This window comes from Brachyistius frenatus, unplaced genomic scaffold (assembly GCF_029030835.1).
Source record: "Brachyistius frenatus isolate BFR_SWC_R1_liver_20210118 unplaced genomic scaffold, ASM2903083v1 Contig_60, whole genome shotgun sequence".
In the NCBI taxonomy this organism is placed as follows: domain Eukaryota; kingdom Metazoa; phylum Chordata; class Actinopteri; family Embiotocidae; genus Brachyistius; species Brachyistius frenatus.
This window is the reverse complement of record NW_027210659.1, coordinates 444,876-562,820: the sequence shown is the minus strand read 5'-3', so window position 1 is coordinate 562,820 and position 117,945 is coordinate 444,876. Positions and strand designations below refer to the sequence as shown.

General features: G+C 39.9%; 3 protein-coding genes and 1 long non-coding RNA gene across 9 annotated transcripts in view; 3 read left to right on the top strand and 1 right to left on the bottom strand.

Moving 5' to 3' along the window:
- Positions 1-3,105: 3,105 nt before the first annotated feature.
- On the bottom strand, positions 3,106-69,256 carry znf608 (zinc finger protein 608). Of its 3 annotated transcripts, none has more exons than XM_069705910.1 (9): positions 68,244-69,256; positions 42,638-42,908; positions 35,057-35,144; positions 23,571-26,028; positions 22,105-22,570; positions 14,007-14,176; positions 11,298-11,445; positions 8,221-8,277; positions 3,106-6,326 (listed from the first exon to the last, which is right to left on the bottom strand). In XM_069705910.1, exons 1-9 carry the CDS (start codon positions 69,156-69,158, stop codon positions 6,307-6,309), a joined length of 4,593 nt encoding a protein of 1,530 aa, XP_069562011.1. In that variant the 5' UTR covers positions 69,159-69,256; the 3' UTR covers positions 3,106-6,306. The 3 variants fall into 3 exon arrangements, with proteins under 3 accessions (XP_069562011.1, XP_069562010.1, XP_069562012.1); XM_069705909.1 differs by lacking the exon at positions 3,106-6,326 and adding an exon at positions 6,358-8,145; XM_069705911.1 differs by lacking the exons at positions 3,106-6,326; positions 68,244-69,256 and adding exons at positions 6,358-8,145; positions 67,683-67,819.
- Positions 69,257-81,658: 12,402 nt separating this feature from the next.
- Positions 81,659-102,393, top strand: LOC138625188 (GRAM domain-containing protein 2B). Of its 2 annotated transcripts, none has more exons than XM_069705943.1 (14): positions 81,659-81,769; positions 83,233-83,340; positions 85,687-85,774; positions 87,624-87,693; positions 87,998-88,101; positions 89,053-89,148; positions 89,254-89,325; positions 90,940-91,085; positions 93,138-93,229; positions 94,560-94,694; positions 95,721-95,790; positions 96,276-96,380; positions 97,020-97,104; positions 99,696-102,393. In XM_069705943.1, exons 1-14 carry the CDS (start codon positions 81,678-81,680, stop codon positions 99,735-99,737), a joined length of 1,305 nt encoding a protein of 434 aa, XP_069562044.1. In that variant the 5' UTR covers positions 81,659-81,677; the 3' UTR covers positions 99,738-102,393. The 2 variants fall into 2 exon arrangements, with proteins under 2 accessions (XP_069562044.1, XP_069562043.1); XM_069705942.1 differs by having other exon boundaries at positions 94,557-94,694.
- Positions 102,394-102,499: 106 nt separating this feature from the next.
- Positions 102,500-105,358, top strand: LOC138625194 (uncharacterized). Of its 3 annotated transcripts, none has more exons than XR_011311217.1 (4): positions 102,500-102,541; positions 103,093-104,779; positions 104,981-105,153; positions 105,273-105,358. It is a non-coding gene; the product is annotated as an uncharacterized lncRNA (long non-coding RNA). The 3 variants fall into 3 exon arrangements; XR_011311218.1 differs by lacking the exon at positions 102,500-102,541 and having other exon boundaries at positions 102,548-103,742; positions 104,197-104,779; XR_011311216.1 differs by lacking the exon at positions 102,500-102,541 and having other exon boundaries at positions 102,548-104,779.
- Positions 105,359-107,160: 1,802 nt separating this feature from the next.
- Positions 107,161-117,945, top strand: part of LOC138625175 (solute carrier family 12 member 2-like) — a 28,605-nt gene continuing 17,820 nt past the window's right edge. The window contains exons 1-10 of the mRNA XM_069705915.1: positions 107,161-107,909; positions 109,987-110,112; positions 110,899-110,974; positions 111,786-111,881; positions 112,681-112,820; positions 112,912-113,022; positions 115,574-115,682; positions 115,840-115,967; positions 116,772-116,856; positions 117,505-117,653. Of these exons, the coding sequence (XP_069562016.1) occupies positions 107,457-107,909; positions 109,987-110,112; positions 110,899-110,974; positions 111,786-111,881; positions 112,681-112,820; positions 112,912-113,022; positions 115,574-115,682; positions 115,840-115,967; positions 116,772-116,856; positions 117,505-117,653 (1,473 nt within the window). The 5' untranslated portion in view covers positions 107,161-107,456. The remainder of the gene's footprint in view (positions 107,910-109,986; positions 110,113-110,898; positions 110,975-111,785; positions 111,882-112,680; positions 112,821-112,911; positions 113,023-115,573; positions 115,683-115,839; positions 115,968-116,771; positions 116,857-117,504; positions 117,654-117,945) is intronic.

Below are 117,945 nucleotides of genomic sequence, written 5' to 3'. Positions count from 1 at the left end.
AGAAAATGTAAAGCTTTTGGCTCGATAATCTTTTTCCTTGCCGATCACCACAAACCTTCTCTGGACCTGCTCTCCCTCCTGCTCCAAGGCGATCTTCATCAGCAGGTGTACTGGCACTGAACCGGCCATCCACCTCAGTACAGCGGGTGGCCTCTCTGCTCCCAAAGCTTACAACTCACTTCCCCCTCATGCGGACAACCTTATTCACTTTACTTTTGTTTGTTTGTTTGTTTGTTTAATTTGTTGCACTGTTGTTTAGTTTAATTTAATACAGTATCTACCTACCTACCTACCCACCCACCCACCTACCTACCTACCTACCTACCCACCCACCCACCCACCCACCTACCTACCTACCTACCTACCTACCTACCTATCTATCTATCTATCTATCTATCTATCTATCTATCTATCTATCTATCTATCTATCTATCTATCTATCTATCTATCTATCTATCTATCTATCTATCTATCTATCTATCTATCTATCTATCTATCTATCTATCTATCTAACCATCCATCTTACTCCATTCATGTATGATGCTGATTGAACTCATTGCTGATCTACACTATGTTGCTGATTTTTTTTTTTTTTTTTTTTTTTTTTACAGGTGCTTTGTATATTTTATCACTGAAGTCCTTAGATGTCCTCATAAATTATATATATTTTGGATATTTTTAAGCTCTAAAAGTATATCAGTGATAAGTGGAACAAGAGTTCAAACAACTTCTCACCGTGATATAAAAATATTAGTAATATAATAATACTATAAACTATTTTTCCTATGAGAATTTATTATGCTGTCGATTTTTGTTTTCTATAGAAAAAGACGGATATTCTACAAAAAAAAAAATCCACAGACAAAATATATATATATAAACATCCTTTAATCATGATTGCCAAACATATGAATTAAGGCATATACAGTATAAAAAAAGCAACAGCAGGTTTCATGTTTATACATTTAGTGGATACACCAGGTGGGTGAACTGAATATACCAAGCAGCCTTTATAAGACAACGGTGTGTCTCCCAAAAGTTGACAGCATTTTGTAAACAGAGTTCATAGCACTATATTCAAGTAATAGAATGATCACTGATACTATGCAGGTAAGGTTTAAGTGAGGCAGAGCCGCTGATAGACATGGCGCTCAGTGGGACTTCTGTTGTTGCCGATGTTGTATCCTGTAAGGTGTAAGGCCGACCTCAGGTGTTTACTGCCGGCCTTTGATTTCAGCACGTATTCCAGGTTGATTTAACAGATTGACTCCAACAGTGAATTTTTGGAAAAATATTGGATAATGACAGCAGGTAGCTCCAGATGTTTGAAATGATAATGTGGTTTGCGGCTCCTGCAAAAGGAATCTTAATGGCGCCCAAACGCGCACCCATTGAGCATTATTAAACCACATCAAATAAATGTGCGCTGGGTTTGTGAAGCCGGTGTTTCTTTGATGTGACCAAAAGTGAAGACCGACTGTTGTGTGTCTATCAGAGGCTCTACAGTGAGCTAGTTAGCTTGTAGAAAGCATGGGAGCAGGGGCAGGGCGAAGGATTGTGAGACTCCTGACAAGCATGCATCCACACCATCATCACTGACAACACAAATGTGAGCATTTCACTTTAAGGATAATTCCAAGGTGTATATCTATTTTGCATCCTTGTAGTTACCGTTTTTTTTTTTTTTTCAGATATTCAGTTAATTTTTTGTTCTCATTTAAAAAGAAAATGTTTTGATAAATGAGCTTGAATAATTTTAAAATATTCCTAACCATGGTGCATATGTGTGCAGGATGTAACACTCCGACCTGAATGTAACATGTTTTCAACGGTAGGATGTGGTGATGCAAGGAAATGCTTCAATACACAACTTGCAGATTTGTAAAAAGCATATGTTAAAATAGCTGTGACTTTTTGAAAGTCAACTAAAAACCTATTATTGATTGTTGCAAATGATGAGTTAAGTATGTGATAAACAATACAACCAAATATAATTTTTTTTTGTCATAAAGTCTATTTAACCTGAGTGAGAATACCAGAGAATTGGTTGAGAGTGCACTCTCCGCCTTAGTGTTAATTCTAAATAAATCCATGCTAGAAAGTGAGCAAAATATCAATTTAACACTGGAATTACCCTTCATAGAGAGGTATTGCGATTATAAATATAACTGACACATCCCTTAGTTTGTACATCTTGTTTTAGGATCATTTTTACATCTGCCATTGAGGTTCAAAGTTTACTCTTAACATTGTAAACAGTCCTACTTTAGCTCAGAGGAGCTTTCAGTCATATCAGATCTTCCTCAATTGGAGTTTACCCACTTGTTATGGAGCTGTAGATGCTCCAATTTCCATATTTCATAAGCATATTTCAACCTGTAAAAGTGTGCTGTGTTAATTTCCCAGGTCCTGTCAAATGCTACCCGTCGGTGAAGATGATGTGATATGATTAAAAGCTCCAGAGCTAACATTGGATCTTGAGTGTTAGTCTCCAAACATTACCACTATTGAAGACAGGCTATTCCTAATCCTCACAGATTCGCTGGTGCAAGAGAAAAAGCAAAAGACAGCTCCACGATGTATAATATATAAGTAACATACAGCATATTATGCTGTTTTTACATCATTTGGATGTTGATAAAAATACAGTTTCCAATTCCATTCCAAAGAGTGTGAATGTGAGATTATGTGTCATTATAATGATCAGTTAGCTACAACACTGTTTCCAAATAAAGTTGTTACACTGTAAAATGTGGGAGTTTTTCTTTCCCTTCGTTGGAGGTTTTTCTCCCTTAAAGAGGAGTTGTTTCCCTCCTAGCTTATGTAGGAATTGTTGAATTTTTGGGTTTCTCTGTATAATATTGTAAAGTCTTGCTATAAGGACTTTAATGTGTTAAGTGCCATGAAATAACCTATGTTGTGATTTGGCACTATATAAATAAAGTTGAATTGAATTGAAAATGTAAATATGCAAATCATGTAAACCCATATTGAATTGAAAAATAGAACAATACAACATATCGAATGCTGAAACTTAAAAATCGTATTGTTCTATGAAAAATATATGATCATTTTGAATTTGATGCCTGCAACAGGTTTAAAAAAAAAAAAGGGACATGGTCAACAAAAGACTGGAAAGTTGTGTAATGTTAAAAAAAAAAAAAACCACCAGGTGGAACATCTGACAACTAACTCGGTTCATTGGTAGCAGGTCAATTGGATATACAAAGGAGAGGCAGAGTCTCTCAGCAGTAAAGATCGGGAAGGATTCACCATCATCTACAGCACAAAAAGTCAACAAAAGATTCAGAGAATTTGAAAGAACTTTCTCTACGGAAGGGATGAGGCTGAAAATCAATATCGGATGGCCGCACTGCATTAAAACCAGAAGCAGTTCTGTAATGGAAATCATTGCATGGGCTCAGGAACACTACGCAACCATTGTCAACACAGTTTATCACCGTTTCCACAAATGCAGGTTAAAACTTCATGCAAAGAAGAAGCCCTAAATAAACGTGATTTAAAAGTGCCACCGCCTTCTCTGGATCCTAGTTCATTTAGGTCGATTGAACTGCAGTGAAAAACTGTCCTGTGGTCTGACCAATCAAAATTTTAAATTTTAAATTATTTTTGGAAATCATGGGCTAAAGAAGAAAGGGACCATCCAGCCTGTTATCGGTGCACAGTTCAAATGCCAGCAGCCCTGATGGTACATAATGCATGAGTGCACTTGACATGGGTAGCCTGCACCTCTGGGAAGGAACCGTTAATGCTGAATGATATATTCAGGTTTTGGAGCAACATATGCTGCCATCCAGACAACGTCTTATTCAGGGAAGGGCCTTGCTCTTTTCAGCAGGACAATGCCAAACTGTATTTTCAACGTATTGCGACCGCGTGGGTCTCCAGTAGAAGAGTCTGGATGCTAAACTGGCCTGCCTGCAGTCCAGACCTGTCACCCATTGAAAACATTTTGCGCATAATGAAAGAAAAAGTGTGACAAAGGAGACCCCGAACTATTGAGCAGCTGAAATCCTATATCAAGCAAGAAAAGAAAAGGACAACATTTGAGGCAACACATGCTCTTGTTTTAACTAGGTTTTTTTGGTATCAAATTGGATTTAAGCATATATTTTCTAAAACACAATAACATTTCTCAGTTTCAACATTTGATGTGTTGCCTTTGTTTTATTTTGATTAAATGGGTTTTAAATAATCAGCAAATCATCAACAATCCGTTTTTGTTCACATTTTTCACAGCGTTCCAACTGTTTTGGAAACGGGGTTGTACACGAGCCTTAAAAAATTACTGAAATTTGAAGACTCTTAGCCAAACTGTGTAAGTGATAAATACAATATATAACCTGCTTAATAATTACTGTGACTATTAAGGGCACAGCGAAAAGCATAGTATCTAAAAACAAATCACGTTCTGAACATTATGAACTAATGAGCTTAAGTCTATTTCATTTCTCTTTAATGAACAGAATTTCAATTATAATTTTAAGGTAGTTTCATCAAATCGCATGAATTTCCTTCGAGCCACAGGCCACACGGGGCTAGGCTCGCTAACCTTTTGCGGAAATAAAGGATTACATTGAGCTGCTGAATTGTTTATGTGATATTAAAAGCTGTTACATGTTAGCAAACATGTTGGAGCTTTTTAAAAAAAAATAATAATAATACAAGAAACAGGGGAAAAAATAGGTCAACTGTAGCTCAGGCTTTGTCGCAAGCTAGCTGTAACTAGCCAGAGTGCAGTCACTGCTGGTTTCATTTCAACGTGGTGCTATTTTCATTATTTCTTACAATTAAAATCAAAAGTAGTGGACCAAACGACGGCCTTCATTTTTGCCACATCCTGCCAGAACAGGACCTCCAAAATTGGACCTGTATTTGTTTGGATCCAGCACTATCAAAATCTGTAAAATATATTTTTTTAAATGTTTATGTTAAGTATTTCATGTTATATGTTCTGTCATTCTTTTATTTCCCATTAAAGTTACTTGTAAATTGCTTGTTTGCCCATTTAAATGGATTTTATATGGGGTTATAAAGAGATAGAGACATAAATCACTTAGGTCACACTGTCGTATGCAGCATGTGGAGTTTTGTGTCACATAAGCTGATGTTACTGCGATTTGAACTTCAGCAACAAGTTCAACAAGCTGCAAGCCATGAACAGCTGTTTCTATTTGCCTCCCCCTATTGAGTTTGAGTAATTATCGTGGATGCTGGGATTATTAAATATAAGTAAATAACGCTTGGTTTGTGAAGACAGTTTTGTTAGTCTAGTTAGTGTTCCTTGACTTCTTCTCTCCCTTTGAGCCACAGAAAACAGCACCCTCTCTGTGTTCTCTGTGCTACCGCACAGCTTTACAAAATTGTATTCATCTTAATGTATCAAAAACGAAATAAGGTCGTCGTTACAAGTTCCCTCAAAGACAAACTGCAGCAGATACAGTGTGTTGAAGTCAGTGATTCAAGAAATAGTGTTTTCTTTTTGTGCTGGTTGTCCCCGCTCTGCCCGAAGCTCCCTTGCATGGCTGATAAAAATCAACATCGTGTACAATAAAGCAGGATTAGTGCTCTGCCATGAATCTGTACAGAATATATACACCACTGGGTTCCTACATGGCACTGGGCAGGTAGATGTGAAGGTTTTACGCGCACATAAAGACAATACAATCAACATGGTTACGCTCAAGTACAGATTAGTAATACAAATGTAGCGTCACCACTATGGAGGCAGGACCACTTCAATAATAATAATGAGAACAATAAAGATAATAATAGACTTTTTAGCTTCCGTATGCTGTTTTAGTCCCAGTAGGAGTTTTAAAAAGCACCCACACTATTGGGATAGTGTAAGTCATCATCAGTACATTCAGTCATAACATCATCATAATACACTACGATAAATGTGCATTTTATAAAGTTGTATACCACAACCACCCTCAAGCGGAGCGCATGGCGCTCCAGGATGTTTTGTTTTCTATGCCCCGCTCGCTTCGGTCAAAACTCTGCAAAACTGAAAGCTTCAAAAGTCAGTGATTTACACAGATAGTTCCTCCTTTTCAAAAGGTCCCCATCCTGCTTCCTAGTCCCTCTGTCAGCCCATCTGCTCCTCTGTGATGTGTTATAAAATTGGTGGTAGTCATTAGTAAGAAATGAAAGAGTTTTTTTTTTTAAAGTTTTTTTACACTTTTTTTTTTCTGCCTCTCAGCGAGGCAAAGCTTATTCAACACCAAGGAATTGATGTTTAATAAATCTGCCGTTCCTCATGTGAGACTTGGTCACATGGTCCTACTTCTTCCCCTCACCGTCTGTGAAGAGAAGACAAAAATAAAACACAAACATTCAGGCACATTCAGAACTTTATTATGTTTGAGCAGACCGTTACGCTACAGAAGTCGTCTGAATCTGTGGTTTTTGAACCAATTATCAAGAGATCACTAGTTAATTATCAAATTTGATGTTATTATGACATTAACAAGATGCATAACGCTGCTTTCTTTTCTTCCGGATTTTACCCACATCAGTTTCACATTCTGTCTGGAAAGAATGAGCAACATTTCTTATTTCGAGATAATGAATTTGTAATGCATGAAAACAGTTTGATATCTAACGGTAGGGAGATAATTAATTGGTGATTTTCAGACATTAGGCCAGAAAAACTAGCAACCACTGCTGCTTTCAGCTTCTGCAGCAAACCCATTCTTCATGCTTCTGCTGTAGTGTGCCTCAACTGTCACCATCACTCTTGTTAATCTATTTTATTTCACAGCAATTACTATTTATAGATAACTGCTGTCTTTGCAGGAGTAAGATAATCACCACATTGTGCTGTTTTACTGCCGGGCAGGTTCCTTCTGCATTATTCCACACCTTTAAATGAAAGCGATGATATACGAAAGTATATGGAAAACACTGCAGAGTGGGTAATGATCTACTGGAGGGTAATTTAAGCAGGTATAGACAAGAGTCACACAGTCCAATAACCAGCAAGCCGTTATTCCCAGGAAAGAAGGTTTAGTTATTCGATTTATTGACTCAGCAGATGAAACAGTTGTCTGGCTCATTTTACTCGGTTTGCATCTTTTTGGAGAAAACAAATTCAGAACGAAAAAGATGCAAACTTAGTGGATAATCCATGACTCAGTTAACCACACTAACAGTATTCCTAAATTGAAGAAGATATTCTGCACACAAACTGACAAATACTTTCAAAATCAAGTGATAAAAACAACACTGCCCACTTTAGCAGTTTGTATTTTAAATAATAAAATGTAAAATAAAGAAATCTGCATTGCACTTGATGCCTCCTCTGTCAAGTTGCATTTCATATCCTTGTAGGTGTTCATGTGTTTGGCAAGTAAAGCTGATTCTGCTAGAACACCAAGTTGTTACCTAGACAGTAGACAATACTTCAGATGTGGTCGATGCTGCAAAGAGGCTTCAAATTATAAAGTGTGTTTTCATACACAGCTTAAACCCTCCACTACTCACTACAGTTTCAAGGTGGGCATTTGTTATTAGTGCCTCTAATTTAGTGTCCGACCAAATGTGAAATACGGTCAAAATCTCCCATCCTGTTGTTGAGTTAAAAGTGTTTTTCCCTGAACATTATGATGTCACACTGAAGGAACATCTGTTTTGGGGTGTGGAGTTTTTTTCTCCTCCACTTTTTCATGCATGTCCTGGCTGAAGCTAAGTGCTGTTATCGGAAATAATTATCCCATCGACAGGGGATGTTCCTGCTGTTAACAGGAAAAGTAACAGGTACTGACGAATCACAATGGACAGTTATATAGCTCATGTAACACTCATATTACATTGTAGTTTTCCTTTTTTTAATATATTTAAAAGTATATCGTCTGGCATTAAGTTTTATGATTATGATTACATTTGCCCACGATAATCCGAACAGTGGTGTGGTCCGTCGCATAGCAATTTTTTCTTTTCATTTCTATATATTTTTTTTTTATATGGGTTTAATGATGAGTCAGTGACAGTGATATTATTAAACCATTCTAAAAACTCTCAACTGAAGCCCAACAATAATAAATCCATGTTAGTCATCGTAGAACCAGGCAGCCTCTTCACTGATTGAGCCACGCATGGCAACTTTCCTGGTACAGGGACCTGCAAGGGTGGAAAGATTTTAATTCTGACTGTGACAAAAAATTCTGTCACATAGTTTCAGTGTTTGAAACGTACCAGTTGAGGAGTGTCCTGACACCTGCTGACTGGAGACCAGCGATCTAGAGCTCAACCCTTAAATGCAAAAGAACGCAGTGACAAAAAAATCAGCTGTGAAACATCAAACTGTACAAGATAATCATCCTGTAATGTGTTTACAGCACAAAGACAGTGAGAGAATCAAACTGTTGTTCAGTAGCAGAGCTGAAAGATATATTAGCTTTGAGATATTTTAATGTGGACCAATAGTAGCCTATACAGCCAGTTGTTAAGTTTATTGGGTACACAGCAAAAACTAAGGCTTTTTTCATGGTATAGCCCCATCGACAGCGATGTTCGCAGGCTTTATGTGTTCAGGTCATCCATTCGTCCATCCTATTCTTGGGAACATGATGTCTCAGGGATGTCTCGAGGGATTTTTAATGTGGAGCAAAAGTTCACTTGTTCTCAAAAATCAAATGAGAATCTTTTAGTGGGTAAAGGTCACTGTGTCCTTGTGTCCATCCCACTATGGCAAATGCAAAACTTGGGGGAATGACTACAGGGAATTTCTTCAAATTTGCCACAAATATTAATTTGGTGATGAACTGACTAGATTTGATTGTTGAAGATCAAGGTCACCTCGATGGTTTGAAGAGCTCTGTGTTGAGAATTTGATTTTGAGGTTGCAGTCTGCAGCTGTATTGGATGGTACAGAGACAGGACAGCCACCTGGGAGGTTGACTAAGTTGCCACCAGCTGGAGGGAACGTTTTGAAGTTTCCCTGATCTTCATTTATAAGTCAGTCACTGAAGTCCAATGCACCTGTGGTTAATTTTCTTATAGGATTCTTGTTTTAAACATGTTTGGAAATTCCATGCAAATTCGATGATATGATCCACACCAGGATGAAATTGTAATTAGGACATGGGAAATACTGTCCATGGGCATTTGTGTCCTCAACCCCAGTCATGTTGTCAGTGAGTCGGTCGGTCATTTAAAAGAAATTCCGTCCTGACAAACGGTGGTCTGAACCCTGAAATCAATAAAATATCTCTGAGGTAGAAAATCCAGGCATTTTGTTGCCTGTCAGCTATAAATCCAGATGTTTGCTCCTGGACTGACAGGTGTCAATCACCCCACTGTGCTCCATTAAAACACCCCACTTGGTTTCACTGAATGATGGAAGATGGAAGCCGGTGATTGTTGTGCATCTATCTCAGTTATATGTCACTGCAGCAGTTAACACACCCACAGCGCTGGTGTTAGTCTGTTACTTTGTTAACATGGAGGTTAATGAGTGTCTAAATCCTGTCCAGACCGCACTGCTACTAAACATTCACACTGAGATCCTCTCTCTCTGTAGCCATAACGTGTGCACAGGAAACAAACAGAACTTAAATAAATATAGCATCATAAACATGGTCAAGGAAAGGGAAAGTCATATTTCATTATTGCCACCTGCTACTCAGTACAGAAAATGTGTTTGCAATGCGAAGGGTTTAAAGACACAGATGAACAGTAACCTGATAATGTCGGACTCACGCAGGGTTATGAATGTACATGTCATGTCAAATCCTATCCTGAATACGGTTCTAAGCAGGACAAGACATAACTGCAGACAGATGATGTTGATTGCATGACACAGAACAGAATTTTAATAGAGGGTACACACAAGACAAAAGCAATTTAAAAAAACATTTACCAATTTGACAACACAGGTGCAGCATTTAGCATAGATGCAAAGGGTTGTAAATGCTAACACGTGTTCAAAAGCAAGTATATCTCCAGCCTGAGACTTGCAGACACAGAAAACACGACCAAATACAAAAACAAACGTGCTGCAAATAGAAACAGAAATGTTTCAAGAGGGCACTAAGAACGTCTAGCCGTAGCCGGGACAAGCTTGATGTTGCAACAATTTGTAACTCGTGAAGTTCCTGAAATTGAGTCTTGACAATCGAGGGAGTCTCTGATTCCGAGATCACAAGGGGACAAAACCCTTTGAAAACATTTGGAGCATTCTCCGCCGTGCACGAACTGGACGGTGTCTGAATTGTTTCCATGGAGTTTTTGCAGGTCCCCGACTCGCATCTGTCACATCTCCATACTGCCCCTACACTGCCCTTGCAGGTCATGCAGGTCATTGCATCTTGCCTAATTAATTCCGTAACTTCTGATGACGTGCACAACCAACGCTCCAAACAGACACAGGCTACACGAGGCAGCCGCCATGTGCACACAAACACAAAGTTGAAAGCACGTATATCTCCGGCCTTACAGGTATCTCCAGCTGCTTTGTGTTGAGGCCGCTATAAATGATTAGTGCAGGACTGTGGTACAGTGAGTTACATCAGTTTGGGTGAATTACTTGTAATTGAATTGCATATTCTCAACATTCAACAACAACAAAATGATCCTCCTGAGACACAAAAACCAGGCGAAAGACAAAGTTAACCACAAAGGAACTTTCCCCTTCTGCTGTTCTACAAGCAACAACTAGTACAAGCAGAATCTGACCAAAAGTATGCAGTCACATGATCTGTCCAGATTATAGCCTAGCATGTCATTCTAAAACCCCATTTCATAATCTGCTGCTGAAACAGCCTCTGCTCTTCACAGCACGGTACCGTGGACTTCTGTTACCCTTTCTCTTTCTCTCTCTCTCTCTCTCTCTCTCTCTCTCTCTCTCTCTCTCTCTCTCTCTCTCTCTCTCTCTCTCTCTCTCTCTCTCTCTCTCTCTCTCTCTCTCTCTCTCTCTCTCTCTCTCTCTCTCTCTCTCTCTCTCTCTCTCTCTCTCTCTCTCTCTCTCTCTCTCTCTCTCTCTCTCTCTCTCTCTCTCTCTCTCTCTCTCTCTCTCTCTCTCTCTCTCTCTCTCTCTCTCTCTCTCTCTCTCTCTCTCTCTCTCTCTCTCTCTCTCTCTCTCTCTCTCTCTCTCTCTCTCTCTCTCTCTCTCTCTCTCTCTCTCTCTCTCTCTCTCTCTCTCTCTCTCTCTCTCTCTCTCTCTCTCTCTCTCTCTCTCTCTCTCTCTCTCTCTCTCTCTCTCTCTCCCTTTGACACCTGAATTAAAGACTCAGTTTAGTTTGACAGACTTTCGAGGTGCGGCGTGTCTTTACCTTGGTAGATGTCATACTGTCCTGACATCAGGTTGTAGCTCATACCCAAGTGTGTGTGATGGTGTGTGTGGAGGTGTCGGGCGAACGACACGTGGTTCCTCTCTCGCTCCGTCTCTCGGTCTCTCTCGGGGGAACCTTTCTCGCCAGGCTGCACAAACAGGAACACGTGTGCGTTTAGATTTTTCTCCAACTCTGCAAATCGAGTACTTTGACACAGGATTCCAGAATGAATGTTTCCGGACTTCATGATGAGGTAGTAAGGAATGGCACATTTTGATGTATCTGTTTTAAAACTCCCATAATACTGCAAAAAAAAAGTTACTGTAAATCCAGTCTCTCTATTAAGTCGGAAAAATCATTTTCATCTGTTTGAAAACAGGAGATGTCATTTTTTTTTAATTTTTTTTTTTTTAATGTTTTACGAGACACATGATCTGTCCAGATTATAGCCTAGCATGTCATTCCAAAACCCCATTTAATAATCTGCTGCTGTAACAGCCTCTGCTCTTCACTGTAGCGTAGACCTGTGCTCTGTTCCCGATGACATACTTCCCTTTTGTACTCTAACAAATAGTGCTCCTACATGTTAAGACTCTTACTTATATAGTGCTGGAAGTTTGACAGGGTAGTGTTGTTTCTAATCGCACACTGCTGTTCTGCACTGACCGGGAAAAAAAACCCTTATCATGTTAATACAGTACATCATGCAGTAGTTGACGGTTGTGAGTCAGAGCAGGTGGGATTTAAAGAGATCGCCTTTTTTCCTAGATTTACATTGCATTTCCTTATTTTTTATCATAGTGAATTAATATTATTATTATCATTAATATTATTATTATTTACAAGTATACAGTGTTATAATTAAATTTGATGAATTGAAATTGGCTAAAAAAAATAAATCAGTTGAGACACTGATAATATATAAAATAAAAATACATAAATAAAAGACCCAAATGGTTTAGCATGCCCTGCAACAGGATTCATTTCTAAACGCAGTTAATCTAGCCGAGTGGTGGACTGATGCCGGAGCACCGGTGTGTGGTGTGATAGTCATGGCTTTCCCTAAGAGAGGCGGATTGTGGTATCAAAAAAAAGGAAGTAAAGGAAAGACAAACATGGTTTAAAAGTGGTTGAAGATCATTTCTGCAGTTGTTTCTATCCATGCGAGTCAGACAGGGTTTGCGGTGTGTAACACATTCATCAGTGACGTACAGTAGCTATCACTATATAACATGAGAAAGCTCAACATTAGGAAACACATTGGTTTCAGAAACGGAGAGTAGAGCAGCAGCAGGTACCTCATCATCTCCTCATGATGCTACTGAGGACGTGAGACAATGTCAGCTCATATTGCGGCAACTAATAGTTATTCCCAGCAGTCATTTAGAGCAGTTTCCACTGAAAGGAACACTAACATTATATACCCTGTTTTATAGGCTATAAGGAGGTTAAGAGGCAAATGCAAAGACAATAACATTTCTCAAAGGTGAAGAGTTTCACATCTGATAATGTGAACTTTTATTTATTTTCAGGTGTCTCAACCTGCAACACTCAGCTGGATAACAGCTGGTTTTACAGTGTTTTCCTGTAGCGTAGACCTGTGCTCTGTTCCCAATGACATACTTCCCTTTTGTACTCTAACAAATAGTGCTCCTACATGTTAAGACTCTTACTTATATAGTGCTGAAAGTTTGACAGGTTAGTGTTGTTTCTAATCGCACACTGCTGTTCTGCACTGACCGGAAAAAACCCCTCATCATGTTAATACACCGCCCTCCAGCAAATCTACAGCTTTCATTATTTAACCCCAAAATGTAGTGTTTTTGTTCCCTCTGTCCAGCAGCAGAAGTCCAAAAGAAGCACTCTTGTGCCGTTTTCAGTTTCAGCAACGGCTGCTTCAGACGCCTTCATTTGAAAATTCTTTACGTCAGTGGCCCCGCCCCCTTCTTCTACATAGCCAAGACGGCTATTTCTTTTCAAATTGCTGAGTCATCGAGTATCTTACTATCATGGTTCTCATATTGCCAGATTTTAACCAATATACCACACACAATTATTAAAAAGATATCTTTACTGCCAGCATTTTATGGTAGGATACATGTAAAATCAAAACGATTTCAAAAGACATCGTTTTGTCTTTGATATAAAAAATAAATATGCAAGTATTATCTTATCATATGATGGAGGATCTGGATAGCCGAGGCAGTTCTGAAGAGAAAAAAACCCACAACATACAGCATGCAGCTAGTTGTAGTTGTGAAATGACCCTGAAATAGCTTCCAGGGGTTCATAGGATTTACTTGTGTGATTCTACAAATACTGCAAAAAATAAACATAAATCATATAACCTATCTCAAACCTATAAATGTGTTCAGGGTTGTGAAGTCAGTTTGTTTGTTTATAGATTTAAAATGTGTAATTCTTAATGGTCTCAATAGGTTTTGTGTGAATGTAGCTGGTCAGTGTCATCCTAGTGTTACGTGTTGTCAATGAGTGGAATCGGAGCGTGTCAAACATGAACTTTTACAGGCGGAGATTTTCATTTTTGCTTCATGTTTTCTTTGTTGTTCTTTTAATCCCTCCCCGAGGTGTTTTTTTTTTCTGTCACAAACATCAGATTTGTGTGGTGTGAAAGGAAATCAACATCAGAGGAGTGATGCTGTGAGCTGCAGTGTGGATGAGGCTATGAAAAGTGAGCGGTTTTCTCACAGCGGGTGATTTTCCGTGGTACTGATGGCTCTGCTGCTGCTGCAGCTCGATGGCTGCGGACGAGGACGAGTCGCTGCTCTGGTTGCTGCTCACCTCCCCTCCTCTGCCGGGCAGAGTCACCTCCGACTCCTCCCTGCCCGCCGTCTTACCATACAGAGGATAATGGAAACCTGTTGGCCACAAAACACAGAGACAAAAAGGAAAATGCACACAGTGCTATTAAATATGGATCCGACCACTTCCAACTAGGTACATTTGTTTTCCATATTATGCATTATTTATAGAGAAAGATTATTTCATGGCACCCTTTTTTGCTCGTATGGCAAATTTAGTCATTTCCAGGCAGGCAAACAAATCAATGTGCAAAAATGAATATGATTAGGTCAGACCGAATGGGAATCCCTACTGCAGTTAGCAAAATGGCCATTTCAGGTGCCTAATATCCTTGATTGCTTTAACTCAGGCTGAAAGTACATGTTTAAGCGATTCAATTATAAATATGTTTTTTTTTTTGGAAAGCTGCAGTGAGCCGGCTCTTTTTGATCTGATTTGATCTGCTGTTTTGTACAACTCCTCATTTCCCCAAATCTCTTCAACGGAAGGGGAGAGTGAGAGCCAATTCATTGGTAATTCTTAGTAAATAAAAAGGAAATGGTAGATCATTTAACATTTAAGTGCTGCTTGCCATTTGTGAACAGACTCAGCTTGCATAGCTCGATTCACAAATGTTTTTTTTTGTCATCAGGGAATTATCTGTAGCCAGTCAGATTTCTCCTTCTTTTTCAGCCAATCACGAGTGTAGAGTTGAAGGTAATTACATCTGCATTACATCTGCACAGGCTCACACAGAAAGTGTATTTTGAGCCACATGTTTAGCAAAGCAGCAGTAGCTGCAAGGGCTCATTTTGAAAAAAACAATGCAAGTGCCTCAGAGTGTAATACCACAGATGGCCACTTTGCTGTCTCAAAAAAAAAAAAAAAAAAACTCTGGCGTGTCAACTTCTCTTATGAAATACAACGTCCATAAATTTGTTTACCTAAATTCCTTCCTTCTGATCAATGTTCTGATGGTCCTTCTCAAAATTATTCCATAATTAATAGATATTAAGCCTCAGAAAGAGGCATATTTAGGTGTGTGCCTGTTTTATTGGGTGAAGTCAGGTTACGGTATATGTGAGCAGTCATAGTGTTCTTGGGTTCTCAGTCAGATCAACCCCTCGCTACTTCTCAGCTCACCCAAATATGAGCTGTATCCCAATTCAGTGGACACATCATTTGAAAACATTTGGAGACCAATACCATCACAGGGGTGTGGCAAGACGATAAAAACCAAGGACATTAAAAGCAAAAGTTTTCTTATTTGTTTAGTGATGTAAAGAGTGTTAGCTAGATGGGTAGCTACTTGGAGCCACTGCTCTTACTACAGCTCAGCTGTCCTCATCTATATTACAGCCTTCAAAAGTAAATATTTTCAAGCCTTCACTGCACAGGTTCAAAGGTCGGCTTATAGTTCACCAAGATGGCAATTTTATAGACGACTTACTTCATATTACCTACATAAATGGACTAAGTTGAACTTTTACAGGTTGCCAGGGTTTCAGACATTAGAATACCACTTTTAAAGAGTACAAACATTGGGAATAATTTCATGGGCGAACCTGAACCTGAATTCGGTTATTTTGTTACTTAAGCTGCTTTTGAAGGAGCGATGCAAAACTCACTAATGTTTTGTTTAGTTTTAGGAAGCACAGAGCAGACTTCATTAACTGTCTCCGTCCCTGAGCACTACACTGGGGCCGGAGGAGACAAAGTAGGGAGGGAAAATTAGTAATTTCCTAGAAGTCACCCTCACACACAAACAAATCAATGTGCAAAGATGAAAATACCAGTGATTAGGTCAGGCAGAAAGTTGCTCCATATACAAATCCCTAATGCAGTTAGAAAAATTGCCATTTTGTCTTAATTCCCTCCATCCCTGAGCACACACTGGGGCCAAATGCAACAGTGGATGACTCGGAGGAGACCCAAGTCATCTGCCAGCCAGCAACAGAAGACACAAAAGAGAAGGAGAGAGATGATGAGCTCTTCGAAGAAGATACAAGGTTGAAGAGGAGAGCAGGGAACAAATGGCCAGGCTCTTCTCTCTACTTCAGAGATTGGTTGAAAAAGAAAATGCATCACATCAAGTAAAATGTTTTTCATGTATTGTTTAATTCATTATTTTTAAGCAATCTTTACAACAACAACAACAAAAATAAAACATACAGAACTAACAAGTTGAAAACAATGTGTCTTCCGGTCCTTAAATTTCAAAAATATAGAATAAATAGGTTTGTGTTCCTGTTATCTTCAGGGCTGCTGAGTGGAATAGGGGAGATGAGCAGCGGGGTTTCTGGGGCTTTACAGTAGACCGGTGGGACAACCTCAATGGCAATAACCAAGAGTGAACCCATTAGAAGGAGCTGCATGTACAATATACAACTATCCAGCACTGTGGAACTCTGGTTTCATCCTGCAGTACAGGGACCTGGACTGGTTTAGGTAAAAAAAAAAAAAAAAAAAAAAAAGAGAATAAAACCTGTTAAATATACAATCGCTCGATATTTTTGGCCCAATCCCATTTCCCATCCCATGGCCCTACCCCTCGCGATGGTTTTCGGAAGTGTTTCTTAGCCCAGACACAAATTTCCACTTTCCAATTGTGTCTGTTTTTAGGTGCCAAATGATCACGGCCATCCCATTTTGATTTTGGGCCTTGTGTGCAGAGATTTCTCCGGATTCTTGTAATCTTTTTTATGATATTCTGGACTGTAGATGATGAACTCCACAAATTATTTGTAAATTTCGATTGAGGAACATTATTCTTAGATTGTTGCACTATTTTCCCACACAGTCTTTCACAGTGGTGAACCTCTCCCCATCTTCACTGCTGAGAGACTCTGCCTCTCTGGAATGCTCTTTTTATACCCAATCATGTTACTGTTACTGTTGCCAGTTAACCTAATTATTGTTACAAAAAACAATACAATTTCTCAGTTTCAACATGTAATAAGTTCTCCTAGGTCTGTCTTCAATTAAATATGGGTTTACATAATTTGCAAATCATCACATTGTTTTTATTTACATTTTATACAGCGTCCTAACTTCTTTGGAAATGGGGTTGTACTATATCAACGTATATATTAACTTTCCTTTAGTCTTGACCTGTATCATTAGAGCACATCATACTATAAAATATATTTATGTAGAGTTTGTAATAATCACACTGGGTGCTTATTGGGTTCAACAAAAGTATTTACTAATAATGTAACAATAATAAGTGGTTTGATTTATACATGCTGCCTGCAGCAGGGGATTTTTTTTTCAAAGCACTATTACTTGAAAGTATTATTGTGTCTGAGCCGTTTTACTCATGATCACATTGCTAAATAGTGAGGCCAGAGAGAAAGGCTACATAGGCTCACTTATTCAAGAGAGCAGATATCTGTGAATAGGCATTTGTGCACACTTCAGCAACCTTCACCTCTATTGTCTATCTTGGGGAACCATCCTTCTCCAGACATCTTTTGCACAGATCTGAAAAATAAGGACAATAAAGTCAAGAAAAGTAGAAAATCAATTTATGTAGGTAAACCACAGAGCAAACAAAATCCTAATTGTAAATTTAGCACACAATAAAGCAGTCCACAAGGGCTGAATCATAATACTATACTTTATTGTTACCAACTTGCTTGTGATTTTTAACTGTCCATGTATATGTACAAGAAATCCCTTATCATCGACAGAGTCCGACCAAATTAGTAATTATATACCATAAACACAGGCGAGACTGTTACACTACATCTAGCATGGCAAAGTACACAGACATTTTCTGAATTTTTTGAGAGAGACTCGCCTAAAATACTGGATAGGACTAGATAAATAAATAATTCTTATATTATATCCTGTTCACAAATTGGGGTTACTATGAGGTAACAAAAAGCAGGCCTACGCAGAGTGTATTTGAAAGCTGCTTCTCCCAGAAAAAGGTTTTTCACTGGATATATTTTACGGTTTCCCACAGAGAGCCTCATTAATACCAAGTCCGTAACTCACCGACACCACAGCTAATGAGGTCTGAAATTACTGCGCAGAATGAGATCTTTCCAGTCTAACCATCAACAACATAACCATGTTGATCAAATAAATCTCTTAGCCATTAATAGTTATTATGCCGCAAATTCCGTTTGGGAAAAAAACACCCAGCATAAACTTTACAACAGAAACTCAGGTCAGAAACTGTGCTAAACCGTTAATGGGAATATTTGGCCATGAAGGCAGGAGGACCGATTGCGTCTGATGTAGCAGTAAGCGGTTCAGTTTGTTCCCGGTATCGCTGCCTCCACCGACGAGAAACCTCCAGTCTTTCTTTCTATGCAAAATGTCCCGCCTGCCTTTCCAGCTCCTTGTTCCCCAACTCAGCAGCCGCTCTACCATTCAGCCCACTCAGTAAATCTACTACCAGTCTGCCACTACGAGGGTGCCAGATCATAGGTTTTTGTCCCTAGAGATCCGTTTCTTTGTCAGTATCTTCTCAGCTTTGGACCCTGCCAGAACTTTGGACTCCCTCATAGTTTGGGCTTTTTCCCTCTCTGTCCTCTCTCTTTTGGAATCTTTCTGCAGGTATCTCTGGCTACAGAGCTGCATGTTTCTGATCTGCAGTTACCAGCTCCACCAATCTGCCCAGTGTTTGTTGTTTCTCTTTGCTGTTCCTTTCTCTGTCTACTCTCCCCAACTGGTCAAGACAGATGGCAGATGGCTGACCAACTCAGGAGTTCAGTTCTGTTGGAGGTTTCTTTCGGTTAAGAGTTTTAGGATTTTTTTTTTTGGGTCTGTCTCTATGATGCTCTAAGATCTCATCCTGACTACTTTAAGTGACCCGAGATGATTTCTGCTTTGATTTGTGTGCCACAAATAAAATGTAATTGTATTGAAACCACAGACACAAATATTAAGGGTGCTCCGGTCAACTGCCCACCGATCACGATCGGCCAATGGCAGCTCTTAAAAGTTTGGTCATTGGTCTCTAAAAAGGCCAACCAGAGGAGCCGATCACGACGTAAAACTCTGCACGCAGCTACAATGGCTTCACAGAGAGTGGAATATGCTGCAACTGTTGCCTGATTATTGATATTTTATGATATCTTAATTGTAATACATAATATACAGTGTTTCTAAGAATAGCTGAATAAATAAATAATGCTAAATAAGAAAGAAAAAGTTTCAAATAGAGCCTGTGATCGTTGATGGGTATCGGCAGATAGCCTACTGCTTCCAGTGTGCGATGATCAGCGGAGCACCCTCAACACATATGAGGACAAAACACCAAACTGATCAGACTGCCTCGGGATAGTTTGAGTCATTCTCCAATACAATGCTGACCAACTGCCTGAGCATCGGGGATAAGCTGAAGTTAGCCAAGTTACACTTTTGAAAATCAAATCAAAAAGAAATCAAGCAGTGGTAATTACCTGTCCAGCAGAGATGTGAGTAGGTATCAGATTTGAGTCCTTTCGAGTCTCACAGTGGTCTCCATCTTGGGAAAAAACGCTCCGGAGTTTACTTGTTTCCTCTCAGACTCGGTCTAATTTTTTTTTTTTTTGCAGCAGCATTTCCTTGTGCGACGTCTTCTTGGTTGTGGTTTGTGGGCAAACAATGAACAGGTGCATTTTGTTAATCTTTCTGTTTACTTATTTTGAGTAGGTCAGCTGAAGGGATGTAGACACGCATTTACACTAAAGAAGCCAATAGGAACGCTCTCTCTCTCTGGATTGACCTGTGAATTGCACTGGAGTCTCCAATCGTTATTTAATACAGAGCCACGAGGAGATGGAGAGATCTGGTGTTCTCTCGTCATATTTGAATTACATAAGGCTGAAAGTTTTATTTAACTATTGATTAGGGAATTTTATTATTCGGGAACTTTTGCCCATTGATGCAAAAAAAAAAAACCAAAAAACCCAGGCCCTAGCAGAAACAGACAGAGCACTCAGATCTGCACAGCTCACACTATGCTCTGTGTAGAAACATCCATGGTTCCCTGAGATTGCACAGCACATCCTTCCTGTTTAGCATTTTAGACTGCGCAAATAAAACGCAACACGATCACATTAAATCCGACCCTCAACTCTGTTGTGGTTGGCTGAAAAGGAAGGAGACATCTGATTGGCAATAGATAATTTACCTGTTGGAAAAAAAAATGTGTTTGTGTTTCAAAACACACATTGGTACGCAAATCCAATGAAGTTCTCGAAAGACGAGCAGTTTGTAAATGCAAGTTCAACAGTTTGTATAACAACCTCCAAATATGTTGATAAAAATTGCTTAACCTTATTTAATATTCATTTCATTTATGTACATTTCAAACAAGATCTATTCGTGTTCGTATCAGAAATACATTTGTGAACCTAGTTTTTTTTTTTTTATATATATATATCCATTTGCTAAAAGTTTTTGTGCAAATTGAAAAAAAAGTATTCTTGTGGAGATAATAATATATATCCCCAAAAACCTTTCTGAATCTTTCTGTCCATTCATTGATCATGGAACTGATCTACTGCTGCTTTCATCTTTTCATCTTCATCTGACTTGCCTTTTTTATTTAACTGTATTTGACTTTTCAGAGTTGAAGTGGTTAAATATTAAATGATATTTGAGTTATATTCATGGTTTTTCGAAAGGGCAATCCAAAAAGTTCTCAGACTGATCCTGTTGCGCACAAGTGAACTGCAACACAGAAATGGGGCACGGAGAAGGAGCTTATGAGTAAATATTGAAAGACACCTCACTTGATTCATATCGGAACCAGTGCTGACCACTGGTATGTTTGCATTTGCAAATTCCCCCACGACTGTGGAGCTTGAGCAGAGAGTGCACATCAAATATTGTACAATTTTTGGGGGAACAGAAAGAAGTCTCAGGAGGAGAGTGACGACCGTATTGTTGCCGGGGAGAGACTTGGACGTTTTCAAGGTGCCGTGAGCGGGCACCACGGTTAAGGTCATTTGTGCTGAATGTTCTCCCTCGCTGCCTCAGAACGTCACGGTGGAACTTATCGTCGACAGTCTGACCCTGTGGTCCGAACTCACCGTGCACAATGAAAACCCGCCTGATTGCGCTCCTGACCTGATGTTACATCCCTGTTCTTGGACATTCTGCTCGTACTTGAAATGCCAACACCGCCATCGATACACCTCACCCGGCTCATCGCTTCATTACTGTAAGCTCTCTGAAGCATTTCAAGGGTCTCTGTTGCTAATTTTGGACTTGAAACTAAATTTGTGTGGACTCTCTGCTTCAGTCTGTGATCAAAATTGCCAATGCACATGTACCTGTGGTCACAAACACGCTTAAACACAGGTGATGATGTTAATAAAGTGACATAACTTGAAATACTTACTCCAAAAAGTTATTGCTTCCCCCCTGCGCATATACGTTAATGTGCTGTCTCTGAACTTTATGATCACACGTTTTAATTTCCTGAGCCGACAGTTTGCTTGCTCTCAGCTCTTATTCTTGAGATAAACTACTTTTAATAATAATACAAACTGCACAAACTGACAGCTGCTTAATAAGCTTAAACATGAATGAATTTCACTTGCTTTCAACCGTTACACACAACTGACACTTCAAACCCTTTTAGTGATTTGACTTCAACTAACGCTTCAATTTGTTTAATTGCTTTAAACTGAAACTGCTGCACCAAGAGAATATTGCACATACAAAGACTTTTACATTTACAATATACATTTTAGGATACTTAAATACATTTGCATGCAAATTTCAGAAGCAAGCGCACTTGGTAAGCCAATTAGCTTAGCACAAAAACTGGAAGCAGGAGGAAACAGCTTGCCAGGATCGATTATTAAAATACAAAAGCCAAGAAGTGAAATCAACAGGTTTCCTGTTTCCTTCTGTTTCTAGTCTTTGCACTGACTGTACGTTATATTTATTGCACAGACGTGACAGCGGTGTCGGCTTACTCATCCACCTCTCACACGTTTCCCAAAATGTTGCTCTATTATTTAAAGTATACCCAAACCATCACTCAGAGTCTTACCTGGGTAATTATGGACCAGGGTTGGGGACACCCCTCTGTAGGAGCCCCCACCACTCTCACACAAGGCCAGGTAGGGCGGATAGGATGAGTGCTGGTACTGGATGTAAGGCTGCTGGGGGGTCATTGGAGGAGACACAGCCACCCGGGCACTTTGAGACTCCTCAGACAGCCCTTCCATTGGCTCCTGGCCCTGATCCTCCAGCCCGTCCAGCCTTTCTGAGTCCTCCATGTCGATGGCGGGCAGGAGATCGTGGGATACATGCACTCTGGCTTTCTTAGCATCAGGACCCATACCGCCTCCAATTCCTCCTCCTGAGGTCATCTTGGCCCCGGCCAGCTCCATGGTATCTCCCCACTCTTTTCCACTGTCTGCTTCACCCTCCTCGGCCTCCTCACCATGTTGACTCTGTAGGTCTGAGTATTTGCTGTGTGCAAGGCGGTGAGACCAGGCGGGGCTGTCTGAGGGCTAGATCGATGGGGAAAAGTGTTGGTGCTAGTTGCAGTGTTTCCCCTATAATTCTTTGTTAACAGTGGTGGGTGAGAGTCATTTTGAAGTCGGGTCAACTTTGGTCCACGTCTCTGTCCCAGTTTTTGTTTACATGGCCAGTTGTAGGGCTAAAACTAAATACCTTTTTTATAATAAATCAAAATGTTGGTGCTTTGTCTCTTTTGTGTTTTTTTGGAAGAAAATCAAGGCTAATTTATCATTTTTATTCGTACATTTTTGTTTTGGCAAGAGTGGAGAATTTCTGGCTGCGGTGGCCCACCGCTGCTGAATGACTATAGAGGAAACACTGAGTACTTGAGTGAACAGAGCCATAGACAGACCATCTATCACTGGCTCTGGGTGTGATGTTGATGAAGGATGACGACGTTTCAACAGCAGGCGGCCATTCAGAAGTGGGATGTGAGGAGTGTGCCGTCCCTCTCAATGACACGGATCAAGACTTGTCTCACACATGATCAAGTGCACAATTTAGGTCAATCTGAAGGAAAGAACAACCTACTCTTCCCCAACATGGCTTTCATTCAAGTCATACACCCTTTTCACATGACCCAGCAAGGCTAGAGTTAGCAGTTGATTGCGTCATGAGATGACATGGGGGGGGGGAAATCTGTACAAGCTTTCTGAAAAAAGCGTCTCATAAAAAACAACACTTATGTATAAGAAAGGTTTCTTTTGTTCCATTACAGCCAAAGTTGGAATTAAACATTTCCTCCAATAATTCTCAATCTAAACATTTGCATCAACTACACAATTTCGATTTCAACCAAAACGACAAGTAGTATGTCAAAGTAGAGCTACAGCCCCATAGAAGCCACATGGTCTCTGTTATTAGCACCTATTAGTTTAGCTGTACACAATATGTGATTAATCTCTTTGTGACACTCAACAGCAGTCATTAAAGGACATCAACAACACCATCAGCGGCGGCGGCAGGTTATAGACAGAGGGAGAAACTTACACTGGAAAAGGAAACATTTGAGTCCAGATCTGTCTGACTGTTTGGGTTGTGGAGGGATGAAGAAGAAGAAGAGGTGGGAGACTTGATTTCATCGCAGTCTTTCTTGGAGACGTGGTGCTGCTCCACCATGCCACCATGCACCGCCTTTACCCCCAGACTCTGTCCCCTTTCTCCTCTCTCACTCATCTCCACGTAGGGCAGGACGGGTTTGGGACAGCAACCTTTAGCACCATCTGGACCTTTACCTACTATGGGTCCACCAGCTGAACCCCCAGCTATATGTTTAACATCGTCATTGTCTCTCACCCCCTGCCCCCTCTGCTTGGCACTGGCTGTCTGGTCACAGCATTTGGAGGCCAGTAATAGTTTCTGGTCCATGTAAAGTCCTCTGGAGTACTGGCCGTAGTATAGGGACTGGGCCAAAGCTGTCTGGGTTTGACTCATAGCGAGCTGGAGCTGAGATTGCGGCGGTCCGTCGCCTTTCTTCGAATCCGAGAACTCGTGGGAATTTTTGTCGTTCTCTTTCATCTCCTCTTTTCTGTCTTTTCCTTTGCAGTCATGCGGGGAGCTCTTGTGGAAAGCAGAGCTGCTGCTGTTATGCCTATCTGACTGCATGTATCCTTGTAGGTAATAGGGCTCATAGCTGTGGTAGTACGGGGACTGTGGGTCTTTTGACTGGGGGGCAGCCGCTGTGGTTGGGGTTTTGCTAGAGTTACCATGGTTACTGCTCGAGCTCACCTCAGAAGAAGCAGAGGAGCCAGACTTGGATCTGAGCCCGTCAGAGCGACATTCGGAAGATCCCCCATCGTCCCCAGCATCTGAGATGTCAGAATAGGCGGGGCTGTTCTTCTTGCTGCCACTGTCCGTTGTTGCCAGGCAAGTACCACTTGCATCAAGCCGCAACGAACCTCCAATGGAGGGACTGGGGGCATTGTCAGTGAAAGTGTAAACCTTGTCAGCTTCAGCCCGGATACTGGCCATCCTGCTCTCCTGGCTCTCTGTGAGTCCATTCATTACATCATGCTTACTGAGGTGCTCCTTCAGAAGGCTTCCAGAAATTTCCTTGACACCCATTTTAGATCCCCCACCCCCATCTTCCATTTTGATTCCGCTGCTGTCGCCATTAGGCGTCCTGATTGGCTCATCTTTGTTATGTTTGTCCTTTAGCCTCCGTTTTTCTTTTTTCCTGGTCTCTTTGCTGCAGGTAACCAGGGTGGCTTTGACAAGGCTTGGCTCCACAACGATGCTCAGCTTTGGTTTGATGGGTTTCAGGGGAATGTTTTTACTTGTGAGGCCTGCCGCTGCCATAGGAGAAGGCTGCTGTGAGGTGACAGTATCTGCTGTGCCGGTTGGATACACCGTGTTGGGTATTGCGATCAGCTTGGGTGGAGCAGGGGCTGGAGCAATTGGCCGGTTGGTCCTTGACTTGGACAGCTTCTCGACCTTCCCGTTGGCCTTCTTGCCCTTGTCACATGTGCCTCCCTTCTTTTCGATCAAACCTTCAGCTTCCAGTTTGGGCATCTCGACCGAAGAGTTCCTGTCTGGGACCATGCAGTTCTCCAGAACAACAGTCATGTTGGAGATGATGGGAAGATTGCTAAGATCATCGATCAGACCATCTTTGAGCAGTGAGGTTCTTCTGGTTTTGGAGTTGGCTGTGGGGCTATGGTTGGTACTGAGGAGTAGTCGTCTGTTCTTAGGAGACCCCACTGTTGTTACCTTGTACAAAGGGGCGGGTTTCTTCGAGGAGCTGTTGGCATTAGTGCTGTTGTTTGTCTCTGAGAGGTCATATGTCACATTGTTGATGGCATCCTCACAGTCTGATAGTCGTTCCTCACTTTCCCCATCCTTCATGGCCTCGATCTCGGGCTTCCTCGGCTCCTCGACCTCCAGGTGTGCATGTGTCTGGTGGTAGCGCAGGCCATTGATGTGCTTGTAGCGTTTAGTGCAGTTTGGGTGGGGGCAGTCAATGAGGATGGGAGGTGGAGGAGGTGAGGAGGCACAACCTCCTCCTGGATCCATGAACGAGGGGTCAGATTTTCCCTGTGGCGTGGTCGGGGCACTCCGGGATTTTGCTCGGATCCTCTTCCCATTCCCATTTTTGATTTCCTCTGAGGAAACCAGGCTGAGGTCCAAGTCCGCTGGTGGTTTATTCTTCCGCTTCCCAGAGGATAGAGAGGCGGTGCTGTTGGCAGGTTTCACCTCCTCCACAGTAAAGAAAGAAGGTGCTCTGCAGTTACTATTGATGAGGTTCAGGCTGCCTCTCCTTCCCTTGTTGTGGATGGGTGCCGCATTTGCAGACACTCCACCTCCACGGCTCCTGTGCTGTGATAGACCCCTTACTTTGGCAGCAGGGGCCGGCTCAACACAGGGCCGCTCGGCCATGGCCATTCGCATCCGTTTCCCCCTGCCACGGCCGCCTGGCAACTCAGGGTCACTGGAGGGAGACTCGCAAAACCTGGACAGCAGAAGAGAAAAAAATGGTGGACTTACAAGAGAATTCTGTTTAATAATCACAGCCTGCGAATGCTTCATAGATGGCACAGATCATTATTGTGATACATTATGTCGTGTTGTCTCAAAATGATGTGTTTTGGATCATTTCATATTATATTATGTTCTGTTGTATCACGTTCCTGAAACCTTCTGAAATCCTGAGCTGAAGACAATAGTTGTTTTTTTACACCCTGTTTATATTGAAAAGGTTTACTGTAAAAAACATGTTCATCCCAAACTGAGCTCAACCATTAAACAAAAATGTTTGAGGGTAACAGATTTTGATTCAAGGCCCATGTGAACCACTTTGCCTCGACGTCAATCATAATTTTTTTTTTTCTGTACAAAGCCTGCTTGATACAACCTGTACAATCCATAGTAATTACATGTGTTTGATATAGAGACATTTTGTATTCACATGCTGTCCCTACAACTTTGAAGTCCTATGATGCTGTTTATGACATCACATTGCATTCTATCAATGAAGATACTTTCCCGCACTCACATATTGATATTCAAATCAAAAACGTTGTCTGCTGTAAGGAGGAGAATGCATTACCTCATATTTATTTACAGCTCTACTTGACCCTGCTGGTGGTGGAAGAAGCATTCAGATGTTTCACTTTGGTATTAAGGATCTGCAATATAAAAACGCTCCATACTACAAGTGTCTTGCATCATAACTAACCGTTATTTTGTTCTTACAGAAACGGGTTGCAGCAAGACAAATATGGCAATCGAAATGAATCAACTCCTCTCAGTCACACTAAACGTCACAATCGAAGCACAGGTCAAGAAAGAGGACTGGCATTTACCTTCCACTCAAGCTTATCAACCAACCTTGGACTGAAACATAGTTACAACTCACTTGAATACCAAACTGTGAGCTTCTCACACCTAAACTGAATTTATTTTATTTTTTTTGTCCACCACTTACATTTTTATCTCAATTCTAACTTATTATCTGATCAAGTGTGAAGTACAGATACAGTGATTACAGTGGTCTCCTGTTGGCAACTTTTAGTTTGAAAAAAATTAGCTTTTGCAAAAGCAAAAACATTAAGGAATACTTATAAGGAAGATTTGTCCTAATAAACATTGCTCAAAATGTTGACATGTGAAGAGATTTTGGTGACACAACACTCCAAAAGACAAGTTATTGAATATTCTTTCAAATAAACAAATTCCCTAATTTAGCAAAATGCAAATTTTTCAAACTAAGTTTTGAAGTATAACAGGAGATTATTCATATGATTTTAATGACACTATGTTTGTAGTATCTCTGTTTAGTTTTTTATATTGCACTTTCAGACAGTCCCCGTGCACTCAGCCAGTTGTACATAGAGACCAATGTTATTTGCCAAGCTCTGAGAATAGTCTGTTTTAAAAGGAAAATAAGTTTGTAGCTCCTTGTCTACCTTCCTGCAGTAGGAATGAAATGTTTGTGTTTCACCAACTATTGGTTGAAGTTTGAATCTGCCAGTATATTTCCAACTTCATGCTTTTTCTCTCCTGTAGTTTTTGCTTATTGTCTGTTGCCTCTCCATATAGTTCCCTTGCTGGCATAGTTTCTGTGCTTTTAATTAACGTGTTAGGTGCCATGAAATAACCTGTGTTGTGATTTGGCGCGATATAAATTGAATTGAATTGAATTAAACTGAACTTCACCAAAGTTGTATTTTCTTACATTTTCCTATCAAGTAAGTGTGTTTGCTGTAGCACTCTCAGAGTGCAGGCTTACTTGTTGTTCCTAGAATTTCCAAAAGTAGAATGGAAAGCAGAGCCTTTAGCTGAGCACCTCCGCTCTCCTTCAATCTCTCTTTCCCTCTTGGTGCATTTATCTTCTTCTACTTCATGTCAACTTTCTGTCTTCTCTCTCCCACTGTTTGTGCTTTTTGAGTAGGTGTCTCTGACTCCAGAGAGGTGGAATACGAAACAAATTCAACAGATCCAGGCTTTCTTTGTCTGAGCTCACTCAACAAAGCGGAAACTTGCAGTCCGAGATAATCGGTCCTACGATGGTGGTTATCAGCTTTCTGTGTTAACTCAGGCTTTCTGCTTTAGGCTCTGAGCGCGTTCACGTAACGGAGGGTGTGTTTGCAGCATCTGGGCAATCACAAACATGGACAAGTGTACTGATAGCAGAGACAGCAAACTATAATTTTAGAAGAGAGACACATAATCGGGGCTGAAAGCAGCATAGCTGCAGTTGCTGAATGATTGAAGGATGTGCTGGCAAACAAATCACTGACTTTGTGAATGTAAAACCTAAGTTGAGAGGCTTACCATCAAGTGCACAGGAAGATCTGACTATAGTTGCATGTGCATGTTTCATTAAATGTACTGTATGTATTCTTCTTACGATCTTTAGTTTTATCCATTTAGCTGCAACGTGTCAAACAGACTGAGGAGCAAATAAGTAATACTTATAAAAACATAATTCAAAGCGGTAGGTAGATTTACTGTCATATCTTATAAGTACAAGTGCAATGCTTTGCAGAGTGTGTATATATACATGGTATATATCACTTCAAAAACATTGTGGTCAAGAGCCATGTTCATGTGGAACTTGTTGAATTGTTATATATGCTATATACTAATTATGCCTCTCTATAATACTGTAAGGTCTTGACCTTAATATGGTAAGTGCCCTCAGATGACTTCTGTTGTGAGTTGGCTCTATATGAATTGAAGTGAATTAAATAGAAAAAGATGCTCATATCAAATCATCTGTCAAATGAGTGGATTAGAATGAATGGAGTAGAAATTACGATGTTTCCCTCTGAAAGTAGCACAAAATGGAAATACTCAAAGTAAAAGTGTGTAAGTGAAGTACTTTAGTAAATGTACTTCACATTTCACTGAAGTTGATGGGGTCTGTAAGTCTAAGGGCTTTAAAGATAGACATTACTTTCCACCTTTGACACTTCATCACATGACTGGTTGGTGTTAAAGACTCTGTTAATATTTTCTGACCTTGCAACAACTGTTTTGGGTTTTAATAACTAAATTAATGAAACAGACTGCTGAGCACATTGAGACTAGACTTTCTTGTTCCCTTCTGTGATTTAAAAATGATGATATCTCACAAGTGCTGTGATGTTTGTAATTGCTTTTTTCCCCCCATCAGTCGGTCCCTGAATGTCACTTCAGTTCCCATGACTTCCGGCTAAAATTGTATGCATTTTCTTTGATATTTCAAATACCGTATTTTGCTTTCATGCCTTAACTTAACTTAACTTAGCTTAAAAGGGCAGCTTTGATTCACTGAGTGATGTTACTTTCAGCTGAATTTTGTTATGTTGTTTTAAATAATGTGAAACTTATTGTCACAATCCACTCCTCTCACTAGGCAATGTTTTCTTTTGTTCACCTTTTTTTTTTTTATTATTATTTACCAATCTCTGTTTTATTTTGTATACTCACATCTCTTGTCATCTCAAAATCCTCACTCCTCATCCTGCCCAAATTTTTGACGGAAATGCCAAAAAGTGCAATGGGTATTTGAGGGTGTCTTCAAAAAGAGTCATTCAATAGACTCCCATGTTAAAATGAGAAATGTTACTGCAGAAATAAATATGTTAACAACTTGGTATAAAAAACTGTTTTGGTTGCTGTTGACCTTTTTCATTGCTGACATTTTGACTTGTCATGAAAAGAAAAGTGCAGGTGTATTCACGATGGGTGCATCTTGTCCATGGCTGAGTCACTGTGATGACTTAACTGGGTCACATAACGTAATGGAGTTAAAATGTCTGTTGTGTTAAAAGGACTATAGCTTATTTTCTCGTTCACAACAACTTTATGGAGGCAACTTTTTATAGAACTCACCAATTTATTGTGTTAAAACTTAAAATTACATATACGTACATAAATACAACCATACGGCCAATGTGAACCAAACAGACAGAGGTGCTGTTTTTAGCAATCAGACTTTATTCCACCCGCCTCAGCTCCACTCACGCATCACCTTGTGTGAAAATCTAAAGATGTTTTACATGATATTTATGCTGAGATATGGAGAATTCTGAGGGGTTCATGCACTACTGTATATACAGCATTGACAAAGATGTGACTGTATGGGAAATGACATAGCGCACTCATTACATTTATGGTACAGTAAGCTCGCCATGAACTCTTCGTTCACCTCTGGTTCTGCCCCCCAAAACATCCTCAAAAAACCTGGACTCAATCCTGACTTCATAACCAATTTCCAGCCCATCTCCAATCTCATCAAAAATTCTGGAACATGTTGTAGAGCCCACCACATCTCCAACGACATGCTTCCACCATTTCAATCTAGTTTACGCACACAGCACGGAAAAAGCCCTCCTCGCAGTCCCTAACGATCTCCACCTCTCCTCAGACTCTGGTCACCTCAGCACCATCGTCCTCCTCCGCCACACTGCAGCTTTCGACACCATCAACCACACCATGCTACTATTACGCCTCACACCATTCCTCAACATCACCACCAGTGCCCTTCCTGGCTAAGATCATATCTTGCAGACAGACGACAGTTTATCAACGTCAACAACTGCACCTGCTCCTGTGCTCCTCTGTCCCAAGGCATGACCCATGACCCACGACCTATGACCCATGATCCATGACCCATGACCCATGATCCTTGACCCATGACCCATGATTCATGATCCATGACCCATGATCCATGACCCATAACCCATGATCCATGACCCATGATCCATGACCCATGACCCATGATTCATGATTCATGATTCATGATCCATGACCCATAACCCATGATCATTAACCCATGATTCATGATCCATGACCCATAACCCATGATCCTTGACCCATGGTTCATGATCCATGACCCATGACCCATGATCCATGATCCATAACCCATGATCCTTGACCCATGACCCATGATTCATGATCCATGACCCATGATCCATGACCCATAACCCATGATCCTTGACCCATGATTCATGATCCATGACTCATGACCCATGACCCATGATCCATGACCCATAACCCATGATCCTTGACCCATGACCCATGATTCATGATCCATGACCCATGACCCATGATCCTTGATCCATGACCCATGATCCATGACCCATGACCCATGACCCATGACCCATGATTCATGATTCACGATTCACGATTCATGATACATGACTCATGATTCATGAGCAATGATCCATGGTTCGTGATCCTTGACCCGTGACTCGTGATCCATGACCCATGATCCATGACCCATGACCCGTGATCCATGACCCATGTTTCATGATCCATGACCCATGATCCATGACCTTCATCACATCCAGACTCAACTACTCCATCAGCATCCTTTACGGCACATCATCCAAAGTACTGAACAAACTGCAGTGCATCCAAAACTCAGCTGCTCCAGTGACCACATCACCTGTGTCCTCCAGAGCCTCCTCTGGCTCCAGGCCCCCCTCCCACCTCGCCCAACTGCTCCACTCCTTCCTACAGCCTCTGCTGTCCTCACCACTCAGAACCAAACACCGGACCAGGGGTGACAGAGCATTCTCCATCTGTGAACCAAACTCTGTTTTCTCTGCCTCCGAGTCAGTTTTTCTCACCTTTGCCTAACATTTATTTTTCCACGTGTGTATGTGTTTTAATTGAATCTTTTGTCCACGTATTTATTCAGAGAGGAATCATCAAAAAGAAAGCGTTTCATTCGATTGAATTATATAATAAAACCACATTCAGTCTCCATTGACAGACGTGCGCAGTGACAAGAGTCCAAATGAAAAGAGCAATTTTGTCCCCGCTTTCGGAGATTATGCTGTAATTGCCATGACAACATTCATTTGCATACAGGAGCAACAATACAGAGGTTTCAGAAGAGGAAGGAAGGACTGTCACATTTTTCACTCAGCAATCACAAGACCAACTCACCGTTAGTAAATCAGTTAGATGGGCAGTGGAGAGTGTTTCGGTTAAAGTCCTGCTCCACTTACAGGTCATGTTTTTCTCATTGTTTTTCTTACTGTGCAGAACGATGTGTGTGCACAGGCCGTTTTCCTCATTGTCTGCTGAAAGGGGAAGCTTCTCTGTGCTAAATTAAATTCTGATTGTAAGTGGTGAAATTAGGAGCTTTTTTTGTGACATAACAAATGGTTTGGAAACTGATTATCATGGAACAACAGCTGACAGCCTCAGAGCCAATTCAGCCTTCTTATACGTTTTGCAAGATTCGGAAATAAGTGCACTTTTCAATTAATCAAATAAACTAAGAGTAAGAATAACTATAAAATGGATAAAAATTAAAAAGAGAGAGATCAAAACGGATATTTACAATAAAAACTCATTGCAAAGCATAAACTTGTGCCCAAAACATAGAACAGTAATGTTACTATTAAAAGGCAATCATAATGAATTCATGATCTTACAATATTATTTAACCACAGTCGTGTTTTTTCTCTGACCTGTTTTCAATTAAAGACTTACTGGCTGTTTAACGAGCCAAAACAAAGCTTTAAAAAATATTCAGTGGGCATTTTGATGCTGAAATTAATTTAATTCACACAAAAATTTAAAATAAAAGAAAAAAACAGACTGTTAATAGCTAAATTGGCCTACTTTATTTTCAAAAATGGAAAAGGTAAAAGAAAGGAAACAAATACTCCAGGCTATTGTTGCAGCCAGCGGAGTAATATAGTGTAACCATGGCAACATTACATTGCTTTTTTCTGGTTTTATAGAGCTGCAGGTCCTCCAGTATATCTGTATTGCCTTAAAGTGAGATGACACAGCTTTGCACTACAGTTGCTGTATAATGATGAATATAAAAACATAATGTAACATTTGTCACTATTAGTTATTGATCATAGCAGATGAAGTGACACTGCTGCAGCTATAAGTGGCACACTTTATTTCTCATGAATGCCAATTTGAATTTGTAAAGAGCAGAACGTGTGTTCCATCAAAAGATGCATGCTTTTTCATCCGGAATAGTTTGGTGCAGGGTGTTCAGTTTGAAATAACACTTCTCTGCAAGTACTTCCTCTGATCCGAACACTTCCATCTGAAATATTTTGGCAGCCCACCAGTTGTCGTCTATCAGCTGCATGCTAGCATGGGCAGCCTGCTAACCACTCGTCATAGAGACATAAAAATCATTAACTCTGCAGGGTTAGCCTTTAAGGTTAGCTGGTTTCTATTAATAATAATGATAATAAACATTATTTGTATAGCACCTTTCATACAAAAAGTGCAGCTCAAAGTGCTTCACAGCAAGACGATTACATACAATGTTTTACATAAAAACAGATATAAAGGAACATTTAAAAATATAGAAAAGAAATGAGATGTATAAGAACAGATAAAATGCATGAGAACCGATTAAATGCATAAAATTAAACACAAATAGAGTTAAAATATAAAACAAGCAATATGCATTTTTAATGCGCGGTAGTTCGAGTGCAAGAGAGCTTAGAATATTTATGTATCTACGACAAGTGGCAACACACCGTGACGCCACCCATTGGTTTGTATTGTGCGTTATGCATATTTTTTTTTGTTTTCTCTGCTAAAAAACTTGCAGTACAAACTGAACTGTGCATTTTGTGTGTCAATATGACCATAGTGCTCCAGGAACTTTTTTTTCGCAAAGGAACCTGTCTGCATCTGAAGGTTTTGTAACAACCAGGTGTGTAACAAAGCTGCAGAAAATGCTAACTGCCCACCCCAAAGAGAGTACTACACCCTGAGCAGGGACTTTCCATAGCGGGTAATACTGTATCCCTAGTCCCTCAGGTGAAAACACAGGTTCAAGGATCAAGGTTAATTCAATTGTCATTCTGAGCATAGACATATTTATACACAGTGGAACGAGGTAACGTATCTCAGGACCAGGGTGAAAAGTAATAAATATAAGACATGAAAATAAATAATAAATAAACAGTGATCAGTATGTCCTATAGTAAAGGTCTCAGTAAAGCAGCATAAATAGAGTCCAAGTAGGTGCAGAGTGTTACATGTTTAACAGTCTTATTGCCTATATCCAGGATTAGAGGACTTATGTCACGACAGGATTTGGAAAAACTTGTCCCTTTATCTTCAGTAGACTCAACTACTGTAACGGTGTGTTCACAGGTCTCTGTAAAAAGTCAGTCAGACAGCTGCAGCTGATTCAGAACGCTGCAGCTCGAGTCCTCACTAAGACCAAGAAAGTGGATCACATCACTCCAGTTCTGAGGTCTTTACACTGGCTTCCTGTCCAACAAAGAATCCACTATAAAATCGTACTGTTGGTTTATAAAGCACTGAATGGTTTAGGGCCAAAATACATTTCTGATCTGCTGCTACCTTATGAACCATCCAGACCCATCAGGTCGTCTGGGACGGATCTCCTTTCTGTCCCCAGAGTCAGAACTAAACATGGAGGAGAAGCGTTCAGTTTTATGCTCCACATATCTGGAACAAAGTCCTAGAAACCTGCAGGTCTGCTGAGACTCTCAGCTCCTTTAAATCAAGACTGGAAACTTTTTGTGTTTGCTGCTGCCTTTCACTGAACCAGATTTGAGGACGTCCTAAACTGCACTGTAACTTTTATCCTATTTTTAGCTTGCTTAATGTTTTAAATATGGTTTTGTGATGTTTTAATGTCTGTTCTTAATTGTTTTTAAATGTCCTTTTCTTTTGCCTGATGTTTTGATGTTTTTAATGGTTTTATGTGAAGCACTTTGAATTGCCTTGTTGCTGAAATGTTCGACACAAATAAATTTGCCTTGCCTTGTGGAAAGAAACTGTTACACAGTCTGGTAGTGTTTGATTTGATAGTGCGGTTGATAGTTTCCTGTTCCCAGGGGAAACTTCCAGTGGTGCAAATGCATCTTTAGTCTCACTTTCCCAATTTAGTCATCTGAGCTACAGTTATCTTGAGTCTTGAGCTGAGACATACGGTACAATATGTTTGACATGGTGTGCCTTTAAATTTCTCTGTGCAGAAACATAGAAGCAGGGAAAGAAAAAGAAAAAGGAAATGTTACCTTGGAGGTGCCCAGTCGTGTTTGGTGCAGTCTAACAGAGTTCCCACGTAGGTTCTCTTCCGCCATGTCACATTCACTACCAACACACCTATCAATCACACAGGACAAGGACAGCGGTTAGTACTGGTTTTACTGGGACTGTAATAGCACAGGGTCTAGAAATAAAAAAAATAAGAAAAGAAATGTGGACAGTTTTAGTTTGCTTTGATGAACATTCAAATGAGAACATTTGTTGGCCTAATTCTTTGTGACGGTAACAATTGCAGTTATATTACCCAAAAATTCTACAAGAAATACAATCTTAAAATAGATTTTTATGCTTAATGTTGACTTTTAGAGAATCAAATACTGATACAGGTATATTTAGAAATTTACTGAAATACACTCAACAAAAATATAAACACAATAGCTAATTTCAGAGACTTTTTGTTGTGACCAGTCCAAAGCGCACCTTCGCAAAAATCATGCAGTTCAATCTGAGTCTTGACGTGGCACATCTGTCGGGTGGATGGATTATCTTATTGAAAGTGCCACTAATATTGATTTTAAGTCATTTGTGAACATGCGGGAATACTCGGCTGAATTTTTGCGATAGTGCCGGAACCATCTATAAGTGCAACCGGTCAAAGAGAGCCGTACACTATGATCAATGCACTATATCACTTTATTTTAGCTTTTTGGCCTGGTAGACCAAAAGTTAAAATAAATATGAACTAGAATTACTGCCTCAAGGTTGGATGCCTCCACTAGCCACCCAAGCTGCCGTTTACATCAATGTCTATCCAAACCGATACGATATATGAAGTGAAGACTGTGAAGGAATTCTTATTGTGCTCACATGGCTGATAAAGCTGATCGACAGTAGACAGTGTTTTAAACATAGATGATGCTGCAGAAAAGCTGGGAATTGTAAATTGTCAATGCTCGATCTTCAACCAACAAAATTGTATCAGTTCATGCTTGAGTTCAAGTGAATGTTTGTGCCAAATTTAAAGAAAGTTCCTCAATGATCAAGATATCATGGATATTAGATATTGTTATCACGAACATGGGTCAATGTGAGGTGACGGGGACCTTGGCTTTTGACCTTTTACCCCAAAATGTAATCAGTTCATCCTTGAGGCCAAGGAAACGTTTGTGCCAAATTTCAAGAAACTCCCTGCAGGCATTCACAAGAACAGGACAGATGGATGTACGTACATACGCACGAGGCGTTGAATTTACGTATGTACATATGAACGGATGGCAAACCCAAAAACATGGCCATGGCTATCGCCAGATGCGGAGGTATAATAAACAAGGTCTGACCAAAGGCTTAAGTGATGCACTGTAGGGATTTAAGTGTGTGGATGTCTCGAACCAAACATCAAATGCAAATTGTTTTTGAAAGTTGTGCATCCTTTTCTGCACATTTACCCAGAATTTGTATTTACATATTGTGGTCTGTTGTCTGCATTTGTGCCCTATAATGAAAGTCAAACTTGTTATCAGTTGCCAGCCAACCTTTATTTTCTTGCCTACAATTTTGAGTCTGATTTGGGGGTAACAAGTACGGTTACTCTTTGAGAATTTAAAATAAACTCTTCCCAGAGTATCAGAAAATGCTCCGTGAGTGATTTCTTTGATACACAGTACCTATGATTTCTTTGATATACTGTATCGCTGTATTTTCAGAATCTATTCAGGTCTGGGTTGAGCTCTTGTCTGGATTTTTATGTTGTAAATCAAATTCCTTTTGGTTTCTGTTAAGACAGATAAAGGCTGTAATGAGCCTGTGTGGTTTTAGAAACCTGTAAAACTCTGTGGCCAAATGTCGGGACTCAAACTGTATGTATGTAACCACAAAGGCAGAAATATGCATTTTTATAATCATGTTCATAAAACCACAGACAATGCCTGGTTCTATTAAAGCTAGATTTAAATTATTGTAAAATTATCCATCTGCATAAGCCTCATTTCAACTCTCACAGTTTGCTACAAATGTGGAGAAACGCCCTGAAATATCTGTTTTGCGGCTACGACCACTCATAAGTCCTGCCAGTGAGACAAATAAAAAGGAAATGCAGTTTCACCAACTGTGTTACATCTGCGTGGTTCTCCAACAGCAGATTGGTCACATCTCAATCAGTACTATCATACACCAGAAAGATAATCGATGATTTAAGGCAAGTCTGTGCCTGTTGTGCACACACGGAGTGCAGCACGGTAATACACAAGGAGGAGGATGAAGATAAAACATATTAAGTATTCCACATTACATCCCTTCATCAACATCAGCACCTGTGTTACACACATTTATGTGACCACTGGTACGTGTGCATTTGCAGTATCACCATTGACTTGAGCAGAGAACTCACATGCAGTTTTGTGTCAACCTCAGAAAGCAGCAATGACGAAGCAAAGAGCAGGTCGGTGCGTTTTGAGTTGCATTTACATTTCAAGGGGGGCAGAACGTCGTGTACAAATCAAATGTGAGAGTCATCATTTTTGGTATCTTATCACATTATAAACATCCACTTTATTATGAACAGTCAAACCAGCAGTGCTAATCGTGCACAGCAGTGCTAATCAGCACCATTTAATCGTAAAAAGATATGTCAATTCAAATCTTAAATCAGAATCTGCCTAACTTTTCTTAAGCGCTGTCTCACCATCACCATGTAAGCTTCCTTCTCTATGCGTTGCTACCGGCTTTCTGTGTTTTATGGCTCACTACGTTTTATATCCAGCTTATTGTCCTGTACACTATTTCCTTGATTTTTATAAGCCTAAAGTGAATATAAGCATTGATGTATATTGTATATATATTTTTTTATTTATAAATTTATATTCATCTGCGTAGTTTTCTGTCCTTTACCAGCAACTGTTATGATTCTTTTTCTGAGAAGGATGCGCCACAGGGTATCCGGGATTTCCTCACAACTTTGTAGTCCCTCTTCTAGTTCTCGCCCTGGTCATGGAAACCATTACAGCTTAATGAGTTGTCTCCCTGGGAGAGTTCAAACCTCTGTAACTGAAGAGTGCAATTACTATTTCCAAGATGGGTTTTGTATTAGGGGTCTCCTGTTTGTTCTCAATGTCCTTTGAGTTTTACGTAAATGTCTTTTTGCCCAATTTTATAATTCCTGTAACCTAGTACTGGTGCACTATCTTGGCCAAGTCTCCCCTGAAAAAAGGTTTTAATCTCAAGAGCCAGATGAAACAAAGGGTCAATAATAATAATTAAGAAAGAATATTGCAAAATAATGCTCACCCACCCCGTTAAATACGGGGAAATATTATATATTTTAAATTGGCTATTTAAATTTCATACAGTAGATGTAAAAATAAAAAATTACAAGTTCCAAGGAGTCCAAGAGTTAGTCAGGATGATAAATATCCTTTTTGAACAGCATCATTCTTGCTTACACCGGCGGTTCAGCTCAGCTAACCACTGGTCTCCTTGTGTGGAGGGAGGAGGAGGGTTGAAGCTGAAACAGTGGTTTCTTCATCTTCTTCTTTTTTTTGTCTCTCCAATTAGTATTCAGCTCAATTAACATGCAACTTGCATCTTGTATCCCTTTGCTGCCACGAGGAGCGGGCTCCAGTTATCAGTCCGCCTCCCGAACAATAGTCCCCGAGCAGCAGGAGGAGAAGCACATACAAAAAAAAAACCAATCACGTACTTTTCTCTCTTTGTCTTTCTGTCAGGCGTTTTTTCTGTCTGCATCAATATTGGAATGCTTCGTCTTCATCCCTTTATCTCTCTTCTCCTGCCATATTTACATTCCTTGCCATCTCTATTCGCCGCTGCAGTAGTTTCAAAAATACTGACTGAACAGGCGAGCCGTTCGGACATACCACATTATGTGCAAATGCCATCAGCACGGGGTCCCCAGGTGTCAATCCTAGCCAGTCTGAGCTTTTACTGCATGGCTTTCTTCTTTCCTATTTCCTGCCCGTCTACACTGCACCATCTGAATAAAGGACAAAATGCAAACAAAACCCCCCAAAAAAGAGAGAAAATGAATGGCTCAAACCTCTTTTACCATTCTTTCCATCTTCCATTCTTCCATCAGGACGATGGGACAAAGACTGAATCTATTTTCTTGCTCTTTTTCTTTGTTTGTATCTCTCCCTTCCTTGTCTGCAGCCCTCCATCTTTTTTTTACTCATCGTGGTACATAGATGTGACTCCCTTTATGTAGATTTTACAACATAACGCATAATATTACTGTCTCATATAGCTGATGCTGCTTCTGCTCTTTTATTTCAAAACCTTGAAACATGATGCTTAATGTCTAGATTTTTGTCACAACAGCACATTACTGCCAATATCTTACAATAATTGAGAAATTAAGGGTTTCTGTCTACTAAAGCACTAAAGCACTTTAATTTTGAAGTGTTGAGTTTGCATATAGTCTATAGTAATACAGCGTAATGAAATAAGGTTTTGTACTTTTCAGTACTTTGTACTGTAAATTATAACTAATTATATTCATCAAACAGAGGGATAAAAGTCAGTTATCTTGTGGCAAATAAAGGTCAGTCACTATTGGAGCAACTACACTATTCATGTGAATGAATGAGAGAAAAAAAAAGCAACATCCCATTATTGTTATTTCTAATTAGCATTACGAGACACCAACCCATTAGCTAGTCTGAGGTGGGCATTGGCTGTTGAGGTCTGCAAGACAACATGTGAATTCAGTTTCATTATCGTCTCTTTGGACTGTATGGAGTCTGATTTTTCTCTGACTTTGTCTCTTTGGGTCTTTTTATACAGTCTGAAGCAGAAGATGTTTTATTGACACTCTAGCCTCGCACCATATCTCTGCTCTGTTTAGAAGCACTCTTGTCCTGGGATATATTCCCCAGCATTGTGTTTGTATTTTCTTATTTATTTTTGGAGTGTGGTTGGAGCGAGGAGATCCAGTTAATTAGCACTGGACTGGGATACAAAAGCCTCTCTGCCAAACTCAACACTTAATTTCAGAGACCCCGTGGCTGGCAGAGGGAGGTGGGCACGGAGAGATGGGTTATATTCAAAAGGAACCTGCAGCAGGTATTACACCTCTGCTGCGCGGCTGCAGTGCTGAGTGGTGTCCTCGTTAACAGCTTATCAAAGTGCAGTGGCCTCCAAATTGGCGTGTGAAACAGCAGGCCGATGCTACCGTGGCATCATTCTGTTGCACTGGATGGGATTTGGCTCCACTGTTCTCTAAAAAGAATCTTGGTTATTTTTGCTCATGGAGAACAATGTGTTTGAAAGGTCTGAAATTATAAAAATAAGATGCATCATCCACTTTCTCTCGTAACATATGCTTTTCAAACCCACACAAATTGCAGCAATGCCCGCTTTTAATTTGTTTGCATTTCGAGGGGACATTTGTGGAGCTGTTACCGACTGAATTTGAGGAATTTCTTTTCAAGGAGAAATGGAATCACCTCGGACTTGAGGAGTGAAACGCATACCTCTGGTATGTATATATAACCTGGGGTTACATAACACCATGCAGCAGAATTTTGAAGTTATTCTCTACGGTCTTTGGTCTCTGGGCTTAAACAAGAATACAAAGCATTACTATACGCAATAACCGGGACACAGAGAAAAAATGTAAAATGTCAGACTAGTTCCTCTTTTGCTTTTGATACACACGAGTCATTATTAACATCCCCTTAAGATGATGCTCAATAAATGACCAATGCTGGTTGCAAACACCAGAGTTGAAGCAGTCCCAGGACAGACTGGGAAGAAACCAAAGCTCATCATCGACAAGAAGTCAGTGGACAGTCAAAGCGACATCAGGCAAGACATTGTGTTATCACCCCTGAACCCTGATATATGTCATCACAGGACAAATATCTATATTTAGGTCACATGACACTGATTAAGCCATCTTTGATATGAAGATGAAAGCTCTACATTATGGATTATACATTATGCAAAATCAATCAGTTTTGTTGTTTTCAGGCGAGGACTCATTTTGGAAATACAAAACTAGTAAATCTGAAAAACCCATCTCAGGAGGCTGAAAGATTTCCTCAGCTCTGAGTCCAGACAGATGGTCTCCCAGGAGCTGTCAAAAAAACTGGAAACTGTCCTTCTATAGCTTGTCAATGTTTCCCTGTCCCTTTAGCACTGTTTTATTTCCATTAAGAGGGACTAAAACAAGCCATTTGTAATGATGATGGTAATGCCAATTATTACAAGATTTCTAATGATGAACATCATCATCCAAATACAAGTAACGATGATGATGTGAAAATCTAAATACAATTTATTGATATTGCTACTATCATTAACATTTCATTCAATACAGTTGTTTTCCCTTTGAATGTTAGAATAAACTTTGATCTTTAAATGAAGAGCACTTTTCATTAAACTGTGAAAAGTGAAACATAAACAGCAACACAGAAAATGGCTGCTGAAGAGATCGGCATGTGCTGCTGCTCTGTAAGCGGTACACCATCTGCCCCCTTTCGATCTCGGCACTGCCGCAGATCAATGGGAGTGAAGGAAATACAGACAGACAGTCTGGCACGTGGGAGAAGTTTGTCTTCAAGGCTAAACTAGTTCTGTGAATCCTTTTCCTCAAAGACCCGGATGTGTGAGACACAAACTGAAATTAAATTTCAAGAACTGAAATGAACTATAAGTGAAGTATACAAAGACTTGAATGTTCCATCAAACAAAATTTCACATTACATTTAGTTTCGGATTTTTTGAATTTCAAATTATGCTTTTCAGATTCACATTTTAGACACAGCTATCCCAGGTAAACAGTACAAGATCAAATTATGTGATTTCATTTAAATTTGCTTTTGCAATTAATCAATGAACAATTGAAATTCAAATATAAGTGATTTAAATTCAGTTTCTAGAACCATATTTCTCCCCCTACACATGCCAGTGGGTGTTGATCAAGCTGTATGATTTGGAATCCTTACTCACAAAAAAAATTTTTTTCTTCCAGCTCCATGTGTATTACTGCGCTGTGTTTCATCCGTGCGCAACAGGAACTGGCCCAGATATTTTTATTGAACCTTGTACCCGTATTAGTGTTGACAAGGTCTTAGACTGATTTTAACTTAGAATCAGTTTCCCTTGAAGGCATCGGACGAGTAATTTAGCTCGCATATCATTAATGCCACTGTTGGTCAAAGCGTTTTTGGAACAATTCTTTACAACTTAACAAAAACACATTTCAAGCATCTGAAAATGTATTTTCAATTTCATTTCTATAAGAATGGCTGCTATCTGGAAGAATGAAAAACCTAGACATCTAAAACAAAACTGTGTTTTGAAAAATTGTCAGCTGCAGTTAAATGGTTTAAAAAATATGAACACAAAACACTTGTGTCATCCTTTACATTCCTGAAGTCTTAAAACACAACTTGAAAAGCCAGCACAACAAAGGAGAAAAACTCAACATGAACATGTCTTTCCAGAATTGATGAGGTAATAAGTCTTTATAATCTACAAAGATATAGCCTCCCCCCTGAAATGCATGCAACATCGTTTTTTATTGCTTTAAGGAGCACTGACTGCAATGGGCGTTTTACCAGTATGAGGCTCGGTGTGTCCAGGTTACTGCTCACCTTCCTCAGTTTCGTGCCAGATGATCCCCTGCAGGTTGACGCTGGTTCCAGGCTGGCATGGCCCCAAGCAGGCCGAGTCCCCCTCCAGCGCCCCAGCGATGCCTCCGTCCTGGGTGTTGGTGCCGATAGACCTCGTCCTTACGGCTAGGTGCTTGGGGTTCGAGGTGGGAAGGGCTGTGGGGGAGAGGGACTGGGCCGAGGGCAGGGAGGTTCCGGGGGCCCCGGGGTGGCCTGGAACAGGAGGAGCTGGGACCGTGAACATGGTGTCCACCTGGAAGAAGGACGAGCAGATTCATTGGATGAGAAGAGGAGACTGGTGTGCATTGCAATATGTAATTTTACTTCAGATAACCTCAGTTCAGTTTCATTCTATTTAATGAAATTTGCATCCATTGCTTTGCTGAATACGTCTGGAGAAATGAATATATGAGAGCTTGAGAGAGAGAGATGATCGAAAATATTACTAAAATGATTATTAAAGTCATTTTAATAGAACTGAAGAGAATCCAACTGACATCTGGCTATTTGAGTGTTGGATAATGCTGCATAATGGAGGCAAGAATTGCAAGGACATTTTAAAAGAAGAAAGAGATTTTCTCTAAATGGCACACCGTTTATTATTCCATCCATAGTCTGCATTTCCAAATATTGAGTGGCAGTTCATCATCTCTCAACTTTTGTTATCATTATTATTCTGTTTCAATTCATCTCCATCTTTATCGTGACTGGTGAGATCCTTATGAGGAAAACATTTCACCCTCCTTTATTAGTTTCCAGGCAATGCATACATACAGAAACTGCACATAATAATTAGCCGCCACCTCTGGACAGAGTCACTTAGCAAAAATCTGCAATCGTACAATAAGGCAACACTAGTCCATCGAGTTTGACAATAAAAACAAAAAATGGCTTCTCTGTTGACTGTGGAAATTAGATTTTCATGCTTTAACTTGCATGTGGGGGATGAGCTTTTCTGAAATAGGCTTCAGCAATATGCAGATTATTTACTTGCCTTTGTGTTCTGAAGCTTGAACAAGTTATTTAATGGTCACTTTTTATTAATTTTCATGAATAAACATTTTATTCCCCACTGCCGTAACAAGGATTTAAGAAAAACACAGCTTCGAGTATTTTATGGGGGACATCTTTCAGTGGTAACTGAAGCTCTAACTCAAGGACGAGTGTTCAAAGTGATTTATTTTGCACCAAAGTGTTTTTCTAAAAAAACTGCAGATTGCTTTGGCGCCTTGGCTCTTAAAATTTTCTCTGCTGGAAAGGTGCTGAGCAACATTTTTTATCATAACTCAGGGGGAAAAAAAATATACAAATAGGACTCAGTTTAGGAAAGACCAGGATTTTCAACCTGCTTAAAATCAAAGTGGATTTTATAATAAGATAAACAATATTGCAATGGCTAAATAAAATATATTTGATTAGGAGGGTCTTTTTGAAGCTGCACTCGACTGTTAAAAACTGATTTTGGAAAACAGCTATTTCAGGTCTGGTTTTACATTTAAATTTTAATTTTTAATTTTTTCTGAGACTTGTGAGACTATTCTGTGTTTAATCCCAGTGGGTGAAACATTTTAATGGAGTCTGGGTGGAAAAGCTGTCATCTTATACAGGACAACCTAACCCCGTTGTAATGGCTAACTTGTTAGCACACCACTATAATCTTCCCATTAAAAAGGTATTAGTGTCTATGTGCTAAACGCAATGTTGACCCTTCCCTTTTTACAACTGTAGCTCTGCTGTGGTCTCCACCAGCTGCTGAGCAAAATATCAGGCCGCTTTAGCTCCTAAACATTCCACTTTCCTCACCAGCTGATTTCTAACTGCCTGTCTGCTGCTCAGAACCAAGTAGGCAGCATACAGTGGGTTTACTGTCAGAAAAAACTGCAGATTGCTTTGGCGCCTTGGCTCTTAAAGTTTTCTCTGCCGGGATGTTAAAGATACATGACGTATCTTTAACTTTCTGAAACTAACAACCTGGCATTCACACCCACTTGCCAAGTAGGAAGGTATAACTCTAATGAGTAAGTCTTACAAATTGGCACCTTTGATCAAAATCCGAACCTGAAGGTGCACCGTATAGACGTCCCTCAGGGTCAGACTGTCAACACGCGAGATCTACTCTGATGTTCTGAGGCATCTGAGGGAAAACATTCACAACAGACAATCAAACTATACCACAATCTCAAATCAGCCAATCGTTCCATTGCTGTCAAACTTGAAATCTGTTATCCTCTCTTCCGTATCAGCCAGAAGACCACCTGCAACCCCCAAAACCCTTTTCGCCTCCAGTCTTCATCGCCGAGGTCCAGCTCATCAGATTCCCGTCATTCAGATCTGCAGTCATGGGCACCACCAACCTACCATAAATGTGTCTCCACTGTGCTGTTTTTTTTCTCTCCCCTTGTGGCAAATGGCCACCTCCCTCAGTCAAGGATTTTTTTTTCCTTTTCCCTGAACAAGGTTTTTCTTCCTGTTTAAAAGGGATTATTTTTCCTGCTGGAGTTTTTTTTCTTCCTGTTTAAAAGGTTATTTTTTTTCTTTCAAGCTTGCTCGTGGGAAATACTGATTTGTTTTTAGTTTTTTTCCTTTATAATTTTAGATAGAACATTTTTAAGTCATTTAAGTCATTCCATTACCACCACCACCACCACAGGCACTGCTTCAACCCCTTTAAACATGAATGATGACACCGCAACGGGGTCTAATCGCCAGAGACTCTTACATCTCTCCTCCTTCTCTCTTGTCTTCAAGCTTGTCAATAAGATTTGTAACTGAAATTGAGTCTCTCTTAATTAAACTTTCTGTTCGCTCTCTGTTCAACCTGCAGGTGTATAAAGCAGGCGTACCCAGACCACTGCTCACAAAAGTTGCTGATCTCGGAACTTCCCTCGTATGCCGTCCTTGACCGGCTGAGAAGAAGTGAGAGAGGAGCTCGACATTGTTTTTGTCTCTCTTGCTCTCCTTTTTTATTTAAATAAGCAGTCAACGCTGAGAGTTGCTGTTTTGGAACTACAGTGACAGTCTGACAAACATGTAAAAACACGAATTCAGACAGCCAGGGTTTCATACGTCAAATACCCAAGAAGTCAATCCCGTGAACTGGCAGGTTGGCGTTCTCCGCATCATCCAGCTGCCAGCGCTAGCTGGAGGTGAGCGGAGGAGGGATGGGAGGAGATACAAACAAGGACTATTTGCATACTCGTAGATCTGCACCAAGCGGCAAACCAGCTGTGATTTACCCGTCGGTTTGTGAACGGCCGTTTTGGAGTCTCAAGTTCGATCTCTTTGGTCGTCACCATCATGGTTTTTCAGAGCCAAAAGTAACCATGTTTGGAGAAGCTGGTAAGGAGTGAGCATTGGATCAGTCAGATTCAATCTGACTGGGAACCCTGAGGATACTACAACCACCCACCTATAGCAGACCCTGACCTTTTAATCAAACCAGACACGCCCCAAGAAATACCCCTCCTTCAGGCCTTATGCCAAGTTATTTATTATATTATTTTCAGACTGGAAAACTGATCAGTAGTGAATTTAGCAAATTACACCATTTAATGTGAGAAAGTTGCTGTTGTTCTTGCTATATATATCATAGTTATTAATGCTGCATTTGGAGTTACTGCAATGCTAAATGTCTTTTGACTTTTTTTTTGTGATTGCTGAAAAAAAAAAATTTGGTGGCTTTTCTAAAAGAATTGTGATGCAATTTGCAGTTTCATTTGATTTGATTTTTATTTGCAGTAAGATTGTGGGAATTGGCAAAAAATTGCAAGACAGAAAACAACTGTGATTTTTTTTTTTTTTTACCCCAAACTTCTAATCAACAAAAAATAATAAGTGATAACTTATTATTATAATACTGCACATCACAGATACCACTGGAAGTATTTTAGTTTTACAAAGCTTTACAAAACAGTCTGCGACTGCAATACAGAATATGTAGGTATACATTACCTGTAAAAGTAAGAGCTTTAACAGTTTTTAAAATAATGTTAATTCAACACATACTATATGCAAAAAGATAAAGTGCAATGTCATACAACTGCAAGGGCGTATAAAACATATGTGATTTACATCTAATTCTCATTATAAAACCACATTTCCCACTTGTCAGCTCCTGTTTTATCACTATTTCTGCTTTTCAAGACAAACCTGCTGCAAAATCATTGCAAAGTATAATTTTCACTCCTACTCTGACTCCTTCACATTCTTTCATTGTCCTGTTATTGTCTTTGTATCCCTTAATTTTCACCAAAGGGTTTCGAGCCACAGCTTTTTTTTAAAAAGCTAAACAGGTCAAGGTTTGAGCTTCCATTTTCAGACAAACCACAACTATGACAAGTGTGCTGGATCGTAGTCTTATTGGGCAGCAGCCATTACTAATCTATTTCTCATGGTATTAGGTTTAATTGTCATGTTGAGTATTTATTAGTCTGTGTACTGTTTTGGAAGGTTTTTTTTCACTCTGACCGTGTTTCCCACTGCATTCATCACTGAAAAAAATACTTGCGGACTTATTTTCCAGTCTGAGGGAAATGTCTAGTTATTTTATGTACTTCCAGTTTCAGTGTTTCTTAAACTGAAGGACACCATTTAGTGTTGATCACTAAGAAGTTTTCAATATTTTTAAATGTTCTTAACCACCGTCATCACCATGGTTACGTGTAATGAAATCCATGCCAACGGTGCCTTAATAGCTTCACTCTAATCTTCGCCCCTTGTTATGGTCCCAATTACAACAGTTCTGGGAAATAATTCTGCTTAGAGCAGCAGTAATCAGCAGTGGAGGATTTTACTGGCGACTTTCAACTCAATAAAAATGACAGTTTTGACAGATATCTCACTGCACACTATTCTTAAGTGATTTACCGTCTGAAAAGAACTTCCTCACCCGAATAAAACAGCAGCGCTTTGTCAAGTCCAACACAGAGCTCTGATGTGGCATTCGGTTTCCCAGATAAAGGAGCTGTGCTTCTGTTGTTATTATGAAGATTAATCAGTTACTCACATGTTGCACTTAAATCTGGCAAAAAAATATTTTTTTTCACTCCTTTAGAGAGTAAAAAACTAAAGATTCAAGGGTGCTCTGTGTCTTTTCTTCAAATTCCCCCTGCTATTTTATTCCTGCACAGCAGTTTAAACTGACAAAGTTACAAGTACAGATCCAGCACTGTAGACTGGATACCAGCACATATAGTTTTAAAGGACTCTCATGGGAATCAAGGCCATCCAATCAATCAATCAATCAATCAATCAATCAATCAATCAAGCTGTGCATGTATTTTTCTTGGGCGCAGGGAGTTTTCCCTGAATACCTCTCACACATGACATATCACAAATGACAGGAAGCAAGGTCATGTGACAAAGAAATCCCCATTTCCCAGAGTGCCGTTTCTTCTTTGTAACGTTTAAAAATTAAGCAATCCAAATTAAATAGGTGTAAGTGATGTGCAGAAATAATGGATAAGCACTAGATAATGTTACACTGTTCCTGTCCCTGATCCTGCACAGGGCCAACACAGAGAGACAGACAGCCATTCACGCTGACATGTATGTTCAATTAAACTAACATACAGTACATGTCTCTGGAGAACATGCCAACTCCACAAAGAATGGCCCCAGCCAAGGTATGAATCCAGAGCTTGTGTTTCCAATCCTTGTTTCTGTTTTTACGACTTTAGTGCCTTGAAGAGTGCCTGAAGGCCCCACTTCAGCTGAAGGAAGCAGAGTACCTCACCATAGAGCTGTGGTGAGGTACTCTGCGTCCTTCCATCTTCTAGTTTTCTTTAATCAGGACAATTTGACCCAATACAAGGGTCGATCACTACGTTCAGAAACTGCTCCTGTTGCGCGTGACGTGCACAGAACAGAGATCATCTGTAACCTTTGTGAATAAACTACTCCTACTTTCGTCACTTGTTGAAAATCAGCACCTGAGTTTGTTACAACATTATCGGGGAACAGAAAGAAGTAGCAGGGTGCCAAATCCAGCGAGTAGGGGCGGTGGGGAGCAACGATTGTGTTGCTATGGGTGAGGAACGTACACCTTTTCAACGCACTGTGAGCAGGCACGTTGTCATGTTGGACAACCCGAGTGGCATCGCGGCACAGTTCAGGTGATTTGCACGAAATGAATGCCCCTCTGGGCTCTTTGCTTCATTGCCATAGGCTTCCTGAAGCGTTTTGCGGGTCTCCGTTGCCGATTTCTAGAGTTTGACACCAAATTAGCTGGGAGCCCTCTGGTCTTGTCCGTGGAGAAATGGCCGTGTGCGTGGACCAGCGCTCATTAATTGAGTCTCTTTTCTTTCTGAGCTGCCGGTTTGGAGGTTTAAATGAGCCAGTTGTGGACCGGCAGGCTCAATAGCACACGTAATATCAGGCATAACACAACATAATGTCAGTAGTGAATGAAACAAGTGTCAGCATGCAGTTTTAAAACCACCAGCAAAATGCACTGCATAGTTGACACCTACATGAAATGATTACAAAGAAATCAGACCAATCTGCTACTATGTATAAATATATATATAAATTCAGATACAATTGAATTTGTTGTATTTGGCCCCAAACCCCTCACTTAAATTCTTTATCCAACCAAACAGTTACTCATTAACAAGTCTGCTGTCTTTCATTTATGCAGTATTAATAAAATCAGGAACATCCTGCTTCTGATGACTTGCAAAGCTCTTTGTGGCCAAGCTCCATCTTATCTCAAAGATCTTATCGTGCCATATCATCCTAATAGGGCACTTCAATCTCAGATTGGCCTGCTTGTGGTTCCAAGAGTTTCCAAAAGCAGAATGAGAGGCAGAGATTTTAACACTCTGGGCCCTCTCCATGTGGAACCAGCTCCCAGTTTCAGTTCGGGAGGCAGACACACTCTCTACTTCTAAGATAAGGCTTAAAACTTTCCTACTTCACAAAGCATACAGTTAGAGTTGGCTCCGATTGAGTCATCCCTTAATTATGCTGCTTCATGGGGGACCTTCAATGATGCACTGAGCTGCTCTCCTCTAGCCTGATGCGAACCAGACCCAATTTCACTGCATGAATATGGGTCTAGTTGCTCTCCATAGAGAATCGTTTGCTGTCGTTTCATCCTACTGGGCGTAGACCTCGGGTTAATTTGAACTAATCAGCATGCGCCGAAACTGGCCGACGCTCTGCCACCGCTGCAACTTCCTACCGTGTCCACCAAAGCGTTTTTTTTTTTCTATCGGCAGCAATTTTTTTTCAATTGTATTAATGAACGCCAGCAGCTTGATGAGGTGCTGAGCTTTTATTCTGCGCTGCACGCTGAATGTTCAGCAATTCTTTTTTTTCCAGTCGGCGAGTGTTAAAAACTGTTAACACTGTCATTTTCACCAACTGTGACACACAGTGAAGCAGGGGCGGGAAAAATGTGGTTAACCACTGACGCTGCTGGCTGATTGGTCCGCCCTTCAGAGTGGCTGTGCAAACGCTAACACAAGCCGAGTTTCCAGACTGTACTCACAGGGAAGAAAACTGAAGCTCCTCTCCCTCTCTTTCACTCTCTATCCATTTATATGCCACCATCGCATCTCACCATATTAATGCCTTCACTCTCTGAGTTTTGTTTACTGTTCGTTATCTCTCTACGCAGTTAGGGTTGGCGGCTGTGGCTCAGATGGTTGAGCGGGTTTCCCACTAATCGAAAGGTTGCCGGTTTGATCCACATACAGCAGTGTCCTTGGGCAAAATGCTGAAGTTGCTCCTGATGGCATACTGTTGGTGTGTGAATGTGGCGAGCACCCCGCATAGCAGCTTAGCTCCAATAGTGTGTGAATGGATGAATGTGGAAATGGTGTAACGCGCTGAGACCAATTAACACCTCATTGATTGCATAATCTTTTCCTTTTCTGTTGCAGGTATCCCTGAAGCTGCATGTTTTTGCTCTAGCGGTTACTGGCTCCACCATCAGTTTCTTGTTTCTTATATCTCTCTGCTGTTCTTTTCTGTCTTCTTCTCCTCTCACCCCAACCAGTTGAGGCAGATGGCCGTCCATCTCTAAGCCTGGTTCTGTGAGAGGTTTCTTCCTGTTGCAGGATCGTCTCCCTGTTAAAATGGAGTTTAATCCCTCTCCAGCTTTCGCTCATGTGGAAATTGTTGAATTGTCGTATTCATTTCTATAATGTTGTAAGGTTCTTTTGTAAGGTCTCTGCTAGCTTAGGTGCCCTGAGGTATTGTGTTGTGATTTGTTGCTATATAAATAAAACTGAACTGAATTGAACCAGCAACTTGTGTGTCCTGCAAGGTAAAGGAGCTTTGAAGATAATAATAAAACGCTGCCATTCCCTGTGGGAAAGAGCTTTTGTTACTGCACAGTAAAGCGGCGAAATATTCTAAATATAGTGTAAAATTAAACCGATATAGATTTTCTTCGGTGGGTCTTTTGTTTAGGTGGATAAAACACATTTTGTTGCTGACTTTGTCTCCAGCAGTAAATTCACTGCCAGTACAGCTTCCTGTATCTCCAAACTGGGGACACCGTGACCCCCATTAGTTGACGGTAAAACACTGAATATTACACAAACCCACTGAAAACAATCCAAACTCTCCCTTTATGTTTTAGGGGTGCAGTATAACTGCATTTGACCTTACAACTGAGGAGGACAGTGAAACCAACAGTCTATTGACACGAATCTCAGTTTTTATTTCTTATACCTGACCAGTGTTGGGATGATGCATTGCAATAACGTGAGGACTTCATATGACGAATCCATTAATTACAGATCACATTAACTGTATCAGTGTTTTCCTTTTCATTGCTCAGTGCCGATTAAAACTGCATCACCGCTGTTGCCTCAAGCGTCTACAGACATTGATTTCACCTGTTTTAGGTTTTTTTTGCACTTCTCCTCCTCCAGTATCTCGTTTTATGAGCTCATCGGTGTCTTTAGACAACAAAGACCAAAATGGTATAAAACAAAAAAAAAAGAGACAAAGAGAAAGTAACTCAAGTAATACTGCTTTAACCAAACCACACAGGAGCATCAAATACACAAACACCCAAATAGCACAACAATATGCACAGACCCTGAAGCTGTGCTCAAACACAGACTCCTCACCTCATTTCAAACAATATCTATCCTCATTCTTATCGAGTCAAAATCGGAATCACCAGACAGATAGTACTAAATCACTAAAAGACATGTTTTAGTGCAGTTCCTATTTCAAGTTCTCCTGGAAAAGAAATCTGTTGTTAATTACAGTATTTTGACGTCTGGGGATAACAACGTTGTTTTGTTTTGGATGACTATCTCCAGACGGGATGTATCAATATGTGTGTGTTTGTCCCAAACGGTTTTAGTTCAGGATGAAACGTCCTTGGTTCAGTACTTCCTGTGATCCAAATAAGTACTATCTAGAGTCGGTTTATGTCGATGTACTTAAATTCTAAAGTCCCACCCAAGTTGTTTTGGCAGTGCTCCAGTCGTTATCTATCATATGCATATGCTGCCGTTGTTACCCTTTAAAGCTGCAGAGGCAGTATGGTTTTTCTATATCGAAAAATGTGCTTGAACTTGAACTACACATTTTAATGGAGTCCTCCTGCAGCAGTGATCGGTGACTTCTCTGCTCAATCAACACAGGCACAAGTGACCCCTGTGGAACTCAAACTGCACATAATGACAAAGCCCCTGTTTACTTTGTCCAGCGACAATTCGATAAAGGTTATTAAAAAAAAACCCGCATGACAGAACTATTAATGTAAGTGGTTCTTTTGTTTTCTCTGCTGTACTCCACTGTTATTCACAAACTGTCAGGCACGACCTCTTCAGATTGGTTTGAGGCTCAGAATATTCCAAACTCTCGTCTTCAAACAATTACAATAGTGAAATACGTCACAAGTTTCTAAATGAAAATGGAGGTGAGGATGTGTTTTTTATTAAATGCCTGATGCTTTGTCTCCTCTCTCCTCACCTTTATGTACTTGTTCATGTTTGAATGTCTATTTATCTACATTATGTCAAAAAAGCCAAGAATTTTTTCGAGCGATGTATTTATTTTTTTCACATCACTGTATCTATGAGCCCACGGCTGACTTAAAAGATGTAGAACAACAAATACTAGAGTACACAGCACTAGAAGGTCACAATGTGAATTCCACCCTTGAAGTCCGTTTCGGTGAAAGGCCGAAGATGAAGGCGAGAAGAAGAAAAGCAAACGGAAAAACCTGCCGCGCCTCATAAAAAGTAAACTCGCTTTATATGTTTCTTCCAACAGTCAGCTTTGTGTTCAGGCGGAATCACAAACAGCTGTCTTAACTCGCATGCAGAGCTGGATTTGCCCAAATTAATCAGGAGAGGGAGGCTGGGTGGTGGGTGTCAGGGGAGCTGGCTGAGTTTTCCATTAATTCTGCCTCTAAAATCTATAATTAAACAAAGAGACACTTTTTCATCTATGTTTTTTATGCTTATTTTTTAATCTCATATCACATTTTTATTCACTTCAGGCCACAGACGAATCCACTTCTATGTCGTCAAAAAGGCTAATAAAGAACTGTTGTTCCAATTAATTCATCCATCCTTTCTTTTTTCCATCCATCATCCATCCATCCATCATCCATCCACTCTCTCCACCTCCTCCATTCCTTCACTGGTCTGCTTGTCTGTCTTTCTCATCCGCCTTGTCCTTCCCTTATTTCTTTCCCTGTTTCTCCATGTCCTTCCACTCCCTCCCTCCTCCACCCACTCTTCCCTCATCTTATTCCCCTCTCAATTTGATCATCTCCCACTTTTCATCCTCCCCCCTCCTCTTTTTTACAGGTCTCATCCTTCTTATTCTCTCCGTATTCTTTCCGATATCCTTGTATTCATATTAACCTCCTTTTCTTTGGTCCTTTCTTCCCCCTCTTCATTTCCTTCGTTTTCTTTCATTTTCATTTATTTTCTTTCATCTGTCCTTCTCCCTCTTCTTCCCACCCTTATTGGTTTTTCATCATTTAATTTCCCCCCTCCACTTCACCTTTCATCACCCCTCTTCCCTCCTCTTTGCCATGCCTCCCATTGTTTTCCATCTTTCCTCTCCTTTTTTTCTCTTCCTCATCTTTTGTTTTACCTTTCTGCCTTTCCTTTCTTTTTCTCTATACCTTATCTTTGTTTTTGTCTTTCTTTGCTCTTCTTTTCTCTTTCTCACCTTCTCCTCCTCCTTTTCTTTTATGCTTCTTCATATCTTTCTTTTCCTCATCAGGCTCTTGTATTTTTTTCTCTCCTTCATCTTTCCTCACCTTTTTCCCCCTACCCTAGCCTTCTTATTTCTTGTCCTTGTTCTCACTTAGCCCGCCCTCCTTTGCGCCACCTCTTCTTCATTGCTTTCCTAATTTTCTTATGTTTATGTCTTCCTTCTCTCCTCTTTCTTGTAATTAATTTTCTTTCGCGTCCCTCATCTCCCTCGTCCCTTTTTTCTTCTTCTCTTCTTCCTCCCCTCCTCCTATTAAATCGCTCAGTGGAAAGCCACACTAGCAGCATCAAACTAAACCTACAAAATACTTCACTTGAGTTCATACTGATCCATTTTGATGAAATCTCCTGATTCACATTTATATGACAGGTTTACTGCTTGAGTTAAAGAGCTACTGCAGGACCCTCGTGACTGTAAAAGGAACAAGATGTTTTGGGAAAGCTACAGGTAAATAAATTATGAAAGGAAGAGAACAAGAAGAGGATATTTGGATATTCTTCCATAAGAGCAGCTGCATGGCTTTAAAAACACATTACACTGCTTGTACTGATCATCTACTTGTTTTTCTTCTCTTCAATTTAAGCTTCATGTCCAATCAAGTCAAATGAAAAATCACTTAATTTATTTTTCAACACTGAGCCAATGCTGACCTACCCAGCTGACCTTGATTACATATTTATTCCAGTTGACCACAAATTATTATCAACCATTTTAATGACAGGATTGACATTTTTAATATGTATTTTTATAGTCAATCATGAAATCAGAATGAACAAAGGACTACTGTCATATCATTTCACAAAGTTGTGTACACAATATCCGCTGTAACCACACTGATGGAGCTGCACGCAACTGTGCAAAATGATTTGAGCTCAGACTGCACTGCAACAACATTTGTCGCACTAAATGCAAATGGAAGACTTTATTTAAAACAAATACATATCTCCTAATTTACTACGTCTGTGAAGCCTGTGGCATGCTGCCAGTACTGACATTCAACAGCATTTCACCAAATTAATATCTGGTAGTTAAAAAAGTACTGTTAATTCTACTCACAACTATGTGTAATTTCATATTTAAATATTGAGCATCTTCTAATTGTGTTAATAACACAACTGGAAACATTAAGTGCGGGACCTCAACACCACATCTCCAGACCACAGTAACCATTGCGTAGACTCTGGTTGTACATGACATCACCAACGCAAGACGTCAGCACCTATCCCCGAGACATTCAGCTGTCCCTTCTGGGGAGCTGTCATTTCGTCCACCTTTATATACCGCCTATGTTCTGCGGCTGCAAAAGCTAAGATAAAAACACAAAATGAAGCACAGTAAAAATATCAATTCTACTTCATCATTTAGTGAATACAGTATTACCAAAACAAGATTTAACACCCGCTGTTGGCTGAGGCTGAGCACTCGTCCTTCTCAAGTTATTACAAAAACTGAGTTCTTTAACAGGTTGAACAGTAACAGATTATTTATCCTTTGCCTTTGTCCTCGACAGGAATAGACTTTTGCCATCATTTTTACTTTCAAGCCGATCCACCATGTTTGTTTTACCTTCGTTGAGTAATCACACAACTGTGTATCATCAGTGGGTTTTTGTTCTTTGCTGGTGACGCAAAGAAAAATAGGAAAAACAGAGAACTTGAAGGAAAGGTTTAATAAGGGATTCAGAGACCATGGAGCTTAACAGTATTTTACCAACTTGGATCCACAACTGCTATTGGGAGCCATCCTTAAAACAGATTTGGATTTCTTCTGTTTATTGAATACATGATACACCATACCAAATCGTAGAGCTTCTGGTTTATTGACCGAATCAAAAAGACCAAAAGGCTCACGCTGAGGCAGAATATATGTGCAGTATTTCCTCTGTGTGCATTAAAAATGGCTGGTGATCATATTTTCAGGATTATGATTTGCCAAAGGGAAACTGCAACTTCAGGCACGTATCGCACACACCATTACAGCAAATGCACTCATTTGATTGGAATACGCAAGGACACACATCTGCGAAACCACATTTGGAAGATCCATCTATATACTGTAAAAAGATAGCAGGTATTCCACTAACTCAGCACAAACACGGCAGTCTCACTTTTGAGTGGTGATAAAGAGGCAACAATGGTCTACACCTCACACATCGTATTAATTTTCACCCCGCAGCTTATTACCATGTGACCAACAACTGGCACACTAATCTCTGCCCCATTATCTGGGGAACTTACAGGATGCACCCATAAAATATTAATATAAAAAAACATCATGAACATAGATGGATGTTGTGACCTATCTTCTTATTCAATTTGATTTCAGCTCAGGAAGTTTCAGCTCGGTAATTCATTCATTACCGTTTGAGTTCTTGAAAAGAAATAGTTCCGTAAAAACAGATTTTCTTTTTTTACAAAAGCTAGTTACTCGCTATCTTACTTTGACAAATTTATCACAAGGGAGTGTGAATGTTAGGTTGTCAATTTACAGAAATTGTTGGACACACATTGATGCCAGAAAGGACAGGGATTGAAACTGTTTCTGAAGTAGTTTGACCTCCCAACGAGCACATTACATGGAGTATATTGACCCCTTAATTACTATAAGTAACCCCTTTATATTAGACCGGCAGATCATCAAATAGTTGTCCTCAGGAGAGCCAAAAGAACCAAGGCATCCTGATAGGTATTTGAAAAAGAAAAAATTAAAAGGAATTTTCAAGGTCGCTTTTCCAAAAGCCTCTGAAGCTTCAGATGTTCCTCAAATTCACCAGGGGGTTAAGCAATTAATACATATAAAAAAAAACTGTCTTCAACAATGGGAAACGGCTAAACGTATATATGTTTGCAATAAACATGACCCCAAACACAGCCTGCTTGCTCATCTATGAATTATACTATATAAACCTAACTATTATGGTTCTGACCAAACACCTGTTCATCTTCATCATCACACTATAAACTGTTCATAACAAACCTTTGCAAAGCCAGAAAGAACTCAGATTCTGCTTGTGAATTCAAAAGAAGAGTCTTCTGTTCAGCTGATGAGCTGAACCTTTAGAGACAAATTTTGACTTTTGACCAAGAGCTCTAGCTTCCCAGTGGCAAGTGCTACGGCCATCTTTGCTAGTTCCAGGCCAACAGAGTTGTAATTTTCCTGTTCTGCGTCCACTTTTAATAAATAGCAAATATACTTGTGCCCTTGTATGCACCCATGGGCATGTTGATCTAAAAATGAAGTGTGGTCAGGTGGATTGTTAGAGCAAGAATAACTCAAGTCAATGGCACAGTACTTTGCTGTTATTTTCAGGACGCATTATTAAGATAGATGTATGAGTTTAACATAGGCGGGCACTTGTTAAACACAAAGGGACATGCAACAGCGCACAGACATGCAAAAGATTGAAAATGAAAAGATAACTAATGTGTGAAAGAAAATGTTTTGTCTGTGTATCAGCAGGTCTGTGAACTGACTGAACGTAATTCATCGCTTGCGTCCACAAATGCAGGTTAAAACTCTACTATGCAAAGAAGAGACCAGATATAAACATGATCCGGAAACATCGCCGCCTTCTCTGGACCCGAGATCATTTAAGGTGGACTAAGGTGAATTGGAAATTTGAGATTGCTTTTGGACATCACGGCCACAGCATCCTCCAGGCTAAAGAGGAGAGGGACCAACCAGTTTGTTATCAGCGCTCAGTTGAAAAGCTAGCACCTGTGACAGTACGGGGATGCATTTTTGCACATGGTATGGGTAACTTTTTTTTCCGAGTCATTGCATTGTTTTTTTATTGACAGTTTACACTGTCCCAACTTTTTTGGAAACAGGGTTGTGCAAACTGTTTTATAAATGAGGTCCCAGGTCACCAGGTGTCACTCCACCCTAATCTCTGTCAGCTTGTCTCTCAGGAGAAAGGACTGGATGGTGTTGAAGGCCAGCTTGGTGTTATCAGACCCAAATTCTGTGAATTAAAGGGTCTGGTCACGCTCCATAGAGAATACTTCCCAATTGTTGCATCCTACTGGGCGAAGACCTCCAGTTAATATTGACACTACCACAACAGCCTTTAACCAATCGGCACTGACCACATATGTGACAAAACTGTTACCACCACTGCAACTCTAATAAAAGAAAAGCTTAACATCTTTGCACTGAGCCCCATCTCACTGGTCTCTGATAGATCCACCCTTCAGAGTGGCTGAGAAAACATTAATGTGGTTTTGAGACGATATTCACAGTGAAGAAAACCGAAGCTGTGAGCAATATTGTGTTAGAGCCAGGCAAGTTGAAGGCACTGTATAAGTAAAAAAAATAGTATTAAAATAAAACATGATCCCTACAGCACTGCTTCCCTTTTCCATGTAAAAGTAAGCCCTGTATATCATATAGACAATGCTATCTTCCACATCCACCAAAACTGCAGCGCGTCAAGTGCATTGATAAATTGATTTTAAGGTGTATCCACAAAATGAACTGATACTGCTTAAACATATTGTTACAATAACCATACGTTAACCATAGTTTATGAGCAGTTCACCTTCTCTCTCACCACTCTGCTTTTCTTAATGACTGCCTGCATGAGCGTTCCCAAGATTTCAAGTAACATGTTTCTCTTTATGCAGCAGGAGATGCTTAAAATCTGAGCAAAGCTACTATTTGTCTCCGTTAGAAGGTATATTTGGCATTGAAACAATATTCTCACCTCTTCATTATCTTCCCACGGAAGCATGTGCTATATTAAGAAGGGACTTTTCTAAATCGCAGGTACACTGAATGACAGATTGTGTGTGTGTGTGTGTGTGTGTGTGTGTGTGTGTGTGTGTGTGTGTGTGTGTGTGTGTGTGTGTGTGTGTGTGTGTGTGTGTGTGTGTGTGTGTGTGTGTGTGTTTGAGTGTGCGCACACACACATACACGGAGAGAAAAAGAGAGAGAGAGAGAGAGAGAGAGAGAGAGAATGTGGGGTTTGTCATCTACATGGTGAATAATATGATTAACAGTAGAGTAACAGTAACTTCCTCTGCTCACTTTTAAGGCATTAATGTGTACAACTGATAATTTGAGCCATTTACTCCTTGAAGTATGGAATTATGACAGTTTTAGTGAAGATCTGTGGTCAGTTTTATTTTATTATTAGGCATTAGTCCTATTATGTTTATTTTCAGGAAACTACGCATTCAGTCGGTCCACTACTGCCTGCCACACCTTTTGACGCTCCTTAATTAAAGCAGCAGTGTTCTTTTTCACATATCTTGTCGTTTTTCCTCCTCGTATGCTTCCATTAAGGGCTATTTCTCAATGGAATTGAAACATGTCTCTGTTCCATTTCCCATCAGTGAATCTGTGATCTACCTCGTGGGTTTATCCAGATTAAATACACCTGGCTTGAACTAGCTGCACCTGTTCAGCCAGGCTTGGCAATTGTGAAACAGCTTAAGCCAGGATGCACTTGACAAGGTCAAGCCTGGATTTACTCCGTTATCCTGGGTATCTTAATTCTGCTTTTGTGAAACAGGCCCCTGGACACTTGTTTTAAAATCAAGAACTTTCCTTTAGATTGACTTTTTTTTTTCAACTGCTTGCGTTAATTTTTTGCATTTTGAGGTTACAAGGACAAGATGACTTCCACAAAACAATCCACTTAAACTTTTAAATTACCCTAAATCTTGACAATTATCTGATGTGCACTACATTGGTCAACTATGAAACACACTGCATTATGCTATGATTATAGGCACACCGTTTAGTTATCAAAATTTTATTTTTACCATTTCAAAAATGAATGTTTACCATTAGGCCCAGTTCAGACCAAAGACTCGCAATGGGGTGACACTGTTCTAGAAAGTTGCAGGAAAAGTTGCAGCCTTGTGAACCGGCCTGGCGCAGTTTAAGTCAAGTCATAAGATCAGCCTGTCAAGTTAGACGTGGGCACTCACTGTCATCATCGTTCATGTTTTAAGATGCTACAAATTATATCCAGCAACGGAAAAGCCTGGAAAGCCACCTGTTGAAATATTCGTACACAGAGTTGTTGCTATATGATATTTCACTGTCTAGTTGCTTTGGTGTGAACTGGAACTTTTAACTTTGTAAAGCATTTAGGGGACGTCTGGAAATTATAACCTGGGTGACATTCTCCTGTGTGTGTCTCCTCGGGTAAAATATGGCTCAAGTGACATCTTTTTTAATTGTCTTAAGCCAGTAATGCAGTAAACTTTTTCTCTATGTAGATGACCAAAACAAAAATTGTTTTTCTTCTTCTTTTGTCATCCACCTTCACTATAACAATGAACCTAAACAACCACAAAGAGATCATATTTTATAAAGCTCTCTCTCTTTCTCTCCCCTCCAACAAATCGCAACTATCACACAGTAATTATACATTATTGTACAGAGCTGAAATTCCTGGTTACCCCAACACACTCCTTTTTTAGTAAAAGGATTTTTTTTTTTTTGGCTTAGTATTTATTACACTGCTTTTTTTTCCCCCTCTTCACACTCAATAAGTAAGTAAAACAACTCACTCAGGAATGAAACATTTGGAAAAAGTATTTGGAACTATCAGTCATTAAACGACTCGCTTCGTGAACAATATAAGAAAGAGCAACTGGTGAGAGCCAGTGCTCAAGAAACTGCAGCCATGTTGAAAGCAAAGACTGACTGACTGATTGACAGTGTTGAGATCCGCACAGCTCTGAAAGGTGAGCCACATATTCCAGCATGTGTAGCCTCTTCAGAACAGAACATGGGAGACTATTGTTGTTGTAATGAATAGTGTTGATGGATTTATGAAACTCTTGCCACGTCATAAAAGCTACTAAAATGACTTGGGATGGCTGACAGCTGAAGAAACAGCTCTCAAATGAAGAATGAAAGAAATTACTTGAATAATTTGGGCACGTCACGTCCTGTCTGCTGGATAAGAAGAACGAGATGAAATCCTCAAGAGCAGGCAAAACAAAGCAACTCACTTGTTGATTCGATTATTTATAAATGAATGAGAAACAACGGCCCGCTGAGACTGTTTATCTCGTTCTCCACCTGCATCTTCCTGATCGCTCTTCGGTCTGATGCCCGCTCCCCTGGATCAGCTGTTTACATGTGACGTCACCCCAACTCACCTCTCCCTGAACAAACTGAACAAACCAAGCCTTTTGTAAACCTGTCAAAATCCACCAGGTAAACTGGACTTACAAGCTGCACTTACAACTAACAGGATATGATGCTCCCAGACGAAGATAAGAATAACCCCATATTGATGAGAACGTTGACATTTCTGTGACGTGATCAGAATTCGATGAAAGCCAATCCAACAGGAGCGGTGTGTTTTTGTTGTTCCAGCTTCATTTGGCCGGTGGGGATCCAGACTGACGCACAGAAAGTGATAGCAGAGCAGCCGCTGTCATTCACGCACAAACTCGAGTGCATCTTATTGTCATGCAGATGAACCTCGGCAGCAGCAGAGCTGCTTTTATTTTTGTCAGCAAGGCTGGATAAAATATTTTGGGCAGCTTTGTCCTTTCAGCCATTACTGAAGTTATATTGGAGCCTTTTTGTGTGCGTTCAGTTGGTCAGTCTATGAAAATATCACCAGAGCTACCGGATGGATTGCCATGGAATTTAGTGCAGACACTTGTGGTCCCCGGAAGATGAATCATATCTACTGTGGGGATCCCTTGACGTTTCTTTTAGTGCCATCGTGAGGATGACATTTATTAATTATATATTATATTTTGGTATAATATTTTATTTTGGTAACTACTGGACTGATTAACATGAAATCTGAAAAACACGTTTCACTCAGGATGAGCTTTTTGGTAAGTTTGATAATCGTCTGACAGATCATCCCGCGCTATCATCACATCAAAATGTCCCTTTGTAACATTGTTTGGTTTGTGATCAAACAGCTGCAAGACTAATCAGTAAAAGTCGGCATTATAATGAGCAACATTTCAGGGTTCTGGGGTAAAAGAAATAATACTATTTCATGCTATTATTTTGAAATATTAAGAAATGAGGGCCACAATATAACTACCATGCCAAAGAAATGAGTTTCCTTCGCAGGGTAGCCGGGCTGTAGCCTGGTGCGAACCCAACCCAATTTCACTGTGTGAATATGGGTCTAGCCATCCTCCATAGAGAATCGTTTGCTGTCGTCCCCTCCTACTCGTCATACACCTCGGTTTAATTGAAACCAATCGGCTTGCTCTGAAACCGGCCGACACTCTGCCACCGCTGACACTATCTACCGTGTCCACCAAAGTGTTTTTTCCCTGAGCACAACGCATTATTAAAAGTTGTTTTTAATGAACGCCAGCAGCGTGACGAGGTGCTGAGTGTTTAATTCTGAGAGATGAACGTTCAGCGTTTTTTTCCCCGGTCACCGACAGTTCACCGAGAGATGCGCTCGTCACTGTCACCAGCCGTCCAATCACAGCGTACCAGACGCAGGAGACGATGATTTGAAAAAAGCGTATCGGAAATTAGCCTCAAAATGACATCCAGATAAAATCTTAAAAGCGGCTGTGCAAACGCTAATACGAGCCGAGTTTCCAGACTGTATTCACAGCGAAGTCAGTCGGCGTAGCCGGGCTAACCGGGCTGAGCCCTTCAGGCTATTTTTCAATGGTTCCAGCTCCGGCACAGTCACAAGAGCTGATTGCTGCCATTCAAGTCAATGCTTGATATTCTACCAATTGCACCGCAGCGGGTGTCAGCAGCATCCCAGAAGCGGGTCAGTGCTCCCCCTGTACTGAAAATAGGTTCCATGTGTACTTTAATGGAAGAGATTGCATAAATCTACACAAAGCAGAACAGCAGGAGCGGAAGTCAGACAGAGAAAAGCACAGAGCATCCAAGTCAATTTTCCAAATAAAACATCCTGCGCTGACTCCCGATCGTATACCATCTCACTACATCAACGTCTACTTCTCTGGTCTTTCAAGTAAGACAAGAGATGCATTCTCTTCCTGCTACCAGGCACGGTAATAGAAATACAGAAATAGTTCCAAAAAATTGCGAGTATTAATGTCCCAACTTTTTTTTAAATGTGTTACTGGCATCAATTTCAAAATAAGCATATATTTTTCATAAAACAATAGCATTTTCCCAATTTTAACATTTTATATGTTGTCTGGTCTATTTTCAGTTAAATATTGGTTTATGTGAGTTGCAAAACATTGCATAGTATGAAAAATATAGAGTGACAGACTTCTGAATTGGTTGGAATTAAAAAATTGTAACACTATGACTTACTTTGAGCCTTCAAGAAACACGAGCTTAAGTATGTTATCAGAAAAAAAACAGCTTTGTGCAATATTCACTCCAGGAACACTGTTTAAAGGGAAAAAACTAGCACATCAACAAACAGTTTGCAAAATCCCCTATTGCCCAGTCAAATCAGAAAAATAGATTTTGAAAAATGCATAAACTTGCAATAAAAACAGACAATAGTCTCCCACAGCTGGTATTATAAAAGATCTAGCTGTTACCATAAACAACTCCCGCATGTACATCTGCAGCAACTTCAAACTAAAATGTATTCAATGCAAAATTCTAGCCAGACATCAACTTACTCAATATGACCATGACAGGGACTCACAGACGATAATGTACACACTGCACATTAAATACTAGATGATTACCTTCATGCCACCTGGACCCGATCAAAACTCTGAATAACAGCCTGAATAATTTAGGATGGTGAGTGATTTGATTTTGGTGGGCAGAAGTGACCTGACATCTTTCCCATTTATGTGAATGTGATATCACAAATGCCTTCAATGACCTTCTTTACAAACATTCTCTTGGACCAAAGGCAGAAGTGGATGAATTTTGGTGATTAAAGGTCAGAGGTCAATGTCAATCTGACCTCACACCTGCTCTATTCTGTCAGTCTCAGTCTTGTGAATGTTAAATCGCAGGAATGCCAAGTGGGAATTTCTTCAAATTTGCCACTGACATTGACTTAAACTCATGGATGAACTGATTAAAATGTGATGGCCAAAGATAGCTGTGACCTCATGAAACCCATTTATGGCCATAACTCAAGTATTTCTGTTATTTTATTTTGACAACATTTCACAAAAATATTTAATATAATAAAATGATTCAATCACTTAGAAAATCATTATGCTACAACAATTTGGATAATTAATTGATAGTTTGCCATTCTTTGCTATTCTTTAAGCAAAAGAAGAAGAAAAAAAATCCCCTAATTAACTGTCTTCAGCTCATCAAATGTAAATATTTGCTGCTTTTCTTCTACTTCTATGATATTCTTCTCAAATTTTGCCCTATTGGTCAGACAAAAAAAAACAATATTCTGAATTTCTGATTCCATAAATAAATGACCACATATGACATTTTGGTCTTATTTGTTTAATTGGGTTCAACTTTCAAGAACTAGTGTAACATAACAAATTTAGCAAAGCACCTGAAGAACCGACACGCTGACTTCTATAAAGAACTGTGAGAGGATGGTGACAGATCAGATTAAACAAGTTGACCCAGTAAACTGTTTGTTAAGTGTGTCGTCTTTTTTGTTAGCCCAACATCCATTTATACTTCTCAAACTAGACTAATCCCCTTCTGGGCTATTAAGCCTGAGTATCTCTGGCAGCAGAGTTATTTCATAAAAAAACACTTTAACTATAGTCAGAAGAAAATTCAATCAGATGCTGTTGTGTTAGTACTATTAACTTAACTTCATTTCAAAGAGTAGTTAATTAGATACTTTAATTTTAAAAGGCCTGATCTAAAAAAAAAAGACTGTTTCTAAAAATCACTGATGTGATATGGAAACAGACTGTCACTGATGGAGGATGGGAAAATCATATCAGACAAACTATTATTTTTCACAACTTCAAACATGCCTGGAGAACATCTGTTTTCTGAAGTTTTAGAAGTAACTACTTCCCTGGATAACCTTAACTTAACAACACGAGAGACACAGAAGATGCATCTCTGGCGTCAAAGTTCGTCGCATTGCCTCTGGGTTCCGTCATGTCGTAGCATGAACAAATGATTTACACAAATAAACAACCATACAAACTTGGCTGAAAGGGCCTTTAAAAAAAACAGAGTTTTGAAAATACTTTTATCGGTGTCTTGAGTAATACAAACAATCTTTTCTTTCTGTGATAAAAGAGTCAAAAGCGAAGGCTCACAGGCCTTTAAAGAGTTTTTTCTGTAGCCATTCATTTGGAAAAATCAATGCTATCTAAAAGCTTGTACTCCTGTTCTGAAGGTATTTTCAGAAAGAAGACTTTTCTCCCAAAAATATTGTAATCAGTTTCCCAAGTTGTAGCTCTGTTTTTCTCGCCAGGTACCCAGTGGGCAGTCATCTCTGCTTTGATTCAGTAACAAAGGTCTCGGAGTAGATTCAAAATCTTTATATTTTTTCAACATCTGGAGTATTTTTTTTCATCCAGAAGACGTTTTTAGAAATTTGGGAAAATGCTCAATTTGCAGGGAAACTGTTTTGAACAATCCAGACGTTAATGATCTTTTAGAGCAGAGGTTCTCAAACTTGTCAGACCCATATGCACCGAACCAAGAAGCACTGGCCATTTCAGAGAGCAAAGTTTTTTTTTTATAAAATAAAATTCACTGAATCCTACAACAGCCACTGAGAGGCTAAAAAAAAACACTAAGACTACTATTTCTAAATCAATGCATACCTTTAATAATCAGACTGGATTATCCAACTCCAGCAACCTTTGGTATCTTACTGTTTTCATTCTTACTCAGCTACATATCAACTATTTTGGTAGGTTACAATATTATATAGAAGTCCCATCGTGCAGTAATGGGAACATAACTTTACGCACAAAATGTCCATACTGCAAATATTCTGCTGTGAGACTGTGAAACGCCAAATTCTCTGTAATTAAAAAAGCATTTTATTTACAGGAAATATTTTTGACTTCAGTAAACAAGTCTCACTATTACCCACAGTGAAATAAAAAATATCCTGCTGTAATAAAGCTCAAAACTCAGCCTCAACCTGGACGGCTGCCCAGTAGTAAGAATGAATCTGTGACTGTGTTAAAGTTCACCGACGTGAGGTGAAGGAAATTAGGCTACACATTGTCATCTGCTGTTAGATCCTGATCGATCCCGTGTCTGTCAGGCATAAGTATGAATAATTCAGTAAGTTACCACTGTTATGCCACATGCATGAACATGCACAACTGTCTGGCTTTAATTTTTTGTTTTGTTTTTGTCTTTATATGGACCCTGCTACTGTATGAAGCTGCAGGTATGTAATCAACTCACAGGAGAAACTCCTATATACAGCAGGAAGCAACAAACAATTCAGTTCCTGTGAGGAGGGTGGGGGGCTTTTTACATATAAATGAATCTGTGCCAACTGAATGAAGGCAATGATGTACAGTTTGTTTTAAGGCACTTTAAGCAGAGACTGTATGTCAAATGGATGTTGCTCCTGGGTCTGAAAAATTAGGTCGATGCATAAGTGTCTTAAACTGCAATACCACCGGGTGCCACTAGAGGTCGGCTCAAAAAAAAGCCTCTAGCTCCATAGACATAACATTCTCAGTCAATAAAATGTGTCCATCAGTTATCTCGGTGTTGTTAGCTAAAGTCACTCCTTCTTATTAGTTTTCTGGAGGTCCATCTGAAAATAATCCCTCATTCATTGGAAAAGAAGATTCAAGAAGACCTGTTTTTGGGGGCGTGTCTGTTTGATTGACAGGCCTGCGGTGCAGTCAGGTTACAGCTATCGGTGGGCGGGACGTAGTATCGTCAGGTTTCCGATCAGATCGGTCAGATCCAGCTCTTCCAAATATGGTCACTTCCTGCTCCAAACCTCTCCAAACTAGCAGAGATGGCGACGGCCAAATTCCGAACTCAAGGATTCATAATCGCTGTTCACAAACCAACGGGTGACGTCAATGCTGGTTATATCTTGACTTTAAAGCATTAAGGGGATTTTTCTTGTAAAAACATTTAAATATGTAATTTCGGTCAACACAGATGAGTTTTTAGAGGTTTAATTATCGTGAGGAGAGGGATTTTAAACTGTTAAGTGAAGCCCAGGAACGTGTTGACAAGGGAGGACTTACAGCGTCCACAGACAGAGCTCAGGGTGACGGTGTGTGTGTGTGTGTGTGTGTGTGTGTGTGTGTGTGTGTGTGTGTGTGTGTGTGTGTGTGTGTGTGTGTGTGTGTGTGCGTGTGCGTGTGTGTGTGTGATTGTTTCGCTGCCAAATGGGAATCCTTGAGATCAAAAAATAAACAAAGCACCTGGGGCAAGCGTTCCTCCTGTCAGCAGCATCTGCCAGCAGGGAGGAGGACGCTTCAGTTTGGCCTGCCTCCTCTTTTTCTGCATGCATATTGAAAAACATATATCCTTCTGGACATCCACCTGTTTCTTTTGTTTGTGTGTCTTTCAGACTCTTTCAGCCAATGTCCTCTGCTGTCACATCCAATTCCTTGCTCTCTATCAAATACATATTTCTTCCCCCACCCCTCCCTCCATCTTCCTCCATCTTCTCCCCTGGATGACTTATTCAAACCCGAAAAAACGATTTCACAAACATCCCCGCTACTCCCTCAAATGACAACCAAATGGACCTCAGTCTGGCTCATTCAAAACCTCAGCAATCCAGCTTCTCAACCTGGAATTCTGTCTTATTTTGAAGGACTGTGACACACGCGCTCTTAAAACCTCATTTTAATGTCGTGAGTCTTTTCCCCAAATAAAAATCAGCCAAAAGAAAGCCAGAAGCAAGATGCAACAAAGAGGCAGAATTAAAGAAGAGGCTCATCTTTGAGCGTTCGCTGAGTTGCTGCTGCTGCACCTGTAAATAGTTGCTTTCTCCTCTAATCTTCAGCAAAACCAGGGAGGACTGGATTAAACGGTTCTGAAAGGAGGAGGATGGAGATGGAGGACGCACGGCTGCTGCCTCCCTCCTCCGCCTCCTCCTCCTTTCCTCATCTCCCCTCCTGAAGAAAAAAAAAGGCACAAGAAAATCTTATCTTTGTACATCAGCATGTAAATATCAAGTGAGACTGGGAACAATGACACCAACTGGGCAACAACAATAGAAACTAAAATATAATGTAGCAGGCAGGCAGGCAGGCAGGCAGTCATCCCTCCATTTATCCATCCATGCATTTAAACATTCCTGCTGTGTGTCTGATCCTGTACGGGCTTCTTTGTGGCCTTGACACCTGCATCTGACTGACTCTGAATATGGAGCCTAAATGCATCTTTCTTTTTATTTTAAGGTTAAATGAGAACATTAAATGTGTTTAACGTGCAGATGAAGGGTGTCTGCAGGACTGAAAGTGCTGCTGGGTTTGTCTAGTTATTGCTGATGTGTTTTATTATTGGCCTCCAGACAATAAAAGCTGCTTACCCTCTCGGCTCCTCTGTGTTTCTTGGCAGCCGGCGTGTCGTCATGCTGCCGCCTGACAACAATAGCGCCGCCGCTTTTAACTCCACAATCCAGCGCGGTTTTACTGGCAGCGCCACCGCCGTTACTCCCGCTATTGTTGTTATTGTTTACGTTGTTCGTGCCGCCGTTATCTCCCATGATCCTGGAGTCCGGCGCGGCGCAGTGGCAGTGTCCGTCGCGGCACAGATGATGTTCAGGCAGGGCGGACGACGGGAGGAAGACGGAGGGAGGAGGAGACGAGCCATCGCCGGGCTTCTCCTTCCTCGTCCGGGCAGGAGGAGCGGCGGCGTCTCTCTCCCTGTCCCTCTCCCTGTCTCTCTCCCTCTTCCAGCCCCGGATCACGTTCTTCCCCTTCCTCTCCTCCTTGCCTTTGGCGCATGTCGCAGAAGGAGCGGCCGCGGACACTTCGCAGACGCCGTTGTTGTTGTTGTTGCCGCTCCCGCCGCTGCTGCCGTCCGCGTCCCTGCTGACCGCTGAGATCATCCCTAGACCTTCTCCGCCGACGATGCGTCCTTGAGCCTCCCGACGCTGCCGTTGCTGCTTACCGTACCCGAAACACAGCTCGGCACCGCTTCGTGCAGTTGCGACGGCAACCGCAGAGTGATCCGCCGCCGCCTCCGGTTCCTCTCGTCCCTCCCGGCCGCCTTGGCTGCGTTTAAGCGCGGATCTCCTGGGCTCCGACCCGCCGCCGCCAGGTCCCCGGGTCTGGAGCGAGGGCAGGGCCGCCTGTCTGTCGGCTGAGCCAGCGGCGCTGGAGGAGGAAGAGGAGGTGATGGAGATGGAGGAAGAGGAGGGGGAGGCGGTGTGGTTCGGTGACAGCTCCCTGCAGTCCGTCAGCAGCCTTCCATTCTCCTCAGTTCTCAGGAAACGGTTCATCTCCTCCTTTCCTTGGCTCCTTTGTTGATCTCCACAATAATCAGCATTCAAGTCATCGTCAGACCGCCAGCCAGCCGCAGTGTGGCAGAGAGCACAGGTGGACACTTGCAGGTCTGTTATAGGCTGCTGGATCAGGCCTGCTCCTTCACAAAGTACATGTACAACACAAACTGAATGACAGACATGAATAAATAAAGGCTAGCCATATACTCTTGCAATAAAATAACACTTTATTTTTTTTTATGTCAATAAAGGGGAAAAAAAAACAGTTACATTGTGTAAATCTTTTTGAAAATTGCCATATTTGTGTTTTCACAATAATGTTTGTCTAATATATATATTTTAATGCATTTTTCATATTCATATCCTAGAAAGAGAATACAATTTTTCAATTACGAAAAGCATGTTAGCCGGTCCGTTCTGTAGCAATCCAAGACTCTGGGTGGCCCCAAGCAAATAAGACCATTAAAGCCTATTAGTTACAGTTGTCATTGCAAAATGTCCTGGTGGGGGCCATTTTTGTCCTGGGGGGCCCCAAACATTTGCCCATTTTATCAATCGTGACAGTGCACCTCTGAGCGTCTGGTGAGTTCGGGTAAGCATTTTTAGAAAATAGCCCATCACATGTTTGGATGGGTTTGGTCCTGGGTTCAAATCGATCTATCTGTTGGGGGAGCCCTGTTCTCCAGTGTGCACGGTACTAAACATGCACAAAGAAGTGTTCAGCAGAGCAGTCAAATTGCAGGGTTACTGCAAAAACTCTCTCTTGTTGGCCTTCTCTTCACTTTGTCATTTCCCTTTTGGAATTAGGGCCTAAACTTCAGTTTAGAAACCACTTTTTTCAAGGATAGTGAAGGTGGAGAGGCGCAACCTGAGAAGTCCCCCCTCCCCACCACCTCCCCAAAACAGGCCACCGAACTAAAGTGACTGTCTGTCTGTCTTTCATCTCCTCTGATCCGTTTCAGTGACATTAACAGTGCGGCTCACAACACTGCTTCCTACATCATGCAAGTCGATCTGATAAAAACAGAATAGATCAGTTAGGGAGCTGTTGGTATAACTGGGAAGACACCTTTGAAAAAAGTCAAGACTCCTGCAACCGCTTTGGGTTCGAGGTGGAGGGCGTCGGAGTGAGCTGAGGCTCAGAGTGCAGCTTTCTGTTCAGCCCAGAGGGTGCATTATCCATCCATTGCTGCAATACACTGCTTTAACTGCAGCCTGTGATCTCTTCCCAATCGGTATGTAATGCGCCAATTAACACACAACACTGATATTTTTATTACTATCATTATTTATTTCAGGAACCTTATTGTACAGAAAATCAACTTGCAAGTACAAAAATGGACAATGATTTAGAGCCCCGTCTGAAGGTCGGCCTGTAGGGGAGTTTATGCCCTTTTCCAGGGAAACCTGAAGATACTACGTTGCCGCCCACCGATAGCTTAACCTGACTGCACCACAGGCTTGTCAATCAAACAAGCATGCCCCCAAAAATGCCGCTTATTTTCTAATGAATGACGGGATTATTTCCAGATGGACTGCCAGAAGAAGAAGGAAACAACTTCATCTAGCAAAACCGAAATAACTCGTGCACTTTAAGGCACTTCAGTATTGGCCTCATTTTTCAGAGCCGGAAGCTACGGCCACTTGTATATACAGTCGATGGTTCCAAATAGATTTGAATAACTTGTGTCCAGAAGGACATCCTTTTCTTTTGGAGGGATCACAAGTTTGGCTCATCTCTTCTCCATCCCAACAAACATTTTAAGGCTGAATGTCAACTGTTTGAATATCCAATCAAGACGTTTTGTCATTTATAAAAAATGTTTACAAAATGAAAGTTGTGCCGACGTCCATGACTGTCGCTGCCTGCTGTTGGATGTCCTTCCTGGACGTTCTGGCAATGTGGAAACATGTTGGTACCACGAATGCCTCAAAGCAGATATTGTGCTGAATTCTATCTACACAGTGTGAATTCTCTGTTAGGCTATACAATTTAGCAATGTGTAATTAACAAACACTTTTGGCCAGGGACTAACATTCTTTGGGGTTATTTACATAGGTTTACACACATACTAATCAAGCCTCATAATTATGTACCAGAGAGTGAAGTCATGAACTTTGCTCTGTTTTGAAGTTATCAATTTACTTACAGATTTAAAGCGCTCTAATATGTGTGGTTTTCTCCCACACGGGTTAAACTGACCAGCCGGCTTAAAGGCAAACACCTCAGGACAAATCCACCAATCTGTTCAGTCAGTGGATGCTTTGAAATCTGTTAACAACCAACATGACATAAAGTGAGCACAGTTTTGGGAGTAGTCTACTAATACTTCTTTGAAATTAAGAAAATCGTAACATTAATTTGAATACTTTACTGTCTAATTTAATGTCGTCATACCATTCTCAGCGTCAGCCCAGGATTTGTCCCTCCAGGGCATTGAGGTCCTCCATGGACATGAAGGGGAGGAAATTATTATCCTCATCTCCCTCCATCAAAATTCGTAATGAAACTCTTCCTCCATCGAAGGTCGTAATGAAACTCTCCTATCACCAATGAGGGATTGCATGAAGGTGCTTGAAGCTTCATTTTCCCAATGACTCTGAGTATTCTTCTCTCAACAGAATAATTTAACATAATTATTTTTATCTATCGTACTTTATGTACATGTATTTGTAAATTTTGTCTCATTGTGTGCACCTTTTTTGTGTTTCTTGCTCCTGTGAATTTCCCCACTGTGGGATCTATAAAGTCTAAGTCTAAATTCATATTTAATGAACATATTGCCGACAAATTAGAGGAAAACCCGACCCGAAGTGTCTTAGTAAGGTGTTACCGAGTTTAACAACTTATAGTTGACCTCATCTGCAGTCTGTGTCTTTTAAAGTTCCTGACAGCAGGCTCCAGTTAAAAGTGGTGTCAGAATAAAAAATAAATTCTGGGCGCTATATGTATTAAGGTAAATAGGTGTGTTTGACTGAGTAAATATCGCTATATATGGCACATTTATGGCACTATTTTACCTCAGAAAACATTTGTGGGCATGGCAGAGTTTGCTAAAAGATGACTTTATTTGCAGAAAGCTCATTTCCTGATCCCAAGCCCCTGCAGGGTACAAAAGCTCACTAAATGGTTTGACGAGGATGAAAATTATGTAAATCATATGCTATGATCTTCACACTCACCACATTTGGACCCAGCATAATACCTATGGGAGATTTTTGACGCTGCACCACCATCATGAAAACACTTTGTGTTCATTTTTTTCTTAATTTATCACCCTTCAGTTTATTATGAATTGATTCATTATTTGAAACAAATCAGTCTATAACAACCAAAAATTAGAACATAGTCCTTGCAAAAGAAAGAAGGTTAGTTGTAGTCTTACAGTAGGGACTATAAGGACTAGAAAGAAGAACAATTTACACAGAACATTTGATTTAATTCTGTTAGCATATCAAAGCTCAAAGGAAGTCTCCAAATTGTTTCATTGCTACATTTTTGGATGCATTATTTGGTTTGATGCTGCGTTGGCACCTAACCGGTGGTGGAGTGGTTGTTTGCAGCTGCGTACTTTTTTTTTTTTACCTTTTTGCAAAAGCAGTTTGGTGTCAGATAGCCCATCTTTGGAGAATATGGAACAAGGAATTCTTTCTGTTCTATCAGGTCTGACTTGAAGTCACTAATTTTGCTGGATAGGACTGTATGTAAACATAACTATTAGCCCGATCGAGTTTGACAGTGAAAGTCTTTGTCGTCAGCTGCTAGTACTGTGTGGCATTTTGAAATGATGGATGAAGGCCTAGGCCTATAACAGCATTACTAAGGGATTTCTGAGCCCACACTTTACCACATGAAAACTCAATTCATTAACCTCAGAAAATCTCTTCACAATTTGAGTTATCGAATGCCTCGTCTTCCGAACAAGCGTAAATTTGTGCAATACATTGTCATTGTCTGAAAGCACTGAATGTGTCGAAGATGCACGAGATGCGCGCGTTGTTCAAGATTTACTTGGCACCATAAAAGTCCTCAAAATGCTTGATGAATGAATTAGAATATCCTCTGCCTAGTCAACCAAAATGTGGGTTCCAACAAAAAAGCAACAGAAAGTTTTCAATGACTGTAAACAAAACTGGACCAGCAGAGAATAAAAAACGGTCTGAACTCCTTACCACTGTCCTAGGTCTGGCGGCAAACTCAATGGGAATGACATGGCGAGCATTCACAGGCCTCTGTTTGAGTTTTACTTGAAATAATGTTGATAAACAAATATTGGGGACACCATGTCAAAACCACTAAATGGTAAATTCACCTGAGCCTAAGCTTTGTCTACATTATAGGATTATTATTTATGCATTAAAAAGCAGCGTGTGCACTCTCCCACACCGCACAGTTGCTGCTGCAGGTCCTGTAATTAAATCAATGAGTTTCACTTTGATAATGACCATCAGCACGTAATGTCTGAGGTCAGACTAGTTTAGAGTTGAACTGAACAGCAGGCACGTATTTTTGTTTACCCTCGTTCAAAGCGGCATACAGAGACACCAACACTGATGAGATATAGAGAGAAAGACCGAGCACCAGGAAAACGCTGTCTTTCACCCACACTGGGTTTCTGCTTTGTTGATATCGTCTTATTTTTGCTGGCAAATAATTATGATCTGATGTGGGTTTTTCAGTCTTGGGACGGTGTCGTCCTGCCCCTCTTGAAACATAAATGTCAATCAAAACGCCTCACGCCTGCTCATTGCTTCATTGCTGTTGGCTTTCTGAGGCAATTTTCACAAGTTTGCCACAAAATTTGATGTGTGCTCGTGGCCATGGAAAAAAACCCTCACAAAAACTTGGGTAACTAAATTCCTCCTTTTCCGTGCATGTCACGGAGCCGTGCACCGTTCAAGCGCAACGGTAGTGGTCGCAAAACCATTTGATCTACCCTCGTATACCGAACACATTATGCATATGGAGTTGTTACACTTAGATTTATTATTATTTCCTATTGCAAGATAATTTTGTTTTGTGGAACTCCAAAGGTCTACCACAATTTAAAGTTAAACAAGTCAGGAATAAAAACATTTGGACTGGATATGAACTCCAAAACTGTATATCTACAAGAAATGTATGTTTTAGCTGCAGGAGGATTAGGAGAAGGTGGCAGCGTTGTGTATTCACAACATCATTCTCATTCCCGGCTGGGCTGGAGGGGGGGGTGTTATGACCAATATTCATCCAACAGTCCAATTTCAACTGAAATATGTGTTAAAAAACAAACAAAGGGAAAATATGAAATAACCCAAGGTTCTCCAGCGACATAACATTTTGTAACATCTTGTAAACTTATTTATTGATTATATATTAATTGTTAGATTGTAAAAAAAAAAAAAAAAAAAAAAAAAAAGGCAACTTGTTACAATTACAATTATTTTCAAATTCCTGCAATTTTACAGCAAAAAGCTCACCTAAAAACTAATTTCAGATTGTTGCAATCCAAAATGTTGATCAGGGAGAAGTATTTATATTTAAGGGAATCTCAAGAAGGCTCTCGGCGTGTTATAAAAAGCAGAGAAACAGGAAGCTCACCTTGTATTTGTCTTTTGAATTGCTGCACTTCATTTTGACCTTTTTGTCAGTTACGAGGCAAGAAGTGGTCACAAGTCCTTTGGTAAAACAAGAACATTGGCAAAGTGTTACAAGCTGCCACTTCAATATTATATGACTCATTCATGGATGGAGAGTGGTCACATCTGGTATTAAAATATCAATACCCGAATCTCATCCACTTTTAGACCAATTTTGTTTCCCAGTAAGTTTTTTGGGTTTTGGTCTATAAACTTCACCTTTGTTTGGTTTGTTCTTAGTGTCACTCCTCTACCTACCTGTGGCCTCTTGTTTGTGTGTCTCTCCTTGTCGGTCCCTGTGTAACTCCCTGCATCCACCAGAGGTCCTCAGTCTGCCTCTCTATCTCCCTATCAGCCTCACCTGTCGCCAATCACTCAAGCCAGTATATGTCCTCCCTGCCTGAAATCACTCATTGCTGGATTGGAAAATCTTTCCTGAAGTCGACACTATATCAAGCCTGTAGCTGTGCCTGTTTCCTCATGTTTTAGATTCTGCTTTTTCTCATTTTTCCTAAATGCCTGAACTATTTTTTGTACCAAGCGTTTGTAAATAAAGTTCTTTTGTCACTGAAATCTTAGTGTCTAGACATGAAAACATGAGGAAACTTGGATTACATCGCCCTAACATAGGTTTTCATCACACAATAAGACGTTCGGACGATACGAGGCTTCAAAAGTGTTGTAAAACCTGTATGTAGTCAGTTGTGGGAAATTGCTTCTTATTATAAAGTGGCATGTGCGTGGCAAATGCATTGTGCGCCAGATATACACTAATAGTCTAACGAGGAAATTTAGCTTGAGTGAATTTGGAGTCAGGCTCCGGTTGTCATTCATTTTGTGCTGTAAATAGCCCATATGGTTGCACAATAGACTTTTTAATTCGGAAGCTGGACCCTGTCAGGCTCAACCGAAGAGATCAGTGAAACAGGAACAGTTAGGATTAGAGGAACAACACTGATCCAACACAATATTGAAACCACTGACGGGTGAAGTAAAACACAACAGCCCAGTAACATTTGAGCTCCTCGTAAGGATTATAATGGTAAATTGTTATTTAATCTCATTAAATATGAAGAAATTTCCCCTCGGGGATTAATAAAGTGTATAAAATAAAAAAAATAAAAATAAGAGCGGTGTTGATATATTTAAGTTGTCTTTTGGGAGACTAATTTGTGGTGCTGTTCAACAGTGCTTGAGTTTACTGAGTTGTTCTTTATATTTTGTCAACCGAATTCATATAAATAGGAGGGACAAATGAGCATTATAATCCTTATGAAGGGAGGAGCCATTGCTGGGCTGTAGTATTATACTTTATGGTTGATCTGTTCGTGGTTTTAATGTTTTTCAGGGAGAGAATGTTACTCTACCTTTAAGAGAACCTTTATGTAGAACAACAACAACAAAAACTGCTGAAAACATTACTAGAACATTGCATAAAGACAATGAAAACATGTAAATCAGACTGTGATGCATTTGTCACAATATTAGGCATATTTTCTATCTATAGATGTAGCTTAGCCAAGTGTTTTTCAGCTGCATCTGGTCCACACCACCTGTTTCTGCTGTTCAGCTGACAGAAGTTTTTTTGGCAAACATCATTGAAACGTATATTTTTTTCAGTAATGTTGGTCATGACTTTGTCAATCAGTAACCACAGATAAGAGATTTAGGGCAGCTGGAGGAGGAAGATGAGGGGTCAGCAAAATGTTTCTGTGACTGTTGCATTTGGTGCAACTAACAAAGCCACTGTATAGACCAACAGATGATGTTGCCACAGTGGCACCTGCAGAACAACAAATTTAGTGGTGGTGCTAAAATAAAACTACGGAGCCCCTGTACGATCACGGTGATCATTTTTTTGACGACTACATTTGTGTTTCCTCACAATAGTTTCGTGATCCATCAAAATAAGTTTTGTGTTTCCTGGCATTCTTTTACATGCTCTGGGAAAAATGAACACCAAGGATGCCACTGGTCCTGATGGCCTTTATACATTCCTATTTTAAAACCAAAGCATTGATCATAGCCAAAACCATTACTGACATCTTTAATATTTGAACTTCTACTCATTAACACAGTCCTATGGTACAGCCATGGCTGAAAGCTGCTGAAACCACTGATTGGAATAATGACAGACCAATTTCACATCTCTCTGCTTTGGCAAAGATCACGGATTCGTTAGTGTCTGATCATCTGAAAATATTCCAAGACTTGCATAATATCCTAAATCTCATGCAATCTGGATTCAGAGCCAGGCACAGCACTGTGAAAGCTTTGGACGACATAAAGGCTGCTGCTGATATGAAGCAAGTCTGTGTTGATTTCTTTACAGACCTTACAAAGAGTTTGATCCAGTAGATCATCACGTGTTAATTAAGATCCTGGTGAAGGCTGGTATTGGTTGTGAGGTGGTTTCAGAGTAACTGACAACAAGCAGGCATGTCAGATTTGGTCATGTTTATGATCCTGTTGGTCTGTAAAACAGACTTCCCCAAGGATCTATTCTGGGGGCTCTTCTTTTTCTTTTACCTATTACATAAATAATATTTCTGCCCAGATCACACATTAATCCATGTTGATAATAGACTTTTTCTCTCCTCCTTCCTCTGAGATTGTGGTTGCCCAATTACAGTCTGACTCACTGAAGCATTGACATATATACACATCGAACAAAAAGTTTGGAAATTTGTGTTTGGCAGATTATTTCTCTGTTGTAACAATGCTTCTTGGAAATAAATTGCATACTGTTGGAAAGCCTGTTTATTTCCCCTTTAAACAGTGCCCCATTTGTAAGGAACATGCATTTCTGGGATTAGCAGCAGAGCTGAGTATGTGCCAAAATTTGCCAAATCTTCTCTGCTAATGCCAAAAAGCTTATTCTGCTGTTGCTATTGACTCTTGTTTTGAGCTTCCTGTACCCCCCAGGTGCTGGAAATCAGGTGCCTGATTAGCCACGTTTGTCTGATCTTGATAAGGCCCGTGCGATAGGGCAACTTCAAGCTGGTGTTCCGCAAAAGCAAGTTGTGGCATTATTTGGAGTGAGCCCTAGTACCATCTCCAAACTGAAGGCCAAGTTCCATGAAACGGGGGATGTCAGAGACAGAAGACCGGTTCCTCACCCTTTCAGCACTTAGGAACCGTAGGCTGTCTTCTACAGATTTGCAGTCAAAGGTTTGCAGGACGATATGGCACACAGCTCTCGGCCCAGACAATCCGAAACAGACTGCATGCAGCCAATCTCCGGTCTCATAGGGCTGCCAGGATGCCTGCCATGACTGCCCTTCACCGTCGGGCCCGTTTGTGCTGGTGTCGGCAACACCTGCACTGGAACCTGAACATGTGGAGGAACGTGATGTTCAGCGATGAGTCCAGATTCTGCCTACGGAAGTTGGATCGTAGGGTCAAAGTGTGGAGAAGACGGGGAGAACGCTGTGCTGATTGCTGCACCGATAGAGTAACACCTTTTTGGTGGAGGCAGTGTGATGGTGTGGGGCAGCATCTCCATCACTGGAAAAACAAGGCTTGTCTTCATTGGAGGCAATCTCAATGCAGAGAGATATCGAGATGAGATTCTGCAACCAGCGGCAATCCCATTTCTCCACAGTCTGGGTACCGAACTCCATCCTCCAAGATGACAACGCTCGCCCCCACAGAGCGGGGTTCATCAGAGACTACCTCCAGAATTTGGGAGTAGAGAGAATTGAATGGCCTGCCAACAGTCCTGACCTCAACCCAACTGAACACTTGTGGGATCAGCTTGGGCGTGCTGTTCGTGCTTGAGTGACCAACACAACCACGTTGGCTGACTTTTGACAAATCCTGCTTGAGGAGTGGAATGCCGTCCCACAGCAGAGTGACCCGGCTGGTGACCAGCATGAGGAGGAGGTGCCAGGCTGGTGGCCAGCATGAGGAGGAGTTTCTGGCTGGTGTGGCTGTGTATGGTTCTTCCACACGCTACTGAGGCTCCTGACTATTTGTTATATGAATAAACTGTAAAATTACCAATGTCTTGTTTCTTCCTTGTTACTGATAGACTTCAATTATCCAATTCACCAAACCAGGGTCAATAGCAATAGCAGAATAAGCTGTTTGGCATTGGCAGAGAAGATTTGGCAAATTTTTCATGGGCACAACCCACACCCACAGCTGAGTAGCTGTGCTGCTCATCCCACAAATGCATGTTTCTTACAAATGGGGCACCGTTTAAAAGGGAAATAAACAGGCTTTCCAACGGTATACAATTTATTGCCAAGAAGCATTGTTACAACAGAGAAATAATCTACCAAACACAAATTTCCAAACTTTTTGTATATATATGCAAACAAAAGTGAAGCTATGCTGTTAGCACCCTGTAAAACTTAAGTTCCCTCCCTTTTTATTCACTCACTTTAAGGTGTTAGTATTGAGTTGTTGATATCTGGGCACTTGGTTGGACAAAAAATGTCAACATCAAGCATCACATTGACATTTGAACCAAGAAGCTCAAATTGAAACTACTTTTCTTGCGCAAAATAAACTCTTCCTTCTCTCCATCCTCATGTAAACGTTTGATCACAGGTTTATTTCTTTCTCAGCATTTGACGTGCAACTTTGCCGCCCTGTTGGCTGTCTTCAGTGAAAACAAGGTTTTTATTTGTATTTTTACCTCACTATAAAAAGGTCAAATAAATAAAATATCTACTGGTAAGATGCAACTGCTGCAGCTGCAGAAACAACATTTAGCAGTTCAAGCAAGCTGTAAAAGCTTTCAGCATTTACACCTACATTCCCTTCAGAAAAAGCACACAAAATAATCTATGAAATAAGGGAGAACAGATATGGGAAACGGTTCAAACCTGCTGTGCCCTGTGTTGTATCTGTGTGTACAATCACTAAAGAGGGCCAAAGTCAGTTTATCAGTGAGTAAATAAGTCTGGCAGTCAAATACAGACATGCAAGCACCTTTCGTCCTGCCCTCAGTAATTCATAGGACTGTTTGACGGCCCAGTTCACAAATTTGGTTCCAGTCAGTTCAAAGACACAAAATGAGTTACAGTTTCACATTTCTGTTAGATGAACAACAATGAATAGTGTGAGGGATTGAAAGTTTGAAATTGTAATTACATTACAGTCACTCAACTGGGTAGTTTTTCCCCTAATGACCCAAATCCAATCTGTATTTTGCTCAAATTGAGGTACGTGGTCCATTTTCAGTCAGTCCAGTAATTAGCCCACCAAACAAATCTGCATCTATTACAGGAGTGCAGTTATTTTTTATCATTCAAATCTCTGACAGTTATTAAATAATCAAATTATAACATATATACATATATATATATATACAATAAATAGTGAAGAATGCCCAATGGATATATTCAAATGTCTTGTTTATTCTGAAAAATGAAAAATCCAAAGATGATGAGTTTACTGTCATAGAAAGCTGGAAAATCTATCAGTTATCAACATACCAGTTCATTTTCTCTCTGATTAATTGGTTGATCAGCTAATCATTTCAGCTCAGTATGATGGGGGTCATTAGGGGCCCAACAATAACTATATATTTTTTTTGTTGCTGTTTGGACTTCTGAGAGAGTAAATCCAGCCATGAGTGCAGGTATTTGTGTACAAGTGGATGAATGAGCTTCAGCGAGTGGAACTGCATCAGTGCCTGTTGAATGTGTGTATACAGATACACAAGTAAGCGTGTGAAACACACAATACATTGAGATAAAAGGAAGATAATTGAAATTCATTCACAGAAAGCAAGAGCTTTTACATGCACACATACATACACACAGGCTGCTGGATTGCTCATCCTTTTTTTGCACCTGCACTTTAGATCCTTTGGTTTTGTGTGCATCAACGTCCAGCAGGAGGCATCTGTAAGTGCCCTGCAGTAAATACCACTGGAATCCCACTTCTGCTGCTGGCTTGGGTCATTTCACTATAGATGTATAAGTATGCAGTCAATGATCAAAAGCTGAGGAAACCTGTCTGTATTAAATACTGTTTCTTCAGACAACTGAAGCTTTGTGTTTTGCAAACCTACCAGAAACAACCAGCATTTTAGAGTGGTTGTAGACAGATATTTATATATATATAAAAAAAGAATATTTTTTGTTTGCAAAACCAAATTAACTGGCCAGATTATTGACGAGAGTTTTAGAAAAAACATTCATGTTTCGACTCGACTTTGATGAAAAACAAACTCAAACAGATCCCATGTGAAGACACAGTCAGTGCAAACTGCAACAACAACAATAAGGTATTGGGTGTCTCTATCTGACACTCCTGGCTGGCATGAAGACAATACATCATTTTATATTAGCAAAGGGAAACAGATTTATCCTGCTAGGGCAGCCATGAAAGATTGCAGTTTTGTTCCTCTGTAAACGGAAGAGGAAAGAGTCGCATTAGGAAATCAACTTGCTGCCACTGACGCCAGATATCTCAGCATGTTCAGTCTGTCCAGACTTCATTTGAATTCAGTAGAATTTAACAACATTTTAAGTGTAAAACAAAGTAGATGAGAGAAAAAAAAGAAGTAAGCTTTACTCTCCAAACAAAGCTGGGTCAAATATCCCTGACTAAAGGTTTAAATGCACTCTCTCTCTCACTCTTACACACACATACACACACACACACACACACACACACACACACACACACACACACACACACACACACACACACACACACACACACACACACACACACACACACACACACACACACACACACCGCCTCATCCTGCTGTCTGATTGGCTGTGACATGTGATACAAGGGGGCACAGCAGACACTCCCACAGGCAGGTGAAGGAGTAGAGGATCAGGCTGCAAGGCTGGTTCCCCTTTCAGTTCTCACGGTAGCACCGGTGACAGCTGGGCAGCTCGGTAGGTTACAAAACTGCTGAGCGTTATGCCAGAACAGTGTACGAACCAGCAGACGTCACAGGAGGATGACAGGAAGTATCACAGAGGGACTGCGAAGCCTGAAGAAAGGAATTACCAGTGAGTTTGTGACTGCAAACATTGTGAAAGACAAAACTTTTCTAGATTACAAAGCAATATGCTGCATATACTAGTATTGGTTGTTGTAGAGATAATAGTGGTGCTGAAACAACCACTCAGTTAATGGAATAATTGATTTCCCAGCTTCTCAGATGTAAGAATTTGGGAATAATATAGGTGTTCGCTTAAGGACCCGAACACATCATACTGTCACTTCGTGGTGAAAAAACTTTTCCAAATGATAAAATGTCCACAGACTAATGGTGCACATGGTGAATGTGGAGTTTTTAGGACTTCTGAGGATTATTAACAGACATTCTGCATTACATAAGTTGCAGTATGTGAAATGTTGCTGTTGTTGTTGTTGTTAATGGACCTTGACCAATATTAGAGATAAAAAGTCAGGATTCTCTACCTCTGCTGCACAGATATTGATTCTTCTTTTTAAAGTGTTTGATTTGGAATGGATCAGGGCCACAGCAGATCCCTCCTGTGCTGCAAAATGAATAAATTATAGTGTCAGAAGTTTTTGAAATTTTTAGTTTTGAGGCCGTACGTGTTGCGTTCACACCAGAAAGTCAAATCAAATGTGACTTTCGCATGTGTGCTGGTTGTTCCTTGACATAGTCTGCCAGAGGGTGAAAATTTAAGTCAGTCATGGCTGAAATACATTTTTGGAGACAATGTTTCCTCGATAAGCAGCAAGTGGTGCTAAAGCTAAGCTAGAAATGTCCTGCAATGTTGTACCAAAGGTTACTTTGACTTGGTAACTTAAATCTTAAATCCTGAAACACAGTCAGTTCCCCTGCTGAGCCATCTGTAAAACTGTTGATATGTCACTTCCAACTACAAACATAGTTGTTTGCGTTTGTCTCCATTATGCATTTTTAATTCATGGAGGTGTCTTGGAAGGTGTGTGTTTGTGTTTGTGGGTGTGGAGGGAGGGAAGTAGGGGAAACAGGGAAGAAAACATGTCACATAGAAACACTTGTTTATACTTTGCATTTCTGATTCGTTCCCTTCAATCAGGGTCAGCAGAGTACTTTATATATAGCCAGCAATAGTCACTGCAAAGACTTGTCCTGAAGAAATTTTAACTCATCATTTGATAGTATTCTGATTGGCTGCAGGTGAACCTTCGGCCACACTTACAACCAATCGAACGAGGTGAACATGAATAATACAAATTTGGGCCAATAACAATCTGGGCCGTAAGTAAAGATGGATTTAAAGAAATGTAACAGTTGTTGAATGAAACATCACATACATGTTTAAAATATTATTTAGAAAAGTTCAAAACAATTATGGTAATAATAGTTATTTATAAAAAAAAAAAAAAAAAAACAGCAGTCTGCACTGATACTGCAAACTTCCTGGTCTCTATGTTCATATTATTCACGTTTAATGCAGTTATTTTGGTGACTCCAGCAGGTCAGTTAACTATTCTTTTTCTTCTTGCATAGTTCAGATGTAGAGAACGGGGTGGAGGAGCATCAGAGGAATGGAAAGACGGTCAGCGAGCCTCAGCAGGCTGCTGATCCGCCGGGCAGGACGAAACCAATTTTAGTCAGGTAAAGAACAACTGCTTTTGTTTGTTTTTTTATTCAGATATTTGTATTGTTTAGATTGTTATTGTTGTTAGATACTAATAATAATGGATGCAACTTGATGCTAATAAATGATTTTAGATTCTATTAAAGTTTTTTATCATTGAAAACCACAAGATAAACAACTTTGTTGTTCTATCCTAAGATGAATGTGCTTAAATAGTGTTATATGTGTGATATATTATTATTATCATTAAAACATCAATACAAATATATAATATGTGATCAATATACTGTGTACAGTGGGATCCAATCGTTTGTGCGCACTAATGAAAATACTTTTATTTTGCATTTGTTTTGATTTTGATACAAAATGTTTTATTACAAATCATGCAGTCTTAGAAATGTTAGTGAAAAGTAGAATTTCTGAAAAATGGGCATAATTCTGGAATATCTCGGCATCTGTTGCCTACCTTTGTTTTAATGACAGCAGCACTCGAGCTGCACAGATACAAACCAATCTGATAAACCATGTTATCCCAGCATGATCTGCAAATGTTCTGAAGAGCTTCATGTACTGCCAGCGAAGCTTGAACTTCTCAGTCTCCCCATTAAAGTTCATTGGGGGTTGAGGTCAGAGAGCCCATGACATTAGTTTTCATTGGTCATTCCTGCAAAAGCCTCGAGGTGTGTTTGGGCTCATTATCCTGTCACAGTAATTAATCCTTCTCCACAATGATAATAATCACAGGGTGCAAGCATGTCTCTGCAGAATAGAGCGCTGCTTCTCCGATTTACTGCAGACTCAAAGTCCAGAGTAGAAAAACCCCTCCAGACCTAAATATTCCCACCACCACGTCTCACTGTGCGTTTGATATACTGCGGTATATTCCTCCTGCTCCTCTCCTTCCATATGCCCTTTTATAACTGCCAGAAATCTTAAATTTGGATTCATCAGTTTACTTTTGTCCAGTCATCAGCTGTGAAATGCTGATATGTCTTCGCCCACCCTGAGTGTGTGTGGCCTTATTTTCCCCTCCTGAGAAGCATCTCTCAGTTGACGAATCTTGATGTGTTGCTCTCCGGGTGGTGTGGTCACTGTTGGCCTTGCCTGGTCGTGCTTTTGGGTAGCGCGGATCCGTTTTCATTGCCATGCGCTTCTGCAGTTATCTTTTTAATGCGATAATTAAAATACGGTTTCGACAGCAAATTTTGTAAAAACCTTTCAACTGACAAAGAATAGTTCATTCAATGACTTGAAAATGTTGCCTCTTTATTGTGTCACAAACCTTTCATGACGAGCCCGTCATCTTTGGTTGAGTCAGTGTCCAAAACCTTTGCTTGTGAGTTGAATTGGATGTAATGGGATCTGCGCTGATGGACGAGGGAAGAGTTTCTATTGGTTTGGTTTGTTTGTTGGTTGTCGCTCCTTCTGTAAACACGCAACGGGACAGCACTGCGTGTTGACCTACAAGTCAAGTGACATTATATCACTCTTTTTTTGATGAAATGTTTTTAAGTGTAGCATCGCAAGATGTTCACTATGTAATGGTTTCTATTATTAATTTTTCAAGTTGGAAAGAAGGAGAGAACTTAGACTTAGACCGAATTAAAGACCTTTCCCAATGAACTTAAGTTTTTAACCTTAAATGTCTGTGTGGTTGTGTTTTTTTAAATGCATGTAATGTGCAAAATAACCAGTCAACAACATGGTTAATCATTTCCACTTTGGATGTCATTGAGCTGCAATGGAGTAATGAATAGAGATAGGGGTCAGAGTCTAGTCACATATTCATAGATACGCATGTACTGTACATGTAAATATGCAATCCTAACCCTTTACAGGGTGGTTTCTTGGCATTCCTGCTCCGACATGGCCACAGCAGCTGATTGCTGCCATTCAAGTCAATACTTGATATTCCACCGGATGCACCGGCGGCATGTACCAGCAGCGTTAGAGAAGCAGCTTGGCTCAGTGCTAAAGATACGACATTGAGAACGCTGGTTTAATGGAAAGATTAAACTCAAGGAAGTCTGATGATTTCTACAAAGAAGTAAACATGATCAATTTCCCAAATTTTCTTCAGTTTGATTGCCGACATAGAAATAGTGCAGAATCTGAAATATGTCTTCTTCATTTTTCATGTCACAGCTTTCTGAGTTTCTAAATGTTTCTATGAAAATATTACAGATTTTCAATGTGCTCTCAGACTCTGAGAGACCACTGTATATACTATAGGTGTTATATTGATATATTTGAATGAGGCTCACAGACAGACATGCCAGGTGAATTAATACTGTTTATTTAATGCTGTGTTTGTTATGTATTAAATTAAATCTCTCTCTGTATTGCTTTTTTTTGGGCTGCAGGTCAAAGACCTTTGACCACTCACTGCTGACTCAGGTCCAGACAGACATTGACTCCAAAGTAGAGAGGAAAAAATCCCACTACAGCCAGGTGAGCTTTCATTACGTGAAAGTGATTCATACTTTATTGTATCTGTAAACGTTGAATCATGCCAACACTTGTTTTTCAGCTGAGTAATATCAGATATTATTTCTTCTGCATTGTGTTGGCAACATTATTATATCAAATAAAAAATCAGGAGAAAGAGTGTGTGGGCCATTCAGTTCTGAATGGCAGCCATCTTTGTAGTCTGAGAACAAGAAGCTTCCTCCACTTCATGACAATGATTCTACCATGCTGAACCATTGTATGACATCATATTGTAATCTGATGGATGTACACTCTGTAGAGCACTAATGAAAGTCCTATGAGGATTGTAGAGTCAGTGCTGCGTCAGCAAAACAGGAACGCTGCTGGCTATTTGGCTTTCCTGCGCGTAATTGCATTGTTGCTCCGCTTTCTCCTAAAAGACAGCCACGATGCATACATTTCAACACTGACAGTGCATGAATTTTGAGAAACGTGGGAATTAATCAGTACATACAGTGTTTGATAAGAAACGCAAACTTCAGTTAATGTGAGTAGTCGAACTTTATATTTTGCATTTACATTCATGCAGGAAATGAAAACGCAATTAAAAAGGCTCTAACTTAACCAAAACCTTAAATCTATTGATTTAAATGTTTTTTAAATTACATAAGGGACAATCAACAAGTTCCAAGACTGCTCCTGTTGCACGCCATCAGAGCACCGCACCGTGATGAGCGTGATGAGCAGGAGGAAGCTAAAACCGGCTTTAATAAGAGTTCAAAATCAGCACCTGAGTTACAAACATTTGTGAGAATGAATGAGCAGAAAGCGAACATCAAATTTTGTGTCAAACTCAAATCGGCAACAACACTCAGCTCTAAGTATTAAAAACTTAGCTGCAAGTGATGCATGAGTATCATCCTGCAGTTTATTTGTTTCTCTCGTCTGCCCTCGTTTCCTGTTGCCTTTTTGAGGCCATGCTTCTGTTTTGGTGCTGTCATCAGGTTGGAGTTTGTCAGATGCAATCAAACAAACCACACGGAGACAGAATACAGTATTCTGTGTACTTATATCTTGTATTGCCTATTATGGTTTAATGGTGCCAATCGTAATTGTGCTTCATCTTAAATTCTAATAATTCTTTGTCATGTTTATTATGATGATCGTTAGACTACTCTGGTCATCCTTCAGGCTTGGTGCCCTATGCACAGTGCATGATGTGCATTTACAGTCTGTAACGGCAGCTCTAATTATATATTTGCTTTTAACGTTATTTCTTTGCTCTTTTACTTAATAATGAATTTCAAAGGCTCCATGGATGCAATTATGCAGAATTAAGGCCAAAGAAGTCCTTAAAATGACAAACTAGGCAAATTCAATTTATGTCTAGTCTTCTTGCATTTCAAAATAAGATACAGTACATAATTATATAGCTGTAGAGTTATCAAAAACTTTTCTTAGACCTTTAGGATTGGCCTCATTTGAAACAAACAACCATTTCACATTTAAGAATACTAGGATAATAATAGGATAATTGTGAAAAGGCAAGTTGGCAACTTTTCACTTTGATTGTTGATTTGTTTTATTACCTATTTATTGACCATTTAATTTATTAGTTTTCCATTGATATCTTTGACTATTTTGGTTTTGGTTTTAGGAGAAACGTCAGTGTGATTTTATGTATGAAAATGCACAAAAATTACAATTAAAGGAAATCTGATGGCTAAAACCTCATCTGCCAAGTTTCTGCAGCTCCTAGCAAATGCAAAATATTGGCATGGCAGTTTAGCGCATGTGTGCACTTCGCATTTTCTATTGCATATGCAAGCATCACTCAGCGTTATGCATCGATATGTGTGTTTTGTTTCAGCTTTCGAAGAGCAACTGCCAGTACCATAAAATATTTAAGGAGATCAGCAAAGAGGAACAGCTCAGACAGAGTAAGTCTTTAATCATCACAACTATCTGCTTCACCGTAAATACTGTATGAGGGATTAGATAATAGTTGAACATTTGATACCTGTGAGCTGTTTGTTCCTCCTGATAATGATTAAATGCTTATAACAGAATCATACAGCTAAATCGATAATTAGTAATATATATATATATATAATGCTGTCAATTCTGATCTTTATTTAAGAAAGAAAAAGTAGATTTGATAGATCTCTCGTGTTTTTTTTGGGACCCAATGAAGATGTTTGAAGATTCCTCTCAGTAACCTGATGTCATTCACCTGTTTGTCAGGCTATACGTGTGCGCTGCAGAAAGACATGCTCTACCAGGGACGGATGTTTGTCTCCGATCACTGGATCTGCTTCCACTCCAAGGTGTTTGGCAAAGATACCAAGGTACTGACCACAGGGACGCAGTTTATTGTTGCTGCAAAGGAGTGGGAGTTTTCAGTTTAAAGGATCTAAAGGAGTAGCTTCACGGAAAACATGAATGTTTTTACTGTGGTGCAGGAAAAAGTTGACAGGGAAATATTTTTTATTGACATGTGCACGGTAAATGACTTATTTCACACTTAAAAACAATTTAACTGAGAAGAGAGAGGAATTCTATGAGGTGCAATAAGGTCAAGACATTTCTTAATTTTATTTTATTTTATTTTATTTAACTCGTGTGCATTCCTGAGATGCTGTTGCTTTTGTTGAATCAGTCTGGCCAATCTTTTCTGACCTCAGCCATCGAGTTATTTTTGCTAAGCAAAAAATTACTCACTGGATTTAAAACATTTTTACATTTTCCGACCAATCTCTGTTAATCCTGTGTGTGTGAAAATCTCAGCGGTCCCTTAAATCTCTTCTCTCTTCTTACTCATACCTATTACTGGTTTGAACTTCAGTACATCCTCTTGACCATGTTTACACCTAAATGCTTTTCTGCAACATGATGTAATTATTAGATATTTTCTTCAATGAGCAGTTGAGTGGGTGTACTTACTGAAATGAGAGTGAATTGGACTTGTTGTTAAAAAAAAAAAAAAAAGCCCAGTAGAGACATTTACTTCTATGCCACTTGCCCTTTTTGTCTTATTTCATTTTTGTACACATATCTCTGACCTCTGAAGGAAACTATTCTTAAATATCTTAGGTGTGCAATACAAAGTCACATAACACAGTTATGTAGGTCAGATATGCAACACCTCTTAATACATTTACAACTTCTACTGTATATCAGCAACCATAAAAATAGTGTGACCACTATTTCCCAAAGGATGAGTCACTCTGATCGAACGATGAGTAAACTTGTTCCTGCATGATGGAGCTGTTGTGTAAAGTGGTGTTTGTCCCTCCCAGATCGCCATCCCAGTGGTGTCCGTCACTAACATCAAGAAGACCAAAACCGCCATCCTGGTGCCAAATGCTCTGGTGATTGCCACCGCAAATGACAGGGTGAGAGAAAACCCTTCTGACAGGGAACATGACATTATTCAGAAAGAATTCCTTCTTTTTTATTGGATCACACTAAAAATACCTCTTTGTATTTTGTTGTTGCAGTATGTGTTCGTTTCCTTCCTGTCCAGAGACAACACCTACAAGTTCCTGATGTCGGTGTGTCTTCACCTCGAGGTAAGATGTTCTCCCCCACACACAGCCGTATCTATTTCCTTTGTCACTGTTAGGTAGAAAAGCCGTGGACTGAATTTCTAAAGATGTTTTTACAGATCACGGGATACGATTCTTTAACCTTTTATTATAACAAACCTTGTAAAAACACAAGCAAATGAAGCCTGACATACAATGACGTAGTTAAAATTATAGCTGGTTCTTTTAGTTCATAAAAAAATGACCGTTTTTTTTCCTCCTTAATTTTTTTCTCTGCTCTTAGAGTTGTAGATGTGCTTTTGGGTTACAAACTAATACGGTTAATAAATGACATATAACTACATCATTCAGTGAGATATCAGAAGCAATAACTTCTCTATTAAAATGATCTCTGTCTCTGCTTTTAGGAATACACAGAATAACAACTTACTCTAATTGAAAATATTTACTAACCTACAATCTACTCACAGGATGAATTAAATATCTGATAACATAACGTGGTCAATGTGGACAAGAAATTAACTTTAATGAATTTTAGTAATGGTGGAAGAGAAAATATAATTTACTGTGAAACTGTATGAATAATAAACCGCAATAATATCCACGATTAAGTTTAAAGATAAAGTTGACATTCATCTGTGTTATGAGCACGTTATGTAGATGGTTTTGTTTATTCTGTGATGGTTTCAGTCATTTCTGTGGCCGATTTGATAAAAACCAACAGTAGTGGAGATTTGTTGAAGCTGGAAACTTTTCCACAGAGGACTAATGGCGGTGTCTCCTCCAGGCATTGTTTTGTGATAAAGGGTAAATGTAATGTAATATGGTGCCTGTTTTATCTCCGAGTTTTACAAAGCGCTTCATACTCACACACACCAGGCAACATACAGAGGCGTAAGATGGCAGAGATAGGCCCAAAATATCAGTGCATTCTGGTGCGTGGACATCTGGAACAGACATCCACGCACAACCACTCCAGATAATTTGATAGTAGACAACTCAACCTCACCACTGAGAGGCACACAATGAAACTCCCACCCTGTAAACCAGCCTCTGTCCGTGATGCTGATCATTATGCTGTTCATAAGTTTGAAGAAGCTGTTACAGGCCGGAAGTCACAAAATCTTTAAAACAAAGTCTTTAAAGCGGAACTGTAAAAAATAAATAAAATTGCAAATGATCACCAAAATCAAGACACTTCTTCTGATTCATTGTGTTCACTAGTGAACAAAAAAAAGTAAAAATCACACTTTTAGACCCAAAGAAAGTCATTCCGAACATGTTGTGAGAAGAATAAAGGAAAAGAGCGTACAAAAGAGGTAAAGCAGATTTTTGGCAATGTAGAATTCTCCTTCCTTTAATCCCTCGGAGAATAAATTAATTTCTTTATAAAAGTTAAAGTTTTTAACTCGGAGTTTTTATTCATTCATCTTTCACCAGGAAACATGAAAACCTTAAAACAATATATGAACTAATATGAACTACCGTTGATAGGCAGGTTAATAAAAGAGCACAGAAAACCACACACAAAGAGATGAACCACACACGGGAATATCATATATTGCAGTGCGTCATTCAAACCCTACACCATAGTACAAACAGATTGTATTCGTTTGTGTGTTATATGTGTATGTACAGGAGAAGAGTCCCTGCAGCAGCCCCATCCCTTCCTCAGCTGCAAACAGCTGCAGAGATCAGAGGTTGCCGGTACCACCCCGCTTTCCTCTGGTGGGTCAAACACACCAAAATCATGGACACCAACACCAGAACAGAGTGAGGCACAAGTCACAACGTGATGCTTTTGGTACTGTAGATCTGATAGTTTGTGTGACTTTGTTGTGTTACTTAGTACATGTAAAAAAAATATCGCATGACCAATTAGGGAAGTTAAGTCAAAGATAGAAAGTAATACAGAGGAAGGCCCGTGGTTTCATATTTTTTATTTTTGCTCCACTTCGAGCTTACATAAGAATTATCAATGACTTACACTCATGGGAGCTGTTATTTACTTTATTAACAGGGAGAGTTATTCTAAAATATATACAAAACCTTCAAAAAAGCTCATACAGAAGCTAGCTGGCAGATGGGTAATAATAGATTCAAAAAAACTAACTGCAAACTATTCACATAGACCATATCATGACGTTTTTGTTTATAATCCATGAAGTCTTTATAATTGCAATGATAACTAGTGAAGCAAATTAACCGGCTCTTCAATTCAACAGCTCCTCTGTGAATTCTGCTTTTACGTGAACATTTTCAGTTTTTGTTGACATTGTCAGAAACGTCTTGCTTCTCATTGGTCACCACTTTTTTTTCTCTAAATGAGGAAATAACGTGTTCACAGTTCTTTTGATCTGGTTGACATTCATTTACACTTTTGAGCTTAATGCTGCCAAAAGTTGGCATCATAGAAGAGAGCCAATAAAAACAAATGTGAATGGTCACAGTTGTCAGATTGACATTTAGGGTGTATTGATTGATTCATAACATCAACTCTTTGATCTGCTACCATTTGCCCTGTTAAAGTTTCTGCATTATTACACGTCAATACAAACTCAATACTTCCTGTGTCCATTTCAAATTGAAAGCCCTGCAGCATTTCAATGGAAGGAAACCCTTCTTAAAAATAAACTGTGAAACGTGCGGGTTGTGACTGAAGTCAGACAATCACTCCTTCGATAAGTCTTTCAGACCGACGTTAAAAATTGCGTATTCATATTGTTAGTAGCTCTCTGCTCCCCTCCACCTTAGTTGGTATTGACAAGAGCGACGTTTAAGCTGCACAGAGCAGATCAGTCAGGCAAGACGTTGGCGCAGGGATGGCCTAGAGCCAAGTCCTGATCACTTCACAACGTACTGCATATAAAGAAAATAAACAGCAGAATTGACCCTTTACTCGTCATTTCTCTGTTGCACAAAGCGTTTTATAACTAATCCTTTTTTTTTTAAATCACAGCTGACTTTTAGAATTGTATGTAGAATTTTAGAAGTAGCGTGCAAGCCAAAAAAAGTTTGGGCACCCCTGACACAGAGCATCCGGTCAGTTTTCAAAAGGAAAACACTCTGTACCGACTCGTATATCATATCCTAAGATTGTACACCCATTTCTGCCAATGTCAACAAAACTCAACATGCATATGCTCGGATAACATTTGATTTCTCAGCTGTTCTTGAATCGAACCCAATGTATTTCTGAACACCTGTGTGTGTTGGTAACGCTCTCATGTCGCTCACTTGTCTGACAGAATCACCGTAGGTTCAAATCCTGTGACATGATGAAGTGTTCTTAGCTGCGTGCGTGTGTTTATTCATTGATTTGATTTTTTTCAAAAAATTATTTTGATCTATCTTATTTTATTGTATTTGTAATGTTTTCTTATTGTCTGCACCTTTTTATTTTTTCCTATCTGTGTTTCTATACTGCTGTGACAACTAAATGTACCCCGTGTGGAATTAATAAAGTCTCGTCAGTCTATCTATCTAGTTTATATTAATAGGAGCAGTTTAGAGTCGTCACAGAACCGGTGACTTGGTACCTTCGACGTATTCACAGCATCATAGATTCTACCACAGATGCCGTGTAAGCAGTAACCATGCAGCCACAGCTTCAGCCAGAGGCTGTATACGGTTGTGCCTTTGCTTTTCTTATGCATTACAGAGAATGCAAAAATATTGCGAGGTAAAGCAAAACTTAACGTAAGAGAATGCAATAGTATGTTAAGAAGCAAGTGGGACTCGACACCCTCCAGATAGTCATGGAAGAAGAGTCAAATTTCTGTCATTTTGTAACCTGTTAACAGCAAACGAATTTGCATGTCTGAATTTCTGCAGAGTCACCTGGATGGAGCAGTGAGACAGAGGAGGCAGGAGATGGAGGAGAGCAGCAGCTCCGACTCCCAGGTCCCAGACTACGAGAAGATAGCAGGTATCTCCGACCGACCAATAAGAAGCAGCATAGCAGTCACATGCTGGAGACGATCATCTGACTGTCAAAGCTTTTAGTCGATTCAGTTCAATTTTATTCATATCGGGCTCGACGTTAGCCATCTCAGGGACCTTTTCATAGTGGAGTCAAGACCGTGCAGTAGTTTTTCCCGCTTGAGCAAGCACTTGTCAAAAGTGGGGAGGAAAAACTCCCTTTTAACAGGAAGAAGCTTCCGACAGAACCAGACTCAGGGGTTAAAGACCGTTTGCCTCGACAATGAACAATAGCAGGTCGGTGGCGCCAATATTGTGAGAAACCTGCGTTCCTGAGAAACAGGCAGCCCTGGAGCCAGAGATACATGACAGAAAGTACAGAGAGAGAAAGGACGAAGAGTGAAACGCATATTCCATGGGAAAGACACAAAGTTAATGAAATTGAATAGCAGCATGTAAAGATATCAAGAGAGAGAGACCAAGATGATCCCAGACTTTGCTACGCTCCCAAAAGACAAACTCATTCAAACCCTGCCAGGAGAAGATAGCTTTCCAATAGAAGTGGCAGGAGAATCTGTGCACGTCACAAAGTGAGACATATTTCAATGTCAGAGTTTTGTTCGTTCCTTCCTTTTTTTCCTTCTCCTTTATTTCATCACTTTAACATTTGTATTCCATCATACATACTTGTAGAAGAATTTGTCTTTGACAACGTGTAATACAAAATGTCATGCTATACAGCAAACTGAATGGAATTGAATTGAATTGAATTGTATTGAGAGAGGATAGGTGCTCGGTGCACAATAGGCAGTGCCCCAGCAAATGAGACCTATTGCAAATATAAAAAAAAAAAAATGCAACCGCCTAACATTTAAGTGCAGAAACAGCCGTGACCTCGGTTACTTTATATACTACTTTAATTTTCCTTCCATATTATTTTCTTGGTCAGGTTTCTTCCTACACCTACAATGATTTCCTCCTTCTGTCACACATTCGTGATGCCCCCGGTTAAAAACTTCTCTTTTTAAAAATATATTCAAGGCATTGAACATTATTCATTACTCCTCTAAATCTCTGAACATAAAAGAAGAGAAGAGGGATATAAAATAAGACTTGTCTTTAACAACACGGAGACAATGAAGTTAGTTCATTAGCAGCCCCTTGGACTGTAGTTCCTTCTAGGCCCCATAAAAAACTGAGGATCACGTATACTGTAGATGGTAATACCAAGACAATGCCTGTGTGTTTCTCAAGGAAACTTTAGCAGATGAAACACCTGTTTTTAGGCAGCGGGTTGTCCAGTTTAAAAAAATCTGTTCACCTTTTGACCTCAGCAGAGTTCCCCACTCCTCCTTTCCTGGACGTGTTGAAGCACACAGACAGCGCAGCACCTCTTGAACATCCAGACCACCAGCACAAAGTGAAGAACCAGCAGAGCTCGGACAAAAAGCAGCTCGGCACGCACCATGCTGGTAGGAAGATTCTTTAGTCGGGTAGTGTGAAGGTTGTGTGGAGCAACACTTTGAGGTTTTGTTTAAATCTATCCTCCAACCACATATAGCTGTAATGTCTTACACTGTTTTTGTCCACCATTAATTCCATATTTCCTGACCTTAAAGCCCAGTTAACAAGCTGAATTTGCAGTTCTTTAAATCTGGTGTGTTCCCACTGATAGGTTTATTGTGGTTCTATTGGTCATGCTAACTTTACACCCTCCTCCTGCATTGCAGGAAAACAAGGAGTTGCACAAAACCGCGTAAATGAGTTTTAAAAGCATCATCTCACTGCAGCTTTCCAAAAAACCTGATTATTACCTGAATCTCTGAAAACATTTGTTTTCAAATCTCAAACTAAACAAAGGAATTTGCTGCCTGGAACGGACATTTTGTTTCCTGTGTTAGATACTTGCTGGCTTACCCAATCGATCTGCATATTCGTGCAGATGCTGCTTTGTTTACAATAGACAAATTTATGGGAACTATACCAGGTTAAAATAAACCAGATTAATCACTTCTCACTGTTGTTATTTGAATGACCCAGTTTTCATACATTGTACTTTCACAAATCAGTAAAGTTGTGTCTTCCCATCTTTTTAAAATCATGTCATTCCATTATATATTATTATACACACACACACATCAACCACATACCAATGGTTGGGGGGCATTGTGTTGTTGCAAAATGAAAAAAAATTGAACAAACAGCTAACATGAATGTGAAATATTTTACACATATGAGCCAATAATATCAGGTTGCATATTCTCAGTTACACAGAGATAATGAACCAAACAGATTTGGAGATCTGTGGCATTGCTGTGATTTAAAAATAGTTTTTAATGGTAGTTTTGGATGGTTACTGTTTTTTTTTCCAGTTTGACACACATTTAAAACTTAATGTAAAATTGCAGTCAATGTAAATAATAGATACAGAAAATCCTACATTAGTCCAAGACTGACCTTTGAATGAAATATATTTTTTTCCTGTTTCCTGGGCTCAGAGGTGGTGATTGACAGCAGGACCCTGAAACCAGTTTCTCTCAACACGCTGCTGTTTGTCTACCTGTTTCTGTAAGTTCACAACTAATCGTTCATCGCTTTTCTTCTTTTTAAAATTAAGTAATTCACTAATTTATTGGATTCTTCTATGACTTATTTTGGAGTCAGATATTAAGCTGAGTCAAACAGTAATTTGGTCTATAAGTTCATCGGCCCCATTTAGTCATCCATTCAATCTTATATTCATTCATTGGTTTTGTATGCTGAGACATGTATTTTGTTTTTATCATGACTTTGTGTTTGCGTAAACCATAAATTCAAAACATCACTCATTTATTTATTGAGTAAGAATTGTTCAAATTTAGTCCATGCCGATTCACTAAAATTCAGGGTTTTTTTTTAGTTTTTTTTTTTAATGTAACTAACACGCCCTTCTTTCATTAATTTACTTAAATAATTTTCTCGCTTCTCCCACTTAAGATTTTTGCATCATTTCATTCATACTAAAATCTAACCATCTTTTGCTCCTAATTTGCATTGTGTGTGTTTTTCCACAGGGTGTGCATCCTGGTCTTTTCTTCCTGTTACCTGGCATTTAAAATCATCTCGCTGGAGCAGAGACTGACGACGCTCGGCTCCATTAGCGAGTTCACCCACCAGGAGTGAGTTGATAAACTGTCAGAGATGCTAAACTGGACCAAAAAATCCTGTAAAATGGAAAAAAGAACTTGAAAAACCTTCTGACTTTGATGTTAGTTGCATGTGTTTGTACTTTTTGAAATATTATGTAGCTGAAAAACACAAACGACAGAATGTGAATGTTCCTACCCCACGGCTTCAGACCATGTCTACACTAATAAAACAACTGTGCAAAAGTACATCGCAAAATAATATGAGAAATGTGCAGAGGTGAATTTCCCAGAAGCCAAAAATGTTGGATGCACTTGCAGGTTGAGCTAGCGGGCTGAAGGTCCATTCACACACACTTCAATACTTTCACAAAAATCCTACTAGACTCATTTAAAACACAAGAAGTGAGCCACAGTACACACTATTGAAAAAGAAAAAGAAAACAAAAACTCCCCAAGGGAAGGTTCCCATGATGCTTTTGTTATTTGTGATATTATACATCATTGGGAGTTCTCATCTGGACCACAGTCACTTAGATACCACTATATATAAATCTGACTGCAAAGTACAAGATTTGGCTCTCTAAATGAATGTTTACTGATACATCTGAATCTTTTTCTGAGAATATGTAATGTATAGTATGTATGTCCTCTATTGTGTGGTTTACCCAGAAACAACTTCCTGAGCAGGACTGATGACGTGAACACGGAATTTTTCTCTGAACTGCTGACCATCAACCTGATGAAGCTGGAGAAGGTCGGTCTGTTTTTCTGTCTGTCTCTTGCAGGTTGAGTGCCAGTTAATTAGTTATAATCTGCATTAAAACACCCCTAAATTCCAGAACTTCTTGTTGTTTCACAGGTGATGTTTTTAAGCATCTACAGGTTTGGAAATTTGGGGATAAAATCAAAAAGTGAGTTAAAAATCCAGAAACTAGTTACTCAACTTTATTCATTGGGTACAACCAAAGAACTGCTGGGTGGTCTGGATCACAGTCACAATGTGTTTTGTTTATGATTATATTTACCTATGATAAAAGTATAAATATAACACTTCATTTCTGATGGTTAATGATCAAAACTGCAAAAAAGTCACCTTTTGTCTCACAAATGTAACTCAAGGAAGTCAACTCTTCCTTGTTAAAAGCTGGGTAAAGTTATTCTCGGGGGGTTTTCTGCCACTAACGGCTCTCATCGGTACACAAAACTACGCAGCATTAAAGCTTCAGGACCGGAACAAGTTTCCTGAGAGTTAAGTGTAACCAGAAGCTTCTTTCCATTAATTAAACATTTATAGTCATCGATCTGTTCATAGAGGAGCGCAGACGTCATCAGTAAGAAGAGCTCATTTCTCATCCATCAGTCTGCACTCTGTTTACGGATTTACATTAACATTTCAGGCTGACATTTGTTTCCTCACAAACAAACTGCTGCAGCTGACAGACACACACTTTTTCTAGACTGAAAACAAAGCACAGCCTCCTGGAAAAACTTAAATAGATTGTCATTGCTTAGTCCACCTCGATCCCGAGTGCATATTGATTCGTGTTAATTGAAAAAATATCCAAGAGTTTAGTGTCCCCAAATATTTGATTACTCACAAGTGACCAGTGCAATAAATTCCAGTAACCATGCTCATTTGATCACCTGACTGACATTAACCTTTAAAGATCATTCTGGTTTATTTCATATTCCATATTAATGTATTTATTGAGGGTCTATTGGTTGTACTAACTTTGCACTCTCCACCTCCATTGTAGAAATTTTGGGAAATGAGTCACACAAAACAGGATGAATTGGGACAAAAATGCAAAAGACTCCCTGTAGCTTTCCAAAAATGTGATTTTTAAATCAATCATTTCAGATGTTTGTCGTGACGGATAAGTGGCCGCTAAGGGCCATTTTGATAACTGAATTAATGATTTCTATCCAGGGGTACTGGACATGTCTGACCTTAATCACCCTGCACATCAATCTGTGCACGCCAGTTTGTTTACATGTGTGACTCCGTGGACACTCAGCTGCTAAACACAATAGTGTATTACTGTCTGAGGTCATTAGTTTGATTGTGATAACCCTCTGAGCAGACCTATCACTGCAGGTGTCTGGTGGGCGGAGTCGGGCCGTCAATCCCGGACGAGCCCCCAGTTGTCAGAACCCGGCTCCAGGCGAGACAAAACAGGGGAGATCACGCATGAGTTGTGACTAAAATTAGTTTATTGTAACAAAACTTAAAGCGAAATAAACCTAAGTGAAAATTAAACCAAACCAAACTGGGTGGAAGCCAAAGGGGGAGAGAGGAATTGGCTGACTGCCACCACCTTATATAGTGGCACCAGACCAGGTGAGCTCAATCTACATGAAGGCCCAACTTCACCCACCAGACTCCTGCAGGGATAGGTCTGCTCAGAGGGTTGTCACAGTCACGGTCAGCCATATTTGTTCAAACCACTTCAAACTTACCTTTTCAATAAAGTAAAAAATTTAGAGATGAAATTACTCTTAACAATCCCTGTACGATGCCGTCACCTGCTCTGCATGCATGTGCCTCTACTGTACAAGGGTGGATCAATAAATTCCATGAGTGCTTCCGTTGCGTGTATTTGATGCACAGCACTGTGACGTGCACTGAGCAAGAGAAAGATATGATGTGAATGAGTACGTGCTACAAATTCAGGCGCATAAAACATTCCCGATGCACCCAGACCACTGCTCTCAGAAGCATGTGTAACTCAGGTGCTGATTTTGATCAAGCGACCTCCCTCCCTCTTTCTCTGTGCACATCACGGTGCTGCAGTACACAGGAACAGTCTCAGAACTTCTTGATCTACTCTTGTAATTGCTGTAATTGTAAAGTCTACTGGGACCATGTAGCATACATTGTGATTTTACACATGAAATACATTAAAAAAGATTTAGACCTGCTGAATGATCAGCACTCAATAAGTAAGTGTGTGTGTGCTGGATTTCTTGATTGCTACAACCTCCTTAGCACGAACACATGACATGTCAGTAATAAACTGCAACTTACAACTTACAAGACTTACAACTGCAAGGCTGTTTTTCTAGTCTCTTTTTGATTGTTGTATATTGTCCAGCCAAACACAATTAACAAACTACCCATTTTTTTTGTATGCATGTGTAGAATGTAGTTTGAGTCTGCAGCTGTACATGAACTGGCCCTAACATGATACCTGACCGAGAGAAGCCGGACTTCTCTGGAAATGTTTTATGTATAGGTTACAGTCGTGTCCATACTAAACAACAGAAACACCATTATCACATTTTATATTTATGTTAATTTGGGCAACCTGACATTAAATATTTACACACCATCTGTTCCTCCAGGTGCAGAAGAACCTGCAGAGATTGCTGGAAGAAGCTGCCTGAATGTCCTGGAAACCCATATATCAAGATAAATCTGTATACACTTGCTTTAAGTATACTGTAAATATAGAGTAGTTATAGGGTACTGTAAATAAGGTAGTTACGAACTGAGAATACTGACATGTCCTCTGCCCTACAAAGCTGAAACACAGTAACACACACACAGTAGTATGTATTTGGTCAACATTTAGTTAAGACCTGCAATTTTTATCTTTGAAAACTTTTATCAATTTTTTATTTTTTTTATCACTTTTATCTAACCTTTAAACATTTTTTAACAGAACTTTTGAATTATTTTACCAACAAGAAAATGGTAAAAACCATACTACAAAGGCTGTTTTGCAGCTACTTCAGGCTCATCTGAGTGCAGTCACAACTATCATGAAGTGTAGTTAATAGTCAATACTACAACATCTCATCTTCAACATCTGGAGTAGCTAACTCTTAATCATAATGCAGAAAAAATAATGTAGCCCCGCTAAAAGCCAACTATCCCAGCTGAGATGTTTTTAGATTGTCTAAACATAGATTGCAGTCTCATTTTTACTTTTCAATAATATGAAACTGAAAAGTCAGTAAATTTGGTTTAACAGCTCAGCCTCTCAAATATTAGCTTATAGCTTTCAAATTTGTCTCTAATATTTACTGTTTCTGTAGTTACAGCTGTGTGTCTTTGTAGGGCAGCATGAACGTGAGGATCCACAAAAACTCAATCTGGTTTAAAAGTAAATTAATACCAGGCTAAAAACTACCCTCACTTGTATTGCAGTATCCCTGCAGAGGCCGTCGCTATAGCTCCCTGTGGGTAGGTACAATTAAATGTACAACACTGTACTGTCTCTATTTCTTTACTGTCAAATGTATATGAAAGTGAAAAACTAGATTGTAATATGAGTGTTATATAAGCTATATCTCTGTCTATTCCAATAATCTTTGTTAAGTGTTATAAAAGCGATTATACGCTACGTTATGCCCATATTCATGACCAGTGAAAAATATTCAAATCGATGTTGGATTCTGTGAAACGTCTTCATTTCTTTACATTCAACAAGATAGCAGTCAACTCCTTATTTGTCAGAACATTCTGAAAATAAAATCTAAAAGTATGAAACTAAATATAGTGAACGCACAAAGGCATCAAGTTTACGAAATCTTGTCAGTGTTCCTGACTGACCTTTATTAAGATTTTACGTAATATGTGTGTACTGTATTTATCATCTGATTGTAGCATATTTGAAGTTATTTTAATGGAAGACATTTTCATTTGTAAATGTCCCTGTAGTCCGTACTGTCGTTCATCATCGTGTTTTTCTTTAAATGACCGCTGAATGGTGCCAAAAGAAAGATTTCAAATCCTGATTGTGGCTTTAAAACCCCACAATCTTTGTGTTATATTAATTATGTGCATCTATGTGGTTGTAACTGTGTGTGTACACATCATTATACTGATTTTGGTTGTTGACTTTATTTCATTCAATAGACTGTTACAGAGAATAGAATTACTGTTATTCTGTAAATATATATATATATATATATATTTACAGAATATATATATATATTTACAGAATAACAGTAATATATATAAAAAGTGCAGATCAATTCATGTGATTTTATTGTGGGAAATTAAATTCTATTTTGATATTAAGTTATTTTTGTTGCTGTAATGTTTGTTTGCATTTTTTTTCTCTCAGTTATAGTGTCACTTGTCAGATTTCGTTAAATTAACAGTTGTTTTAAAAGGTTTCCAGTTTGGTTCTGTGATGTACAAGCATACATTCAGCTCCCTGTTTCTCCAGTTCATGAAAACCCAAAAATACATTTCTGTGAAGGGAACATAATTGAACTGATGTATACTTTATTTTAACATAATGAGGACATTTTGTTTGTAAATTATTTGGCAAGTCGTAAAATGCTGATGTTTAACAAATCAGTAAAATATTCACTGACGGTAAATTTTTTTAGATAGAATATCTATAGAGTATATCTTTCAGTACAATATTCTCTTCTTGTCACTCCTACATTATTCAACTTTTTAATGGTTATGCTTTGGCACCTAGTTCTTGGTCAGGGTTAAGGAAAGAATGTGTTCTGGTTTAACACAGAAAAACTCATTTATTTTCCAGTTAAATTGTTGGTGAAGAACCTGGGATCAACAGGTGTTTCATCCATATTTATATAAATCAGTCAATTATCTGACATGGTGGTATATAATATGAAAGGGCCTTAAGTGCAAACAAACATATGCGTTACATCAGTCTGCAAGTTGTTGAATGATATGAATCACATGGATATTTCCCTTCGTACCAAATCTCATATGACGCTACAATAATTTTAGTTTAACTGCTTATTTTCCTCAAAACTGTTATATTAAGACTGCCTCAGTTATGCTCAGTGCAATGCTGCTGGGACATTGGGTCTGAACTGGACCTCAGTAAACCTTCATACTTAATTTTGTCCACACAGTCGGTGATCAAAGTGTTTATTTTGCATTATAAAATGCTTTAGATATGCTGTGGTGTAAACAGAAAATCCCTGAAGAAAGTCACTTGCCTGTTGCTGCTTGAGTATTTACATCAAATGTTTAGATCACCTTCTCCATCACCGATAGAAGTTATAGTTTTAATAACAGCCATGTCTGAAATAAAACTTCAGTTTGAGAAATTCACTCCCAAAGTCTCTTCTTGTAATTCTACCCATAGACCCATAATGCACTGGGGTGGAGGGTGGCGGGGGTGGGAGGTGTTTCTAAGGAGACTCTGACAGTCAACAAACATGGCTGAAACTGCAGGAAACTCTGACCAGCATGAGTGAGTAGACTTATTTATTATTACGCTTAAAACAGAGTTGTTAAAGTGAAAACTAGATCACAAATTCATGCAGATGGGATGTAAAAAAAATTGAATAGAGCTCTTTATGACACTGTCGTCATAGTTTTTATCAAGTGGTTGTGAATCTCTTCAACCTGGAAAACCTTTTTAGATCTTCAGAACAAATAGGAAATGTTAACTTTTATCAAATGTAACCAAACCCAGGTTTCAACCAATATCTTTGTCTGTAGGAGTAGGTTGGAAGAGACACAATGAGCTTTGGAGATATGGAGATATGTTTTATCGTTATTTTGTTTAACTTAAAATGCTAATGGGAAGGTTAATTACAGTATTCACTGCAGTTTTTAGTAAACTGGTTTCAACCAGTGCTTCAAAGCCCAAATATACAGCATAAATTACATGAACTTAAGTTATCGGGAAAACATTGAAGCTCCAGAAGCTGAAAAGAGTGAGGGTGAGAGAAGTAAACACATCGATAACAAAAAAGGTGATATGAGTATGTTTTGTTTTTTTTATCCTCTGTCTATCAGCCACCTTGTAGATGCACAATAGTGATGATCAAGATTTTTTAAAACCAACATCCACCCCATCCGGTAGGAGAACCAGCCACGCCTGACCCAGAAAAATATGTTATTCAACTACCTGAACATGCCACAAATGCCAACACCTGATCTCATACTGTACAGTGTGTGATGATGACGTCCATACAGAATCATATTGTCTTGTTTAGCGCACATTTCAAAAAGGACACATTTGTGTAGAAAACGAGGTTTTGCACAAGCAGCGTGAGCAGCCTCGCACTATTTTGTTTTCACTATGTTTGCCGAAACAAAAGCACAATATATTGATTGCAAGGCTTATTGTGTCAATCTTGGCCTCATAGTATCTAAAGATTAGCTCCAGAATAAAAAAAACAAAATGCTCCAAAAGCTTTTTAATGTTGAATGGCAGCCAGCAAAAAAACAAACCATCATTCAAGACATGAATTCTGTCACATTTTATCTGTGAACAAATCTCCATGTCGGTCTCTCCTGTCTTTTTTTTAGCCTTGTGTTTCTCTGCCCAGCTCTAAGATTTTTATTTTTTTGCTTCGATCACACGGCCAGCTGAAACTAAACTCGTTGAATTCGCTTTCTGCTGAAATGCACAGCGCTTCTCTATGGAGCACATAGAGGACAAGGTATGTGTAATGGAGATCCCTCCAAAACAAAAAGGACATCCTCTTGGGGGCCATGTTCCTGTAAGTTATTTATAAGTTAGTTGGAACGCTAGTTGACACTTTTTAACCCAAACGTGCAATATTTTCAGTATAGAAGTATATATATATATATATATATATATATATATCTCCGTTTGATGACACAAAAAATAATAATGAATAGTCCCAATACAACAAGAAATACGATTGTAATTTTTTAATCCAGATGCTCACAATTGAATCAGGGGTCATTAAGCCCTATTTCAGCCAGATGAGGACTTTAAGTATGGCCGTTGGGTTTAGCCACAGCTGCAGTGGCCGTCAGGGTATCGTGTTACATATCGTCCTGTCGTTTAAAGTTGCTTTTCCCTTATTTTGCATTATTCTGGTTCCATTTTCCTGTTTTATTTTGTACTTACCTCTTGTTTCATTTCAGATGACGTCACTTCCGGTCCCTCATGATTTCCCACCTTTGTGATTGTCTTGCCCCGCCCTGATTGTTTCAGCCTGCGTCCAATTGTCCTCATGTGTATAAAGTCTCTGTCATATAAAGAAATGACAATTGTCGTGTCATTGCAAATAAAACTGTTATAGAACGGTGCATTTGTATGTAAGTTTTATGGTTACAAAATTGTCAGGAGGGACCGTTGGCCCTTGGGCATTTTCACATTATCAAATCTGGACCTCTTTGAAAAAAGTTTGGACACCCCTACTATTGGTTAAAGCTGCTCCAGTCATTTCAAAATGAATCTGAGGTCTACGCCCAGTAGGATGTGACAACAACAAATCATTATTTACGGAGTGTACGAAGACATTTATATTAAAACGGTGAATTTGGGTCTGGCAACACCAGGCAACCAAATCCTGGTCCACACTGCCGGAAAACCACACTGACTCATATTCTCTCCAGACAATCCTGCTCCCACATCCCAACGTTCTCAGCCCGACATCCCATGATACCCAAACTGTATGTGATGCCATGGAAACAGGACATGAAGAACCAAAGGCTCCTGATGAAGGTACCAATGGAGAAAACGAACTGTCTAGAACCCTGCAGACTGTCCGGTCATATTCACTGTGTGTGTGTGTGTGTGTGTGTGTGTGTGTGTGTGTGTGTGTGTGTGTGTGTGTGTGTGTGTGTGTGTGTGTGTGTGTGTGTGTGTGTGTGTGTGTGTGTGTGTGTGTGTGTGTGTGTGTGTGTGTGTGTGTGTGTGTGTCAGAACGCAGCTCTGGCAGGGATCCCTGTGGTTCCTCTGGAGGAGTCTTTGTGTTTATGTGGTCAGGAGCGTCTCTGCCACAGTCAGGACTCCACCCACAGCTCCACCTCTTCATCCTCCTCATCTCCTCTCAGCCAGGTTGGACTGATGGCTCATCACACCTCCCACTTGTCCAGGTAAAACACCTCAGAGACTGATGCCGCAGTCAGAAAAGTTGATTTGAATACTTTTTTGCAGATATTTTACAATAATTTGCTTAAAACAAAATGAAGCACTAGCGGCTGTTTTCTTGCAGGTACAACAGCTCTGTGGTGAGGACCAGACGACTCTACCAAACCTGAGAACAGATCACAAAAATACCAATAAACTATCGGCTTTATCCTCTGACTTTCATCACAGCTGTGTATTCAATATTATTTTTGCAGCAAGATATTTCTTGCACATGATATGCAATTAATATTTGCATTTGGATTTTTCATTACTTTCCAATATGCGAAAAAATAGCTATCACTGCCTTTCCACCAGAAATGGTGTGGTTCTAGATCCGGTTCGGTTCTGCAACAGATACCACCCTGCTTGATTAAAATCAGCACCTAAGTTCCTCATGGTTTTGTGCAGCAAAGACTACAGAATTATCCCATGGGCCTAAAATAATTCTCTCATCATAATAATGTATGCCTAATTCTTGCAACTGAGCGTGTTGTGGTCAGTGGTGGTTCATTTCTTCCTGGGTTACATTAGCCTTAATAATGACTTAATAGCTCTATTTAATGATCACTGAGATAATAAAGCAATATTATAGAAAATAAAGGTGACACTACTCCAACTGAGAATTTATAATCCAAAATATTATTGCTCCAAAATGTAAATTACACAGGGGAGTATAGGGCACAATTTAAAAAAATCCAACTGCTACTTCAGCACCACAGACAGCAACATATTTAACAATACACAGGTATAGGCTTGTTCTAAGCCCAGGGCTATCTTTAACTAAGGAATAACACTGCAAATAGGACTCGCAAACCCTTTGCAAAAGTTGGGGGTAAGCCTATTTTGGAATGTTTCAGGATTTTGCCAGTATCAAAAAGCTGCTTTACCCTTTCTTATTTATTACACACGGTGTGGGCCATTCATTCAAACTTACACAAATCTCATTCAAAAAATGGATCATAAAGTCAGACCGACTCGACACATGCTAAACAGATGGACGGCATCCTCCTTCCAATTTCCTACTGCTTGAAAGAAACAGGCTTTGCAACATGTCACAGAAATGAATATGGGCATGTATCATCTGAGCTTTATACTGTTAAATTGTATTATTTTTGTAGTGTTTTATAGGTAGTCTATTAAAAATAATTAACTTTTAAATGACTTTCAATTTAAGGATTGACTTCTCAAAAATGTTTTTCCCAATCCAAATTTTAAGTTTCTTTGAGTCAGTGTTATTCTGTGAGGTCAGTGCACACTGCAGATAGAATATCTATATATATAATAATAGAAACTTTGTTTGTCCCCGTGGGGAAATTGGTTTGCAGCATAAACACACAGGCATTCCATCACATTAGACATTATTGATCAGGACAGCTTAAAATAGGTTGCTCTGATTCAATATTATAATTTTCACCACACGGGGTCAGTGTTTTGAAAAGTTACTCCTCACAGTGGTCCTCATCACCAGGCGCTTCCTTCAGCACCACAAACAGCACCAGCAGGGACAGAATGGAATGCATGCCACTACAGCTACAAGTTGACATAACACAACATAAACCATCTCTATTGTCAGGATTATCAGCATTATTAACACGGTCCATGGTGTGCCTCGTTGTTTTTAATAAAGTTTAGAACTTGTGAATTAGTGATGAAGACGTGTTGCCTCTAACTGTAAAAACGGAATTTCAAATAGCAAGTTGAAAAAAGATAAATCTGTTAAATTGGTCCAACTTGTTCCTGTCATTGTGCCCTTGTATTGTTCCGTGATTGGCTTCAGCATCAAGAGCTGTGGCAGAGAAAGCAGCTGTTGTTCCCTATGCTAATGCTGCTGCTGCCTCCCTTCGTGCGTATCTTGGCCTCTGTGTGAATGTCTCAGTGTGTCCCCAGCACTCATGACAGATGTCTTTGTTTAATGCTAACACACACACAAGCACAGACACAGACGCATACACACCTTAAATGCGTGTGTGGTGAAACAGAGACAGACACAGAGGGAAATAGAGAGACTTGGTTGCCTTTACGCACGATATGCACTGATCTTCCCCGTGCGTCCTGGCGCATTCCGTACCCAGAGGACGGAGAGGAGTAAATGGCTGTTTGTAACTTTTATATTTAAATGTTTATTTTGGACTCCAGTTTTATGATTTATCTCTCTGTGTGTCCGTCCGCTCTGACTCTTTGCAAATAAATTCCGTGGTTTTGGATCACGTGCTTTTTACACGATAACCGATTATCTCTCGGTGCATCATTGGCACTGGTTTTATCGGATATGTCGGGACAAAAACCTTCTCTGAAGAGCGAGGACTCCACTCAGAGCCGCTTCCAGGTGGATGTGGTGACGGAGGCATCATCTGCAGCGCCCGGTCAACCTCCAGCACCTGCCCCGGGCTCCAGCGATGGATCGAGGCCTCCTGAGGATTCCAAAGGCCGGTTCAAGGTGGTGGGGTTCATGGATTCGGGCGGCGCGGGGGACATTGGGCTCCCACCCGATGTCTTCCACGAGCCGGATACTGGGAAGAGCGACTCCGTCAGCCTCCATTCAACCGGCACGGGGCACACGCACATCTCCGACTCCCACTCCAACACCTACTACATGAGGACCTTCGGACACAACACCATCGACGCCGTGCCCAACATTGAGTTCTACCGGCAAACTGCTGCGCCTTTCGGGGAGAAGATGTCCAGACCATCGCTGGCAGAGTTGCATGATGAACTCGATAAAGTAATAACACGGTCTTCCCTTTAAGTTACTTAACGCTAGATAAGAGAGCAAAAGTTTAACGCACCAATGGGAACATTAGGTCGAAGTATTCAGAACTTTTAGCTGCTTATTTTACTAAATGCACTGCCGCAATTTGAAAACCCATCAATAACCCAACATGTAAATCCCCAAATCCTAATTTTATAAGTATTCTCAAGAAAATATGAGTTAGATTAGAAGTAGTTCATAATCAGCACAATCTGAGTAGCATTGTAATCGTTAAAATACATTCTTAGAATATAAAAGTTTTTTGAGTACCGCATATGTTAATATGAAGTTATCACTTCCTTCTTGTCCACCTGACCGAAATCAGTTATATTTCTGTAAACAGAAAAGACTCCCCTCACTCTTCCCTCCGCTTAATGCTGCCTGTTGTGACGCTGCAGTTATGCACCGACTCTATGCAAGATAACCTTCATTGTACATCAACAGTGAGCACGTAAGCCAAGCATGCTGCTGCCCAGTGACCCCAGACATCCAGTGCACCTAAAAGCCCCAGCTTCACTGAATATCAATCAATTGTTTGCTCCATCAACTTTTTTTATTTGGCCAAGTTTTGTCTGATTTAGACAACAACTTTCAGATGTTGAACAAAATATTAGAAAACTAGCAAATTGTAACATTTGAGTTGGTGGTACCATACAAATTCTTCACATTTTTGCTAAAAATGCAAAAAGAAAGTACAACCTTGCTGTGTAAAATGTAAATAAAAACAGAATGCAATTATTTGCAAATAATGTAAACCCGTATTTAATCGAAACAGACCAAAGACAGCATATCAAATGTTGAAACTGAGACATTTTATTGTTTTATGAAAAAATATATGCTCATTTGAATTTGATGATGGCAACATGTCTAAAAAAAAATTTAAAAAAAAATTGGGACAGGGTCAACCAAAGACTGGAAAAGTTGTGTAATGCTTAATAAAACCCCTGGTGGAACATCTCACAAGTAATTAGGTTAACTGGCAACAGATCAATGATTGGGTATAAAAGGAGCATTTCAGAGATAGTCAAGATGGGGAGGGGTTAATCACTCTGTGAAAGACTGCATGGACAGACAATAAATAATGTTCCTCAATGTAAAATTGTGAATAATTTCATAATCTATGATAAATGAAATCATAAAAAATATACAGAGAATGTGGAGAAATTTCTGCAAGGGACAAGGCCGAAAGCCAATATTGTATGACCGGGATCGGCGGGCCCTCGGATGGCACTGCATTAAGAATAGACACAATTCTGGAGTGGGCAAAGGAACACTTCTGAAAACCATTGTGAACACAGTTCAACGCTGCATCCACAAATGCAGATTGAAACTGCCATGCAAAGAAGAAACCAGATATAAACATGATCCAGAAACACAGGCTCCTTCTCTGGGCCTGAGCTCATTTAAGTTGGACTAAGTTACAGTGGAAAACTGTCCTGTTTTCTGACAAATCCAAACTTGACATTAAAGAGGAGAGGGACAACCCAGCTTGTTATCAGCGCACAGTTGAAAAGCCAGCTTCCGACAGAACAGGGATGCATAAGTGAACATGGCATGGGTAGCTTGCACATCTGGGAAGGAAACATTAATGCTGAACAATATATACAGGTTTTGGAGCAACATATGCTGCCATCCAGACAAAATCTTCTGCACATATTGCAACAGCATGGCTCCATAGTAGACTGCCAGCAGTCCAAACCTGTCATCCATTTAAAGAATTTGGCACATCATGAAACAGCAAATATGACAATGGAGACGTTGAACTGCTGAGCAGCTAAAATCTTACATCAGGCAAGAGTGGGACAACATTTCACTTTCAAAACTCCATCAACTGGCCTCATGAGTTCCCAGACGTTTTCAGAGTGTTGTTTGAAGAAGAGGTGATGCAACACAGTGGTAAATGTGCCACAGTCCCAATTTATTTGAAACGTGTTCCAGGCATCAGGCTTTAGAACCCAATGAAGGACGTTCAGCTCTGATCCACTTTGTCCTTCTACCCTATTTATTGTTTTATCTTAACCTTTTTATTGTGGCTTTAATTGATTGTCAGGAAAACTTTGAGGATGGTTTGGCCAATGGAGAAGAGCCATCAGCCGCTGAGGAGGCGGCGGCGGCCTTAGCAGCCAAGGAGGGCAAAGGAGGAAGTGTCAAGTTTGGTTGGGTCAAAGGAGTCCTGGTGAGTGTTTCCGGCATGGATGGAAGCTAAAGACGCAATCTGCTTATATAATTGTGATATGCTATTTAAATCAAACTCTGTTTTGAAAAACCAGAGATTATTTTCATAATTTAACAGCACACAAGAGTGAAAGTCCTCATTCAGTCAAATAAATAATCTTGGTATCTTGCTCACAAATATTTTTTCTGTTACAGCCACTAAGGTTGGATAGCTAGAAGAGGAATCTAGAGTACACTTAAATAACAGATTTAGGGGATTCTCCTTCAAAATGCGGGTCCCCACCATAGACCATATGTAAAGATGGAAGACGAGTCACCACTTACTCCCACTGTTTAAAAGTGAAGCATGGTATCTTACACTGGGGACGTGATGTGCAACCAGAATCTGTGCAATGTGTTTATAAGGTCCCGCCTCCTGCCCGCATGTGAGCACTGAACACAACTCTTGAACATCATGTAGACCAGCTGCTGCAATCTGGATTGTTTTGGACTTTGCACCCACCGATCACTACTGGTTGTAAAATGACCTCACTAGTGTAAGATCGCAGTGCACCTTTTCTGAAATATTTTGGCTTCACTTCTGCTAAGCTGTCATGTTGTCCATCTTTATATCCAGTCTACGGTCCCCACGGTGTTGACTGTGTGTGTGTGTGTGTGTGTGTGTGTGTGTGTGTGTGTGTGTGTGTGTGTGTGTGTGTGTGTGTGTGTGTGTGTGTGTGTGTGTGTGTGTGTGTGTGTGTGTGTGTGTGTGTGTGTGTGTGTGTGTGTGTGTGTGTGTGTGTTGCAGATCCGCTGCATGCTGAATATCTGGGGTGTGATGCTCTTCATCAGAATGTCCTGGATTGTTGGACAGGCGGGAATCGGTAAGTAAAACTCAGTCAGAGGATACAATACTGTCTGAAGGTTTTAGGCACTTTAAAAGTTCATTTTATCAAAATCCCGCAATGTGCATCAAACAGGGGAAAAAAATCAAATCAATATTTAGTGACAGCCCTGGTTGCCTTTAAATCAGTTTTTCGAGGTACTTAGCAGGTGAGTTACTCCAAGCATCTTGAAGAACTTGGCACAAGCTTTCTGTGGATTTACAACATAGCCAGTTTTCTGTCTTTCATATAATCCCAGACTGGCTGTGGAGGTCAGACCATCTATTGCAGAACCTTTTGTTGTTATTGTGGCTGTAGATGATGGATGAGAATCTAAAAATCTAAAGTGCCTAAACCTCTTACACAGTACATACACAGCACTGTATAGGTAAGCAGCAAAGCAAATGTTCTTCAGTTGTTTATGCCAATTTTACTTTTTGCATACTTAAAAACTCTTTACTGGTCGCAAATACCCAGTGTACAAACTTGGCAGGTGGTAGCAGTAGGTAGCTAGCAATATAAGCACAATGATATGCAAAGCTTATTAAATCCAGTTTTTCCACCTTACCTCTGAGTGTTCATAAACTGGAATAATAAAACAATAAGAAAAGCCCTGTTTTGCACATGTGCACATGTTTTCAGTTTGTTGTGGGGCGAACTGCGCTGCCCCAAAAATTCACTTTGCATTCAGCCTGAACACACATCAATTTATGGACACTTGACACCTTTTTTGGTAAATTTGTGTAACACGGTAGATGATATCTCACTCATCTGTAACTTCACAGATTTTTCTTGTTTTTTTGTAACACAGGACTGACCATTGCGATCATTCTGATGGCCACTGTGGTCACCACCATCACTGGCCTGTCTACCTCTGCTATAACAACTAATGGCTTTGTACGAGGAGGTGAGACACCCACCGCACATACACTTCTTATTTTTTCCAAAATGTCACCTGGTTAGTCCCACTTTTTATAAAGAAGGTCTGTAAGCTTGCTTTTAGGAATTTCAAGTGTTTTTATTTATTTTCATTTATTAACAAAAATATGGAATATTGGACTAAACCAAAAAATTCTTCAATCTGAGACCGTTTGTTTCCCTCAGTAGTGTTTTTTTAGCATCAGTTCCACCACATAGGCTGGATTCATACAATCTCCTCCCAAAAGTGTAGATGTGTAATGTTGAAATCTGAGAAGGATTGATTTGGGCTCTAATCTGACGTGCGTTAATTGTTGATTTCTGAGGCTGGTAACATGAATGAACTTGTCTGCTGCAGTACAGGTAACTTCTTAGCCTGTCTCTGCAACACTATTGATAGACAGCTTTAGTTTTTGTTGTTGTGATTATAGTTTGGAAACTCTGTTTGCATTAACGTCTGCTCAGCCCTCTGAAGGGTGGACCAATCAGTGTTTAATGTCCATGGTTGAGTGCAATGATGTTAAAGTCATTTTTTTCTAAATGTAGTTTCAGCGGTGGAGAAGTTCTGCCACATATGGTGGTCAATGCCAATTGGTCATAAGCTGGTCAAATAGTTTCAAAATAAACCTGAGGTCTGCGCCCACTAGGATGCAACGACTCGAAGCGATTCCCTATGGAGTGTAGCCAGACCCATTTATTCACACAGTGAATTTAGGTCTAGCAAGACCAAATGACATCAATTCACTTTCGACGAGGCTGACATGATGATTGAAAACCTCGGTGTCCAGGAGGGGCGTACTATCTGATCTCCAGGAGTCTCGGGCCTGAGTTCGGAGGCTCTATCGGTCTCATCTTTGCCTTCGCCAATGCTGTGGCCGTCGCCATGTACGTCGTAGGCTTTGCCGAGACCGTTGTCGAGTTACTCAGTGTAAGAAATGCTTTGGTATAATTATTCAAACATATTTCTGTCTGATGATAATGGACTCTCATATTGATCTTGATGTGTTTATTGGTTGCAGGATGTCGATGCCCTGATGACTGACGAGCTAAATGATATTCGTATCGTTGGAACTCTGACCGTGTTCTTGCTGCTGGGAATCTCTGTCGCTGGGATGGAGTGGGAAGCCAAGGTAGGACTGTGAATCAAGCATTGACCACAGTGTAAATGATTGTAAGCCTGAAGCTTCTAATGAAGCATTTCCCCTTGCTGCTGTGACTCACCCAGCTTGCTGAAGTTCATTTGACAGACCTTTCAACTCCTGTCCTGCATTTCTGATTGGAAAACTTCACACCTGTGTATCTGCAATGTAATGAAAATTATAAATTAGAAAAGTAACTTTTTTTTTTACCAGGTTTTGTCTTTAGCTGTTATGCCTCTCGATGTTAATTAATTGGTCAAACACTAGACTAGACTAGACTAGAATATCTCAACAACTATTAGAACTATTTTGAGGAAATGTTGTCTACATATTCATTAATCCGAGTGGATAAAATGTGTTCCATCATGAATATTTTTAATATCTGTTAAGCTTTCCTCTTGTGGCATCATCAGGTCAAATTGAAAATGTGTCCAATGCTTGGGTTTATGACCAAATATCTGCAAAACAAATAACATCTCCATCAGACTTTGTAGTTTTTATCTAGTGCTAATTGGCAAAAGTTAGCACCATACTAAACTTAGATCATTTTGTCTTTAAAACAATATATTCACCAAACATCAACACATCAAAATTGTCATTGCAAACAGTTATAATGGATTTAACTCGAGCTTCACAGTTTTGTTGATATTCTTGTCCAAATATACTGGTTTAAGCTCATCAAACATCAGCTAGGTTTTAAAAATTGGAATATTATTCGCAATTTCCTAACTTGCTGGGGATCACCCAATGAAAACTCTTAGTACAACCGGGTTTTTCTGGATGTACCACCTCAATCTACCACCCCAGATTCAAACATATGTGCAAATGCTCTAGCTGGTAGGCTGATGGGGTCATCCAATGCTTGAAGGGGGGGGGGGGGAATAAGTGCCAGCACTCTACTTATTGACGTCAGTGTGTGTATCGACTGGTGACAGCAAATCATGAAGCTTTGCCCTGGACAATGTATTTAACGGTAGATCTTCAAACGATGGATTTTAAGTTGGAATGGATACAGGAAGTTGCAGCATTCAGCCGAACAATGGTGACTTCACCTTGAACTCCAGCGGAAGATGACCGAAATTGATATGAACAGCAGAAAATTAAGATGTGATTGAATATTTGGTGGTAGCATAAATTCAATAATAATATAATAATGAATACAATGTTCATATATTTACAGAAATGGCACAGATACACAGCAAATTTCTGGAGTGAAATATCCTGCAGTTCAACAAAGAGTTTGATTTTGGGAGTTTATTTTCTAAGTTAGACTCCAGCTTGTGTTCAGTGTTAATCTCTGGTGGGGTAATATTCTGAGGTTCATTCGCTGAGTGTTGAGGAGCATCATTCAACAGTGTTTACTGCACAGCTTTATTACCGTATTAGCATTTCCCAGCATGCCTTAGTTATTCCTTTGTAACTTTTAAGAATAAAGCAACCAAATTAAATCCAAGTGAATGGCAGAAATTACATTTAGTTTTGTTAAAACATGCTGTTTATTAATATTTCAATGAAGTCATAATGATAAATAAAACGGGGCTATCATTCAAAACCATAAGTGTACAAGGTAGGAATGTAAGATATATAGCAATCACGGCATTAAAAGTAATCAATTGGTGTGAAAACATTGCATAGTTTGCAGCTTGTTACAAGAAGTTTTTATGCAGCATTAATTGTTGCACACTGCATATAGTTGTTAAATATGAATCTGTGGTAAATATGTTGTAATCTTGTAGTCAGTATTACCTCAGACCTTTATATAGTGTGATGAACTTTTAACTCCATGAATGTCAGATAATTCAGTCTTTTAAATGTTGACTGTTAACACTGTGAAAGATTTCATATTCAAACAACTCAGGGTTAAAGTCAAATTTACTCTTCATGGGAGTCGAGTTTTAACTCTCAAAGGTTCAACTCCTGAAAAGTCTTAAAAATCAACTCCTAGCAAAGAGTTTCAACTCCTAGCAAAGAGTTTCTTCTACCTTGCTTGAGAGAATTCGATGGTCTCACATGTAACAAAGCAAATAGAGTTGATTTGAACTCAGAGAGTTTATTCCAAAGTTGTGAATTTGCTGTGTATGTTTTGGGGTTAAACTGAATTGTTTGGTGCTTTTGCTGATGCTGACTTTACATCAACAGGATCTTCTGCTAGGATTGTTATTAATGTTAGCTCGCTGGTTGGGAAGCGTTTGACTTTCAAAGCTCTGCTGTGTCATGGTCTGACACATGGTCTAATGTTAGTTAGACAAGCAGCCGACAGAAAAAAGCTGGCAGGCGAGAATTGAGAGCCATTATGAATCCCCCAACCACCCGTATATAGTAAAGGGATAAAAGGGTACTTGGCATCTTGTGAGAAGTGCTGGTGTACGAGAAAAAGTCACAATACACCAAAGAGTAAAGTGCAAGTGCTGTAACTGCATCCAGGTGCGTACCACTCCAATTCCTGCTCTCGGGTAAATTCAGATTAGAAAATCTAACAAAATCTTCCTTCAATATACCCTGCTCCCCATCTATTCCTTTTCTCGCTGTCTCTGTCCATTAGGCTCAGATTGTCCTCCTCTTCATCCTGCTGGCAGCCATTGCTAATTACTTCATAGGAAGTTTCATTCCAATAGAAAACAAAGAGCCCAAAGGATTCTTCGGTTACCACAGTGAGTCTGTGTGCCTTTTCTCTACCCAATAATAATCCCCCTGGTTTTGCTTTTTGCCAGTCTTATGTATGTATGTATACATTTGCAGTGGTGGAATTGAAATCAATAGTCTGGCTTCCAAGCAGTACTTCTCTGTTTTGACTCCCTTCTACTACAGCTGCCATCTTCTTAGAGAACTTTGGCCCAGACTTCAGAGAGGATGAGTCGTTCTTCTCGGTGTTCGCCATTTTCTTCCCTGCAGCCACTGGGATCCTGGCTGGAGCCAACATCTCCGGAGACCTCACTGTGGGTTTTACATTTTGCATCTGACACTGATTGCATTCTTTAGTAATGGCTGATCTCAGAAGTGTAGCAGGTTTACATTTATTTTAGGATTGTTGGGTTGGTCTCTGTGCCACATTTCTCGACTGGAGACTAGACTTCCGGAGGTGGCAAATAATTTATTGCTCCCTCTTTCTCTTGTTCTGTTCAGAATAAGTAAAACATTATCATGGTGTGCCCCAAGGTTCAATCCAAGGCCACAGTTTTTATTTTATTCACATGCTGCCATTACTATTATCCAAACATGGCATCTGTTTCCACTGATATGCAGACGACACACAACTCCATATCTGACGATCCAAGCCCTGTAAACACTTTGGTGAATTGAATTACAAGAATATGTGATTGGATGGCTCAAAAATGTCTTTTTTGTGGGCCTTTTGACAACGAACATTGCCTGAAGTCAAGTCATTTTATTTGTCCGTGAACTATGAAAAACTCACTCTGTTATTTACAGTCAAAATACTGCAAAATGGTCAAAATGTCTCTACATAGAAAGCTTTACTACATTTAACCTTGTCGTGTTGGTTGGTTGGTTGGCCAGTTAATTTTACAAACTTGTAAACTCTTCTTTTTATCCCTCTTCGCCTTCACATCCTTTCTGCTGCTCATAATGTTCCTATTTCTTGCATCTGATTTTCTCTGTGCTTTTTATTTTCTTTTGCAAAATGGTCTATTGCATTCTTTTGTATATGATGTGTTGTAAAAATCAAGCTTGAGCAGACAATAAATTTGATCCTGATATCATATCATGTTATCTATCTTTAGGACCCTCAGTTAGCGATCCCTAAAGGCACCCTGCTGGCCATTCTCATCACAGGACTCACCTACGTGGCTGTCGCACTCTCTGCAGGTTCATATTATATATTTACTTTTAATACTAATCAGGAAACTCTACATGAAATTGAATTCAGGTTTCTGAGATTTGCAGCTGTATGTAAGTGAATTCTCAAACTCAAATATTTAATGTCTTGGTTTTGCCTGCAGCTCTGTATTGTCATGGATCACAAGGGAACAACTGATTTATATAATTCTAAGATTTTCAGTGATTGTGAGTCTCAAAAAATGTCTGATCTAAAATACTTTATTTGACTTAGTATTCATAATCTGAATTATCTACTGGTTGAACTTTTAAATATTGTTGTGTTATGTTTCACTAACATGGAAATGCTGTTACGTTCTGGTATCTCTTAGATTCTATAAAAATGTTTTTATTGTCTGTATGAAAATGATTAAAAAAAATAGTTGTCTGTACATCACAGGTATAGATTCACTTTGAAAGTGGACTGATAGTCTCAACTGGATTTTGGCAGAACAGAGACCACACAAGTTGTAAACACTTACATTTTGTATCAAACTGAACAAACTACAAATGATGGTGAAAAAAGGTCGAGGGGGAGATGATTTAACGGTGCAGCACACAAACCTACCGTAACATAAAAAAGGGAGGGCAAAGAGAGAGACTGGTTGCTAATGTTGATGTTGATTTGTGCGTCTTCAGGCGCCTGCATCGTACGAGATGCAACTGGTGATCACAACGACACGGTGAGCGACACGGTGAACTGCACCGACGCCGCCTGCACGCTGGGCTACGACTTCTCCATCTGCAAGGAGGGAGGGTGTCAGTACGGGCTGATGAACAACTTCCAGGTAACACTGCAGCCAACCAATGACCAATGCTCGTGTCAGACAGCGTCGCACACTGCTTGAAATGTCCTTGAACGATGAAATGCCTCAGGTCTTGGACACGGAGCCTGCGTGGCATGTGCGTGTTGCGTCTCGATTTTCATTTCAGCGCCCTCGTTAACAACCTGCGTACGATATGTGACCTCAAACACTTAACACTGATGGACATTAACAAAGGGAAACTCAATAATTCAATGACAGGACCTGCAATGCGCCTTGCAGCCTGTGTGTCTCGCATGAGAAATCATACTGATTT

Excerpts from the sequence above, each read along its gene's own strand:
- LOC138625188 (XM_069705942.1), top strand. The coding sequence starts at position 81,678 with ATGCCAGAACAGTGTACGAACCAGCAGACGTCACAGGAGGATGACAGG. Across the intron at positions 81,770-83,232 it reads CCTGAAGAAAGGAATTACCA|TTCAGATGTAGAGAACGGGG; the intron begins GTGAGTTTGTGA and ends CTTCTTGCATAG. Across the intron at positions 89,149-89,253 it reads TTGCCACCGCAAATGACAGG|TATGTGTTCGTTTCCTTCCT; the intron begins GTGAGAGAAAAC and ends TTGTTGTTGCAG.
- znf608 (XM_069705909.1), bottom strand. The coding sequence starts at position 69,158 with ATGAACCGTTTCCTGAGAACTGAGGAGAATGGAAGGCTGCTGACGGAC. Across the intron at positions 35,145-42,637 it reads CTGGCACGAAACTGAGGAAG|GTGTGTTGGTAGTGAATGTG; the intron begins GTGAGCAGTAAC and ends TGTGATTGATAG. Across the intron at positions 26,029-35,056 it reads CACGACTGGGCACCTCCAAG|GTTTTGCGAGTCTCCCTCCA; the intron begins GTAACATTTCCT and ends TCTGCTGTCCAG.